Raw genomic sequence first — 144,179 nt, forward strand, 5'->3', positions numbered from 1 at the left:
CTTTCTTGCAAAGTCGTTTCCAGGTTTAACGTTCTTTGATGTTACCAGTTTGGGTTGTCATTTTTGTCCTTCAGGTGTTATCTTTCTAGGCTGCCCACATGTTATTTCTTTCAGTCATCTTTTTTGTGTACACATTACCTATTGGATTGCGTTTTTCCCCCACCCCCTACCCTTAAAGCTCTAGGTACTCATCCCTGAGAAACACTAGAAAAAGCCAACACGCTTAAGAGCAAGGGAGGTTTTTCCAGTGACGTGTTCTGTAACTAGGCGAATAACTCATGTTGGTGGGGAGGGCAGGCACAGGACTGCATACCCTTTATTGCAATATTTCATGTTTCTGTGTTATCTGTTCAACAAATATGCACCGAGCCCTGACTTGATGGTCATTGCTGTGTGGACTGTGAGGTCCTCAGAGTCAGGGGTTAGGTGCTATCTGCCCTTCAGCCTCTTGGCCTAGTACGGACCTGGCACATGGGAGGCACTCGTGAGCACTAGAAAGTAAAGCCTGGCTGGCTGGATGAAGAGATGGTGAACGGGTGTATGAGAAACCAGCAGTGTGGGTGGGAAAGGGGGTGCGTGGTGCCGAGCAGGTTAGTTCTGTTGGCTCCCCATTGCCTTTCCAATCAGCAGCCTCCTGTGTTGTTGGAGAAGCTTTGGAAGGCAGTCTTCATTTTCCCAACAGCCACAGTTTGAAAGGTTATAGCTGAAGGTTAGCTGACACAGCCAGGACTTCCCACATGAATCCAGAGAAATGAATCCGATTTCTTGCATCCCACTTAGGCCAGAGGAACAATGGGGGCTTCCTGGTCCTTTTTCTTGGACTCAGACATCCCCCGCATTGGAGAACAATGAGCTCTCCTCTCTCCTGCCTTCTCATTCTGCCCAGACTTCTGAACTTTTCCTCTCTCCCACTCCTCCTTGCCTCTACTTCCGTCCGCAGTCGGACTCACAACTGCTGAGGGTAGGAGTGCAAGCCCCTCCACACAGCTGGCTCCTGGGCTGATGGGTCCGGAGACATCTCCAGATAAACAGCTGCAGAGGCAGGGAAGAGCAGAGGGCAAACCACAGCACAGGACAGGGCGGGGGGTGCGCGAGCCGGTGGAAAGGCAGCACAGGAGCTAAGGAAAGTATCTGCTGCGGGGAAGGCTGGAAGGTTCTGTCCTGCTCTTGAGCTTTGGACAAGCCATTAACCTGCGCTCGGCTGGACTTTCTTCATCTGCACAGAGTGCGTAATGCCTTGTCTGTTTCCCTCAAAGGGTGAGTTCAACCAAGATGCCAGATAGCAAAACTGTAAGTTGTCCTATAAAATCGAAGGCGTATCATTACTTGGATTCAGTTGAGAGACTATTCAGATGCTCTGATTCAGTAGCTATAGAAGAAAAAGAAAGTGGTGATGTGGTTTGAATTGGTATAGGAATAAACTTGTACAAAGGTGTTGTGGAGGCTAAAACATTTGTGTTCAGGAAACTCACAGGGTCTGGAGTAGCATGGTGTAACAAAGACCATAATCTCAGAACCAGGCAAAAATGAATGTGAATTCCAGCTCTGCCATTTACTGTCTACAGATTCTCAGGCAAGTGCCCTTTGGCATGAGTTTCTTATTTGTGAGGCAAGAAAAACAGAACCTACCTCATTTAGATGATGTAAGGATAAAGATAACCCATGTGAACAGCTGGCCAAAAACAGGCTCTTAGTATATTGTAGATCTTACAAATACTGCCCAGACGTCATCTGTTCCAAGAAAACAGGGAATTAGTAGATAGGTAGGGGACAGCTGGGGTTACACCTACCCTCCTAGACAGAAGAGTGAGGCAGTTCAACAGAAACAAACCCTCCGTCACAACTTCCACAGGATCCTCGGCTGGTATCTCCCCAGACTGCCTCGTTCCATAACATCATGTGTTGAGCTACAATGTTTTGCATTGCTCCAAGAACGGAAATTCAGATAGTTTGTGAAGATCACAGAGGCACAGAGTTTCCCTGAATATTATGACGAACTTTCTCATGGGGCTGGTTGGGATTGGGCCGGGCTGTCTCGTGGAGAGGATGGTTGATTCATCACCAAAGCAGCGCATAAGCACCTACCTGTTCAGGACTTGGACAAGGGACTCCATACTTTGGGTGGGAGACTGGGATAAAGGACCTCTGATGTCCTTCTCAATAATCCTGAGGAGCATCCCTTGGGCCAGCACTGCCCAACAGGCAGGCTAGTTTGGGAGAGGCAGCAGCAGCAGCACATTTGAGACCTGTCGCCACTGTCCTCACCTTGGAAGGGCCAGAAGTGCTCAGAAACAGCAACACCTCCACACCCCTCACGGGAGCATCACACCTCAGCTGGCTAGCTCTGGGAAAGGAAGAACCATGACTCATAAACATGGGGTTGGAGAAATGTGGCTGCCCTGGGGATGTTGTGATGAGATTTCCCAATCTCTCCTCATTTGCTGCCAAATCTCTCCAGAAACCATGGGCCCAAGAGCCAGTGAGATCAACTACAGAGTGACTACACAGTTGTTGGGTGTTTTATCAGCTTTTTCCTTGAGTGTAAGACCCTTGGAAAAGAAGCCAACTACCACTAGAGGTAGAGACCAGATGCGAGGGGAGGGGGCCAGTTATGGTTTGCACTTCCTGATGAGGAGATCATGACAAGAAGATCATGAAGAGAAGGTCACAGGTAGGAGATACCGAAATGAAATAGTGACACACACTTTTCAGGTGAAACTGCAGTCCCTTTTCAAATCCTGATGGACTACAAAAGCCAAGCAGCGCCACGGATGGCACAGCCAACCTCTCCTAATAAACTGAGTGAGGCCTCACCCAAACAAGCAAACAGAGAAACTATTGTCTTTTCCAGAAAAGTGAAAAGATCAGACATTCCAGTGGCTAGGCAGCCCAGACCCAAACCACACCCACTTTACAGACCACACCCATTTTGCCAATCTTTCCTCTTCCATCTACTCCTGTTCATTGAAGACTCTTCAGCAAGACCCCAAACTTTGTCATAGAAAAGTGCAGATGTCCCTGTCACCAGACTTGGGTTCAAGTCCTTCCTCTGCTGAGTCCTAGCAGGGTGATTGTAAGCTTCAGCTTCCTCATCAGGCAAATGGGAACAAGAGTAATTATTTTATAGAGTTGCTGGAAGGACAATAGGGGATCTATTTATAAAGTGCCTGGTACAATGTTGGTGATCAATACATGGCAGTTCATATTAATAACAGAAACTATGGAAATGGGAAAAAAAAGACAATTAGAAGCAAAAACAGAAATTTTACCCCAAATACTTCTAAAACTTAACTTGAGGGATTGACTTGTTTTAAAAATGTTTTCATTATAAACATTTTAATAATAATAAACTAGAAAATATAGTGAGTTTATCTGTACCCTACCCTAGCTCTTTTGAATTCTAATGCTTTGTAATACTGTTTTAAACATATTTTTAAAGAAATGAAACATTAAAGCTAGAATCATGTACCCCTTATCTTTTTTGTAGTCTGCACCCCCACTCCCCAGCCCCTGGGCTGACTTCCCATTCTTTCTATGGTTTCTTGGGGTCTCCTTCCTCCATCCTGAGCTAACAATCACCACAGCTTACTTCTCTGTCTGTGTTTTCTGCATTCTGGCTGAAGGATCACCCACTTCCCCTGGGGCTCCAAGCTGTATCTGAGAAGGAAGGGAAACCCTGACCAGCCTTCTTGCATTGCCCATTGTCTCAGTGACTGCTCCTGATAGAGGCCAGTGCTGACTGTGGTCACAGGCCAAGAAGAGTGAGGCGTCTTCCAACCTGGCCCAGGCAGCTTCACAAATGTCACACCATAGAATCCCCACCACGTCACTAAGAGGCAACATCATCGCTGTTCTACAAAAAAAAGGAAACCAAGCAGAAAGACCTGCCCTTAGCCTGGCAGTGCAGAATTCAAGCACAAGCTGTTTCATCACAGCAACGGAGACAGCAAGGAACACGTCCACTCTAGCGTGGGAGGAAGTCGTGGTTAATGGCCTAAGTCCTAGGGTTTCAGGTGTGGGCTCTCTGCTATGCCCTACACAAGTAGCTCTTTTTTGCTTTTTGCAAAACCAGAACTTTCTAAGGGTAAGAAAGAAAAAGAAAAGAAAATCCGAGGAACTTGAGATGAGACTCTATCCTCTTGACTCCTTCAGTCCTCTTCCATTTTTGTTAATTTGTATGTACATGTGCTGTCAGGAGACCCAGATGCTAGGCCTGGCCTTACCACGCACAAGCATGTGACCATGATCAAGTCCTTCTCTTCTCCTCCCAAGGTCTCTGTTTCCACATTCTGTAAAATAGGGGGCCAGGATGACAAGGGCCCTGGGGCAGCTCCCCTCCCTAACAAACAGCTCCTTGGGCCTGATCTTTGGCAATCTCCACAGTCACCAGCTTTGTGCAGAAACCTTTAATGATCTCAAAGCATCCTCACACTCCTGAGATGGCTGATAATAACAGCTAAGGTTAATTCTACTTTAGTACATGCCAAACATTGTGTTGGGTATTTTATATTCTTTATCTTGAGTCATTAAAATAATTATAGATGGTAAGTATTTTTTTTTTACTAATCAGCTAGAGTTTTGTTCTTGTGTTTTGTTTTTAATAAATCACACCCTTATTGGTCTCATACCAAGCAAAGTCAGATAATCAACACCAGTTTAGAAAACAGAGTATAAGAACATATGAGAAGTAGGAACTTCAGCTGAAGAAAAGCATGTTCATAATCACAAGGTGGGAAATTATCCTTTTCACAGATGTTAGGGAGATGGAGACATTAAGTTTTAAGAGATAGACATGAAATTTTATAATTAAGGAAACTGAGGCTCCCAGGGGTGAAGTAACTTGTACAAAGTCACACAGCCAGTAAGTTATGTGAAACTAGGATTTGAGCCTGAGTCTCACTAGATCCAAAGTCCATTTTCCTTCAACCTCACTGGACTGCTTGCCTCCAGAATCCCCATCTGCTCATAGACTGTCAGACTCTATCTCTATTCCCTATAGCACAGTCTGATGAAAGTTTGGGATCATGCATAAAAGCAAAAGTAACAGTTCATCATTACTCAGTCTTCCTTGAAACTGGGTGTTTGAAGGTTGCGTTAGGGTGAGGATAGAGATTCATGGCTGGAGTAGGCGATGAGAAATGGACAGCAGAGAATTGAAATGGTCACAATGAACACTCCCAGGAATGTATATTGATAATGTAACATTCTGGGAACAACTCAATGTTAATTAACCCAATAAACATTACCGAGCCCCTAATATATGCTGGCGCTGGGGTTATAGTGCTCAGATATGGTTCTTGTCCCTGGTATACATTTGACAAGGCTGAGTTCATGGAATGCTTTTGTTAAATACTTGAAAATTAAAATGAAAAAAAAAATACAAAGAGCTAAAGCTAACACGTGAAATTTTACAGACATAGTCAGGAAAGGGATGAAACGAGAAAGGAGAATCAGAGCTGAGGCTGTGCTTACTTAATAAGCTCATCTTAGGGGCGCCTGGCTGGCTCAGTCAGCAAAGCATGTGACTTTTGGTCTTGGGGTTGTGAGTTCAAGCCTTATGTTGGGCATAGAGCTTACTTAAAAAACTAATAAAATATTTCCCAACTAACTCCCAAAAGAATCTATACAAAAACAATAAAAAACAAGCAGCACCAAAACAATCAACCAACTCTTGATTTTGGTTCAGGTCATGATCCCAGGGTCATGGGATCGAGCCCCATGTCAAGCTGAGCATGAAGCCTGCTTAAGATTCTCCCCCTCTCCCTCGGCCCCTCTCCCCCTCTCCCCTGCTTGTGCTCTCTCTCTAAAATAAAGTAAAAATCAAAATAAATTTAAAAAGTAAAAACAACACAAAAACATTACTTATCATAGTGTTTGTGTTCCTGTTGGGGGAAAGCCTGGCAGATCATAGAATTTAAGAAAGGAAAGAGGGTGGGTGGCCCTCCATGTTCCACAGAGGATACTGAGAATGGGCTCTTTTTATCCGCATCCTCCAAACACTTACCATGGATGAAAAAGGCCAAGGTTTGGAGACCTCAGAGCTCTAGCCTGAGAAAGGTCCAGCCATTTGGGGCTGACCTAGCTAAGCAGCCAAAAGCACCATTGTGGACATTGCTCAGCCCTGAGAACCCTTCCCCATTAGCTTTCCTCCTGCCAGCCTGGGAAGCACTGGACTAACCAGCAGGTAGCTCTGCCCCGTATAGAGGATTGTGGCTACGTGGTCAGGAGCTGGTAGAACAAAAAGGATATTTAAAAAATAAAAATGCAACCTGACATGTTGACCGTGTCTTACATTTTACAAAACTTTGGTATTTACCATCTCATCTATTTTAGATTTGGTTGTCGGAATGTCTCTTGAAATAGACAGATGCTACTATCTCCATTTTACACGTGGGCAGACAGAAGCCCAGAAAAGTTAGTGTTGCTGCTCTGGTGCGTTACAGGATTTAGGAAAGCACAGAGAGGGAGCACTCCCCTGAGTGCGATAGACAGGGCCTCTCAGGGGAGGCTTCCTGGAAGCGATCCAAGGGCTCAGTAAAAACGCACAATTATGCACTAAATAGACGAGGGGAGAGTACATGACTTGACAAAGGCTTGAAAATGTGAAGAAGACTGGAGACACTAGCAGAATCAAGATGAGGGTGCTGATGGTGGTGGTGACCACGACAGCAGCTGACCCCTATCCATGCTGACTAAGTGCAGACACTGTTAGAACAGATACTGTTCTAGGCAGTTTATCTACGTTAATTCTCATACCTACCTTGTTAGGTAGGTACTTTTATTATCCCCATTTTACAGATGAGGAAACGGAGGCATAGAGAAGTAGCTTGCCCAAGGTCATATATGATCTTGTTTGCCACTTAAAAAGTGTGACTTCTACGGGCGCCTGGGTGGCTCAGTCGGTTAAGCATTCAACTCTTGATTTCAGCTCGGCCATGATCTCGCGGTTCATGGGTTCGAGCTCCACATTGGGCTTTGCGTGGACAGTGTGGAGCCTGATTGAGATTCTCTCTCTCCCTTTCTGCCTCTTCCCTGCTTGTTCTCTCTCTCTCTCTCTCTCTCAAAAATAAATAAATAAACTTAAATTGTGTGATGGATAGCTTTCTTTTAAAAAAAAAGTGTGAATTCTATACCAAGAGCCAAGAGCACCTCCCACTCTGTTCTCCGCAGAGATAGACACAAATTTGTGATTTAGAAAGCCTTCTCTGACCACAGGGAGGACTGGGTGTTGGAGAAGGGAAAAGACACTGGAACCTGACTAGGCTTTTGGTTCAAGAACCTAAACAGAGGGGGATGCCTGAGTGGCTCAGTCACTTGACTGGCTGACTCTTGATTTCGGTTCAGGTCGTGATCTCAAGGTTGGTCAGATGGAGCCCTGCATGGGGCTCTGTGCTGACAGTGCACAGCCTGTTTGGGATCCTCTGTCTCTGTCTCTGTCTGCCCCTCCCCTGCTCGTATGCACATGCTCTCTCTCTCTCTCTCTCTCTCACACAAAATAAAATAAACTTTAAAAAAAAAAAAAAAAAAAACCTGAACATACAAACAGAGACAGTGGTGGTAGAGAGCCAGGGAGCATTCCCACAATGCCCGGGGCTTATGGGTAAGAAATTGCCCCTCACGTGACTCTGCTTTCTCTACCTATAAATGCAGAATGGTGTATTTCCACCTGCCCGCCTCAGGAATTGCTTGAAAATTAATGGGGTAGAGGCCTCGCTGGCTTTCATGTGTTAAACAACACCCTTGTACTGCTCCTGGTGTTCATTAAATGCTGAACACATAAAATGTGCTTTGAACGGACGAGCTGGGAATAATTACAGCTTGCTAATTATTGTTAATTTTACCACAGCTTTGAAACCCTGGACTTTCTCAATGATTCAAAAAAGAGATTGCAACCCCTCCATCCCATTAAAGTAGCCACACAGAGGCAGACCCAGCCAATTTCCCACAGTCTGTATTCTTTCCTCATTTGCAGTGGTGCAGCAACTTATATGGGACACAGAGAAAGAAAAGCAACGATTTACTCTTTTAGAATCAAGTTGCACAAAGAACCCCTTATATTCTTGCTTGTTCTTTTTAAGAACTAGTTCCTTTTTGTCTCCCGATACTCAGTTCACGTATAAACATTATTTGTGTTTGTGTGTGTGTGTGTGTGTGTGTGTGTGTGTGTAAAGGAAAATGGTGTTTAACAGAACTTCTGACGCATTGGACACCAGGGCACCTGGGTTTTACTCATGATACGGTGAGTAACAAAAACTCCCTAACTTTCAGTTTCCATACACATTGATGTAAGTTTTCATAACTGCCAGTCAGAATACCAAAGACCCCTCCGAAGGATCTGAGGATATTGACGGCTGAGTGACTTTACGCCTCGGCCTCGACTGCATTGCTTATAAAATGGGTCTGAAACATTGTCCATAATACCTGTCAGGACCTAGGAGAGGATGAGATAATGCTTGTGAACTGTAAACTATGCAACTGACTGCTACTATAAGACCTGGGGGTAGGGTAGCGATAGAGGGTAGGAAACGGAGCGAGAAAGGCAACCGGATAGGGGACAAAAGCGAGACGACCTCGCACGAGACGACCCTACTTTTCAATGAAATCCCTAAGTATTCCCGTCCAGGAGGGCAGCCAGGACGCCCACGTAGGTCTGGCTGGAGGCCGCACCGACCGCGGCCCCTCCCCAGGTGGGGTCGGGCGGGCCGGAGGCGGGGCCCGCGCAGCCCGCAGGTGAGTATCGGTTTTCTTCTCCCGGGCTTTCGGTCCGGAGGAGGCGGGAGCAGCCACCGCTCCCCTGATCCTATCGCGGGCGGCGCAGGGCGGGCTGTGCCTTCCGTGGGACGGTGACGGGGGGCGGGATGTGTCACCCAAATACCAGAGGGTGAGTCGGCCGAACCAGCCGGGCAGGTCGGGCGGAGTATAAGAGCGGGAGGGAGCGGCCAGCGGCAGATGCCCGGAGACTGTCCCAGATCGGAGCCGGAGCCCCGCGGAGTCCCCAGCGCCTGATCCGCCCGCGTCCCGTCTGCGCTCCGCGTCCCCACCATGGCCCGGGAGCCGGGCCTCGCGCTGCCGTCGCTCCCGCTGCCGCTGCTGCTGTTGCTGCTCCTGGCGGCGGCGACCGGCCCTGCGGCCGCGCAGGACAACTGCACGTGCGCCACCAATAAGATGACCCTGTGCCGCGCGGACGGCCCCGGCGGCCGCTGCCAGTGCCACGCGCTGGGCTCGGGCTTCCCGGTGGACTGCTCCACGCTGACCTCCAAGTGCCTGCTGCTCAAGGCGCGCATGAGCACCCCCAAGAGCGGCCGCGCGCTCGTGCGGCCCAGCGAGCACGCGCTCGTGGACAACGACGGCCTGTATGACCCCGACTGCGACCACGAGGGCCGCTTCAAGGCCCGCCAGTGCAACCAGACGTCGGTGTGCTGGTGCGTGAACTCGGTGGGCGTGCGCCGCACGGACAAGGGCGACCTGAGTCTGCGCTGCGACGAGCTGGTGCGCACCCACCACATCCTCATCGACTTGCGCCACCGCCCGGCCGCCCGCGCCTTCAACCATTCGGACCTGGACGCCGAGCTGCGGCGGCTCTTCCGTGAGCGCTACCGACTGCACCCCAGGTTCGTGGCGGCCGTGCACTACGAGCGGCCCACCATCCAGATCGAGCTCCGGCAGAACGCGTCCGAGAAGGCCCCCGGCGACGTGGACATCGCCGACGCCGCCTACTACTTCGAGAGGGACGTCAAGGGCGAATCGCTGTTCCCGGGTCGCGGCGGCCTCGACGTGCGCGTGCGCGGCGAGCCCCTCCTAGTGGAGCGGACGCTCATCTACTACCTGGACGAGAAACCCCCAGAGTTCTCCATGAAGCGCCTCACGGCCGGCCTCATCGCCGTCATCGTGGTGGTCGTGGTGGCCCTCGTCGCCGGCGTGGCCGTCCTGGTGATCACCAACCGGAGGAAGTCGGGGAAGTACAAGAAGGTGGAGGTCAAAGAACTGGGGGAGTTGAGAAAGGAACCGAGCTTGTAGGTACCGGCGGGGCAGGGGGGCGTGTAGGGCGGGATACCCAGACCAAAGTGAGCCATGCTTCTTGACTCGTGGCCCAAAGGAGACATTTCTCTTTTCCAATTCCTGCGTCTCCCCACCCCATCAAGTCTAATAGATTCTGGGCTCAGGGTCACCTCTTTCTGACTTCTGCCTTCAGAGAAAGCATTTCTAAAATTCCTCCCCTTTGGGTCCAACAAGAAACCTGGCTCGAAGAGTTAAAGAAAGTGTGGCGCAGGGTTCTAAGAACCACGTGTCTGTATTACAGTCCAGCGTGGTTTGCAATCGATGTTGAAGGCTTAAATGCGCTTAGGTGGGGGGAATGGCGCTTTTATGGTCCTGGGTTAAGTTATTTGATTAGCTCCACCTGTGTCGTGGCCTTCCTGGTGAGAAGAGGATTTCGCCAACTGAGCCCGTGTCGTGTCCTCATTTGCTGTCGTTTGTATTACCGACCACATGTGCTTGTCACCGGGAAAGAAGCCTGTCTCAACTGCCTGAACACATTTGAGATGTCTTTTGAGGGCAGACTCTGCCCCCGAAACTCCGCGTCTGTGCTTCAGCCCGCCCTTATTTTAGCTGATATTAGTAATGTTTCTTTTGTAAAATGTTTGTACATATTTTGTCGTTGATAATGCCAATGTGATTTTTTTAAAACACAAATGTAATAAAATATGGAAAAGGCGCAGACCAAAAGATGGGAGTTTGTGAAAACTCGCTCCAGATTTATATCACTTTCAGGTCCTCTCATTTCCCTGGGCTCAGATTTCTCATTTCAAATCCTAACACCTTTTTTATTTTATTTTTTGCAGGAGCAGGCATTTCATTTTGCCTCTCCTGTTTTCCTGAGATGCATTAACAGGCTGGTTTAAATACTGTCTTTTCTAAATAAGATTGGAAGCCTCCCTCAGACTGCATAAGGGTGGGTCTGAAGGAGGCAGCTAGAATTAGCTGCTGTTGTAGGGAAAGGGGACCAGTTTTAGGTTTGCTCAAGAACCTCCAGTGGAGAAAGAAATGCGCTAGTTCTTTGAATGCCTGCCCTGCCTGAAGTAGTGGTATTATGTCCATTTAGCCCCTGGCAGTTTACTTGATTGCCAAGTATTGTGGCTCCCAGACAGGTTAAAGGAAGCTTCCAAGTAGTTACAGCCAGTCTGTAGTGGGCCTCACTCTCTGGCTGTGGAAGTGCGGGGGTGGCACGCACCCAGGTTGTTTTCCTAAAATTTCACCAATAATACACTTTAAAAACTTCTGCTTCCTATTAGCTGTAAAAGCTAGCAACCTGGCTCCTTCATGCTTACTTCCTCATTTTCACCCCTTCGCATTCATTTATGTGGAGTGTGTTAGAAGGTCACTGTTGGGGAGCCTGCAGGTAAACAAGTTAGGGTAATTACTGGGAAACTGGGGCAACCATGGGTGTGCACAAAGGAGGGAGTGGTTGCTACCCCTGACAGCAAATAGCTAAATCAGGATTTCAGTTTCTTCCCCTGGAATCCATCTTGCCTCCTCCCACTCCTACCCTGTGGTTTCTGCCTGCCCCACAAAGGTTGAAACACAGGTAAGAAATGGGGGAGGTATCTTTCAGCTGCGGCCTTTCCGGCTTGGGGCTGTGGCTGGCGGATCCCTAAATCTGTAAGCACACCTGCTAGGGCGCCGCCCCCCGCCAAAGTCCTCTCTGGTTCAGATGGGGCTTGGGGGGGGGGTGGGGGAGGGGGAGAAGATGGATGTAGGCTGGCTTCCTCAAAGTGGAAGGGGCCGAGGCCAGAATGGGAACTGTAATAGTGTGAGACTCCACTCGTGCAGCTTCCCTGAGTCACTGAATAGCCAGCTTAGCTCAAGAGACCATGGCCCCTCAAACCTAGCCCCTCGTTTTACAGAGGGAACAGGCTAGTGACTTCTGGAGATGAATGTTCCCGTGGCACAGCTGGAAACTAGACAGGCTGGCATTCTTTTTACTACAGCAGACTGCCATTGTTTCAAGAGTCACTTCAAAAAACTCACCTGACTGCCTACAAAATAAACAGATTGAGGGTTGAGTGGGCGGCTGAACAAAGGAAAAAGCCCTGAAAATGCCAATTTCTTCATAGACTGTCCCTTCTGGATAATTTCTAAATTTCTGCATTAATTCAGGACTAAGAGTCTTTGCACTTTATTGCACTTAATACTTCACAAAAGCACTTTGTACATGAATCGTCTTTGAGACATGGGCTTCCTGGAAATAACCCAAGTGATGACAAACCTGAGTTCGAATCCTTCTCCACTAGGCAGGTAAGTAGGTAAGTCCCTTACCTCTCTGCAGTTTCCCTTTGTGTTGCATGAAACTACAGATCTCTTTCATCAATGCAAAGATTAAAGGAAGTAATTGATAAAGTGCCTGGAACAATATGAGCACTTAGAGTTCAGGGTATCTTAAATTAGTTCCTCTCCTATAGACCTTATCCATTTCACGTGACAGAAAACCGAGGTCCAAAGAGCTTGGGTAGCTCTGAATCACACATCCTCGGTGTGCTAAAGCCAGGGTTGAGAACTTTTGTCTTTGGCCTCCTAGCCCAGGCTGTTCTCCTAGGCACCAAGTGGGTTGAGACACCTTTCTTCTTTACTTGTGTTAAGGAAGAACCCCTCACACGTATGTTTTGAAACTCAGCTTGCATCTGCTGAGGGCAGGAGTATCTAGAACTAGCTATATTCCGGGGTTTAGTCTCTACCTCCAGGAGTTCCCCTCAGAATTCCTCTTCACTGCTGTGTGCACAGGCCTGGGACTGCCCTTGGAAGGAATGTGAGGAGCAGGTGTGGCTCGCCAAACAGGTCACGGCTTGTGTTGTGAGCCCCGTGGGAGGCTCATCTGGCTTCCTTGTTTCGGTCCCGGGACTTTCTCCACTCTTGTTATTTCCTTAATTGGAGCGATTTGAAAAATCATAGCCTTTTCCCGTGCTCATGTATTTTTGGCTTCACTGTTTTCCAAATAGAATCACCACACGTCAGAGCTGGAAAAAGGATCATTGAATCCGCGACTCCATTTTGCTGATGGAGACATAGAGGCCCAGAGAGGAGAATGGATTTTCCCAAGTCAGGCACATAGTCGCAGCATTACCCTAGAGCGCCAATACTCGGATTTCTATCTTGTCTAGTGTTTGCTCCGCTTGTCTCCCTAGTTAGTCTCCTGTTTATTGTTTTCTGGATCATTTCTGTTCTTAAATTGTCGTGTTGTTCTTTAGCTTTTTGGTATCACTTAAATGGGAGAGATACTTTGGTTAGGTGTAAAATGTATGGGATTTGAAGTTACGTGGTCTTTTAGACTCCCGTTTTTTCTTGTGTATTTTTTTAAGTTATTTATTTATTTTAGAGAGAGAGAGAGAACACATGAAAGGAGCAGAGAGAGGGGGAGAGAGAGAGAGAATCCCAAGCAGGCTCTGCTCTTGAACCCACACATCGTGAAATCCTGATCTGAGCCGAAGTTGGATGCTTAACTGACTGAGCCAGCCAGGCGCCTTTGTGAAATAGGTAGAGTCTTATCTAATATGCTTGATTTTATAGATTAGATAGAAGAGGGGCGCCTGGCTGGCTCAGTTGGTGGAGCATTCGACTCTTGACCTCAGGGTCATGAGTTGAAGCTCCACGTTGGGGATAGGTTTACTTAAAAAAAAAAAAAAAAAAAAAAGATTAGAGGACACCTGGGTAACTCGGTTGAGCACTGACTTCAGCTCAGGTCATGATCTTGCAGTCTGTGAGTTCAAGCCCCGCATCAGGCTCTGTGCTGACAGCTCAGAGCCTGGAGCCTGCTTCGGATTCTATGTCTCTCTCTCTCTCTCTCTCTCTCTCTCTCTCTCTCTCTCTGTGCCCCTCCCCCGCTTGCACTCTGTCTCTTGTCTCTCTCTCAAAAATAAATAAACATTAAAAAAATTTAAAGATTAGATAGAAGACATGAAAAATTGAGTATGTATTTGTAAATGATCACTCTTGTTAGAATGACAGCAAGGCCCCCAAGAACCTGAGGAAAAAATAACTAGAAATGGTTAAGCTCTCTCCAACAATGTGAATAGCACTTCCATTGTACTTTCTTAAGGGGATGTCTCTGTCCCTGGACTTCCACTATTAGGGAGCTAGAGCAACCTTGGAAGTCACCTATTTACAAAGGCAGAGCCATGGCCACCCGGTTGGTATATCGGACAAAAGGGCTAGTATCCAAAATCTGTAAAGTCACCAAACTCCACACCCGAAAAACAATCCAGTGAAGAAATGGGCAGAAGACATGAATAGACACTTTTATGAAGAAGATATCCGGGGCGCCTGGGTTAAGCGTCTGACTTCGGCTCAGGTCACGATCTAGCGGTATGTGAGTTTGAGCACCGCGTCGGGCTCTGTGCTGACTGCTCAGAGCCTGGAGCCTGTTTCAGATTCTGTGTCTCCCTCTCTCTCTGACCCTCCCCTGTTCATGCTCTGTCTCTCTGTGTCTCAAAAATAAATAAACGTTAAAAAAAAAATTAAAAAAAAAAAAGAAGATATCCAGATGGCCAAAAGGCACATGAAAAGATGCTCAATGTCACTCCTCACCACGGAAATACAGATCAAAACCACACTGAGATACCACCTCACGCTGGTCAGAGTGGCTAAAATGAACAAATCAGGAGACTATAGATGCTGGAGAAGATGTGGAGAAAGGGGAACCCTCTTGCACTGCTGGTGGGAATGCAGACTGGTGCAGCTGCTCTGGAAAGATGTGGAAGTTCATAAAAAAATGAAAAATAGATCTACCCTATGACCCAGCAATAGCACTGCTAGGAATTTACCCAAGGGATAAAGGAGTGCTGAGGCATAGGGGCACTTGTACCCCGATGTTCAACATTAGCCAAATTATGGAAAGGGCCTACATGTCCATCAACTGACGAATGGATAAAGAAGATGTGGTTTATACATACAATGGAATACTACTTGGCAATGAGAAAGAATGAAATCTGGCCTTTTGTAGCAACGTGGATGGAACTGGAGAGTGTTATGCTAACTGAAATAAGTCAGGCAGAGAAAGACAGATACCATTTGTTTTCACTCATATGTGGATCCTGAGAAACTTAACAGAAGACCAGGTGGGGAGGGGAAAGGGGGAAAAAAAGTTACAGAGAGGGAAGCAGGCAAACCATAAGAGACTCTTAAAAACTGAGAACAAACTGAGGGTTGATGGGGGGTGGGAGGGAGGGGGAAAGTGGGTGATGGGCATTGAGGAGGACACCTGTTGGGTGCCAATTTGACAATAAATTACATACAAAAAAAAAAAAAAGCTGCCCTTGCCAAGTGGCCCACCTTTATTATGATATGAGAAGGAAATAAATGTCTTGCTTTTGAAATTATATTATAGGTCTCTATAATAGTCTTTTATTTTACTTTAACATACTCTTTCGCTAGTTTGAGTGGCTGTATTATTATTCGTGTAACTGATGAAAAAATTAAGACACTGAAGGTGAAATTACTTGCCTGTGGTCACAGATCTAGTAAGTGGCACATCTGGGATTAGAACCGGGCAGATTGGCCCTCAAATCCAGTGTGCTGTACTGCCTCCCAATTTGTAAATTTGCAAGCCAGAGCCTATTAGTTTTTGCTAATTTCCTGTGTTGACACACATTCATTATCTGCTAATTCTCCAGGTCAGAAGTCCTATATAAATCTCAGTAGGCTAAAAATTAAGCTGCCTGTAGGGCTGTGGTCCTTTCTGGGGATGCCAGGGGAAATTTTATCTTCCGTTTATTCAGGTTGTTGGCAGAATTCATTTCCTTTTATGTTGTAGATCCCAGATCTCTGCTTTCTTACTGGCAGTGTAAAGTAAGGGCTTTCCCCAGTCTGTAGTGGCAATCCACTTTCCCTGGCTCATAGTCCCATCCTTCCTCTTTGCAGCAAGCAATGGCAAGCTGAATTCTCACACTACATCCCTCTGATCATTCTTCCACCATGTCTCATCTCTTTCTGGCCGCTTCTGGGCAAGGTTCCCCATTCACGAGGACTTGTGATTAGACTGGGTCTACCCACATAATGCCAGATTAGATTATCCCATTCTCTAGGTCTCTAACCTTAATCACATCTGCAAAGTCCTTTTTGCCATGTAATGTAACATATTCACAAGTTTGGGGGATTAGGAGTGGGCATCTTTGGTAATGGGGGGCATTATTCTGTCTACCACATAGAAGATGGCCCCCAAATCCATGTGCATAACCAATATACTATCTTGCCTCTGTGGAATCGTAAGGCAGGGTGCATTTTTGTGTTTAGTTACAGAAGAGCTGTTTCTCCCATGGCCCTCTCCTCCATCCTTTTTTGAACAAATCCTTTCCAAGGGGAAAAACGGATTCTGGGGGAGTTATTTCTATAACCCACACTGGGTTGTCCAGGGTGCCTGGCAACTAATAAGCTCTCAGGAAAGTGTGTCAAATTGAACTGATACCTATGGCTGCCATTTATTAAGCACATAGGACATGGCAAACACTGCCCTACGGTGTTTTCATCCTGATGCTCTCATTTATTTCTCAATAACCCCGTGAACATGAAGTATGTTTTGCTGTTCCTGTTTTACTGATGAGGAAACTAAAGCAAAAAAAAAAAAAAAAAAAAAAAAAAAAAAAAAAAAAAAAAGACTTTCCAGCAATGACATTGCTGGTAAGGAGTACAGCTAGAGTTCAAATCCAGGGCTCCCCTCCTTAGAGTCTGTGTTTTACCACTACACCCTACCCTATGACACTGCAGGGTAGAGACCCACACTCCATGCCAAGTAGTGAAGACGCTTAGTCCCAGGGACTTAGATAGAATCCCTCCAAGGACGTTTGGGAACATAATTGATTTCTTTTACAACCAATAGAGAACCCTGGTGGACATCTTCCAGCTGTAATTTCCCTCCTGAAACCATTCTGTCTTTGCTAAATACCACTAGACGTTTCTTGATTGCTTTTTTTTATGACAGTCTTCAGGAAGGAATTGTCGAGAGGGTGGGAGGGGGAGAGGGCTGGGCCCATTCACTTCTAGGGTACACTGAAGGCAGGAGAGCTGCCTCCCCAGGTACCACACAGCCATATGTCCTCGATTTAGGGGGAAATTCACATGCACCCTGTGCAAGGAGGCCAAACCGAGATGGGTGAGAAGGGAAAGAGAAAAGATACTCAGTGATGGTTTGAACACATTAACAGCAGGCAGCTTACCAATGCATGGCATCATGTCTCCTTGGAAAAGACAGAGACGCCAATCCCTTGGCTGGTTCATGCTAACCCTCAGAAGGCTTGTGCACTCAGGGCTCCCACACTGCATGTGACTCAGTCTCCTTAGTACTACCCACTACTCTCAAATCCCTTGTTAGCTGATGCTCTTTGAGGGAATGTTGATGGGAAGCACACTATTATATGCCATCGAACCACAATGTGATATAGGAGGTATCAACTAGGTCAGCAGGTTTATACTTTATGTCTTGGTTTTCTCTTTTCAGCTAGGTGATCTTAAATGTGGTAGTTCACCTCCCTGAACCTCACATTGGCATCATCAAATGGGTGTGATAATATCTACCGATTCTACCTCACAGAGCTCTTGTCTTCTGATCTTGCCTAAATAAGCTTGACGGAATGGCCAGTTTGCCTGGTTCTGGGTATACCTGCAGTGTAGACACCCTGAGTGACTGTAGGTGGTTATCCTGAAGCAGTCCCAAGTTGGACAACCTGTGTCTTTAAGGATGCTGAGGGTAGATCACTCGTTCATTCCTTCAAGTATTTTTTGTCTTATTTTAAGTCAGATATTGTGCTAATAGGGGGAATATATCATGAATTGAAAGATTTGGTTTCTCTGGTGTTCATTTGTCAGTTTTTTTTTTTTTTATCCAACTTACCTGGCATCCCCACAACCTTCTCAAATGGGGGAAGCACCTCATTTTGTGAATCTTAGTGGGAGGCCCGGTGACCCTGTTCCCTGGCTGGTGGGATACGGCATGTGACCAGGCACAGCCATCGAACCTTCCTGCCTTGGACACTGACCTAAAGGACATGAAGGTACATCAGGCCACCTGTTCAATTACTCCCAGCAAGGTGTACAGCTGTTCCATGGCTGCCATGTACCCACTGGTAGCAGCATCAGTGAGGCGTTTCCATCAGACTGTCTCATTGCTTGACCTTGGCCATGTTCCTGCTGTCCAGCGAACCTTAGTTGCTTACCATTTTCTGAATCTGGTTCTCCAGTCTTCCCATTGACTCTGTGAACTTACTCATATCCTCCCAATAATTTTTTTTTTCATTAAATTTAGCTAGAATCAGTTTCTTAGCACCTGGCCGGTTAGCTCAGTTGGGTAGAGCATGTTGCTATTAGAATGTCTCTGTTGCTTACAACCAACAATCTGACTGGTAGAGTTCTTGCCCTTGTGGAACTTAAAGGCAAGAGGCAAAGATATTAACTCTACAATCACATAAGTAAGGGCACAACTTAAAAATGAGGTAAGTGTTGTAAAGAAAATGAGCATGTATAGAATTCTGACCCAGTCTTAGCAAGAGTCACATTCTTAAGGAATTGACATTTAATCTGAGATGTAAGGTACAGTAGATGCTATTTGTGAGTGAGGAGAAGCATTTTGGTAGGAAAGAACAGCATGTGCAAGGGTCCTGGGGCACAGGGAGTGTGGTTTAGCACAGGGAGTACCTGAGAGTAGTACAGCATGGCTAGAATATAAATAACAAGGGGAAGGTGGTACTACATGAGGCCGGAGATGTAGGCTGAGGACAGACTATGGAAGGCCTTTCAAGCTTATTAAATATTTTCACCTTTGTGCAAATTAGCAAAGGGCATGCCCTCTGTGCAGACATAAAATGGCATCCTTTCTAGTTGAACTAAACCCTGCCATGCAAGGACTGGCATATGGGCTGGTGAGAACGTTTGCATGGAGAAAAAGGGGTCCCCTCCTCCCTAATGACACAACTTCACCCCAGACAAGAGCATAGGGAAATATGCACCAGACAAGAGCATAGGGAAATTGTTGAAAAAAATATTTTTCAGGGGATGACATAATCATATTGTGTTCTAAAAAGATCACTGGCTGGAGTACGGAGAACAGACAAAAGGAGAGAGTAGAGGAAAGGAAACAACAGAAGACGAGAAAAAAAGAATCTCAGAGAGATGAAGATAGTTTGGCCTGAGAGCAAGTGTATAGGATGGTGGGAGTGATGGAGAAAAGTGGGTGTTTTGGAGGGATGCTTAGGATACAGAATCAGTAGGACTTGGGAATGGATTCAAATATAGGGGTGGTAAGGAGGAGAGAGGTGTCAAGAATGGTTCCCAGGTTTCTGTCCTTTGTGACTGGTTGGTGGTACCATTTGTTCCCTGTGGCAGAGGACACAGTGAGAACATCTTTGGTGGGAGTGAATTGGTGAGGATCGTTTTCAGACATACTGGGTTCAGCCAGGCGTTGGATATAGATGTCTGGTGTTTTATGGGCTGGAGCTGGGAATTCTGGAAGCACCGGCATATGGGTTTTGAAAGGCACTGGTAGTAGTACTTAAAACCACAAACACGGATGCCGTTGCCTAGAGAAAGGTAAAAGACTGAAAAGGGAAAAGAACTAGCACTGTGCCTCCAAAGACCCCAGCTCTTCAGGGGCAGAAAGAGGAGAATGAGTTGTAGAAGGAAACGAGGAAGGGTCAAAACTAGAAATGGAGACAGAAGGACAAGCCCAGGTTGGCACCAGGAGACAAGGCCATGTCAGAGGTTGGGGGCCACTGACCCGTGGAGGAGGAGGAGGGTGTTGGTAGCAGCAGAGCCCCAGACCGAGAGACTTGAGTGTCTGCCATTTGTGATTATCGTCCATCCACTGCCTGCTGTTTAGGGGCAACCATCTGAGAACAGGGTGGGAGGGCTGGAGTAGGCAGTTCAAGTGACCAATCTGTGAGAGTCCTGTAGGAAGGCAGGTGGCTGAGACGTGTGGGTGCAACTTCTGGCAAAGCTACTTGTCAGTGGGTGAGCTTGGATCTGGGTACTTACACTCCTCATGCCTCAGTTTCCTCACTTGTAAAATGGGGACACTAGTATACCTACCTCCTCAAAGGGTTGGTGAGATAAGTAAATACGCTAGTGCGTGTGAGTACTTAAGCTAGTGCCTGCCACACTGTGAGCTCTCATAAATGTTAGCTAATGTTAATAGTTACTTTAAACTTGAATACACAGTGTCCAATGCAAGTTCATGAAAGAAAGAGCTGTTTCTTTTTATTTATTCACCTCTGCATTTTCAAATTCTAGCACGGTTCCTGGAACATAGCAGGTGCTCAGTACTTAATGCTCAATAATTAATATTGATTAAATGGCTGGATAGATGAGGTACGTATAGATGTTCCCCCAAATGGCTAGTTCTGGCCTTCGACATCAGGGATTAACCATTCAAGGAGGTAAATTTCATATGCTTCTTCCCATATGTCACCACTCAAAATAATATTCAGTCGCAAAAGGAAGAGAAAGAAAGCCACTTAGAACTCCATGAAGGTTTTGTTAGTGAAAAGCAATACGGAATGCATTTGAATAATTGATGAGTGGAACAAATACAAAATAATAAGCAAGGAAAATACAGCACAAAATAATATGCAAAAAGTTAATAGCTTTACTATATAAAGAACTGAGACAAATTGATTAGAAAAACAATGATCTAATCAAGGCCTTAGCTAGGTACCTTTGTGCAAATTAAAAAGGGCTCCCCTCTCTGGGCAGATAAATTAGAAAAAGACACCCCATGTAGTTGGACCCAGTCTTGTAGCGCAGGCTTGCCAAGTACACAAGTAGGCAGGAGCCTTTGTAAGAAGGAAAAAGTGTCCCTCAGTTGAGGGTGCACAGATAGGTAGATGATTGGAGTCAGACTTGATTTTAGCCACTGCACCCTGTTTGTCTTGGTGCAGTTCATACACAGAACAACCTTATGAGATGGTCCTGACTTCAGTAGGAAATGGGCAACGGTCCCGAACAGACAATTCCGGAAGAAGAACTAGAAATGATAATAACCATCTTTTTTTGTTTGTTTGTTTCTTGAGTTTTATATATTTACGTAATCTCTACACCCAACGTGGGGATTTGAACCCAAGACCCTGAGATCAAGAGTCACATGCTCCTCCGACTAAGCCAGCCAGATGCCCCGATAATAAACATCTTTTAAAAATATATCTAACATCACCAGTAATTACCGCACTTCAAAGCAAAGTGGGATAAAAATTCTTCTCTGTGAAATTGATACAACGGGTCTTATTCAGTGCTGGTGAGGGACGTGTTCATTGTATAACCTTTCTGGAAAACAAGCTGGTAATATCCACCAAGGACCTTAAAAGTGTTTATTTTCTTTGATTTCCTAATTCCATGTCAAGGAATTTATGTTGGGGAGATAAATAGTGATGCACACAAAGGTTCACAGATAAGATCTGTCTCCTACAGCAGAAAACTTATAATAACAAAACGCTGAAAGGAGCCCAAATATCCAACAGCAGGGGGATGGTCATACAGGTCCACAACTCCTCAAGAGAATGTTGCCCAATTCAGAATCTTGGGTTTTTAGGAGAACTTGGTACATGTTATCTAGCCCCCTCAGTAGGGTTTGCGGCAGCATCCTCAACAGAGACAGGTTTCTGCCATGAAACTTATTTATAGTCACACTAATTGGTATAAATAGACCGTAAATAGCCGTAGGCCACTTCAGGTCAGCTTTACTGCCACCTGAGCTGGCACCAAACGTTCAAAACAGCATTTGGTTTTCAGAGCAATTTGGATTTGAAGATAAGGAATTGTGGATCTGTACAAATTATAGTATAACCCTTGAGGACTTTCTAATATGGGGCCGGGGAAGAATAACAAAATTATATAATGATCCCACTCTGTTTTATTTAATTAAAAAAAAATTTTTTTTAATGTGTATTTATTTTTGAGAGAAAGAGAGGGAAACACAGAAACCGAAGCAGGCTCCAGGCTCTGACAGCACAGAGCCCAGCGCGGGGCTGGAACCCACAAACCATGGGATCATGACCTGATCCAAAGTCAGACACTCAAGTCACTGAACCACCCAGGTGCCCCCCACTCCATTTTAAAAAACAAAAATGGGATTTGTTACTTTATATGCACAATTTGCTGTTTTATTCACATCAAAGCTGGCCATAACTGCTTTCCTTTTCCTTTTTTCCTTTTTTTTTTTTTTTTTAAATTTTTATCAGGGTCGGGATCAATCTTTGCTCACTCAGTTTTCTTTGAACAGCCGCTGAGGCAGAAGAAAGGGAAGTCCTCCCTGGCCCCAGGCCTTTAGTGGAAGCCAAGAATGGGCCTTTGGATATGCAAAGGAAGGGCCCTTGCTTGGGGGAGGAGCAAAATAACCTAAATTGCTTTGCATCCAGAAGCAAGAAGGAATTTTTTGGCAGTGGGTGGACGCTGGTGGGGGGGGGGGGGGAGGGGGGGAGGAGGGCATGGGGGTGGGGGCAGAGAAAGGATCCCTTGGCCAGGGGTTGGAGTCTCTATTAGTTTCCTGGAGCTGCCAGGATTAAGCACAACAAATTTGGTGGCTTCAAATAACAGAAAACAATTATTTCTCATAGCTTTGGAGGCTTGAAGTTCAGAGTCAAGGTGTCAGCAGGGTGGTGTTCTCTCTGAAGGCTCTAGGAAAGCATTCTCTAGCTTGCTGTGGTTGTCAGCAGTCCTCGGTATTCCCTGGCCTGTGGCACCAAAATTGCAACCTCGGCCTCCTTCCCGAGGGGGTCCTTCCCCAATCTCCCTCTTCTTGTAAAACACCAGTCATTGGATTAGGACCCACGCTAATCTAGTGAAACTTCATCTTGACTTGATTACATCTGCAAAGACCCTTTTTCCTAATAAGGTCACGTTCACAGGTTCTAGGTGGACATGATTTTGAGGGGGGGGGGGGATACTATTTAACCCAGCACATAACCCCTAGTGTGTGACTTGACTGAGAAAAGGGAATTCTAATATTCCATTTTTTTTGAAAGGCTATTTCTGCTGAATGAATGAATGATGCATATGGACCTGTGATGTGAATTTCCTCCTTGCCTTTACTGCCAAATTTTCAGTACAAATTGGCCGTGAAAGTGTGCTGTATGGGCAGTGTCATTTGTGTGGAAATCAAGAAGGAAAAGGCATTTCTTTGTTTCTGTGGGATAAAGGACCATGAGAAGTGAAATCAGGAACCCCAGAGGAGCGTAAGGTAAGAGCAGGAGCTTCCTTGGGGGTAAGAGCCAGGATCTGAGCTGGTGTCTGGTTATGGATGCACACAGAAATAAAATGCAAATATTCATTGATGGGGATAATAGAGCTTTCTGTTGTCTCCAGCTATGCTTTTATGTATTTCCTAACTTTTCCACAATGATTATAACTGGTTTTAATAATCAAGGAAAAAATGCAGAAATTATTTAAACGAAGGGCAGTTTGTGGTGCTGTATTATTTAGACTTTAATTCAGATCTTCAGGAAATGCTTAAAGAATTGGCAAACTGGGTTCTTCCATTATTTCGTCTAATCAGACCACTAAATACTATTAAAGCAATAATTTTTATCCTTCATGAGTATAATTATCCTCTTCTAATTACTCTCTTTGATCAGCCTGGGGAGTTTAAAAATGTATTATTATTATTTCATTAAGAAATCCTAAGTAAAAGCAATTACTAGCTTATATACTAAAAATTAATCAGGACATATTAAACAACTGTCTAGTAGCCACACAGAAATAGTTAGGCTTGGTCATTGTTTATTTTACTATACTTTTCAGAAAACAAATGAATATTCTAAGTTGTGAGTGACTAGACATTAGCCACTGACTATATTTCATGACTGTGTTGCATTAGTGATTTGGGGACAGGAGGATCAATACAAAGGCAATTGCAATAATGTGGGATGATTGTTATGAGAAAGGAGGACGGGGCTCTGACAACATCCATTAGGGAAAACTGATGGAATCTGGGGTGGAGGTGGGTATCAGTTTAGGGAAGATCTGCTTGAGGAAGTTCTACTTGAACTGAGACCTGGGGATAAATAGGGATTTGTCAGGTATGAGAACAAAGGGAGGGAAAATGGATCGAGGGAGACAGCAGATGTGCAACACTGGAGTGTATCAGCAAGGACTGTTCCAGTTGCAAGTGTTAACAACTCAAACTAGTGTAAGCAAAAGAAATTTGTTGACTCGTAACTGGAAAGTGAGAAGGGGAGATGTTAGCTTCAGGTATGGCTGGATCCAAGGGCTCAACTAATGTCAGGTTTCTATTTCTCTCTTCATATCTTTATTCTGCTTTTGGGTTGGCTTTGTTTTTTAGGCCAGCTTTGTCCACATCATGGGCAAGATGGCCACCAATAGTTCCAGTCCTATATTCTAATTTAAGGGCCTCAAAGGAAAGTTATCTCCTTTAACTTTCCTTTGGAAATAGAATTGTTGTAGTTGTTAATTAAGGATATTTATTTATAAATAAAGACAGTGTGTGAGTGGGGAAGTGGGGCAGAGGAAGAGAGAGAATCTTTTTTTTTATTATTATTTTTTTTTAATGTTTATTATTGAGAGACAGAGAGACACAGAGCATGAGCAGGGGAGGGGCAGAGAGAGAGGGAGACACAGAATCCGAAGCAGGCTCCAGGCTCTAAGCTGTCAGCACAGAGCCCGACGCGGGGCTGGAACTCACAAACTGTGAGATCACGACCTGAGCTAAAATCAAGAGTTGGTTGTTTAACCAACTGAGCTACCCAGGGGCCCCTAAGCTGAAGATCTTGAGAGGCCATCATTCTGGACTTAGGGTGGGCCCCCAATTTAATGACTGGTGGGTGTCCTTATAAAAAGAGAGGACGCACAGAAACACAGAGCAGATCATGACATGGAGACAGGGGCAGAACTTGGAGTCATGGATCTACAAGTCAAGGAGCTCACTTGTATGGAAGCATGTTAGTGATTTTGTTCTGGGATTTAGAGTGGGCCAACCTGGGTCTCAGAGCCACCACTTATAGTCTTAGTAGGAATGACATGAGCACAAAATGCTCCTGGTGCACAGAAAAGTGGGACAAGTCACCAGGCCTGGTGCAGATGCATACAAGACTTGCCAGAGTGGGCGACTACTGCCCTGTGTTTTGAAGAATAAATTAGCCAGGTGACAGTAGAAAAGGCATTTGTAGCAGATGCTACTGGTGCCCACTCATACCTACTGGCATGTTGGTGCCTGGCCCATATTTCTGCACATGCTGGTTCAGCTTGCAGCTGTCAGCGTCTGAATCCCTTTGCTGGAGGCTTTTTCTGAGCTTCCAGGAGCACATGAAGGAGGCTGGAAGTGCTAGAGAATTAATCATCCCCAGGACAGCCCTCAACCAATGAGTAGCTGGAGTTAGTGGATAAATAGACCAGCAACTTCATTCCTCTGTTTGGAAACTCTGAGGTGTGTGTTACACGGTCTTCCCACATTCATCAGAGGGACTCTTTCCATCTGCCCCCAGTTGTAACTCGTTTGTTAATGCATCATTTATTGGCTTCCTTTCCTTCCCTGTCTCACTTCTCTGCTCCCCAACTGGTGCTGCCTGGGATCACTTCCCAAATGAATGATTGCATCTGATTCCTTGTCTCAGGGTGTCCTTCTGAAGGAACACCAAATTAGTCTTCCACACAGAAAACATGGCATGTGCAAGAGCCTGGGAACGTAAGTGTGGAAATCTCATGACACATTTAAGTGATTGTTCAAATTATTTGAGAATCTGCTGTCCTGGTCTTTTGGCCTACTGTGTGGACTCACCTGGGGCTTAGAAGTAAGTGGGGTACCATGTTGCAATGACTCCTGTTTTATTTTGAGAGTTGTTGGAGTTTAGAATAGCAGGGGATTGTTAGTTTTCCCTGGACTCTCCAGACAAACACAGTGCCGGGCACGCAGTGTGCATTCCGTAAGTGATTTTGAATTAGTGAACTTGTTTATTTTATTGAAATTAGTGTATTAAAAAATTCCAGTGCCTACTGTATAATGCATGTTCAATAAACGTTTGTTGAACAGAATCTAAGGACATCGGGAAGTCAGACTTTCTTTGAACAGGCGTTGCGCCACCTAGTGGTGAGTTTGAGGAGGGGGGGGGGGGGGACTTTGCAGGCACTGGTCTTGTGCTCTAGAATTTCCGGGACTTTGATTTTAGTAAGGGTTCAAGGTTGTAAGCTGAGATATTTGTAACAGCAAAATGACAGGGACAGCTTAAATGTCGAGGGACAGCGGGGTGATAAATTAAATGATGCAATATCATTTCCATAGAACACCATGCAGTGATTAAAATGGATTAAGGTGATCTATATACATTGGTCAGAACTTTTTCAAGAACTGTTGTTCAAGTGATAAACTGGAAGGCACAGAGAATACATATAATATGATGTCATCATGTTAAAAAAAACCCAACAACACGAAAATTCATTCTGTATCTTTGGTTGTTCAAGAGGTGGGCTCAGCAACAGATTGGGTGGGGTGACAAGATGGTTTTTAAGTCCCTTCCAGTTCGGAGATTTTATAATCCTAAGGAGTCAAAGTTTATAGTTCCTTTAAAAAATATACTGCTTTGACCCATATAAGAAGACTATAAAACTTTATGGAGGGACATAAAAGAAGACCTGGGTAAATGGAGACACATGTCAAGTTTCCTGGATTGATAGAGTCAACCTTGCAAAAGAATAAAATTCCTCAAAATTAATCTAAGTTTGTTTATTTATTAGAAAAATTTTTAACGTTTATTCATATTTTGAGAGACAGAGCGTAAGTGGGGGAGGGGGAGAGAGAGAGGGAGACACAGAATCTGAAGCAGGCTCCAGGCTCTGAGCTGTCAGCAGAGCCCGACGCGGGGCTTGAACTCACGAACCTTGAGATCATGACCTGAGCAAAGTCAGATGCTCAACCCACTGAGCCACCCAGGTGCCCCTTAATTAATCTAAGTTTAAAAACAGCAATAACAGAATTAAAGTCCCAGTGCATTTTTTTTGGTAGGGAGGACTTGAAAAGTTATTCCAAAAGTCCATCCTGAAGGTCAAATGTATTAGGAAGAGCCAGAAAATATTTGAAAATAAAATCTGTACTGTAAAATTAGAACCATGCACTACTGCCAGAACAGACAGACAAAGGAACAAAAGAGAAAAGCCCAGAAGCAGAGGATTTAGTATATACCAAAAGTGATGCTTCAAGTCAGTCAGGACAAGATGGGTTATTCAGTAAACTGTTGGGACAGCAGTTACCTTGGTGATCCTCCCATGGGCACAGCACCTGCATGTGTCTTTTGTAAAAGCTCCACTGGCCTGATAATTCAGAAAATATTGTAGGTTATATTCTTCTGTCTGATCTTGTACTGAAATGAATTCCTGATGAAGATTTAAGAGAGAACAAACTCAAATACCAGAAGAAAATATTGGTAAACATATAATCTTGGGTTTGAGACAGACAGTAAATAAATCTCAAAGGCAGAAACCACCATGAGAAGACAGAGAGATTTGTTTATACCAAAAATTTTTTAAAGTACGTATATCCGCATACACGAATTAACAAAGTTGAAAGACAGATGCCAAGCAGGGGAAATGTTTATTACACAAACGGCAGACAATTCTTAACTATGTAAAGCACTTTTGTAAGACCATAAGATAATAAGGAATATTTTATAGACAAATGGGTTGAGGGCATGGACAGGAGATTTGCCAAAGAAGAAATCCAAAAAGCATATAAGCATGGAAAAATGTTTACATGGTTAAGAAATCAAAGGACTGCACATTAAAAGGACAGCGAGAAACCTTTCATTCTATCCAGTTTTAAATACTTAAAGTAATTTTAATCTTGACTTCCAAGAGAGTGGCATATCTGAATGTTAACAGTGATTAATTATCTTTGGGTAGTGGGTTAAGGGTACTTTTCTCTTTTTTGTTTCATTTTTCTTGGTATTAATAGTTTTCTTTTGGGGCGCCTGGTTGGTTCAGTTGCTGAAGTGTCCGACTTCGGCTCAGGTCATGATCTCCTGGTTTGTGGGTTCAAGCCCCATGTCAGGCTCTGTGCTGACAGCTCAGAGCCTGGAGCCTGCTTCGGAATCTGTGTCTCCCTCTCTCTGCCCCTACCCCACTTGTGCTCTGGCTCTCTCTCAAAAATATTTAAAAAATGGTTTACTTTTGCAATAAAGGAGTAATAGTTTGTGCTGACTCTTAGAAAAGTGCTCAACTGGAATCTCTGGAAAACTCATCCCAGGGTAGCGAGCAAGGTTGTGTCCAAGCTGTGGCCTTGGAGTTGTTGACCCCACATTGTATCATCTAGGCTTCAGCTTCAGGACCTGGGTCCCAGGTGGCTGCTGGTTAGACAAGAGGAATGAGGTGAAGGCAGGAAGACCACTCAATGAGCTAGAGCATCACAATTCAGGTGGCAATAACATACCACTGTTTTCAGTGTGGTGTGACCACTGTTTTCAAGCCAAAAAAAAAAAAAAAAAGGAAAAGAAATTAAAGACATGTCTGTTCATGTTCTGTGGGAAGAAAGGCTGGGCTGAGAGAAGAAGAAAGTAAAGTCAGTCAAGCCCATGGATGAAGAAAATGCTGAGCTACTTTTTGTTGGAGTAGAACAGGCAGTTGTCTATATTGCTGCAGTTGTCTATGTTGGGTGACTTCAGACCAGAACCAGTCATTTCCAACATCTGGAACAGTCATTCCTGGCACATGTTCAAGAAAAAATGAAAGGCCACTTCAGTCAAGGAACCACCTGTCCATTACAGCCTACCAAACTTGTGACCCTTCTCAAGTCCTGTGGCCATCTTGTGTGGCTCTCAACATGAACTGAGATCAGTAGAGTTGTGCTATCTGTTGAGCTTCTTTCTGTCTACACCCGGTTCTAACACAAGCCAAGCCTCACAATTCTTCAGAGTTACTCAGTATTCAGCTTCTGGTACTTCCTCTGGGAGGTATAAATGAAAGTCTTTCTGTATCCAAGCAGCTTCCACTTCTGGAGAAAACCCGAGTTACCTTGGGTTGGGTTCCCTGGAAACAGACTCTGAGTCTCTGTGTTCAGGGTTTTTGGGGTGCAGTGGAGGGGTCCTCAGGGACAACACCTATAAGTGAATAAGGGACAGAGGCCTGGGCAGAGGGAGAAGTGGTTCTTCTTACCAATCCTAGGGAGAGCTCTGGAGCTGGGGTGGCCTTATGGGGTTGTCTCAATTGAGGCACAGGGGCCAGGCCTTTATATCTCCTAAATTAATCAGTCACTGCGGCCGCTTGGGTGTCTCAGTCGGTTAACATCCAACTCGTGATTTCGGCTCAGGTCATGATCCCATCCAGGGTGGGATCACACTGGGCTCCACACTGAGTATGGAGCCTGCTTGAGATTCTCTCTCTCTCTCTCTCTCTCTCTCTCTCTCTCTCTCTCTCACACACACACACACACACACACTCAAATAGGAAAGGAAAAATTAAAAAAATAAAAATAAAAAACATCAGCCACTGAATGCATGCTGTTTCCTGGGGAGAAGGCATATTCTTTGATGAGGCCGGTTATATCAACCTCAGTCAAGGGAAGTCTCCAGGGAGGAAGGCAGCTGAATTGCCCTAGCAGACTGTAGGGGAAGAAAAGAGGTCCTGAGGGAAGTGAGCTTGCTCGAAGGATTTATTGTGTGGAATCAAAAGGTCAGACAGAGGGTTATGCTCCACAGGAGGTCCAAAGGACAGGCCATACTCAATGGCAATAGGAAATGCACTAGTGAGAGAAATACCAGCATCACTAAGAAGTTCAGAGGGGGCTAGGGTAATCTCTAGGGTAATGATAGCATCCTGAAGCGATAGAAGCTAGGTGGTGACTTTAACCACCAGAAGCCTGGAGGCTGTAATTACTATAATAGCTGGCAAGTTAAGAGGGGCTGCATGGGTACTTGGCCCTCAGGTGCTGTGAAGGTATTTAATAGTACAAGGTGTCCGTAGGGGAAAAATAGATGGGCAGCTTATAGGGTGCTGCTTGATATCTATAACCAGAAGACGGCAAGAATGGCAGAAGAGGGGTCTGAGGGTGGTTGCCTTAATTAAAAAGTCGCGCCCAGAAACTCAAAGTGTTATCATGGCCTCTTTTTAAGAGTGGGGACTTATGGGGGTCAGGTAATGAGCACAGGTCTGTATAATATCCAGTTTACAGTGAGTCCATGGGAGCATGGACCTATCCACTAGTCTTTCCTCAGTCCCTGAGTGCATAATTGGGAGTATATATTGAGAGCAAGTTCCACATTAGGTCTTTGGCCTTGAGTTCTCATGGTGAGGAAAACCAGGTGAAAGCCACTAAAACTGTCCCTTCCTTATCGAGTTGAGATAATAAATAAGAACCAATATTTCATCCAAGGGGCTAGGATGATGATGGTAGAGATTAATGCCACCATTAACGACCTAATAGATACAGAGTACTTGTCCCTGTCATGTCTCCATTTAATTTGCCAGTCTGGCCACTTCAGAAACCAGGAGAATGGTTTATAGACAACTGAAGATGTAATCATGTAGTAGACTTGATTATAGTCATTGTGCCATCTCTGCAATCTGTCATAACACAGTCCAAAAGGATCGGGACCACCTGGACATCCCAGAGAACCTATCTGTTCTATTGATAACAGCCTGCTAATAATATAACCCTATCTGTTCTATTGATAACAGCATGCTAATCAGGCATGCTGAGCAAGAGATAGCTAGTACATTGGAGACCTTGGAAAGATACACGCACTTCACATAAACCCATGAAGATTCAGAGACCTGTCACTTGAGTTGTTAGGGAACCAGTGGTCAGGGATCTGCCAGGATAGTTCCTTCAAAGTAAAAGGCAAATTATAAAACACAAATAAGCAAGGTGAAAGAAAACATTGCTTATAATCCTGTAAAAGCGACACATAAAATTGTTCATAGTGTTTATATCTTTTAAGATATTTTTCATTGTGCAGAGAATATAAATATAACAAACTAATACAGAATCATATCACTATCTGATACCATGTTTATTTGCTTGTTTGCTTGCTTATTGCCTAGATCTCCTCACTGTGATACAAGCTCCATGAAAGATGCACTTGGTGCTGGATAAATATTTTTTGGTGGCATAAATGAGATATACCATACCCATTGTTTTGCAGCCAGCTCTTTTCAGTTAACTTCTGGATGCTTCAGGTTATACTTCATTTTTCTTAAACTGTGCCATTCCAGAAAGTCAGGTGAAAGCAAAATTCTCACACTCCAAAGACTGCTTCTAGCACTGCAACTTTAAAACCACGAAACCTTAGTCTTTGGGCTCCAGAAACCCTCTAGAATCTCTTTTCTTTTGGCCAGCACTGCCTTAGAATCTTCAGCGGTCACAGCCTTGCCTGGATCATTCTTTAGAGGAGCCAAATCAGGTTCCAAGGACGTGAGTGAAGAAGAGTACCAGGCAAACAGCACAGCCCGCAGGCACGTCCCTCGTCTAGCCACACGGGGGCGTGAGAGCGTCACGGTCCGCTCCCGGTCGGCGGCCCTCGGGAAGGAAGATTACGGGCGGGTGTGTCGACTGCCCGCTGTGGGCGGAGCAAAAGGCGACAAGGACCGGGCAGAGGGCAGGAAGTAAGGAGGCGGGGCTTCTGGATGGGGTACGCGCTTGCGCAAAGGGCCGGTCTGAAGAGTCGTCTTCGCTTTCGCCACTCCTAGGGTCTGTCCTGTGGGGACGTCTTTGTCCCCCTTTTACGAGTTGGGCCGGGCCCAGGGGTGGGGGCAGAGTGCGAGAACTTCGAGGGGTGCCGGGGTGAGGGGCGGAGCCCTGTGAGCACGGGGAAGGGAGTGGGGTGGCGAGGCCTGGGGGGAAGGGACGGAGGGGCGCCGGGTGTGTGTGGGAGAGGGTTGGGGAGAGCCGGGGGACAGGGGTTAGTGGAAAAGGGGTACGGGAGAGTTGTGTCTCATCCCTCCCCTCCCCCCGCTCCCGGCGTGAAGTGCAGGGACCCCAGGGTGCTACTCTGCCGGCCGGGAAGTTGCTAGTTAGCAGGTGGATGTGGTTTCCGAGAAGATACCTCCCTCTCCCCTCATCCTTTCTCTTTAGCAGCTCCTTTTTTAAAGTAGTATTTCTTATTAACACGGACGGCACGGTGTGCCTCACTTCGACACCTTCACCCGTGCAAAACCGCTTCCAACCGCCTACAGCAACTTGAGAGGCAGTCCCTCTCTTTCCTCCTCACTCTTAAAGTAGACAACATAAGTTTTCCTACCTAAACCCTGCGATGAAGAACCCAACATTTCCCGTGTAACCAGTGCAAAGGCGTTTTGATACTTTCTTCATAAACTTGTTTACAAAAAGAGCTTTTTATACTCTTTAAACAATGTCACTTGCCTGTGTAAAGCTGAGCAACAGTTTTATTGTGCCATGCAGTCCTCAATGAGCAATTTTAGTCCGGGGCGACGAAAAGACCTCATTTGGAATTCAGGGATTGATCCACCGTAGGGACACCCCAACCAGTACCGTGTATCCCTCGCTGAAAGGCAGTGGGTTTATATCCATCATCTCAGCCGTGGTGACGGGGTGCACGCAGTCTGACATTTGGAAGCTTAAGAACCAAGGCTGTTGCCTTCCAATTTATTTTTTTTTTTTAAGTCTTCCATCATGTGTGTACTTTGCTTGAATGATTATTTTAAAGTACATGTCCTATTTTTGCCAACCTGACGGCTGTTTCCATAGAAACTAGAGAAGAAATAGTCATTTTCAGCAGAGTTGTTAAAACTGTCTTCCAGGCTTCAGCTGTGAGTGCCAGTGAGTGCTGTACTTGCTCATTCTGAGATGGTACTTAAAGAATTAAGGATCTGAAATGGTCTTAGAGGCTAACCATCCAAATTGCTTAATTTTCTCACATCATTACGTTAGTAATCCTTGAAGTTTGCCAGCCATGTTTGCTGACCTGCTCTCGTTCTTTGAAGAGGATAGGCCAGCCCTGAATCTTTCTTAGGCTCTGTGTAGTCTAGCGTTGGCTCTGTGAAATGTATAAATAGGTTTCTTCCCCCAATTTTTTTTTTTTTTTTTAACCATTTCTCAGGGATAAGCCAGGGATTGCAAAATATCAGGCTCCATTTCTGTTCTAAATGACAGTTTATTGTCAGTGATGTCAATGATAATGTTTTTACTTATGTTCATGTAATGTTTGGGGCTTTTGCTTGTACCTCCTGTGTCAGAATTTTTTTTTTTTTTTTTGTAATTTCACATAAGTCATGAGAGATGAGCAAGACTTTGCTTGCTATAATCGCAGAGCTAAGCTGTGCAATTGATGCGCATAGATATTAGAGATGAGAGGTTTTCTGAGGGGTGTAAGTAAATCAGTGGGTCTGGAGCTTAGGAATGGGTGAAGGACAGCCGGGGAAGGTGGCTGGAGAAATGGTAGGGGGTGGCATTATGAGAGGCCTGGTCTTTCATATGCAGGAGTTTATTGAAGCCCACGGAAACCGTTGGGAATTACAAAAATAGTTGTTAGTTTTGGGGCTTACAAAATAATACACCTTGTAAAAATTTGAACAGCACAGAAATACATGAGATGAAAATCCTTTACAATGACTCAAAATAACCACTATGAATAGTTTGCTATGTATTGCTTTAGATTTATTTGTATTTGTGTATGTTAGCATATTGCAGCATTACTGTTGCTGCAAATTGGGCAGAGATTTTTGTCTCTTTTTTTGTGGTTATCTCCAGCATCCAGAATGGTATGATACAGTATATAGGACGCGCTCATTAAATATTTAATGAATGAATGACATTTAGATGGAAAACTGAATGGGGTCTTGTGTATGTTGGTTTGGTCAAGGTGGTTAATAAGCTTTGTTTTTTTTTTTGTTTGTTTTTTTTTTAAGTTGGTTGCCAGCATTTTAAAACTGCTAACTTCCACATAAAGTTTGAATTGCTTGCTTTTCTTGAAAGCATTGAACTGTTTGGTAACACTAAGTTCAAATTCCATTACACTTGTTGCATCTTCTTTAGATAGGCATGAATCTGCATTTATGTCAGGATGGCTTTGCCTGGACTCTACAGACTAGCACTGTGGCTAATACAATAGCCACTAGTCACCTATGGCCATTTTGTTTTAGATGAACTAAAATGAACTAAAGGGGTGTCTGGGTGCCTCAGTTCGGTCGAGCATCTGGTTTCAGCTTAGGTCATGATCTCATGGTTCATAGGTTTGAGCCCTGCGTTGGGTTCCTTGTTGTCAACGCAGAGCGTACTTGGGATTCTCTCTCTCTCACTCCCTCTGCCCCGTCCCTGCTCAGGCATGAGCGCGCGCTCTCTCTCTTACAATAAATAAATGAACACTAAAAAATTCTTTTGCTCAGTCACACCAGCCACATTTCAAGTGCTCAGTAGCCATAGGTAGAAGTTAGCACATTGGACAATGAAGACACATTTCTATGACTGCAGAAGTTTCTGTTGTGCAGTGCTGGTTTACACATCTGAGTTTGCCATTCCTGATATACAGAATTTTGGCAAGTAGTATTATTATTTTTAAGATTTGTATATCTTTGTCATTATACAAATCTCCATTTTTAAAAAAAAATGGTTGCCTTATATTTAGCAATGTAAGGCTTATGTGAGTTGTGGGAGTAGGATTCTGTTGTCTGATTTGTAGTTTAGATAGCTTTACTTCTTGTTTGGGGGGGACGAACTGGAGGGGTAGGAGTTGGTGGTAAAATGGGCAGAGAGATTGGAGGTTATATAGTCATCCACAGCCTAAGGCCACAGAGCCCAGGAAGGGCTAGATTGAGACGTTAAGGAGGCAGAATTGACACGACTGATTTAATGTGGATTGAGATCTGTTGTATGATAAAGTCACTGCAGAGATAATCCACTACTAATCTGGAACTGATTCAGTGTTGAAAATCGGGAATTTGGGTTTGCAAAGTATAGAAGGAACCCTCAGTTGTAATAAACAGCATGTATATTAAAATGTTATTAGCTTATGTATGAAGTGTGTAACTTTTATACCTCGTAACCTCTTAAGTCAGAGGTCATTTATTTATGAGATACTCCTCCTTTTAAAGAGAGGGAATTGTTTTAGGGGTAAAGTAAAAGCTCATGTAGCTCAGTTAAATTAGGAAGTACAGTGGACTCTTGGGAACTGGGTATGGAGGGTATGAATCTTGCCCCCTCTCTTTCTCTCTTTCTTTCTCTCTTTCTCTCTTTCTCTCTTTCTCTCCTTCTCTCCTTCTCTCCTTCTCTCCTTCTCTCCTTCTCTCCCTGAGGCTTCATGATCTTTTACTTTCTGCACATTGATCGATTCCATCGTCCTTTCTCTTGATCCACTTCTTTTGCAAGGGTTTTGGTTCCCAGTTCTTGTTTGCGTGCTACTTTGTGTAGCACCAATTACAGCCCCAAATTATACATACCCTTGTACTTCTTTGCCTGATACTGCCTCACCAAAAGTCTTGTCACTGTCAGATGTCCACGCCTGGCTCTGTGGCCAGTGGAAGGGGTCTCTGGGGAAGATTGACAGTCTGGGACTATCCCTTAAATTGAGGCTATAGGATGCCCTTAGAAAGTGGGCATGTGATTGGACAAGTGTTTGAAGCTTATCTCCTATAGTAAAGAATGTGGGTTTGTGTTGTTTTTGTAGTATGACTTCTAGCAAAAGACTTTCTGTTGTTAAACCTTAAGTACACTTCCCCATTTGAAACAATCCTTTAAAAACTTTTTTTTTCTGCATCTACCCAAACAGCATAAAAAACAATAGTTGCTTTGAACTATTGTGCTACTCATGGAAGTCCTTTCTTTTTTAAAAATTCATAACAGTGCATAACGCTTAATAAGGAACTGTATTTTATTATTCCATAATAGTCTTACTTAGATACATTCCCCCCCCCCCCCCAACTAGATTATGACATCCATGAGGGCAGGGACTGAATTTCATGCTGCATCTGTAACTCACAAGCCAGCTAGCCAATGAAGAAACTTACTGGTTACCCAAATACTAATTTTGAAATGATTTCTAGACTTCAGTTATTTTACTACTTTCAGCTTGGTTTAAAAAAGGAAAAAAAAACTAGAAAGTATCTTGTTAATAACATCCGATTATTATGTATTAAGTGTGGACTCTGATTTAAAATTGGTAGTAATTCCAAAAGGGTTAACTTGGAGTTAATTTTTACTTATCATGCACTTTATTCACATTTTATGTGATATGCAAGGGTGGAATGTTATATAAAAAATGTTAGTAACTTTTAAATAGTCTAACATGTAGGTAATACTGTTTATTAAAACTGATTTTCTGAAGTTATTTTTCTAGATAATATTGTATTAGTCTAGGTTGAGTTAGATTTACATATTTTCTTCCAACTTTAATTATGAAGATTTTGAAACAGAAGAATTGAAAAAAAAATTAATGAACACATATATAACCAGGACTTAGATACCATTGTTAATATTTTACTGCATTGGCTTTATGTCCTATGTAAGTGTGTGTGTGTGTGTGTGTGTGTGTGATACAAGTTGAAAGTAAGTTTTATTCATCATAAAGAGATACCTCCGCAAGTGTCTCAGGTATAAATTATTCACCTGCATAACCACATCATTATAACCTAATAAGCAATACTTACCTAAAATAACCTAAAAGCAAATCTATATGTGAATTCCCCCATTAATCCCAGTTGTCTTCCAAAGCTGATTTTTTTCTTTCAAACTAAGATCTAATCAGAGTTCACACATTGCATTTGTTACCTGTTTTTAGTATCTTTTGAAAAACAGCTTAATTGATTTATAATTGACATAAAATAAATTATGCAGACGTAAGCTATATAGTATAAGTTTTGACCTCTGTGTACACCTGTGAAACCTACATCACAAGCAAAATAGTGAACATATTCATTGCCTCCAAAACTTTATAATCCCTCTCCTGATCCTGTTTACTTTCCCATCCTCAGGCAATCAGTGATCTCTCTGTAAGTAAGTATAATTACTTTGCATTTTTACAGTTTATATTATAGAGCTGGAATCATAGAGTATGCACTTTTTTGGAGGTAGTAAGGTCTGGCTTCTATCACTTGTTGGTATATAGAGATAAAATTTGTTTTGTATGTTGCTTTTGTATCCTGACACCTAACTAAAGTCATTGTAGGAGCTTTTTTTGTAGATTCCTTTGGATTTTTTATAGAGATGATCCTATTGTGTAGGCATAAAGACCACTTCTATTATTTCTTGTCTGGGTGCCATTTATTTAGTTATGTATGTATTAATTCTATTGTATTGATTAGGAACTCCAGTATAATATTGAATTTAAGTGGTGAGAGTGAACATCTGTGCTTTTCTCCTGATCTTAGGAGAAAAGTATAGTCTTTCACCAATAAATATGCTGTTATAGTTTTCTGTAGATGTCCTAGTTTATGAGAGTTTTTTGTCAGGGTTGGGTGTTGGATTTTATCAAATGCTTTTTCTGTATCTATTGAGATGATCATATGGTGTTTCTTTTTCAGTGCATAGGGTGGATTACATTGATTGCTGAATTTTTCTTTCAACCTTGCATTCCTGGGACACACCTCAACTGGTCATGATGTACTGTCTTTATATATATTGTTGAATTAGATTTTCTAAAATATTAAGAATTTTTTCTGTCTGTGTTGATGAGAGATAGTACTTTATAGTCTTGTAAGTTTTTTTCTGGCTTTAGTATCATGCATGGTAATGCTGGTCTTATGGAATGAAATGCAAATTATTCATTTCTTTTCAATTTCCTGGAAGAGTTTGAATAGAATTATTTTTAATTATTCCTTAACTGTTTGACAGAATTCCCCAGTGAAGCTATTTGGGCCTGGAGCTTTCTTTGTGGGAAGGTTTTTAACTGTAAGTTAAATTAAAATAATAGATATAGGGCTGTTCAGATCAATTTCTTTCTGAGTTAGCTTTGGTAGTTTGTGTTTTTCAGGAAGTTGATCCATTTCATCTAAAATGTGAAATTTAAGATTTTCTCTTCCATTGGTTTTAAGAAATTTAACTAGGATATGCCTTGGAGTAAGTTTCCTTTGTGTTTACTGTGTGTGTGTGTGTGTGTGTGTGTGTGTGTGTGTTTTAAACTTGTTGGATTTGTTGGTTTACAGTTTTCATCAAATTTGGAAAATGTTGGCCATTCTTTTTTCTTTTTATTGTCTACCTACCATGCCTTCCCACTTTTCAGGGACTCCAGTTATACATATGTTAGGCCGCTTGAGTTATCCTATACCTTGTTGATGCTCTGTGCATTTTTTCTCTTGGTTTTCTATTTTGGTTTTCTTGGTTTGTATTGATCCATCAAATTCACAAGTCTTTATTTCATTGTTATAATATCTAATCTGCTGTTAGTCTCATCTAGTGTATTTTTCATAGAAGACACTAGTTTTCTTGTCTAGAAGTTCAATGTAAGTCTTCTAAAAAAACATATTCCATGTCTAACACTCTCAAATTACCTTTAGCTTCTTAAACACATGGAATATAGTTATAGTAAGCACTTCAATATCTTTGTCAATGCTGTCATTCATGCTACTTAAGAGTTAGTTTTTATTAGTGATTTTCTTAATTAAGGTTTACATATCCTGCATCTTTGCTGCCTGGCAATTTTTAATTATAAATTGTACCTTGTTAAGTGGTGGATATTTTTGTATTCTTAACAACTGTTTTTGAGTTTTTTTCCAGAATGTGGTTTAGTTACTTAGAAACAGTTTGATCTTGTTGAGTATTGCCTTTAATCTTTGTTAGGTAGGGCTAGAGTAACTTTTATTCTAGGACTACTTTTTCTCTAATGAGGCAAAACCCTCTGAGTACTCTACCCAGTGCCCCATGAGTTAAAAGGTTTTCTGCTTTGAAGAGTGTAAATAGGCCGGATGCTCCATGAGTCCTGCATGTTGCTCCTCTAATCCTGTCAGGTGATTCTTTCCCACCTCCAAGGACTTTCCTCACATGAGTGCCCTGATCAGAACTCAGCTGAATATAGGAGGCAGATTTTTCTGCAGGACACACTCTGGAGTTCTTTTTCTGCACAGTTGTGTCTTCTCTCATACTGTGCTCTGCGAGGTCTAGCTACTATGGCCTACTTGAACTCCCAGCTTCATCTCTCCAATTTAGGGCCACTTGTGGGCTGTGCTAGGTTTGCCCTGTCTGCATAGTGGCCGGGAAACTCTCCAGGCAGGAACTTGGGGCAATTGTAGGACTCGGTTAATTTATTTCCCATCTCTCAGGCGTCACTTATTCTTCATTGCCTAATGTCCAGTGTTTTGAAACCATTGTTGTATTTATTCTGTTTTTTCACTTGTTTTCAGTTCCTCTTATTCCATCTTGACCCCAATTAAAAGTGCCAGGATTATATGTGAAAGGATCAAGTTTGTATTTTATTTTATATTTATTTTTTAAATATGTATTTTAAATTTACATCCATATTAGTTAACATATAGTGCAATAATGATTTCAGGAGGAGAATCCAGTGATTCATCCTCTGTGTGTAACACCCAGTGCTCATCCCAGCAAGTGTCCTCCCTAATGCCCCTTGTCCATTTAGCCCATCCCCCCACCCAAAACCCCTCCAGCAACCCTCAGTTCTCTATATTTAAGAGTCTTTTGTATTTTGTCCCCCCTCCCTGTTTTTATATTATTTTTGCTTCCCTTCCCTTATGTTCATCTGTTTTGTATCTTAAATTCCACACGAGTGAAGTCATATGATATTTGTCTTTCTCTAACTGACTGATGTCACTTATTTATTATTATTATTTTTTTTAATGATTTCACTTATAATACAGTCTAGTTCCATCCAATTTGTTGCAAATGGCAAGATTTCATTCTTTTTGATTGATGAGTAATACTTCATTGTATCTATATACCACATATTTGTTTTTAAATGTTTATTTTTGAGAGAGAGAGAGAGAGAAACAGAGTGTGACCGGGGGAGGGGCAGAGAGAGGGACACAGAATCTGAAGCAGGCTCCAGGCTCTGAGCTGTCAGCACAGAGCCAAATGGCCCGATGTGGGGCTTGAACTCGTGAACTGCAAGATCATGACCTGAGCTGGAGTCCAAAGCTTAACTGACTGAGCCGCCCAGGCACCCCTCTTCTTTATCCATTCATCTGTCGATGGACATTTGGGCTCTTTCCATACTTTGGCCATCGTCAATAGCACTGCTGTAAACATTGGGGTGCCTGTGCCCCTTCAAATCCCCACTCCTGTATCCTTTGGTTAAATACCTAGTAGTGCAATTGCTGGCTCGTAGGGTAGTTCTATTTTTAATTTTTTGAGGAACCTCCATACTGTTTTCCAGAGTGGCCGCACCAGTTTGCATTCCCCCCAGCAGTGCAAAACGGTTCCTCTTTCTCCACATACTCGCCAATATCTGTTGTTGCCTGACTTGTTAATTTTAACCATTCTTACAGGTGTGAGGTGGTATCTCTTTGTGGTTTTGATTTGTATTTCCCTGATGATGAGTGTTGTTGAGCATTTTTTCATGGGTTGGTTGGCCATCTGGATGTTTCTTTGGAGAAGTGTCTATTCGGGTCTTTTGCCCATTTCTTCACTGGATTATTTGGTTTTTGGGTGTTGAGTTTGACAAGCGATTTATAGATTTTGTATAGTAACCCTTTATCTGGTATGTCATTTGCAAATATCTTTTCCCATTCCATCAGTTGCGTTTTAGTTTTGCTGATTATTTCTGTTTCCTATGCTGTGGAGAAGATTTTTATCTTGATGTGGTACCAGTAGTTCATTTTTGTTTTTGTTTCCTTTGCCTTCAGAGACCCGTTAAGGTAGAAGTTGTTGCAGCCGAAGTCAAAGAGATTGCTGCCTGTATTCTCCTCTAGGATTTTGATGGCCTCTTGTCTTATGTTTAGGTCTTTCTTCCATTTTGAGTTTATTTTTGTGTATGGTGTAAGAAAGTGGTCCAGGTTCATTTTTCTGCATGTTGCTGTCCAGTTCTCCCAGCACCATTAGCTAAAGAGACTGTCTTTTTTCCATAGGATATTCTTTCCTGCTTTGTTAAAGATAAGTTGACCGTACGTTTGTGGGTCCATTTCTGAGATCTCTATTCTGTTCCATTGATCTGAGTGTCTGTTTTTGTGCCATTACCATACTGTCTTGATGATTACAGTGTTGTAATACAGCTTGAAGTTCGGGATGGTGATGCCTCCTTCTTTGGTTTTCTTTTTCAAGATTGCTTTGGCTATTCGGGGGCTTTTCTGGTTGCATACACATTTAGAATTGTTTTTACTAGCTCTGTGAAGAATGCTGGTGTTATTTTGATAGGGATTGTTTTGAATGTGTAGATTGCTTTGTGTACTATTGACATTTTAACAATATTTGTTCTTCCAAACCATGAGCATGGAATGTTTTTCCATTCTTTTGTGTGACTTCTTCAGTTTCTTTCATGAGCTTTGTATAGTTTTCATTGTATAGATCTTTTATCTCTTTGGTTAGGTTTATTCCTAGATATTTTATGACTTTTGGTGCAGTTGTAAATGGGATCGTTTCCTTGATTTCTCGCTTCATTATTGGTGTATAGAAATGCAACCAATTTCCGTGCATTGATTTTATATCCTGCAACTTTGCTGAATTCATGTATCAGTTTTAGCAGTTTTTCGGTGGAGTCTTTAGGTTTTCCACATCGAGTATCGTGTCATCTGTGAAGAGTGAAAGTTTGACTTCTTCTTGCCAATTTTGATGCCTTTTATTTCTTTGTGTTGTCTGATTGCTGAGGTAGGACTTTCAACACTATGTTGAATAACAGTGATGAGAGTGGACATCCTTATCATGTTCCTGACCTTAGGGGGTAAGCTCTCAGTTTTTCCCCACTGAGGGAGATATTAGTGGTGGGTTTTTTTTGTGTTGGCCCTTATGATCTTGAGGTATGATCCTTCAATCCCTACTTTCTTAAGGGTTTTTAATCAAGAAGGGATGCTGTATTTTGTCAAATGCTTTTCTGCATCAAATTTGTATTTTAAAAAATACATTTTAAAACTTAGATCTTACTATTCCATTACATGCTTTTCTGTAATGCCTCATAGTTACTGCCAATTACTAAAGTTGACTGTTTTTGTTTGTTTGTTTAATCCATTTCTTAATCCCCAGTAATTTAACTGTTAAAATAAAAACAGACTTCCCCCAAGCAAAACTAAAAAATGAAAGAAGAAAAAAAAAACAACAACCAAGTTTCTAAAGTATATGTTGTAGAGTAAAAAGAAGTGAGCAAAACTTTTTTTTTTTTTTTTTTTAACCTCTTTGGTTTGTATTGCTGAGAGGCATTGCTATAGGGCTGGTGAGTAGAAACCTAAGATAATTCAGTCTGAGATGTGTCAAGGGAAGAACAACTGAACAGCAACAGTTTTATAAATAAGTATTTCCAGAGGTATTTATAACTTATTTTTTGTGTTCCAGATAATCCACGAGAAGAAAGATGAGCTTCATCTATGGACTGCAATCTGCTACTAGAAACTGTGTTTTCTTCCGATTTCATTTGCTGACCAACTGGAGACTGTGTAACACACTAGCTGTCACCTCACCAGACTGCCATCAAGTACAAATTACTCATACAGTTAATAAGTATCAGGGTCTGGGAGTACAGCAGTGTGATACGTTGACTTTTCTGCCTAAAAATTTTTATTCTTATAGGACTCTTAATACCAAAAGACCAGGATGCCTCTTGAGCGTGAGCCATAAAGAAATTTGGAAGGTTACCCCAACATGTGGTGCACGGAATGACTCTTTTTCAAGACAACTCCTGATAGAAGAAGTTGCAGGAGCTCCTTTTCTCTCAGTATTGCGTCCCCTAAAGTGTCTTCGCATGAGACAGAGAGACATCAGGAGTTTCCACACTTCTCCTCGGTTTCAAGTTGCTCCGGTTCCTCTCTTGTTGATTATTCTTAAACCAGTGCAGAAACTATTTGCAATCATTGTAGGCAGGTAAAAAGCTTTAAAAAAAAAAAAACAAAAAACAAACAAAAAAAACTTAAAAGTTATTTGTGAAACTATACTTTTAAAGAAAACTTGTTAGATTTCCCTCCCATATTTAGCTCAAAATTAAGTTTCCAAACGGTTGGTTCTACCCAGTTTTGTTAGAAATGATTTAATCTTGAAATAATTTACTACATATTATAGTATAAAAATGAGATCTTTAAAAAATTATATAGGACACTTTTTAAACGATCTTCTATTTTGATTACAAGAATGAGAAATGTTGGGTATAGTTTGTAAGAACAATACTTAAAAACATAACTTTTTATTTTACGAAATCTGAGGCAACGGGTCGTGAAACTGGGAGTTCACTTATTTAAGAATAGGCTCATTCCTAGCCAAGTTAATGCTTAATTAGCATCTATTTTTCAGTTCTATTTCCATCACATCTTTGTTATTTTCTTGTGGGTAGGCCTTCATAATAATTATGTTTTCACAGCTAAATAGTACCTTTTATTTAATTTAAACCTCCCCCCATAATTAATCTTGTTTTCTCTTATTTGCTCCATGAAGAACGAAGAAAGGTAAAGTTAAGCATTGTCTCGTCATTCTTACATTTGATGACTGTGAAGGCCTTTCTAGCTCTCTTACTCCCATACTAACCAACCCAGTTTTCTGTGATTTGACACCGGCACTCAGAAAATATACAGTTGTGTTAGCTCTAGTTGTAGGTAACGACTGTCAGAGAAGACCAGAGCTAGAAAACAGTTAAAGCAGTAAACAGATTTATGCAGAACTTTTGCAGTAGGGGAAGAGAGACCTAAGTATAGAACCAGAGTTAATCTGAATATACCATGGGCAAGTGGGAATTTATAGCTGAGAAGCAGGGTGGGGTTTGGTGGATAGAAAATTACTCAGATGAAGCATCAGGAATAAGTGGAGATTCTCCCTAACCTGACCCCACTAGGCTTCTTGCTAAAGGCAGGTGAGTGTGATCAGACATCATCTGGAGGCTGGAGACTGATGAGGAACTCGATCAAGTATCGAGGGTGATAAGATACGGAGGATGGGGAAATTCTGTTTAACCTGACTTAGCAGGATTCTTGCTAAACCTGGACAATGCAGAGATGAATATGGAAGTCCAGAAGTGAGGCCTAGTTGAAAAAAGTTCAGGGGAGCCTGAGTAGAGTCTGGTGCAAGAGAGGATCTTTGTCATAACTCAGCCCAGGGTCTTAGGCCAATGGCTCTTTCTCATCCTTTTTAATATTATTTTTAACTTTTTGTTGTTGTTTCCATTGTAATCACTTAACATTTTCTTTTAAGCTGTGTTTTCATCATACATTGAAGGCAGATGATGTCATATGAAGTTTTAAATGGGAAATAAATATACTTCATGGTCTGGCCTAAGTCTTTTCAGGTTGGGACACTTTGAGGCATCTTAGGAGTGTCACTTAATAAAATTAAAATAACTTGAAGTTATTTTGTAAGATGGATTTTGTCAAGAGAATGATGTATATATCTTAAACTTTTGTTGTGATTTCACAGATGAACTCACTAGGAAAAATTTTGTCTTGTTGTTGAAAACATTGCTTGTCAAAATGTCTGTGATCTCTGATAACCAGCAGGGAGTATTGTTGCCTGGTAGAAATTAGACCTCCATGTGTTAACTACACAGTCTCTCATTTTCTCGTTTACGATGTTTATGCCCTTATTACCTTTCCTTTATTATGTTCTTGAGGGGATAGTGAAGTTTCTGCTGGTGAGCAGTGTTTATTTCTAAAATCAATGCTGAGGTAGTTTCCCTTGTACCTTGCTGAAGTACTGGCAGATTGTGCTGGAAGTCTGATGAGCAGGGGGAGTGAATTGTGGTTACAGGTATAGATGATTGTGCTGTAACCCCTCAGATGTTTATTTGAACAGATCATCCCTATCAAGTGGTTAAGTACCCATACTCTAGGATCACATGGTCTTCCTTGCCTGGTTTTCCCTTATCACCTCTGCAACCTTGGACAAGTCCTCGGACAGTTCTCTCTGTCTCAGTTTTATCTTTGGTAACAGGGTTTTTGTGAAGATGAAGTGAGATGACACATGCATAACAATTAGAACAGTAGCTTGCATGTGGTAAATAGTCAATAAATGTTAACTAGTGGTAGTTGTAAAATAGCTACTCATTTAGTGTTCACCTTTAAAATAAGAAGAAACTTTAAATGAGCTTTAGAATTTTTATAACTGGCTACTTTTTCATCATTTAGCTAAGAATTTTATAAATGGAGAAAACCCATCTATACAGAGAAATATTTCACAAAAATTCAAGTATTTGATGACATAGAATTCTAGTATAAGATTAAATTTTGTTGATATGTGCTGATACTATTGTCAGAACTTTGAATTTTTCTTTCTGCTCTAGGGGCATAAGGAAATGGTGGCAGGCACTTCCTCCTAACAAGAAGGAACTATTTAAAGAAAGTTTAAGGAAGAATAAATGGAAGTTATTCCTTTGTTTCAGTAGTTTTGGATTGCTCTTTGTAGTGTTTTATTTTACTCACCTGGAGGTGAGTCCTATCACAGGAAGGAATAAGCTACTATTATTGGGGAAAGAACATTTCAAACTTTTATCCGAACTGGAATATGAAGCAGTAAGTAGTGAGAATTGTTTATAATTAGATTGCTTAATATAATACTCAAAGCGGCAAAGTTTCTTAAGTATGAAAGATGCACTACTTTTTTATGTTAGTCTTTGATAGAAAATTCGCATTTTCCCAAAAGGCCTCCAAAGTTTCATACTTAGTATTCCTGCTACCTACATTGCATTTCCTTTCATTCATCCAGCTAATTCCTGCTCATCACATGCCACCTTAAATGTCACTTTCTCAGGAAAGTCTTCCTTGATTATCCAGACTGGGTTAGGCAGGTTGGCTACATTATGCTCTAGTGGGAATCCTTCATACAGACTGAATTATGAATCAGCTCATTTATAATTGTGTCCAGTGCTTGGCTATATTGGGGTCAGGTCTCCTGCTTTTATTTTCTTTTTGCATACTGTACTTTTCCTTTGAATCACTTATCATGGAGGTAACATAATTGTTATTTGCATAATTATTTCTTTACTGATCTGTCTCCTTTGTTAGACTAAGCTCTTTGGGAACCAAGACCCTGTCTGTTTTTATCATTTTATATTAAGTACTAGCACAATGTAGAAGGTAGTGTTTAGTACATATTTTTTGGATAAGTAGATATGTAATATGAATTTTTGTACCTTGAAAGTAATGTAGAATACGGTAATTTTTTCCAAAACCTCATTTTTGGCAATTATATTTTTTGAATGCAAAATCAAGTTGGAATTCAGAAGCCTTAAGTCTTTTTTTTTTTTTTTAATGTTTTTTATTTTTATCAAGAGATTACAAGCAGGGGAGGGGCAGAGAGAGAGGGAGAAAGAGAATCCCAAGCAGGCTCCGTGCTGCTAGCACAGAGCCTGTGGTGGGGCTCAAACTCAGGAAACATGAGATTATGACCTGAGCTGAAATCAAAAGTTGGATGCTTAACTGACTGAGCCACCCAGGAGCCCCAAGAAGCCTTACTTCTTTAGAAAGTACAGTAACTCAGATAGTTAAGCATTTTATACCACTAGTGAGTTTCTTGAGGACAGACCCTTTCTCTAGTTGTGAGCACACACCTAGTATATACTCGATGAGTATTTATTGAATTGATGTCTCATGGTCTCACTTGACCACTTTGGTGAAGTCTTTATGTCTTTTTATTTCAGTTAAGCTTCTGAGTTTGTGAGTGGAAAGTTACCTTAAAAAAGAAATAACAATGTTTTTTCACAAAAAAGATGCATCTTTTCTAGTAGAGCTTTTACAGAGATTGGAGATGTTTCTAGGGTAGTCTTGTCTGAAGCAGGTTTGAGGAGAGTGTTCTGGAAAGATTGAGATAGGCCTAGTGTTAAATTTGTGTATCTTCCACCATTTGTCTCACTCAGAAGCTTTAAAAAATAATATATATGTACATAATACTCTTTTTTTTTAGCCTACAAATATAATAACCTGCTTGATACTAAAATTCAAGCACATGTTCCTATAAGGATATGGTAAAGTACTATAATTATATATAATTTTGCTTGTTTTATTTCCTTCATATGGGTTAATAGTTGTTTCAGTTTATTTACATTGGTGACTTGTGCTTTTAAAAAATGGTATTGATATAAAGACTATTGCAGATTCAATTCTACAAAATCATCTGTTTTTAATACATCTAAGGGAAGAAGATTCTAAACTTCTTGATCTATATGTGAACGAAGCTACACATTTTATGGAAATTAATGTGATATTTTCAGAACACCCTTAATTTTCCTATACTTGAAAGGGTTTCTCATGAATATAGCTTCAGAAAGTGTGTTCGTACAGTGGCTAGTCCTACTCTACATGGTGTAGAGAAAATGACATGCATGTTAGTTCTAAAATTTCAGTAATTTCCTATCATTCTGTGTGAATAAAACACTTAAAATTAATGAAATGTCCTTTTTTTTAAAATTTTTTTAAATGTTTATTCATTTTTGAGAGACAGAACAGAATTTGAGCTGGGGAGGGGCAGAGAGAGAGGGAGACAGAATCCAAAGCAAGCTCCAGGCTCCAGGCTCCAAACTGTCAGCATAGAGCCCGACGCGGAGCTCAAACTCACTGACCTCAAGATCATGACCTGAGCCGAAGTTGGATTTCTAACCAACTGAGCCACCCAGGTGTCCCCAAAATGTCCTTTTCTTTTTAGAAGTTTAACTTTTTAAATTAAGTATAGGGTGTTTTTCTAGTCAGTGGGTTATGAAAGTAATTTTCTTTTATATTGTTCTTCCTTATATGAAATCTTTGTTTCCTAGGCAGTATTTTGTTTTCTAAAATATTTAGGAAAGTAGAAATAATATTTAAACATTTTATTTGTTTATAGGCTAATAGAAAAGATGAAAGTTTTATTTCAACCAATTTATATGAAAAATCTTAGTTATTAGAATTTATTCCATTTGTGAGAAAGCACATTGCCTTTGCATGAATAATTCAAATTTAAGAATTGAAGTGTTTTGTATATGTAGATTTTTACATAATTAAAAATTAAAATGTTCAACAATAAGTAGCCATTTAACTCTTCATGAAGCAATATAAACATTTTGCTGAGCTAAAACTCTCTTAAAATAAAGATGACTTTTTAATCTTTCAGTGGATGGAAGAGTTTAAAAATGATATGCTAACTGAGAAGGATGCCCGATACCTAATGGTTAAAGAAGTGGTTTATCATTTGATTGAGTGCAATAAAGATATTCCAGGGATCTCTGAGATCAATTGGACTATTCATGTGGTTGATTCCCCAGATATAAATGCCTTTGTGCTTCCAGTAAGTAAATGTTCTCCCATCTAACTTTAAATCGTAAATTTAATATCCTTGTTTTTTTTAAGGTGTTCCAATTACTTACATTATTTTCTTTATGGTGCAGAATGGACAAGTGTTTATCTTCACTGGGCTTTTAAATAGTGTAACTGATATTCATCAACTTTCCTTTCTTCTGGGCCATGAAATAGCACATGCAGTACTTGGGCATGCTGTAAGTACCTAGGATGAATGTTCAGTTGTTGAAATACTGCTTTGAAGTGTGCAAGTTAAATCTTGTAAAACTGAATCTTTTCAGTTTTCTTTTTCTTTAGAAGATGGTATGTTAGTTTTTAACAGTTGACTTACTCTGTTACCTGAAAAAATATGACTGGCTAATTTTGAGAATTTTTATGGTCTTTAGTATTTGATACCTGAATAATTAGTGTTTCTGTTAAGTACTATTTTTATCAGCTGTCTCTTTTGCTAAAAAGTAATTATTCTCAACCTCTAATTATTTCAAATTAGATTTTAAACTCTCCATAATTATTAACATACTTGTAATCTAGTCTGAAAGTTAACTATATGAAAGTGATATTACTATTTAAGTGGGTAAATCAGTTTTCTTGCTTTTTTATTCATTCTCAGAAGATGGCTTGGAGCATCTCTGAAAATCTCTAGAATGATATGCCATATATAATTAATGCAGAGTAATAATAATGATACCTTGCCATTTTACAGTTTGCTGAGCTTTTAAATACTTACCTTCTCAATTATAATTTTAATACCATCCTCATTAAGTATGTATTTAATATCCCTACATTATGTATGAGGAAACTAATGTTTAAAAAGACTTGGAATAACATGAGTAATGTGGTCAACTGGCCAACTGGGACTTTAACCCAGGTCTTCTGTTTGCAACTCCAGCCCTGCTTTCTTTTACCACACTTACCTGGGTATTGGCAGCCTTTTTTTTTAATGGATCATAGAATTCAGGTTGATTTACAGTTCTGTGAATACACATCTGTTTGACTTGGTATGAGTACAAAAAGCTAATGTATTTGTTTATTCATATATTTATTTTTATTAAAAATAAGTATATTTTGTCCACATTAACTAGAGAGAGGTGTATTTTCTGTTGAAAACATGAAGGTAAATAGTGAAAGGATTGTGAAATGTTATGTCAGAAATGTAAGTAATATTAACTTTAAATGGAAATGCTAGTGTTATTAATCTCCTTAAAAGTCATTTCAAATTCTGTCTATTCCTTAAAGTACTAATAAGTTGAGGTGGGTCACAGTTGTGCTTTTCTGAAGCACAAACAGTAATTATCTCATTTATTTCTTCTGAATTATGGAAAAATATAAAAAAAATTTTCCTTAAATAGATCTATATAAGAATAAATCTAAGCAATCGAAAAAGATTGTCTTTCAAGAAAAGACTTCATAACTGCAAAATCAGTTTTGGCCAATTTTAGCATTTAAAAGATACTCATATTACATACACCTTTATTTTTCTGGCCTCTAGTTCACTGTCTCATTCAGCATATTGTTGTCATCTCTGTCAGTGCAGAACACTAATTAGATAAGACATAAAAAGAAAATAACAGTCTTAAAAATTGAAAGTAGTTACTAATATTTGTTTGTAGAGGCCTTAGACATCATCAGCACTATATTTTCTCTTTTAGCAGTCTCCATGTTTTCTTCCTTCCACAAATACATATTTAAAAATTTTTTTTAGTTTTCTAAGACTATGTAACGGGTAATTATATTCTTTAATAATTAATAATAAGGATTTTCTCTTTTATAATGACTTCATCATTTGTAGTGTTATTCTTTTGTGCTAAAATAATTCCATAATTGTTTTTCATGACACACAGTTTGTATAATGAAGCAAAGAATGCTTTGTGAAGACAGATTATATTGTTACAAGAAGTGTTCTGTGTGATTGTTTTTAGTTGTCAGCCATGTTTCATACGTTCAAGTAATGATTCCTGTATTATCAGCATTTATTAATCATCTTTAATGGGGAATGTGAACAATCCAGTGCGTTAAACTTGTATTTAGAAATTATTACTTAAAACAACTGTTTTAAGTAAAATTGGTTAGTTCTATAAATATAAAACTTTATAGAACTCAATTTCCTAGTGAGAAATACCAGAGTGATAAAATTGCAAACTTGCATAAATGAATCATACTGCATATATTAGGTCATGAAGTCCAGAAGTTTTTTACTAAAAATAAATTTCCAGTCTTTTTCTGAATTTTTCTTAACTATTTCATATGTTAAGCAGTGTTTAGTCTATCCAAAGGTATAAGGTATAAGCATAATGAGCACATTTATTTCCTTTAAAAAAAATTTAACAATAACATTAGAAACTAAAACTTCTGGGTTTGATTCCTTGTCCTTTTACTAATAGCTGTGTGAATTTTGGCAACTCTTTTAGTTTCTCCCATCTTAGTTTCTTTATAAAAGAGGGATAATCTATTTCACAAGATTATTATGCTTGTTAATATAAGAACTATAGGTTAGTGAACTTCTATTCATATCTGTGAACCTGTCATTGTATCTGAGTGATAGTAAGTGGTTCAGTACATGTTAGTTGAATGAATGTTTATACCTGTAAGCAAGGGATGGAAAGAAAAACACACAGAAGAAAAAGAACATGTGATCTTAGTTGGTGAAGGTAAGTTTAAACATGTAATTATTTAATGTGATTACACATCATGAGCTAGAAAATCTAAGGTTACACTGTCTTAATTTATTAAATGTAATTTTCATTATTTTGATTATTCTCAGGCAGAAAAGGCTAGCTTGGTTCACTTACTGGATTTCCTAGGTATGATTTTGCTCACAATGATTTGGGCTGTTTGTCCTCGAGATAGTTTTGCACTCTTGGGCCAGTGGATACAGTCTAAACTGCAGGAGGTAAGTGTGAGACAATAAGTTGGCTTTTAAAGGTATGTGGTGAGGATATTTTAAAGGTTACTATAAAGTAACAGATACAAGAGATGTTTTCACTTATCATGAAATATAGCTACTAATTTTTAGTCATATGTTTTCTCATTTTTAGGGGACATTCTTAAAAATGAGCATTCAAATTAGAAAATACTACATCTTTTAAATGATGGAGATAGATGGGTTTCAAGGGCAGAGCAATTTTTGGCTAACATAATATTTAGGGGCAGAGTGTTATATAGTTATTGGTCTTAGAGAAAACCCGGTCACAGATCCTTTCTATCCTTTTGTCACTTTACCTTCAAACTTTTCACTTTTGTCTCTCATAGTGACTGTGGTATACTTTCTGGATGACTCTCCCTTCTCCCAAACGTTTGCATTTTGATGTAGAACTCTTAAAACCTGTAAATTTTTATGGGCACAGGATTAGCTAAAGCTGCTTTACCATCCTCATCCTCTCACTCCCAGTTATACTAAGATTACCTGCACAATAGCGAAAGGATAATCTTACTAGGTGTTTGTTCCCTTTCATTTCTAGTACTTATGTATAATGGTGTTCATGTCATAAAATTTAGAGGCCCGCATTTTGTTCAAAACACTTCACTACTGAAAGTAGGTCTTGCAGTTTTGATAATTGCTTTGTTAACTATGATTAATTATTTTATTTTACATCTTTCTTCACATGTTTCCTCTTGTCCTGGGAGGTTTGGTTATTCAGGAACAATCTGTTATTTGTTTATTTAATGATTTGTGGAGCACCATCATTGTGCCATCTGGGTACTGTTTAAATCTAATGTGTAAAATTCTTTGAGACAAATTGCTTTTGAAATCGGATAACTAAATCTTTTATTCAGTGTTACCATATCATTTGGCTGCATTTATATTGAAATAAAGGCTCTTAAAGGGGAAAAAAAAGAATGGTTATTGCTTAGGTTATAGGATTTCATATTTTGTATTTTATTTCCATTATGTGTCGGGAAGTCAAAGGAGTTAATGTAGTGTTTACCCCATTTATCAATACATCACTTTTTTCTGTATTGGAATCTGAAGATTTTGTTATAGGAAATGTAACCTGTGGCTGTTTTTTCTTTAAAATAGTTGATGAAGGGGTGCCTGTGTGCTTCAGTGGGTTGAGCATCGACTCCTGGTCTCAGCTCAGGTCATGATCTCACAGTTCAAAGTTCAAGCTTCAGGTCAGGTTTTGTGCTGATGGCTTGGAGCCTGCCTTGGATTCTGTCTTTCCTTCTCTCTGCCCCACCCCACTTGTGCTCTCTCTGAAAAAAATTAAAAAAAAAAAACTTGATGAATCCTGCTACTTCATATACTAATTAATAATTAAACTAAAAATAAAGTGATTACTTCTCTTTGAACTTTTCTTCCTTAAATCAAGCCCCACCCCCACCCCATGATTTTGGTGATGGGGAAATGTTTCTTTCTCTAGAAAGCCTTGTTCCTTGTGATTGAAGAGCAGGAGGGGATGCTGATAGTGAATCATTAAAGTGGGAGAATTGCTGACATTTATTTGCCAGAGAAAGGAAGAGATGAAGGAAGAAGGAGGGGCCTTTACATAACCAACCATTGGGGAGTCCTCTATTTTTGTAATTTTAAAAGATTTAGGTATAATGTAGCAGCCGTCATAGCGTGCTACCAGGTATTAATTAGTAATAATTACAATAGCTAATATTTATTGAGTACTTACTATATGTTAGGCATTAGGATAAGCACTATAATTATGTACAGAGGTTAAGAATACAGGCTGTGAACAGATGGACTTGTGTTTGAATTTAGGCTGTTAGACCTACGTTCTATACTGGGTAGATTACTTCACTAATTATAGGTCTCAGTTTCTTCATCTACAAATGGGCATAATACTGGCTACTCAAAGCACTGTTGTTGGTTTAATGGTACATTTAAAATAGGACCTATTTTTTTTTTTAAGTTTTTATTCATTTTGAGAGGACAGGGGTTAGACCTAAGTTCTATACTGGGCAGATTACTTCACTAATTATAGGTCTCAGTTTCTTCATCTACAAATGGGCATAATACTGGCTACTCAAAGCACTGTTGTTGGTTTAATGGTACATTTAAAATAGGACCTATTTTTTTTTTTAAGTTTTTATTCATTTTGAGAGGACAGGGGAGGTGCAGAGCGCGAGAGAGAATCCCAAGCAGATTCCACAGGGTCAGTGAGAATCCCAATGCAGGGCTAGAACCCACGAACCTTGAGATCATGACCTGAGCCAGAATCGAGAGTCGGATTTATGCTTAACTGACTGAGCCATCCAGGCATCCCTAAAGTAGGATCTCTTAATCTAAACACTGTGATATTTTGGACTGGATAATTCTTTGTTGTGAGGAATTGTCCTGTGCGTTGCAGGATGTTCAGTAGCCTCTAAACATCTACTGTAAATATCTGACCTCTACCCACTAGATGCCAGTAGCACTCCCCCTGCCCAGCAGTTGTGATGATCATAAATGTCTCCAAACATTTTTATACGTCCCTGGGGGACAAAATTGCATCCAGTTGAGAACCAATGATTTAAAGCACTTAGCACGGTACCTAGTACAAAATGAGGACTCAGTAAATAGGAGTTATTATCATTTGCTCATTTTATCCTGTCTGCAACTCTAGGAGGTTGGTCCTGTGCTACTCCATTTTACATATGATGCTACTGGGCTTAGATGGGTTAAACAATTAGCTGAGGGTTAACAGTTAATAAGTATCAGCATTTGGACTTAATGTAAGTTTCCATCCTTAAAAAAAAAAAAAAAAAAGCCAGTGTTTTAAACCAGTTATACTATCAGTAGACTTGATGGACCCCTGCAGACTGCTCATTGAGAGTGAAGACACTATATAATATAGTTCAACAACCTAAAAAGTCATGATCAAGAAGGAAGAAAGTCCTATCTCATGGTTATATACTAGATTGATTATATTATTTCTAGACATCACTGACATGTAGCTACCTCTGTGAAATTGTTTCCCCGATTAATAACTCTGTTCTCAAAAGTCCTGCTTATTGATCCATCTCCTACAAATTTTAGTACTTACTGAAAATTAGAATTTAACTGGAAAGCATCCACATAAATACAAGTAATTAGGGAAGTTAAAGTTACGATATCTATTTGTATTTTTTTATTGAAGTTGGAAGAAAATTTCATTTTCCTAACTAATCAATACTTAAAAAAGAAAGACGGAGTTAAGATAGTTTATCAAAGAAGGAAAATTCTGCTCTCTGGTTAATTTTCTAACTGAAATAAATTCTCTAGTAGTGTCAGTGGTTATTATATAGCCATATTTTTTCAATTTTCTTTTAAAACTGCAAGGTCAGAATGTTCCTTGGCCATAATAAAAGCTTGCGTTAAGAAGCTTTCTTAGGAAATCCTCTCCTTCCTTAAAATTCATGTTATGTCACTTCACTTTTAGGCTTTTTCATAAAAGCAAACATACTCTTTGGATTTCTTTTGGTTAGTGAGAACACGTTCTAATGTACTTCTTTTTCAAAAGCAAAGTAGCATAAGGCAAACTTTTGAAAGAGGGGTATACCTGTATAGTAGTAACTCCTCCCCCAATATTATCCATAGGGCTGAGGGAGGGTGGGATATATTCCCACCAGTGGTTTCCTAAAGCCTCAGATAGTACCATATCCTATTTACAGTATATATTTTTTTCTATACATACATACCTATGATAAAAGTTTGTAAGTTAAGCACAGTAAGAGATGAGTTGTTCTATAAATAGAACAATTATAATATAGTGTAAAAAAAAGTTACATAAGTGTGGCCTTCTCAAAGTATCTTACTGTACTGTATTCACCATCTTGTGATAATATGAGATGATAAAATGCCTATGTGGTGAGATAAAGTGATGTGAACAATGTAGGCACTGTGACGTAGTGTTAGGCTGCTATAGACCTCTGACAGTATGTCCGGAGAACCATCTGCTTCCAGATCACAGTTGAGCGGGTATCTCCAACCGTGGAAATTGAAACTGTGGGTAAGGGAGACTACTGTACTCTATAAGATACTATAGACTCTCTAGAAGTCTGTAGGCCTAATTTTTTATGTTTTTAAAATATTAATATCTGATGGAGGAAATAAAGACTGTGCTTTATGTTTTATACCATGGTGTTCTTTCTTTCTTTTTTTTTTTTTTTTTAAATGTTTGTTTATTTAAGAGAGAGAGAGGCAAGCGAGCACAAGGAAAGGGCAGAGCAAGAATCTCAAGCAGGCCCAGCACTGTCAGTACAAAGCCTGAGGCAGGGCTTAAACTCACAAACTGTGAGATCATGACCTGAGCCGAAATCAAGAGTCAAATGCTTACCAGCTGAGCCACCTAGGCGCCCCTACCATGGTGTTCTTTAAGTGTCAGTCATCGCGAGCATAAAACCTTTATCCTAGATACTCCATGAAATTAATTTTAAAAATCTTACTTTGTTACTTATTTTGTTGTGAAATGATAAATATCCTTAATGAAACTTCTCTTTCTTACTTCTTCTTAGTATATGTTTGATAGACCATACAGTAGAACTTTGGAGGCTGAAGCTGACAAAATTGGACTACAGCTTGCTGCAAAGGTAAAATGTTTAGTAGTTGAGACTACACAGTGTCCTTCACACAGTAAAAGATAAATACACATGGTCTTAATGAGCTGTGGTATGAGGAGAGAATGAGAGCTGCATGAAATTTTTCATTAATACCTTTTAAATTTGTGCCCTCTGTAAACTGATACACTATCTTTATTTCACTATTCTCCCTTGTTTCACTGATCTAAGAAGGCTTGAGTAAAATAACGTAAGACTATTTTTCCTCCCCTCAGAGAAAGGTTTATGCTATTGTAGCTATGATCCCAGATGAGCAGATTGAATTTTTACCTTTTAAATAAATGGTAGAGGAGCAGACTTATTACTCTGTGTCTTTGAGATTATTTGTGTTGCAGCCAATGACTTACATTTGCTAGGCACAGAGAGCAGCCCTGGGCCTTTACTATGATTTAGGTTGGCTTTGTTCATGTCTCCTTTACAGGACATTTCATGTCTGGCTCCTATTTTTATCATCTGTGATAACTGATATTATTAGTAGTAGAATTTAATATTAGAAGTAAAACTGCATTTTTAAAGCGGAGTAAAAACAGTGCCACTTTACGTTAAATTCAAATTGTATTTGATCTTTGTTGAGTTTCCAGTAGTTATTAAAAAGTCCTAGGTATAAAAATAAACTATTATATGAACTTCTAGTTAGTTTTATGGATTTAATTTCATAAATGAAGGTATTACTATTCACAAAAGAAAAGTAGTTATTTGAATGTTACGTAATAAGACTTAAGTGAATTCTCTGACTACATAGATTAAGAGGTTCCCAAATAGTGGACCACAGATTGGCTATAAAGGTAAGAGTGTTTTGTGTTCTGGTTAAGAAATCTTGGCCTATTTCAATAAATTGTTCCTGTTTTATTTCCAAGAAGCTTATTGTTTTATTAGCTTTTTAAAATATAAAATGAGGAAGAAGTCAAGATAATTTTTTTCCAATGTGGATATCTAATAGCCTCAGGACTGTTTATTGAGGAGTTATCTTTTTCCACTATTCTTGAGTGTCTCTTTGTCGTAAATGTGGGAGGCTATATAGGAGTCTATTTCTGGACTCCCTATTGTATTCTCTTGGCCTCTTAATCTGTCTCTGAGCCAATACCGCATTGTCATGTAGCTTTGTAGTAAGACATGATACCTGGTAACTTCTGTCTTCCAGCGTGGTTCTGCAAGATTGATTTGGCTATTCTTAGTCCTTTTCCTTTCCATATACATTTCAGAATCACTTTATCAAATTACATGCCTGTATAAAAATACGCTTGGAATTTTGATGGCAATTGGGTGAATTTGGATATAGTTGACCACTGTCAAAAATATTGAGTCTTCCTGGGAAGCGTGGGTGGCTCAGTTGGTTGAGCATCCCACTCTGGATTTCAGCTCAGGTCATGATCTCAGGGGCATGCGATTGAGTCCCACATCAGGCTCTACACTGACAGAATGGAGCTTACGTGGGATTCTCTCTCTGCTCCTTCCCTGTGCTCTCTCTCTCAAAATAAATAAACACTGAAAAAATAATATTAAATCTTCCAATCCATGAATGATATATTTGTCCATTTATATGGATATTCTTATAATTTTAGTGATGTTTTTAAATGTTTGTGTGTGTGTGTGTATAGGAATTATACATCTTTTGTTAGATTTATTGCTAAATGTTTGACATTTTAATTGTAAAGTGTTATTTAAAAAATAAACTTCTTCATATATAGAAATGCACTTTATTTTTATAAATGACCTTGTATCTAAAAACCTTGCTAAATCCACTTAATTCTGATAGTGTGTAGATTCTTTTAGATTTTATATATACATGTTTATGCTGCCTGTGAATAATGACAGATTTAGTTCTTCCTTTCTGGTCGGTGTACTTTCTGTTTTTGTTTTTTTGGTTTTTTTACCCTATCGCAATGGCTGGGAACTTTAGTACAATGTTGACGGTGAGCACCTTTGTTTCTTCATCACCATTTTTCACCATTCTGATGTCTAAGTTGTTTTTCTTTTAATCTGACTTTTTAGAAGAGTTTCCCTGCTATTTCTAATATGCTAAGAAATTTTTTAAAGTTATGAATAACAAATTTTATCAAATACATTTTTTATATTGATGATTATATCATTTTTCTCCTTTAATCTCTTAATGTGGCAAACTATATTGATTTTTTTTATGCATTAGGACAACTTTTATGTTTGAAGTAAACCCAATTTTATCAATAATATTGTTCTTCCAATATATTACTGAAGTTGGCTTGCTAATGTTTAGCTTAGAATTTAGAATGTTTGCATCTGTATTCATAAAAGATAATGGCTTGGCCTTTTCTTTTCTTGTAATGTCCTGTCAGGTTTTAGTATCAAGATTATGTTGGCCTCATATAATGAGTTGGGCAGTGGTTTTTTCTTTTCTCTGGAAGAGTTTGTGTAACGTTAGTGATATTTATTTTTTAAATGTTTGAAGATTTTGTGGGTAGAAACCATACAGATTTTTTTTTTTAAGTTTATTTATTTTGAGAGAGAGAGAAAGAGAGCAAGTGAGTGGGGAAGGGAAGAGAGAAAGAGGGAGAGAGAATCCCAAGCAGGCTCTGCACTGACTATGTGTAGCCTGACACAGGGCTCGAACTCACAACTGTGAGATCATGACCTGAGCCAAGATCAAGAGTCAGACGCTTAACCAACTGAGCCACCTAGGTGCCCTGGGCCTACAGGTTTCTTTGTGGGATGGTCTTTAGTTGTAGATTCAGTCTCTTTAATAGATATAGAGCTATTCACATTTTTCTGTTCTGTGTCAGTTTTTATAAGTTTTGTTTTTCTAGGAACTTCTGTTTTGTTTAAATTTTCAACATTATGAAGTTTTCTAATATACATATATATTTGTGTTTTGTATTTTTTATTGAAGTGTAGTTGACACAATATTACATTAGTTTAATGTATACAAGACAGAAGTTCTACAACTCTGTATGTTATGCTCACTGTACGTGTAGCTCCATCTGTCGCCATGTGATGCTGTCACAGTACCATTGACTATATTCTCTGTGGTATACCTTTCATTCTGTGACTTATTCATTCCATAACTGGAAGCCTGTTTCTCCTGCTCCTTCATCTATTTTGCCCGTCCCCTCACCCCTCTCTGCTGCCAGCCATCAGTTTGTTACCTTTACCATATATGTATTTTTTAGAAGTTTATTTATTTTGAGAGAGAGAGAGACAGCATGAGTCAGGGAGGGGCAGAGAGGGAGGTTGAGAGAGAGAATCCCAAACAGGCTCCATGCTGCCAGCATAGAACCTAACGTGGGGCTTGAACTCACTGAACTGTAACATTTTGACCTGAGCCGAAACCAAGAGTCGGACACTTAACCGACTGAGCCACCCAGGTGCCCCCCTCCCTTACTATATTTTTAATGTCTCAAGGATACTGCATTCCACAGATATATTTTATTTATTTTTTTAAAAGTTAATACAGGGGCATCTGGGTGGCTCAGTTGGTTAAGCTTCCAACTTTAGCTCAGGTCATGACCTCACAGTTTGTGAGTTCCAGCCTCCTGCTCAGAGCCCACATTGGACTCTGTGCTGACAGCTCAGAGCCTGAATCCTGCTTTAGATTCTTTGTCTCCCTCTCTGCCCCTCCCCCACTCACACTCTGTCTCTCTCTCAAAAATAAACAAACATTAAAAAAATTTTTTTTAAGTTAATACAGTTTTTAAATATATTTTTAAAATGTTTGTTTGTTTTTGAGAGAGAGACCTGACAGCACAGAGCCCGACGAGGAGCTCAAACTCATGAGGCTGGAACCCACAAACCATGAGGTCATGACCTGAGTGGAAATCAGACACTTAACTGCCTGAGCCACCCAGGCGCCCCGAAAGTTAATATATTTTTATTTCAGGAGTTTCACATGTTGTGATTCCTCCCACTGCCAACCGCCTTGGTTCTTCCAAAGTTTAAGTCGTAATTTTTAAGTCAGCCCTTTTTTTAAAAAGAAGTTTTGCTCAGTCCATAGTTCTTTTAGTTGAGCTTCTTTGATCTCCACTTGAATATGGACATGTTGTAAAAATTCTCCAGCTGTAGTATTTGGGATCCAGTTTCTTCAAGCAATTTTCCTTAGGGCCATGCTTAGGATCTGAGTAAATAGATCTGCCTAGTTCTCAATTTCAGACACCCTCTAAACATGAATAAGTTCAAACCATATTTACTGTTAAACTGTCACACCCTAGAATAGTACAGATTGTTGGAATGTGCCAATACCTAAGATTAAAATAATTTGACTGTTAACAGATCTGTTTCAGTTTCCACAGATAACACACGTTTCAGGATGTATATTTTCTGTCATTGCCTTGTAGTTCATTAATCTTACTTTCAGCTGTGTCCATTGTGCCATAAACTCATCTTTGACTTTTACAGTTTAGTTACTGTATTTTTCCATTCTAGAATTTCCATTTGATTCTCTTTTATAAATTTCAGTTCGCTGGTGAAATTCTGTTTTATCATAATTTTCTTCATATTTTCTTGAATATGTTTATCATAATTTTTTTAAAACTTCATGTTTGTTAACTATTATTTTTATTAACTTTCGGTCTGTTTCTTTTGTCTGTTTTTTGCCTTTGGTCTTGTTTCTTGGTATGCTTGCCCATTTTTTATCAAATTCTGAACATTTCATATAAACAGTACTTTTGGCTCTGAATGATAATTTATTCCATCATTGAGGATTCTGCCTTTAGTCTGGAGAACAACTAGAATAAAGCAGATTCCTTCAGTCAGTCACAGCCTGAGCTGAGTCTTCTTAAATTTCAATTTGCTTCTACTTCACCTTCATTCATAAGGATATTGCTGTCGGGAAGTCTACTGAAGGAATGGAGGATTGACTAAGTTCCTTCTCTGTAGTGGTTTTTGAACTTCAGTTTTTGGTTCTGCCAGCACCATGAGGATGTTGAAATCTCAGTTTTCATCCAGTTTTTGTTTTAAAAAGTGCCCTATGCAGCTTTAGAATTGGTAGGCGCCTTGGTGAACTGGCATCTGGTGTTGTCTTTGCCTTCCTGTCTTTCAGATCTTGACTTCTCAAATTTGGCTGCCTCATCAAGCCTGACTTGTAAGTTTTGACCTTTAGTCCTGCTGGATAGCCATAAGCACTCCTTAGTCACCTCTTTCTGCTTGGATTTCTTTTGAGTTCTGCTAGTTTTCTTAGCCTCTGGCCCTTCACTCCTTAGAATTTAACAGATTTTGCTGAAAACAAGAGCAACACACGGATAAGTCTCCTCTCCCTGAGCTTTCCTTCTTCCTAGGATTTTGGCTTTTCTAGTATTGGCTAACTCGGTAACTCTCCAATACCTTGGAACAAATATTATTTATATTTTATCCAGATTTTCTTTTTTTTGTTGTTGAAGTAAAATTGGCATGCAGTATCCTATTAGTTTCAGGTGTATATAATATTGATTCAATATTTTTATACATTACAAAATAATCCCCATGGTAAGTATAGTTACCATCTGTTGCCAGTTATTACAGTATTAGTATATTTTCTATGCTAAGCATGATATCCCCATGATTTATTTATTGTATAATTGAAAGTTTTTACCTCTTAGTCCCTTTCACCTGATAGATTTTCTAATTGTGTTTGATAGGAACATTGGTCTGCTATAATTTATTTACTCCATCACTGCTAGAAGAGGAAGTCTCTTAGTCTTTTTAATAGCGATTCAGTATTCTATAATGTCACTAATTCATTTAATCATGTGTCTATTAATGAGTTTTAGGGTTATTTCCAGAGTTTTTCGTTATTGTTTAAATTGCAAATAATACTGCATTTGGCATCCTTATATACATATCCTTATGTTCCTTGTGCTTTTCCAGTATTGCCTTTTTATTTTTAAAAGATACTCCCAGGGGTGCCTGGATGGCTCAGTTGGTTAAGTGTCTGACTCCTGATTTTGACTGAGGTCATGATCTCACAGTTGTGAGATTCAGGCCGATAGGCCTCTGTCTGCATGGGGCATGGAGGCTGCTTAATTTTCTCTCTCCCTCTTCCTCTGCCCATCCCCAACTCATACTCTCCCTCTCTCTTGAAAAAAAAAAAGATACTCCCAGTTATTACAGAATGTTGTAGCAAATCTTAACCAGTGACATATCAGAATGCCTTTTTTTTTTACATGCATATCAGCACTGTTTCTAGTATCTTTAATTTTTGTTAATTTGGACAAAAAATGGACTCTCATAGCTTTTAATTAAAAATTTGCATTTTCTTGCCTAGTAGTAAAGTTGAGGATGTTTCCTTTTTATTGGCTATTTTATTTCTTGTTTTGAAGATTGCTTTTTTTTTAAATGTTTTTCTCAGTAGATTTTAAGAATACATATTCTAGGCCCCACACTTGGAAATTCTCAGTCAGTAGCTAGATGATGAGACCCTGAATCTAAATGTGTTTAGAAACTGCCAAGTGATTCTGCTGTCTAGGCAGGTATGGGAATTACTACTTTGAGTGATCAAATGCCAGTTTTGTGTTTTTGGGTGACTTGGTAAGTTAAATTTCCTGTTTTATTTAAGAAAGAAGAATGGAATTAGGTTAGTAAATATTGATATTCTTTTGATTATTTATAATATGGAAGCCATACATTTTTTATCCAGTGCATCTGGATAGAGAAAACTATCATTTCATTTTCTAAAGCACATCTAAATATTGTGTTGTGGAGTAGATGACCTTTTGCCAGTTGTGATATTATATTTAGTTCAAAGGAGAAAACGATATTGCTACAGATGTTAAGTCATGAATACATAGTGATACAGGTAATATCTTTGTTATGGAGCACTTAGGATATAAAAACACCATCTCTGAGTATAAGTATTTTTTTCCTATCAAAAGGGAGAAACCTCAAAATTAAATAGTTTAAGAACCTCAAATATTATATTTATACTACATTTTAAATGTATATATTTAAATATATTTTTATATATTAAATATAATATATACTATTTAATATATTAAATATATTTAAATATAAATATATACTACATTTATATGTCACATTTTTTCTGTGACATCACCTGTTTAGATAATAACACCATTATCTGCCATTTCATAATACTCTTTTTTTTTTTTCCAATGTTTATTTTTGAGAGAGGGAGAGAGCATGACTGGGGGAGGGTCAGAGAGAGAGGGAGACACAGAATCTGAAGCAGCCTCAGGCTCTGAGCTGTCAGCACAGAGCCCAACGTGGAGCTTGAACACAGGAACCATGAGATCATGACCTGAGCCGAAGTCGGACATTTAACCGATTGAGCTACCCGGGAGCCCCAATACTTAACATATTCTAATAACTGAGCTTAAATTTTATGTGTTGTCTAACCTAATCCCATAGTAGCTCCATGAAGTAGTTATTATTATCATTATCTCCGTTTTATTGATAAATGAACTGAAGCTCAGACAGGTTAAGTTACTTTCTTATAGGTGCAAAATGGTAAAATCATGATTCAAACCCAAGTGTGTATGTTTTCAAAGCCCATGCTCCAGTTTTGTTTCTGATCTTACCCCTTTACCACGATTATATTTCACAATATAAACTTGTCTATCTCCTGTTGTCATATACCATGCTTACTTTTCTACCTTTATCTTGTTCTTTCTCTTAGTAGCATTTGACACTATGAATCATGCTTCCCTTTGAAAATATGTGTATATTTGCGTGTGTAGCCACACATTTCGTTTTAGTATAGAAGGTCATTTAGTATTGTAAACTCATAATGGGAAATAACAGCCCTTACTGCCCATCTGCCTTATACCCCAGAAATAAAGTCACCTTAACTTCTTTAGTTATTTACCTCTATATTTCCATATAATATGTTTATTTTGTAACTTCATGACTCATTAGGTTTAGACATAAGATTTCTTGTTATGGAAGATTTAATCTTTCATAACCTAACTAATGTTTTTACGTGTTTATGTGTTATCTCTGTTCCTCCTTGGTTAAGTATCATTCAATTTTTTTTCTCCATATTCTAATAGGATTTTCTCTTTTCTTATGGTGGACTTTGGAGTATTCTTTACACATTTTGGATACAGTCACTTGTTGATATGTGATTTGAAAATAGTTCTTCCTCATTTGTGGCTCATATTTTCTAAATTTTTTTTTAATGTTTATTCATTTTTGACAGAGAGAGAGAGAGAGAGAGAGAGAGAGAGAGAGAGAGAGATACAGAGCATGAGTGAGGGAGGGGCAGAGAGACAGGAAGACACAGAATCCGAAGCAGGCTCTAGGCTCTGAGCTGTCAGCACAGAGCCCGATGTGGGGCTCGAACTTACAGACTGCGAGATCATGACCTGAGCTGAAGTCAGATGCTCAACCGACTGAGCCACCCAGGCACCCCGTGGCTCATCTTTTCTTAACAAACTTTGTTTTTGTTTTTTTGTTGTTGTTATTGTTTGTTTTTTGCAGAGCAAACATTTTTAATTGTGATGAAAACTAGTTTAAGGAACCCAAGGAAACTCTGCCAATTTCTGGGATGACCTTCCTTCTGATGCTTTAACCCATAAATTCCAACTACTCTTGCAGCCCTAAACTCTTGTCTTTAACTCCATAGCTGAGCCAAACTTACCATGTTCTCTGCTTGGGTTCTACCCCCTTACATTGTGGTCAGGAAACTGCCCCCAGGCCAAGAGAGCAGGAGCAAGTCTGGGGATCACAGTACATAGTATTTCTCTTTATGTCAGGAATCAGTCTGCGGCGCTTGGGTGGCTCAGTTGGTTAAGCGTCCGACTTCAGCTCAGGTCATGATTTCGTGGTTTGTGAGTTTGAGCTCTGTGTCAGGCTCTGTGCTGACAGCTCAGCGCCTGGAGCCTGCTTCATATTCCATGTCTTCCCCACTCGCACTCTCTCTCTCAAAAATAAATAAACATTAAAAAATAAAAAATAAATAAAAGAATCACAGTCCTGTCTTGCCTCTTGTCCAGTACCTGAAAATGTTTGCCTTATGTAATCTGTAAGGCAAATGTCCAGCTTTATGGTTATTTATAGTGGGAGGACGAATCCAGTACCAGTTACTCTCATGGATGGAAGTGTATATCCCCAAATTTGTAATTCATGATTGTCCATCCATATTTTATAAGAAGGCACTAAGAAACTTTTCAGAAGCTCTGTGTACATAGTTTGGGATAGTGGACTTCACTATAAGATGATAGGGCAGTGAGCTAGCTCTTTCTTTGGGAACTTTCACCTGGAATATATATAGGCTCTTTTTCTTGGCTTTTCAAGTGTCTTTGCAGAAGAATCTTGTAAAGCTGGCTGTCATTGTTTAAGGGTTAGAAAGGGAGAGGGTGGTGGGGTTATTCCATTCATTGTGGAGTCTCTTGTTTAATTCTCTATTTGAACCTTATACTTCTACCTTTTTTTCTTGAGTACCAAATACTGAACCTTTCTGGAATCCCCATGATGTGAAGGTATCAATCATCTGCCAAAGAAGCAATGTAATATAGTGATAATTAGTGAGCTCAGGAACTTGACTGCCCAAGTTTGAGATCTGCTTTGCTAGCTGTAGAGTACTAGCTGTGTGATCTTGGGTGAGTTTTTTATCCTTTCTAAACCTCAGTTTTACTCATCTATAGGATAGGAACAGTAATAGGACCTACATTATAGAAGTAATACAATTAAAGTCCTAAGAGCACTAGTCTTCTAATCATTTATATTTAAATATATGCCTATGTTTCGACTATACTCAGAAAAACTAAAACCAAAATACGGGGGGCCTGGGTGGCTCAGTTGGTTAAACATCTGACTTCAGCTCAGGTCATGATACATGGTTCGTGGATTCGAGTCCCATGTAGGATTCTGTGCAGACAGCTCAGAGCTTGGAGCCTGCTTCCAATTCTGTGTCTCCCTCTCTCTCTGCCCCTCCCCCACTCATGTTCTGTCTTTCTCTCTCTCTCAAAAATAAATATATGTTAAAAGTAAAAAAAAAAAATTAAAAAGAAATCTACCTGTTATTTACTCTATTACACAAGTATCTCAAACCTAATATAGTCATTGTATCCCTAATTTTCCCTCACATCTACTTCTAGTCTTCCTTCTATACCACCTTCTATTCAGTTGCTTTTGGAAAAAATTTCAAGTCCTCCTTAGTACTTCCTTCTTCTTTATCATTCACATGGAATCTTTCATCACGTGTCAGTAGTTATGACTATAAAATATATCTCAATATGTTTCTGTCTCCATCATTAGCATTTTACCCAAAAACTATCCCAGTCTCATGACAGCTTTCACTGACTCCAAATCGTATTCCCTTCCACTTTGCCATAAATAAGAATTAGGTCTAGTTAGCTAGGATATTCACTTTCTCAAGGTGAGACTTAAGTGGACACTGGCCAGCATTTGCCACCAGATTTTTCAGATTCTGGGTTGACCAACCCCCTACTATTGATTGGCACATTCTTTTTCATATTTGTTAATACATGCTAATCATCTTCTAGGATGTAGGGTTACATAATACCTTGATGAAGGTCAGAATTTGAATTAAAAAAAAGACATTCAATAAATGATTTTTATGCCTTAAAGTATAATGATAGAGATACACAGGATCCCCTGAAAGAGTAGAGTAGAGATGTCACATTAGTGAGGGATGAGAACTTGGCCTAGAGATTAGACTGAGGAGATATTTACAGCAGACATCTGAAAGCTAAGTAGTAATTATCCTGATGAAGATGCTAATGGGGGTGCTTTTGGCATGGTGGACAGCATGTTCAAAGGCAAAAGAAAGGATTGCTTAGTCCAGGAGTTAAAAATTCAGTATGGCTAAAATGTAGATAGAGTTCAAGAGCACCAATGTCAATAGATAAAACTGAAAGGTAGAGCCTTCTTTGTTAGCAATTTTCAGGATTTTATATCCTATCCAGCATAGTGGTTGGGATCTTGGACTCTAGAGTCAGACTGACATGTATTTGAACTCTTACTTTCTTTGCGTAATTGTAGACAAATCACTTAACCTTTTTGAGACCCGTTTTTAGTCTGAAAAATGGGAATCACGACAGTATCTACCAAAAAGGGTTATTTTGCATGTCCTATTCTTGATTCTTATTTGTGGCTTATAGCCTTTCTTTGAACATTGATGAATCAGACTTTCTTGACTTCTTGCCACTTAATATTCAAATCACAGAACATAATTATCTTATTCCTAATTCTGTCCTTATTAGGTAACCTTCTGATTATAACGTGGCTTCCTTCGTACCATGCCTAAAAGAGAGAGAACATGATGGCTTGAGGACACAAATGCTCTGTGCCCTTGGTAGTTTTGGCAGTTAGAGTTATTGCAGCAAATTAATAAGGTGATATTCTGCTTTTCTATCAATCTTGTGAACTTGGTTAATGGGAACTGTTCCTGTGAGATGGATCTATTGGTCATGTGCTGTCCCATTAGATTTATGTGATTTCAAGGCCAAGGGCTAAACAGACTATGGAAAATTCATTAAAATCAAGTTACTCAGGAGGCCTCTTTGAAAATAGGCCGCTTGTCTCCCCTTTTTTATTGCTTTGTTATTGGGTGTGAGCTTATTTTGTATATTTACATTTCTATGGTTTTAATTTTTCATTTATAAGACGTTAAATTTATCATTAAATAAATTATCAAAAAGGCTAATACAGGGTTGGTAAAAATTGGTTGAACTAAGGTGTGACTTAATCACAGAATAATAACAAGATGTTGTTTACTAGCTGACAGTCAAATTAAGTCTTTGATTTTGTGTGTGTAGATTTATTTGTCACTGTAGAGGTAATTTGACACTTGACACTCATTTACAGAAATGACTGATTTCACTAACAGCTAAATCATTTTTATTTTTAGTATCTGTTTCTTAAATATGAAAAAGGAAACATTTTCTTTTAGTGGTTGTAATGCAGGAGCGAGCAGCCTTTTAGTAGACCACTGTATAGGGTTGTTTTGATGGTCACAGTGATTAGAATAGTAAAGATTACTGGTGTTTAATGGGCATGCAGGAGTGAGAGATGGCAGGGAGGTATCTTAAATACCCTATAATGGCCTGGAGAGCCCTCCATAGGGAAGAATTGTCTAGCCCCCAAAGTTTCTAACTGCTCCTGTTGACAGATGTTGCCAGATGAGTTCTTCAAGTAATATGGATAACTATGCACATAGCACCATCTAGTGACAGAAATAGGTAATAAATAAAATCTAAATTCTAAACTTTCTGTAAAATAATAGGTTAAAATCATAGACTTTTGTAGCCGGAAGGAAAGTTGGAGATTATCTAACCTTACCCTGTTACAGATAGGAAAATTAGGTCCAAAGAGGTAAAGCGGTTTGTCCTGTAACATACACCTAGTTAGGAAGAGCCCATGCTAGAATCCAGGTCTCAGAATTTTCCAGGTTAGTAATCTGAGCCTTTGTCATAGCAAACTGACTATTTTTGTTCTATTTGGGTTGATACCTTAGATGATTTGTGTGAGAAATCACACGAAGATTTTAAGATGATTTGCTTAGTGATTTGTGTGAGAGTAAAAACCAGTAAATGAGAACATCTCATTGACTAGTGTGTTATAAATGTCAATTTTCATAAAGTATACATACATCATGCTTTACATCTTATTTTGAGCCTCATTGTGTTACCTAAAGAAACAAGACAGGCTTTTGTGTATTCATTTAATTTTTTACTTGCAGTGATTTTAGCTTTCAATGTTGAGTCTTATGATAAAACTTTATCTAGGATAGGGAAAATATGTACATGAAAGTTTATTAAAACCTTATTGTATTGATTGAGGAACTGACATGTCAGCAGTCAAAAGGTGCAAAAAACTTTAAAATGAACTGAATTACAAAATGTTGGAAATCTTTCTGTTTCTCTTAGGGCATATAACATAGTTTTAATAAGTCAATGTTTTTTTCTTATTGTTGTTTGTTTTTGTTTTTAATGAGAGGAATTGGCAGATATTGAGAATGGTTTAGCTGAAACCATTGGAAAAGAGCACTTTTTAATTATTGACTAGAAAATGTTGAGACAAGAACTGGGTTCCAGATTAAAGTGAGCTTTAGAGAGTGATGTCATCAGAAGTAATGGGAAAATGAATGTATGAAAGAGACTGAAATGAACCAGTTTCCTGGTAGTTGATGCTGACATTGATGACAGTTGTACTGAGAACGCTGATGATATTGACAACAATGGCGGTAATGTTAATTAACGTCTCTGTGCTGGGCACTGTTCTGAGTGTTTGCATGTGTTAATAACTCTTTAACACATGAGGTATAGGTGCTATTATCATCCTCATCTTACAGATGGAACCAAGGGATAGAGAAATTAAGTAACTTGCCAAAGGTCTCACAGATAGTGAGATTTTTCTCTTCGAGGATGAAGGTATGTTTGTTTCTGAAATGGAACTTTTTATAATATTTTAATGCACTAGGAACAATTTTGGCTTTCTGTAGCATTGCTCCTAAGATGACCATTTCGATATTTGTTTTGGTGCCTTTAAGTCTTACTTTAAAATAGCCTCAGTGTATTCTTCTACCTCTGAGGAGTCCACCCACCCTTTTGTCACAGTCCTTTGTAATATTATCTCACATGACTGTTTTACCTACCACGTGTCTGTGTGAAATACGGATGAGGATGCCAGAGGGACTGGGACAAGTGTATGGTGTTAATGGCATTCTGAAAAATGACTCAGAACTGCTAATGTCAGACTTCACTTCTTAGGATTATGGCTGGCAAGAGTTTTATTGCAGAGTCTAGGTGAATAGAGAGCAAATTTTAGAGACACTTTCATCATCACATTTCTAATGAAAGCTTTGGCTACAGGTAGGATATACTAGGTCTAGGTTTATTTATACATTTTTTCTGGCATTGAACATTGGGAAATGTTCAAATGTAAGAATAGAGTACTATTGTACTCTTATGAATATCATATCCCACTGAGTTTCTAATTGAATAGTAACAAATTTGTTGTCAATTAATATGTCCCTTAATGCATATTCGTGCATATTGGTATTATAGGCTGAATTAAACTAAATCCTTGTTTAGTTATAAATTTGTAATACCATCACTTATGACCAAACCTAACATCCTGCAATATTAGTTGCTCACCAGGGGAAAGTAAGAGTAGAAATAGTACCCACTGTGTTCTGGGTTCTGGGCTCTGGGCTAAATATTTTACAAAAGTTATCACATTTAATCCTAATGATCCACTGCTTTAATTTCATTTTTACAGATGTATCTGAGACACCTGGAGACTAAGTTATTGGTCCAAGGTCACAAACTTTTTAACCAGTCTACTTGTGTTATGTTACTTTCAGCAAATTGTTTGACCTCTGTGGGCCTTGGTTTCTTCATCTGATCTGTAAAATGAGTGTAATAGTACTTACCTCATAAATTTGTTATGATGATTCAGTGAGTTAATATTTGTTATATGCTTAGAACAGTACTTGGCATATAGTGCCATGTAAGTTATTATTAGTCAAAATAAATAAGTGCTTGTTTTAAAAGTGTTTATTTTTGAGAGAGAGAGAGAGAGAGCGAGCGAGCACATGTGCATGTGCAGCCAGGGGAGGGGAAGAGAGAGGGAGTCAGAGGATCTGAAGTGGGCTCTGCGCTGACAGCAGAGAGCCTGATGCAAGGCTAGAACTCACAGACCGTGAAATCATGACCTGAGCCAAAGTTGGACGTTCAACCGACTGAGCCACCCAGGTGCCCCATAAATAAGTGATATTTTGAACCCGGTCTTTCTGTTTCTAAAACCTGTACTCTTCTCATTATGCCAGTATAATGCCTCAAAAATTATTCCAGGACTAATATATTTCACTGAAATATTTTATATATTTCACTGAAGTATTTTCTTATTTCCCTGGTCAACTGTGACCATTACTGGTTTTAAGAGTTTTACTAGTCTAGAAATTATCCCATCTTTCTTAATATACTTCCAGACACTTGGTAAACACAGGTTCCTTACTTTGTCATAGTTTTTATTGAGGCAAGTGAATTAGATTTGTGATGGGCTGAATATTTTTAAAATATTTGTTTCGATCTATGATTGTCACTTTTTCTCTTTTTTTCTTGTGGCGAGAACATTTAACCTCAGATCTACCCTCTTAACAGATTTTTTTTTTTAATATATGAAATTTATTGTCAAATTGGTTTCCATACAACACCCAGTGCTCATCCCAAAAGGTGCCCTCCTCCATACCCATCACCCAACCTCCCCTCCCTCCCACCCCCCATCAACCCTCAGTTTGTTCTCAGTTTTTAACAGTCTCTTATGCTTTGGCTCCCTCCCACTCCAACCACTTTTTTTTTTTTTTTCCTTCCCCTCCCCCATGGGTTTCTGTTAAGTTTCTCAGGATCCACATAAGAGTGAAACCATATGGTATCTGTCTTTCTCTGTATGGCTTATTTCACTTAGCATCACACTCTCCAGTTCCATCCACGTTGCTACAAAAGGCCATATTTCATTCCTTCTCATTGCCACGTAGTACTCCACTGTGTATATAAACCACAATATCTTTATCCATTCATCAGTTGTTGGACATTTAGGCTCTTTCCATAATTTGGCTATTGTTGAGAGTGCTGCTATAAACATTGGGGTACAAGTGCCCCTGTGCATCAGTACTCCTGTATCCCTTGGATAAATTCCTAGCAGTGCTATTGCTGGGTCATAGGGTAGGTCTATTTTTAATTTTCTGAGGAACCTCCACACTGCTTTCCAGAGCGGCTGCACCAATTTGCATTCCCACCAACAGTGCAGCCTCTTAACAGATTTTTAAGTGTATAGCATAGTACTGGTAACTATAGACTCAATGTTGTACAGCATATCTCTAGAATTTATTCATCTTGCATAACTGAAACTTTCTACCTTTTGAATAGCAACATCCCATTTCTTCCTGTCTCTTGCCCGTGGTGACCACAATCTACCCTCTGCTTCTGTGAGGTTGACTATTTAAATGCCTCACCTAAGTGGAATCATGCAGTATTTGTCCTTTTGTGAGTAGGTGTATTTCACTTAGTGTAATGTACTTAAGGTTCATCCATGTTGTTGCATATGGTAGGATTTCCTTCTTTTTAAATTAAAAAAAAACTTTTTTTTTGGGAGAGAGAGAGAGCACACGAGTGGGGGAGGAGTGGAGGGGGGCGGGAGAGAGAGAGAGCGAGAGAAAGAGAATCCCAAGCAGGCTCCACCTTCCACACTCATTTCTTTCATATAAATACCCATAAGTGGGATTCCTAGATCATATAATAGTTCTTTTAATTTTTGTTTTTAGGAACCTAAATACTGTTTTCTGTAGTGGCTGCACTATTTTACATTCTCACTGACAGTGTACTAGGGTTCTACTTTCTCTGTGTTCTCACCAACACTTACGCTTTTTATGTTTTTAATCATAATCATCCTGACAGATGTGGTGATCTCTCATTATGGTTTTGATTTGCATTACCCTGATGGCTAGTGATATTAAGCATTTTTAAGTATACCTATTGGCCATTTGTATGTTGTTTTTGAAGAAATGTCCATTCTGGTGTTTTGCCCAATTTTAATACTGTTATTTGTTTTTTTACTATTGAGTTGTAGGAGTTCCTTGTATTTAAATATTAACCCCTTATCAACTGTATGGTCTGCAAATATTTTTTCTCATTCTGTAGGTTGTCTTTTCATTCTGTTAATTATTTCTTTTACTGTGCGGAAACTTTTTAGTTTTATGTGGTCCCATGTGTCAGTTTTTGCTTTTGTTGCTTGTGCTTTGGGTGTCTTATCCAATAAATCATTGCCAAGATCAATATCATGAAGCTTTTCCTCCTATGTTTTCTTTGAGGAGTTTCACAAGTTTCAAATTTTGTGTTTAAGGTTTTAATTAATTTTGATTTTATTTTTGTGGTGTAAAGTGAGGGTCCAATTTAATTGTTTTACATGTGGATATCCAGTTTTCCCAATGCCATCTGATAAAGATACTATACTTTTCCCATTGTATATTTTTGGCACTTTTGTCAAAGATCACTTGACTACATGAGTTTATTTCTGAACTTTCTTTCTGTTCATTTGGTGTGTATGTCTGTCTTTATGACAGTATTGTTTTAATTATTGTAGCTTTGTAGTACATCTTGAAATTAGGAAGTATGATGCCTCCGCCTTTCTTCTTAAGATTTTTTTGCCTTTTTGGGGTCTTTTGTGGTTTTGTGTGAATTTTGGGATTGCCGTATTCTATTCTGTTTTAGAGAGAGGGAGCACAAGCAGGGTAGAGGGAGGGAGGGAGGGAGAGAGAGAGAATATTTAAGCAGAGCCCGACACAGGGCTTGGAATTCTGTCCCATGACTGTGGGATCATAACCTCAGCCAAAATCAAGAGTCAGACATTCAACTGACTGAGCCACCCAGGCACCCCTAGGATTGTTTTTTCTATTCCTATAAAAAAAGCCATCGATATTTTGATAGACATCATATTGAATCTGTAGATGGCTTTGGATATCATGGGCATTTTAACATTGTCTTCCAATCCATGAACACAGGTATCTTTCTATTTATTTGTATCTTCTTTATTACTTTGATTAATGTTTTGTGGTTTTTAGTATACAAGTCTTGGACCTTCTTAGTTAAATTTATTCTTAAGTATTTTATTGTTTTTGATGCTAAGTGGGATTCTTTTTTTTTTTTTTTTTTAATTTATTTATTTATTTTGAGAGAGAGCAAGCAGGGCAGGGCAGAGAGAGAGAGAATCCCAAGCAGGTTCCGTGTTGTCAGCGTAGAGCCTGACATGGGACTCAATCTCACAAACCATGAGATCATAACCTGAGCTGAAATCAAGAGTTGGATGCTTAACCGACTGAGCCACGCAGGTGCCACAGGATTATTTCTTAATTTTCTTTTCAGACAGTTTGTTGTTAGTATATAGAAACACAACTGAATTTTATATGTTGATTTTTGTAATTTGGTGAATTCACTTATTCTAGCAGTTTTCTTTTGTGGCATCTTTAGTGTTTTCGACATAGAAGATCATGCCATCTGCAAACAGGTAACTTCTTTTTTTCTGATTTGTATACCTTTTTTTATTTTTCTTTCTGCATAATTGCTCTTGCCAGGAGTTCTGGTACTATGTTGAATATAAGTAACAAGAATTTTAAAAAAATTTTTAAATGTTTATTTATTTATTTTGAGAGAGAGCTTGAGTGGGGAAGGGGCAAAGAGAGAGGGGGAGAGAGAGAGAACCCAAGCAGGTTCCACACTGTCAGTGGAGAGCCCGATGTGGGTTTCAAACCCACAAACTGTGAGATCATGACCTAAGTTGAAATCAAGGGTTGGACACCCAACTGACTAAGCCACTCAGGTGCCCCAAGAGTGTTCTTGATCTTGGAGGGAAAGCTTTCAATTTTTCACCATTGAATATGATGGTTGCTGGGGTTTCTTCATATATGACTTTTATTATGTTAAAGTAATTGCCTTCTATTCCTAGTTTGTTGACTTTTTTTTTTTAATGCAAGGGTGTTGAAGTTTGTCAGATACTTTTTCTGCATCTGTTGACATTATCATGTAATTTTTATCCTTCATTTTGTTAATGTAGTATATTACATTAATTGATTTTTGTATGTTGAATCATCTTTGTATCCCAAAAATAAATCTTACTTGGTCATAGTGTATGATTTTTTTTTCAGGCTAGTACAATTTATTTTTAAAATTAAAAAAAATTAAAGTATACTTGACATATTAATTTCAAGGATACATCATAGTGATTCAACAATTAGATACATTACACAGTGCTCACCATGATACGTGTAATTACAGTCTGTCACCATACAAAGTTATTACAATCTTATTAACTATATTCCCTATGCTGTACTTTTCATCCCTGTGACTTATTTATTTTATAACTGGAATTTTATACCTATTTACCTATTTCTCCTATTCCTTTACCACCCCCCCCCCCCCCCCCCCCCCACTGGCAATGAGTTCTGTGAGTCTGTTTCTGGTTTTTTGTTGTTGCTTGTTCATCTGTTTTGTTTTGTAGATTCCATATTAAGTAAAATCATGGTATTTGTGATTCTCTCTCTGACTTATTTCGCTTAGCATAATAACCTCTGAGTCCATCCATGTTGCCATGAGTGGCAAGATTTCATTTTTTTTAATTGTTGAGTAATATTCCACTGTATATATATATACCACATCTTCTTTATTCATTTATTAATGGACATTTAGGTTGTTTCCATATCTTGTCTGTTGTGAATTAGTGTTTTCATTTTTTCTTTTCTTTTTTTTTTTTAAGTTTTTTTTTTATTTATTTTTGGGACAGAGAGAGACAGAGCATGAATGGGGGAGGGTCAGAGAGAGGAGACACAGAATCTGAAACAGGCTCCAGGCTCCGAGCTGTCAGCACAGAGCCCGACGCGGGGCTCGAACTCACGGACCGTGAGATCATGACCTGAGCCGAAGTCAGCCGCTCAACCGACTGAGCCACCCAGGCGCCCCTCATTTTTTCTTTTCTGAGTAAATCTCCAGAAGTGAAATTTCTGTGTCATATGGTATTTCTGTTTTTAATTTTTTGAGGAAACTCCATACTGTTTTCCACAGTGGCTGCACCAGTTTGCATTCCCACCAACAATGCAGAAGGGTTTCCTTTTCCTCACATCTTTCCCAACACCTGTTGTTTCTTACCTTTTTGATACTACCCATCTGACTGGTGTGAGGTGATATCTCATAGTGGTTTTGATTTACATTTCCCTGATGATTAGTGATGTTGAACATCTTTTCATGTGTCTGTTGACCATTTGCATGCCTTCTTTGGAAAAATACCTATTCAGGTTCTCTGCTCATTTTTTGATTGGATATTTTTTTTGGTATTGCATTGTATGAGTTTTTTTATTTTGGATATTATCCACTTATCAGTTGTATCGTTTGAAAATATCTTCTTCATTCAGTAGGTTACCTTTTTATTTTGTTGATGGTTTCCTATACCATTTACAGTTTGAGGTCATCTCAGTTTTTTTTTGCTTTTGTTTTCCTTGAAGGAGACATACCCAGAAAAGTATTCCTAAGGTTGATGTTCAGGAGATTACTGTCTGTGTTTTCTTGTAGGAGTTTTATCAATTCAAGTCTTATATTTAGGTTTTAATCCATTTTGAGTTCCTTTTTGGATATGTAGTAATATAGTAGTACAGTTTCATTCTTTCCCAAGTAGCAGTCCAGTTTTCTCAGCATCATTCGTTGAAGAGACTCTCTTTTCCCCACTCTGTATTCTTGCCTCCTTTGTTATAGATTAATTGACCATGTAAGTATGGGTTTATTTCTGGGCTCGCTGTTCTGGGTCATTGATTTCTGTGTCTACTCTTGTGTCATTACCATACTGTTTGATTACTATAGTTTTGTACTATAGTTTGAAATCTGGGATTGTAATACTTCCAGCTTTGTTCTTTCTCAAGATTGCTTCAGCTAACTTTCTTGTCTGAAGTGGTTCCATACAAATTTTTGGATTATTTGTTGTAGTTCTGTGAGAAATGGTATTTTGACAGGGATTGTATTGAATCTGTAGATTGCTTTGGGTAGTTATGGGCATTTTAACAATACTAATTACTCCAGTCTATGAGCATGGACTATCTTTCCTTTTATTTGTGTTGTCTTTATTTCCTTTAATCAATTTCTTACCATTTTCAGAGTACAGGTCATTCTCCTCTTTGGTTAAATTTAATGCTAGTTATTTTATTCTTTTTAATGCAGTTGTGAAGGGGATTGTCTTCTTAATTTCTCTTTCTGCTGTTTCGTTAGTAGTGTATATGAAGGCAATAGATTTCTGTATATTAATTTTGTATCTTGCAACTTTATATGAGTTTGTTTTTTTTAAAATTTATTTTATTTTATTTTTTAAAATTTTTTTATTAACGTTTATTTATTTTTGAGACAGAGAGAGACAGAGGATGAACGGGGGAGGGTCAGAGAGAGGGAGACACAGAATCTGAAACAGGCTCCAGGCTCTGAGCTGTCAGCACAGAGCCCGACTCGGGGCTCGAACTCACCGACCGCGAGATCATGACCTGAGCAGAAGTTGGCCGCCCAACCGACTGAGCCACCCAGGCGCCCCTATGAGTTTGTTTATTAGTCCTAGTAGTTTTTTGGTAGAACCTTTAGGGTCTTCTGTGTATAGTTTCTTGTCATCTCCTACGTTGTTTAATTGGTTGGCATGTAATTTTCCATAGTGGTCTCTTATAATCCTTGGTATTTCTGTGGTGTTGGTTTTAACTTCTTTCATTTTGATTTCATTTATTTGACGCTGTTTCCTTTTTTTTTTTTTATTATTATTCTGGCTAAAGGATTTCCGATTTTATCTTTTCAAAGAACCAGCTCCTAGATTCCATTTATATCTGCTGCGATCTTTATTATTTCCTTTCTTATACTAACTTTGGGCTTGCTTGGTTCTTTTTGTAGTCTCTTTAGATGTAAATTTGGATTATTTATTTGCTGTTTTTCTCGTTTCTTGACGTAGGCTCGTATCGCTATAAACTTCTTAGAACTGATTTTGCTGTCACCCAAAGATATTGAACTATTTTATTTTCATTTTCATTTGTCTTCAGATATTTTTAAATTTTCTCTTTAGTTTCCTCACTGACCCATTGGTTGTATTGTAGTATGTTATTTAGCCTCCGTTGTTTTTTTTTTTTTTTAGTATTTTTCTTGTAATTTATAATTTCATACTGTTGTGGTTGGGAAGATTCTTAATTTCAATCTTCTTAAATTTATTGAGGTGTATATTGTAATATAACATGTGATCTATGTTGGAGAATGTTCCATGTGCACCTAAAAGAATGTGTATTCAGCTGTTTTGGGATGGAATGTTCTGTATATATCTGTTAGGTCCATCTGGTCTAAGGTGTCATTAGAGTCACTGTTTCTTTATTGATTTTCTGTCTGGATGATCTATCCATTGATGTAAGTTGGGTGTTAATGTCCCCTGAATAATCAGTTCATAGCCTTGCACATAACTGTTTGCTCTTCTCTTACTGCTTTTAAGATTCTCTCTTTATCTTTAATTTTTGCCATTTTAATTATTATTTGTCTTGGTGTGGACCCCCTTGTGTTCATCTTGTTTGGAGCTCTCTTAGTTTCCTATAACTGGATGTCAGTTTCCTTCTCTAGCTTAGAGATGTTTTCAGCTATTATTTCTTCAAATAAATGTTCTGCCTCTTTCTCTCTATCCTCCTTCTGGGACGCCTATAATGCAAATGTTAATGTGCTTAATGTTGTCCCAGAGGTCCCTTAACCTATATCCTTGTTATAAAATTTTCTGTTTATTTTTTATTTTTAAAAATTTTAAGTTGAGTACAGTTGATGCATAATGTTATATTAGTTTTAGGTGTACAACATAGCAATTCGATATGTCTATATGTTATGCCATACTCACCACAAGTGTAGCTACCATCTGTCATACAATACGTTTCAGTAGCATTGATTATATTTCCTGTGCTGTGGCTTTTATTCCTGTGACTTATTTATTGCATAACTGGAAGCTTATATCTCCCATTCTCCTTCACCCATTTTGTTCATTCCCCCACCCTCTTTTCTCCATCAACCATCAGTTTGTTCACTGTAGTTATAGATCTGATTCTGCTTTTTGTTTATTTTATTCATTTGTTTTTAGATTCCACATTAAATGAAATTATATGCTTTTTCTCTTTCTCAATCTGACTTTTTTCACTTAGCAATTTTTTTCACTCTGGTTCTCTACATGTTGTCACAAATAGCAAAATCTTATCCTTTTTTATGGCTGTGTAATAATTGCATTGTATGTATGTGTGTATATATATCGCATCTTCTTTGTCCATTCATCTATCAATGAACATTTGGGCTGCTTTTATATCTTGTTCATTGTAAATAACGCTGCAGCAAACACTGGGGTGCATGTATCTTTTCAAATTAATGTTGTGTTTTCTTTGCATAAATAGCCAGTAATAGAATTATTAGATCATATGGTTTTTCTGTTTTTAATTTTTTGAGAAACTTTTATACTGTTTTTCACAGTGGCTGCAACAGTTTGCATTCCCACCAATAGTGTGTGAGGGTTGCTTTTACTCCATGTCCTCACCAATGCTTGTTATTTCTTGATTTGTGATTTTAGCTTTACTTATAGGTGTAAGGTGATATCTCATTTTGGTTTTGATTTGCATTTTCCTGATAATTAGTGATGTTAGCACTTTTTCATGTGTCTTTTGACCATTTGTATGCCTTTGGACAAAGATCTATTCAGGTCTTCTGCCTGTTTTTTAATTGGGTTATTTAAGGGGTTTGTTTGTTTGTTTTGTTTTGTTTTTGGTGTGGAGGTATTTAAGAAGTTCTTTGTGTATTCTGGATAGTAACCCTTTATCAGATATATCATTTGCAAATATCTTTTCCCATTCAGTAGGTTGACTTTTTGTTTTGTTGATGGTTTTCTTCTCTGTACAAAAGCTCTCTATTTTACTGTAGTCCTAAGAGTTTATTTTCGCTTTTGTTTCTCTTGGTTTAGGAGACCTATCTAGAAAAATATTTCTATGGCCAATGTTAAAGAAATTACTGCCTGTGTTCTCTTCTAGGATTTTTATGTTTTCAGGTCTCACGTTTAGGTCTTTAATCCATTTTATTTTTGTGTATGGTTTTAGAAAGTGGTCTAGTTTCATTCTTTTCTACGTACCTGTCCAGTTTTCTCAGCACCATTTATTGAAGAGACTGCCTTTTCCCCATTGTATAATTTCTCCTCCTTTGTCATAGATTAATTTACCGTATAAGTATGGGTTTATTTCTGGGCTTTCTATACCATTGATCTATATGCCTATTTCTGTTCCATTGATCTATATGCCTATTTTTGTGTCGTAATTTCATTTTTAAATTATTTTTTCTATTTTTTTTGTTTATTTCTTTGTTTTTGTTGTTCAGTTTCGTTGCTCTTCATTACCCAGTCTTCTAGATTGCTGATCTGTTCTTCTGAATTCTCTAATCTGCTTTTGATTCCCTCTAGTGTATTTTACATTTCAGTTATTGTATGGTCAGCACTGACTGGCTCTTTTTTATATTTTCTATTTCTTTATTGAAGCTCTCACTGAAGTTTATCCACTTTTCTCTCAAGTCTGGTGAATATGAACATTACATTGAACTCTTCATCAGATAGATTACTTACCTCCATTTCATTTAGTTCTTTTCCTAGGGTTTGTCTTGTTCTTTTGTTTGGAACACAGTCCTCTGTCTTCTCGTTTTGTCTAACTCTCTCTGTTTGTTCCTGTGTATTAGGTCAGATATGTCTCTTGGTCTTGAAAGTAGTGGCCTATGTCAAAGGTGTCATGTAGTGCCCAGTAGCACAGTCCCTCCTGGTCACCAGAACCAGGTGCTCTAGGGGTATTCCCTGTGTGGGCTTGAATGCATTTTCCTGTTGTGGCTTGGTTGTGAGTACTGAGGGTGTGTTGGTGGCCGGAGCTGGCCTTTAGCCTTCCCATCAACGGCAAGTGGCTGAAACTACTGTGGGCACGCTGGTTGACATGGCTTGCCCCTCGTGCAGCTGGCTGAGGATTGGTGGCAGTCACTTTGGGTATGTTGGTAGATGGGGCCAGCCCTCAGCCTCGTTGTCTGTGATGACCTCCTATGACTGCTGTAGGTGCACTGGTGGGCAGGGCTTGTCACCTGGCTGAGAAACCTGACTGTAGGTACTATAGCCATGCTAGGGGGTGGGATTTATTGCTCCCCTCTCCTGGACAGCAGTCACTTCAAAGGGGCACTGCTCCTGGCCTGGCTGCTTACCATGTGTGGCAGGGCGGTTGCTGCTTTGGAGTGCCTGCTGGGGTAGGTTTGTAGAGGAATGCTGAAATGGGGCAGATGGTGCCAGCACAGTGATGGAGAGTGTCAGAACTGGCTCCCACAGCATCCAACCAATGAGGCTAAAGGAGGACAAGAAGAATGGAGCCTGTCATCACTTCTGTTCCCAGAGAAATCTGCAGATTCCTACCGCTCTGGCATATATCCTAAAATTAGACACTAAATCACCTTCATGTAGAACACAGATGCTTTTCAAATTGGTGCTTCTGTGCTGGGTCTCTGACTGAGTAATACAGGGCCCTGGCTTTTTAAGCACAGAGACTTGGTTCCCTATTGCCTTCTGGCTCCCCTGGAATTTAGCCCCTTTGATTTTCAAAGCCACGTGTTATGGGGATTTGCCTTCTTGGTTCAGGTCCTCAGGGTTGGAAGTGCCAAATGTTGGGCCTGATCCCCTACCTCTTCCACACCTGTTACTATTTCTTCTCTTTACTGATTGCTATGCCATAAGTTTGGTTCCCTACTGTGTCTGTGCCCCTCCTACCCTTCTTGTTGTGACCTTCCCTTTATGTCTTCAGTTGTGGAAGATCTGTTCTGTCAGTCTTCAGGTCATTTACACTGTGAGTTGCCCAGCATGTAGTTCTTGCCTTGATACATCCATGGGAGGAGATAATCTTAGGATCCTCCTACTCTGCTATTTCTCCTCACTCCCCCTGTTCTACAGTTCTTTCAGTAAGCTCTTGAGTTCGGTTTGCTAGTATTTTATTGAGGGGTTTTGCATCTGTGTTTATCAGGACATTTGGTCTGCAGTTTTCTTAATATTTCTTAATGTCTGGCTTTGGTATCAAGATATTGCTGACCTTGCAAAATGATTGGAAGTGCTTCCTCCTTGTCAACTTTTATGTATGATTTTGACAAGGATTGGTGTCAGTTCTTCTTTAGATGTGTGGTAGAATTAATTTGTGAAGCCCACCTGGTTCTGGACGTTTCTTTTCTGTTAGATGATTGAATCTTCTTGCTTGTTTTAGGTTTGGTTAGATTTTCTGTTTCTTAATGATTTGGTCTGAGTAGGTTTTATGTTTCCAGGATTTATCCATTTCTTCTAGATTATGCAGTTTGGGGGCATGTAACTGTAGTTTTCTCTTAGCATCTTGTTTATTTCTGTGACTTTAGTTGTAATGTCTCCTCTTTCATTTCTGACTATTTGAGTCTTTTTTTTTTTTTAGTTCTAGCTAAAAGTTTGTTAATTCAGTTATCTTTTCAAAAGGTTAGCTGTTACTCATTGATTTTTTTTCTATTGGCTTTACTTTTCTCTATTTTGTTTATTTCTCCTATAATCTTTATTATTTACTTCCTTCTGCTAACTTTGTACTTACTTTCTTCTTCTTTTTACAGTTCCTTGAGGTATAAAGTTGGGTTGTTTATTTGGGATTTTTTTAATGTAGATGTTTATTGCTATAAACTCCCCTATTACTGCATTGTGTAAGTTTTAATATGCTGTATTTTTGTTTTTGTTTGTTGCAAAAATATTTTGTAATTTACCTTTTCATTTTTAATTTTACCCATTGGTTGTTCAGGAGTGTGTCATTTAATTTGCACATATTTGTGAATATTCAGTTTTCCTTCAGCTGTTGAATTCTACTTTCATTTCATTGTGGCTGGAAAAGATACTCTTTGTGACCTAACATGTGATCTGTCCTGAAGAATGTTCCATGTATGCTTGAGAAGATGAGTATCTGCTTATGTTAATGTATGTATGTATTAGATCAATTTGGTTGATAGTGTTAAAGTCCACTGTTTCCATCTTGATTTTTCTATCTGAATGTTCTGTGCATTACTTAAAGTAGCTTCTAGCATTCTCCCACTGCTATCGTATTGCTGTCTGTTTCTCCCTTCAGTTCTATCAATGTTTATCTATTTAGATGCTCTGATGTTGGGTGCATATATATTTATAATTATTATAGTGTCCATGTTTATTGATCCTTTTGTCATTATATAATGGCCCTTTTCTCTTGTGACAATTTTTGTTTTTAAGTCTATTTTGTCTGATTTAAATATAGCCACCTCCACTGTCTTTTGGTTACTAATTGCATAGTATATTTTTTTCCTAGTCCTTCACTTTAGACCTGTATGTGTCCTTGTATCTTTTTATTTTATTTTTTATTTTTTAAAATTTATATCCAAATTAGTTAGCATAGAGTGCAACAATGATTTCAGGAGTAGATTCCTTACCCATTAGCCCATCCCCCCTCCCACAACCCCTCTAGTAACCCTCAGTTTGTTCTCCATATTTATGAGTCTCTTCTGTTTTGTCCTCTTCCCTGTTTTTATATTTTTGTTTCCCTTCCCACCTGTTTTGTTTCTTAATGTCCTCATATGAGTGAAGTCATATCATTTTTGTCTTTCTCTGACTAATTTTACTTAGCATAATACCCTCCACTTCCATCCACACAATTGCAAATGGCAAGATTTCATTCTTTTTGATTGCCGAGTAATACTCCATTGTATATATATTCCACATCTTCTTTATCCATTCATCCATTGATGGACATTTGGGCTCTTTCCATATTTTGGCTATTGTTGATAGTGCTGCTATAAACACGGGGGAGCATGTATCCCTTTGAAACAGCACACCTGTATCCCATGGATAAATGCCTAGTAGTGCAATTGCTGGGTTGTAGGGTAGTTCTATTTTTAGTTTTTTGAGGAATCTCCATTGTGTCCTTATATCTTAAATGAGTCTCTGCTAGACTGCATTTGGTTAGATCTATTTTTTAATTCTCTCAGACATTATTTTTTGAGTGAGGAGTTTCATGCATTTACATTTAAAGTTATTACTGATAGGGAAAGAACTTACTATTGCTATTTTAATTGTTTTCTCTTTGTCTTAATAGTTCTTTACTCCTTTTGTCACTGTGGTTTGCTGATATTTGTATTGATATTCTTTGATTCCTGTCCTTTTCTTTTGTGTATCTTATATAGGTACTCTGTGGTTAACGTGGGACTTACATAAAATGTTTTATAGTTAAAATAGTCTATTTTAAGCTGATAAGAGTTACATACAAAAACCCTATGCTTTTACTTTTCCTCCCCCCACCACACCTTATGTTATTGATTTCGCAATTACATATTTGTATATTGTATATGCATTAACATATTCTTGTTATTTTCTTTTGTTTTTTATCTAATAATTTATTATTTTTTATAATTTACATCCAAGTTAGTTAGCCCATGGTGCAACAATGATTTCAAGAGTACATTCCTTAAGCCTTAGCCCATAGCCCCTCCCTCAACTCCTCCAGCAATTCTGTTTGTTCTCTATATTTAAGAGTCTCTTATGTTTTGTCTCCCTCCCTGTTTTTATATTATTTTTGCTTCCCTTCCCTTATGTTTATCTGTTTTGTATTTTAAAGTCCTATAGGAGTGAAGTCATATGATATTTGTCTTTCTCTGACTAATTTCGCTTAGCATAATACACTCGAGATACATCCACGTAGTTGCAAATGGCAAGATTTCATTCTTTTTGATTGCCGAGTAATACTATATTGTATGTACATATATACATACATATGTATACATATACATACATACATATATATACATACATATACATATGTGTACATATACATACATACATACATCTTTATTGATTCATCTGTCGTTGGACATGTGGACTTTTTCCATACTTTGGCTATTGTCTATAGCGCTGCTATAAACATTGGGGTGCATGTGCCCCCTTCGAAACAACACACCTGTATCCCTTGGATAAATATCTAGGAGTGCAATATCTGGGTTGTAAGGTAGTTCTATTTTTAGTTTTTTGAGGAACCTCCATACTTTTTTCCAGAGTAGCCGCACCAGTTTGCATTCCCACCAGCAGTGCAAAAGAGATCCTCTTTCTCCCCATCCTCACCAACATCTGTCGTTGCCTGAGTTGTTAATGTTAGCATTCTTACAGGTGTGGGGTGGTATCTCAATGTGGTTTTGATTTGTATTTCCCTGATGATGAGTGATGTTGAGCATTTTTTCATGTGTCGGTCGGCCATCTGGATGTCTTCTTTGGAGAAGTGTCTATTCATGTCTTTTGCCCATTTCTTCACTGGGTTAGTTTTTTGGGTGTTGAGGTTGATAAGTGCCTTATAGATTTTGGATACTAACCCTTTATCTGATAGGTCATTTGCAAATATCTTCTCCCATTCCATCAGTTGCCTTTTAGTTTTGCTGATTGTTTCCTTCACTGTGCAGAAGCTTTTAATTTTGATGAGGTCCCAATAATTCATTTTTGCTTTGGTTTCCCTTGCCTCTGGAGACATGTTGAGTAAAGAGTTGCTGTGGCCGAGGTCAAAGAGGTTTTTCCTGCTTTCCCCTCTAGGATTTTGATGGCTTCTTGTCTTGTGTTTAGGTCTTTCATCCATTTTGAGTTTATTTTTGTGTATGGTGTAAGAAAGTGGTCCAGGTTCATTTTTCTGCATGTCGCTATCCAGTTTTCCCAGCACCACTTGCTGAAGAGACTGTCTTTATTCCATTGGATATTCTTTCCTGCTTTGTCAAAGATTAGTTGGCCATACGTTTGTGGGTCCACTTCTGGGTTCTCTATTCTGTTCCATTGATCTGAGTGTCTGTTTTTGTGCCAGTACCATACTTTCTTGATGATTGCAGCTTTGTAATACATCTTGACGTCTGGGATTGTGATGCCACCAGCTTGGTTTTTCTTATTCAAGATTGCTTTGGCTATTCAGGGTCTTTTGTTTTAGCTCTGTGAAGAATGCTGGTGTTATTTTGATAGGTATTGCATTGAATATGTAGATTGCTTTGGGTAATGTTGACATTTTAACAGTATTTGTTCTTCCTATCTAGGAGCATGGAATATTTTTTTTTTTTGTCTTCTTCAATTTCTTTCATAAGCTTTCTATAGTTTTCAGTATATAGATTTCTCACCTCTTTGGTTAGGTTTATTCCTAGGTATTTTATGATTTTTGGTGCAATTGTATGGGATTGGCTCCTTGATTTCTCTTTCTATGACTTTATTATTGGTGTATAGGAATGTAACCGATTTCTGTGCATTGATTTTATATCCTGCGAATTTGCTGAATTCATGGATCAGTTCTAACAGTTTTTTGGTGGAATCTTTTGGGTTTTCCATATAGAGTATCATGTCATCTGTGAAGAGTGAAAGTTTTACTTCCTCCTGGCTGATTTGGATGCCTTTTATTCCTTTGTGTTGTCTGATTGCTGAGGCTAAGACTTCCAGTACTATGTTGGATAACAATCGAGAGTAGACATCCCTATCTTGTTCCTGACCTTAGGGGGAAAGCTCTCAGTTTTTCCCCATTGAGGATGGTATTAGCATTGGGTCTTACATATATGGCTTTTATGATCTTGAGGTATGCTCCTTCTATCCCTACTTTCTTGAGTGTTTTTATCAAGAAAGGAGGCTGTATTTTGTCACATGCTTTCTCTGCATCTATTGAGAGGATCCTGTGGTTCTTGTCCTTTCTTTAATCGATGTGATGTATCACATTGATTGTTTTGCAGATATTGAACCAGTCCTGTATCCCAAGTATAAATCCCACTTAGTTGTGGTGAATAATTCTTGTAATGTATTGTTAGATATGGTTGGCTAGTGTCTTGTTGAGGATTTTTGCGTCCATGTTCATCAGAGAAATTCATTTGTAGTTCTCCTTTTTAGTGGGGTCTTTGTTTTTAGAATCCAGGTAATGCTGGCTTCACAGAAAGAGTTTGGAAGTTTCCCTTCCATTTGTATTTTTTGGAAAACCTTCAAGAGAATAGGTGATAACTCTTCTTTAAATGTTTGGTAGCATTCCCCTGGAAAGCCATCTGGCCCTGGACTCTTGTTTTTTGGGAGATTTTTGATTACTAATTTGATTTCATTACTGGTTATGGGTCTGTCCAAATTATCTATTTCCTCCTGTTTCAGTTTTGGTAGTTAATATGTTTCTAGGAATTTGTCCATTTCTTCCAGATTGCCCATTTTATTGATGTCTAATTGTTCATAATATATTCTTATTGTTTGTATTTCTGCTGTGTTTGTTGTGATCTCTCCTCTTTCATTCTTGATTGTATTTATTTGTGTCCTTTTTTCTTTTTTGATCACACTGGCTAGGGGTTTATCAGTGTTTTTAATTCTTTCAAAGAACCAGCTCCTGGTTTCATTGATCTGTTATGTTTTTTGTTGTTGTTGTTGTTGTTGTTTTGATTTGTGGTGTTTTTGTTTTTGTTTTTTTGTTTTTTTGTTTTTTTTTTGGTTTCGATAGTATTGATTTCTGCTCTAATCTTTATTACTTCCTGTCTTCTGCCGGTTTTGGGTTTTATTTGCTGTTCTTTTCCCAGCTCTTTGAGGTGTAAGGCTCGGTTGTGTATCTGAGACCTTTCTTCCTTATTTAGGAAGGCCTGGATTGCTATATACTTTCCTCTTATTACTGCCTTAGCTGTATCCCAGAGGTTTTAGCTGTGGTGTTATCATTTTCATTGGCTTCCGTGTACTTTTTAATTTCCTCTTTAACTTTTTGGTTAGCCCATTCATTCTTTAGTAGGATGGTCTTTAGTCTCCAAATATTTGTTATCTTTCCAAATTTTTTCTTCTGGTTGATTTCATGTTTCATAGCATTGTGGTCTGAAAATATGCACGGTATGATCACAATCTTTTTGTACTTGTTGAGGGCTGATTTGTGTCCTAGTATGTGATCTCTTCTGGAGAATATTCCATGTGCACTGCCGAAGAATGTGTATTCTGCTGCTTTAGGATGAAATGTTCTGAATATATCTGTTACGTGCATCCGGTCCTGTGTGTCATTCAAAGCCATTGTTTTCTTGTTGACTTTTTGTTTAGATGATCTGTCCATTTCTGTAAGTGGGGTATTGAAGTCCCCTACTATTATGGTATTATTATCAACGGATTTATTTATGTTTGTGATTAATTGATTTATATATTTGGGTGCCACCACATTTGGAGCATAAATGTTTACAATTGTTGGGTCTTCTTGGCGGATAGACCCCTTAATTATGATATAATGCCCTTTTTCATCTCTTGTTACAGTCTTTATTTTAAAATCTAGATTTCTGATACAAGTGTGGGTACTACGGCTGTCTTTTGTTGACCATTAGCATGATAGATGGTTCTCCACCCCCTTACTTTCAATCTGAAGTTGCCTTTAAGTCTAAAGTGGGTGTCTTGTAAACAGCGTATAGATGGAACTTGTTTTCTTATCCATTCCGTTACCCTTTGTCTTTTGATTGGAGCATTTAGTCCATTGACGTTTAGAGTGAGTACTGAAAGGTATGAATTTATTGCCATTATGTTGCCTATAGAGTTGGAGTTTCTGGTGGTGTTCTCTGGTCTTTTCTAATCTGTTTTGCTTTTGGACTGTGGTTTTTTTGTTTTGTTGTTTTTGTTTTTTCCATCTTTTCTCCCCTCAGAGAGCCCCCCCTTAAAATTTCTTGCAGGGCTGGTTTAGTGGTCACAAACTCCTTTAATTTTTGTTTGTCTAGGAAACTTTTCATCTCTCCTTCTATTTTGAATGACAGCCTTGCTGGATAAAGAATTCTTGGCTGAATATTTTTCCAATTCAGCACATTGAATATATCCTGCCACTCCTTTCTGGCCTGCCAAGTTTCTGTGGATAGGTCTGCTGCAAACCTGATCTGTCTTCCCTTGTAGGTTAAGGACTTTTTTTCCCTTGCTACTTTCATGATTCTTTCCTTGCCTCAGTATTTTGTGAATTTGATTATGATATGCCTTGTTGATGGTCGGTTTTTGTTGAATCTAATGGGAGTCCTCTTTTCTTCCTGGATTTTGATATCTGTGTCTTTCCCCTGGTTGGATAAGTTTTCCACTTTGATTTGCTGACATAAGTTTTCTACCCCTTTTCCCCTCTTCTCATTTTCTGGGACCTCTATGATTCTGATATCCTTTTTCATGAGTCACTGAGTTCTCTAATTTCTATATCATGCTCTTTTGCCTTAGTCTCCCTCTTTTTTTCTGCCTCATTTTTCTCCGTAAGTTTCCTCTGTATTGCTGATTTGCTGCTCTGCCTGATCCATCCTTGCCCCTGTGGTATCCATTTGAGATTGAAGCTCATTTATAGCCTTTTTTATTTCATCCTCAGTAGCTTTACTTCTTTTATCTCTGCAGAAAGGGATTCTAATCTTATCTCAACCCTAGCTAGTATTCTTATTATTGTGACTCTAAATTCTGGTTCAGACATCTTGTTTGTATCTGTATTCATTACGTCCCTGGCTGTCATTTCTTCCTTTTCTTTGTTTTGTGGTAAATTCCTTTGTTTTGTCATTTTGAAGGAAAAAAAGGAATTAATAAAGTAAAAAAAAAAAACCCTTAAAATTAAAAAATTAAAAACGTTCAAAGAAATCAAATAAAGGATGCTAGATCCTCAGTGTCTTTTGGTCTGGTTGTTGAAAGAAGCTGGACAGATTAGAGAAAAAAGGGAAAGATAAGAAAAGATAACAAAGACAAAAGAAAAAGAAAGGAAAAAGGAAAACGTTTGAAAATTTGAAAAATGAATACAATAAAATAAAATGAAATGATGAAAGTAAAATAGAATTTTAAAAATTTATGAAAAAGTAAAAAATATAGTAGAAAAAAATGAAAGAAAAATCTTTTTAATAATAATGGAAAATAAAAATAAAGTCTTTCTTTCTGTATTCAAAAATGAGAAAAGAGAAAAAAATTGAATAAAAGGACCAGCAAAGAGAATTAAGAATGATACAACTGGTTTCCCGTAGAAGTCGAGCTACAAAGCAGTTTATAGTCTGTAAACTAAGCAGGTTGAGAGTCTTGTGTTTGTCAAGAGCACTGTTGGCCCAGTTGGGCGGGGTTTAGTGTAATGGCTCAGTTCTCCACTAGATGGTGCTGCTTAGCTTACTGGGGTGGATTGCTGTGGTGTGTTTAGGCATGTATGTGCATGCATGGGAGGGGTGAAAATGGTGTCACCCTGCTACCCAGTCTCTAGTATCAGAACTCTGTGCTCTCCACAACTGGCAGTCAAGCACCCCTCCTTAGTCTCTGGCTTGTGTCCCCTCCCCACTTCTACACTGTCTGTGACTAAGCTGTCAGGCTGCCAGGTAGCACCTCCATCCTGAGTTTTATCTCAGATGTGGCTGTGTTTCCCAACACCTCACTTCTGAGGGACTGTGGCTTTGACCCACTCAGATCCTCTGGCGGAGGGTCTCGCTGAGCAATGGCTGGGTGTGGACCGCCCCCAGGAATGTTTGCAAGACTGTGCTGCTGCTGATGCCCAGAGACTGTCCCTGGGTGCCAGCCTGCCTCAGAAAATGTTTGCATGATCTTTTAGCAGCAGTGTTTCAGGGTTTATGGAAAATCACAACACTCATCTGGCTTCAGGCTTCGCTCTTAACATCCTTGTTCCAACACCAGTGAATGTGGTTGTTCTTCGGCGTCTGCTGGTACCTTTGCCTGTGGGGTGGCTGCACAGCCTCTACCAAATGTCCCCAGCAGGGGAACTGCCACTCCCCATGTGTCCCATGGACCCCTTGGACCTTGGTCTCTGCTCTTGGGGATTCATCCTTCCCACCAGAACACTGCCAGGTATCGAGCTGCAGAGTTTCGGACTGTGCTCCCCCTCTTTATATAGAGTCTTAATGGAATTTAAACCCTCTACTTTCTCCTTTCTCCCTTTTTTGTTCAGTCCCTGTGGCTGTTTCCACTTTTCCACTTTTTCTCCAGCTCCTTTTGCTGGGGGGTGCTTTTCCCATACTCTCTCCCCCCCCCCTCCCCATCTCTGTCCTCTCTCTGCAAGTAAAAACAGCTCCCTGCCCTCTGTGGCTTCTCTCTCCTCTGGTTCACCTCTCCGTGCTGTGTACCTGCCTAGTTCTGTGGTTCAGGTTGTGCAAATTGTTGTGTTAATCCTCAGGTCAGTTTTCTAGGTGTGCAAGATGGTTTAGTGTTGATCTGGCTGCATTTCATGGAGTAGAGACGCAAAAAATCTTCCATGTTGTTCTGCCATCTTGGCATGATGGATTAGATTTTAAAACCTTTCTTTTATGAAAACAAAATACTAATTTGTGTGGAAGATTTTTGCCCTCAATACGTGTTCTTAATATATGTCATACTGACAATAATGGGTTATCTTTGGGAGTGAGTGTACTGTCAATGTTATACATGGAGAGAGAGGGTGGGCATTCTCTTCTGGGCTTCTCTAATACTATATTTTATGAGCTTTTTAAAAAGTAATGAGTATATTATTCTTTTATTAAAATACTGATAGAAAATTTTTTTTCATTCCTATGCCTTTTTCTTTGTTTCTTGCTACTTTTTTTTTGCTTTTTTTAAGTTTTTAATTCCAGTTTACATACAGTGTTATATTGGTTTGAAGTGTATAATACAGTGATTCAACACTTTGATACAACACCTGGTGCTCATCACAAGTGCATTCCTTCATCCCCATCACCTGTTTAACCCATCCCTCCACTTTCTCCCCTCTAGTATGAGTGTGTCTTATATAATTAAGAATCGGTTTCTTGTTTTGTGTCAAGTTTTTTCCTTTGCTTGTTTGTTTTGTTTCTTTTTTTTTTTTTTCAGTGTTTGTTTATTTATTTTGAGGGATCACAAGTGAGAGACGGGCAGAGAGAGAATCCCAAGCAGGCTCCACGCTGTCAGCACAGAGCTTGACCTGGGGCTTGAACCCACAAACTGTGAGGTCATGACCTGAGTTGAAATCAAGAGTTGGACAGTTAACTGACTGAGCCACCCAGGCGCCCCTTTTTTGTTTCTTAAATTCCACATATGAGTGAAATCATATGGTATTCATCTTCCTCTGACTGACTTACTACACTTAGCATTATGTCTTCAAGTTCCATCCATGTAATTGCAAATTGCAATATTTCATTCTTTTTCATGACTGAATAATGTTTCTTTGTATATATATGCCACATCTTTATCCATTCATCAATTGATGGACACATGAGCTGCTTCCATATTTTGGCTATTGTAAATAATGCTGCTGTAAACACAGGGGTGCAAATATCCTTTCGAATTCATGCTCTTGTATCTTTTGGGTAAATACCCAATGGTGCATTGCTGGATCATAAAGTAGTTCTATTTGTAACTTTCTGAGGAGTCTCCATACTGTTTCTCACTGTGACACCAGTTTGCAGTCCCACTAACAGTGCACCAGTGTTCCTTGTTCTCCACATCTTCACCAACACCTGTTTCTTATGTTTTTGATTTTAGCCATTCTGACAGGTGTGAAGTGATATCTTGTTGTTTTGACTTGTATTTCCCTGATGATAAGTGACGATAGGCATCTTTTCATGTTCTGTTGGCTATCTGGATGTCTTCTTTGGAAAAATCTCTCTTCATGTCTTCTGCCCATTTTTTCAATTGGTTTATTTGTTTTTTGGATGTTGAGTTTTTATATTTTGGATACCAGTCCTTGATCAGATATATCATTTGCAAATAATGGTAGAAAATGTCTTTAAAATGTAATGACATAAAGATAAATTTTTAAAAATGTTCTCATAACTAAGTTCATTTTTTTCTGTCATTAATTCTTGTTCTAGGCTTGTGTGGACGTCAGAGCCAGTTCAGTGTTTTGGCAGCAGATGGAATTTGCAGATAGCCTCCAGGGTCATCCCAAGTTGCCAGAATGGTTATCCACACACCCTTCTCATGGAAATCGAGCTGAGTACTTGGATAGACTCATACCTCAGGTGAGCTAAGACTGTATAAGGCAAGACTTTATTTTTACTGTATCACTTATTTTTAATGTTGTTACTTCTTATGTTTAGAAAAAGAGAATTCTAGTCTAGCCTATCAATTATTTTGATTACTGTAATCATGGGTTATCAGTTTTCAAAAGACTTGACTGAAAAGTAAAATCCTGTTTGTCCACAAGTCTTGGGGAATAAATTGGAGTAGGGTTGACTTTTCTTGTTGGTGGATGGTTTAACCTTTTTAGTATCATACCTTTTAAACTTAACTGATTTGGCTAAAGTCTAAAACTCAAGGCATATTTTTTTTTCAACATATTGATCCTAATTTAGTATCTTCTTGGTGATTTAACCTTTGTTAAAAAGCTTGTTAAAAATACCCATTAATGACTTGTACAAAATTTTTAGGTCAGTTGGTTATCTTGATATTGATGCTAGAATTTGTTTTCTTAGAAAAAAAAATCTCGTTGTATTAGTTTCTTTTTAGTTATTTATTTGTTTATAAAGGTAGAGTAAAGTATGTGCTGTGTAGTGTTTTGGTTTTTTTGTTTGTTTGTTTTTGGGTAGAACTCCTGAATGGATCAAGTTGAAGCAGCTTTCCCTCAAGTAGTTTTTACTATCTTCTGAAAATCTTTTGACTTAACATCATTCAAAATATGTTCTTTAGTTATCACATCAATGCAGAATGCATGTCAGACATCTCTAAGCCAGGCTACATCTCTTTTCTGTTTCACTTGCATTAAATTTGCTGGTTGGTTGTAAAAGCGGAATATTCTTTAGAATTTAAGAATTGGTATTGGGCTGTTTGCTAAAGGATAACAACAGATCCAGGTGTATTATAAAAGTATCTTTCAGTATAACTTCAAATTCAACTTAAGAAATATTGAGTACATATTATAAGAAAGAAATGATGCTAGTAGGTACAGGGGATACAATAGAAGTAAGATATGGTTCTTGATACTTTCATGCTAAGTACAGATTGATTCTTAATACAACAGGGAATATGACCTCTCATAAGAAAAGTTGAAATGTAGTGGTATGCAATTTGAAGGAATAGTAGCCTGCATCTAGTTTAAGATAAGAAACAATCCCAAGATTCATTCATTAATTTATGTGATCAGTATTTGTTGATACTCATTACTAATCTCCTATTCTGTGTTCTATTGCTGGGAATGAGCAAGGACAAAACAAAACAGGCTTTGCTTTCTTGGAGCTAGCATTTTACTTAGGTAATGCAAATAATAAACAAACGTATGTGTGGTATGTCAAGTGGTGATAAGCACGATGGGAAATATAAAGCATGTCAAAGGTAATAGAGAGGGCTGGGCAGTGGAGAAAGTCTGCTAGTCTCTGTTCGTGTTAAGAAGGGCCTCACTGAATAGAACCTGGAAAGAAGCCAGGGAGCCAATCTTATGTATATTTGGAGGGAGTCTTTTAAGCTGTGGAAGCAGCAAGTACACAGGACCTAAAGTGAGAGCATGTTGGGTGTGTTCATGGAATAGCAAGGAAGACATTGGGGCTGAATGGAGTAAGGAAAGGTGGGAGAATGTTTGAAACTTAAGGGGAACAGACCATGGAAGGTCATCTAAATCACTGTAAGGACTTGACTTTTATGTCAAGTGATGGGGGAAAGCTAGTAGAGGGTTTTCAGCAGAGTTGACCTGACTCCTGTGTTTTACAGTGATCACTGGGGCTCCTGTGTGGAGAGTGGACTGTAGTGGGGCAAGGGCAGAATCAGAGAGACTAGTAGGCTCTTGCAATAATCCTAGTAAGACGTTATGGAGGTGGAATAGAGAAAGAGAAGTGGTGAGATTTTGGATATATCTTGAAAGGAATAATGAGAGAATTTGTTGACAGTTTGGGCATACTTTGTACCTTTCATGAGTACTGGGGGATAGCCAGACCTTTCTAAATATACTTCGTTTATACTCCTAATGTGAAGAAAAAAATTTTGAGAAAGAAACATAAGTGAAATTTACTTGATATAATGTATAATAATCCTTCATCTTAAAATAGGGCAACATAGAACTGGGATCGTATGTGTTTCATTAGTAATTTATGAGTGCTGAAGGTCATTGGCTCTGAGAATCTTCTTGGTCCTCCCCGAGACCCGGGACCTTGTACCACCTTGGGAGGTTTAGCCTATCTCTAAAGTCATAATAACCACATGGTTTTCTTTCAGAATTTCTTTTCTTTGCATATTTGCTCAGTGAAATTCTAAAAGTATATGGTTTGCGTAAAGTGAATAATGACTTCTAGCCAACTTTCATCTGAAGCCTGCCCTAAAGTCTGTAAGAAATATGCATTAGAGAAGTCTTTAAAATAATAATGAATTGATTAGTAAGTATGAGGAAAAGTGATTGGAGAAGCAAATGTTATTTGGCAACCAGTGATGAAAAACACTGGGAGATTTTTTTCTTCTAAAAATAAACTATCCTAGTTTAGAAACTTAATTTGAAAACCTCATATAATTTCTTATATTTTCCCCCCAAGTGATTAAATTCAATTTGAAAGTAATAAAACTCTACTACAATATTGGGAATAATTCAGTGGTTGAAGTGAAACTGATAGTACAAGAGTATATTGTTAATTAGAATACTTAGTCATAATTCAGAGATTGGAATTCCCTAACATTGTAAGTCTAATTTCTGTAATGAAAGAAAGCAGTTCCTCAGGCAGTATATAGAATTATGTGAATCTATAGACTACTACTAATAAAGACTACTTTTTGTTGTCGTTGGTTTTTTGTTTTTTGTTGTTTTTTTGTTTTGTTTTGTTTTTTACTTAAGTGAGTGCAGTGTTATATTCTATCTAAAGCTTCTGTCTTTGACATTGCTGACAGTAACCCTGAAGTGATACACATCTCAAAGATAGTTGGGAATACCGCGCCATAGGACAGAGAAATCTAGGCAAGAGATGAGGATTTCAGAGCTACTTGAAAATGTTATAGTTGAAGCAGAATGGATGAGTTCACTTAGGAAGTAAGCAGAGAAAAAGATGCTGGACAGAGTTAACTGTATAAGGTAGTTTCCCTATTTAATTAGTAGGATAAAGATTGAGCTTCTGGTAAATCAGATTTATAAGAGGAGAAAAGATCAGGAAAATCAGGAAAGTAAGATGATTTGGTTCTATGAGAACCCAAATCTTGATAATTTTTATTTTCTAAAAAAATTTAGCTTATTAAAGATTATATATTTCTTATTGGTTTCCTTGAATATCATCAAAGAAATGTATTATTTTCTACCATAGCATATCAACATTTATTTTAAAATCTGTATTTTGTGCATTCAACAAATATTTATTGATTACATGTTATGTCAGACCATAGATGTTATGAACATAATAGACAAAAAACCTTGCCCTAATGAAGCTTATTATGCAGTAAAGGGAGACAGACAATAAATAGCATTAATTAATAATGTATAGAATAAATTACTGATACATTTCATATTAGTAATGACTGTTGATGAGGAAAATACAAGAAGAACAATGTATTAGCTTGGGCTGCCACAACCAGAGATTGGGTGGCTTAAGCAACAGAAATTAATTTCTTCACAGTTCCGAGGGCTAGAAGACCAAGATCAAGGTTCTGGCTTAAGCAACAGCAATTAATTTTTTCGTAATTCTGAAGGCCAGAAATCCAATAATTTTCTTGCAGATTCGGTTTCTGGTAAGGTCTTTTTGGTTTGCAGATGGCTGCCTTCTAGAACATTGTGTCCTTACGTGGGGGGAGATAGCGTGTTGATGTCTCTTTCTTTTCTTGTAAGGGCATGTTAATCCCTTCATGAGGGCTCCCCCCTCATGACCTCATCTAAACTTAATTACCTCCCAAAACCCCATCTCTAAATACTGTCATAACATTAGAGGTTAGGGGTTCAATGTAAGAATATGGGAGAGGGGGAACAATTCAGTCCATAGCAGATAGATAATGTGTGAGCACAGGTGGTAGAGGTGTTGGAATAGCTCTTTGAAATGGGGCCAGTCCGAGAAGGTTTCACTGAGAAGATGGTATTTGAATGAAGAATTGAAATAAATGAAAGAATGAGCCATGTGGCTTCCTAGGACAACAGCTTTCCAGGCAGAAGAAATAGTAAGTACAAGGCCCTAGGGCAGGAGTGAGCCTGGTGTATACGAGAGACTACAGGGAAACCAGTGTGGCTGGATGGGGAAGCAAGGGAGAACGTGGGGTTTGTAGTCAACGTAAGGACTTTGGATTTTGCTCACAGATGGGCCACCAGTGGAAAATTTTGGGCAGGGGACTAGAAAAGTAATAGGATTGACTTATGTTTGGAAAGAATGTGATCTATAGTTCCTACAAAGCACTAAAATCGTATAATTTTGAAGTACTTTAGTATATTGTTTAGAAAATAGACTAGTTATTTGTTTTGTTGTTTTGCTTTTAAATCAAGAAAATGCCCCCAAGTTAGAAAAAATATATGCCCTTGCTATTCTTTTAATGTGTATAAAGCATGTAGAAATGCCTATTAAATATAATTCACTAGCATTTAAAAAGGATAAGTATAGGGTTATAGTATTAATAATATTTGTAGTTAATAAGATGATATGCTATAATTTTATTTACTTGAAATAATCAGTTAAATTTAGGAAACAAATACTCCACGTATTTTGGTTACCATAACAACTTGGGTGAAAAATTGAAGAACAGATGTTACATCAACCTGTTGATGTTTAGTGGTATGACAGTTTTAAAATTCTACTTACACTGTTCAGATTTTAAATTTATGTATAACATAAGTTGTCCTTGAAAGAGATAACGTTATTTAACTTTCTTCCTATAAAGACTGTTATAAAATATGGATGAATAGATGTGAATAAGGGAAATTGTAAGATAACCCAGGGTAGAAATTTACCTGAAAGATTTATTTTATAACCAAAAGCATTTAGACTGAATTTTTTATTTTCTGTTTCTCTCACCATCTTACTCTCTGCCATCCTTTTCTTGGTTAGGGGGAAGAGGTGGAGAATGATAGAATATAAAGGAAAAACATTTCAATGGCCTTATTGTTGTTTGGGGTTATATTATTATAATAATTTTGAATAAGATTTATTTTTTAATGTTTCTTAGAGCTTTCAATGTCAGCCTTATTTTTAAACTGTTTTTTAAATCTTGATGTTCAAATTTACCACATTCAGTTTTTATAGCTACTAGCAGGCTATAAATGCATTCATTTTAATCTCATTTTATCTTGAATTCTTTAAACTTTCAGGAAGCTGGGAGTTGAACTCCTGTAAATCTCTCTTATGCATTTATAATTGGACAAAGTAAATGCCTAAATCGTTAATATTGCACATCTCACGAGTTAGGAAATATGAGTGTTTAACACTGAAGTGAAATGTCGTTGTTGGCCAGTGTACGCAAGCGTACACTGTTCACCTTACAGAATTTCATTTTGTCTGACATGGAGAGTGTGGAGGAAAAGGCAAATATCATAGCAGCTGCTGTAATTGAATTGGCCTCTGAATCATATAAAGCCAGGAAGCCTGACAGTAACATTGTCTAAAACCTTAAAAAAATATTATGGTGCATGTGATGTGTATCTACTTGAGGCTGAAGTGAATGGGCTATTAGAAAAAAAAATGCTTTTAGAGGAAAGAAAAGTATGATATCTTTAGAAAACATTAAAAAATTGGAGGTGGTTTTTTTTTCCTCTTGAAATGACTTGGTTTCTACTTTCAAAGGAAGCTTTTAACCTAATTATAAAGCTTCTGTGGCCAATAGTTTTTTTCTCCTGTTTTTTTTCTTTTTTTAAAACCTAATTATTATAGTTTTATTTTTTATGAGTAATTGATAACTGTTTTCCTTGACATATACAGCCCAGAAGAGTCCTGATGTGCACTAGCAGTTGCATAAATACTTCAGTTGTTACTGGGAATAAAATACAGCCATTTCATAATATATCATTCTCACGTCAGGAGTGTTTGATTATAAATTTATTTGAAAACTTTTTCTTACCTTTCTAGAAGAAAATTGACCTGTGCCAAGTTGGCCTTAAATTTAATTGTTTGTATTTATTAAAATTTTAGTTGTTTATAATTAATTTTTAGACCCCTTAAAAAACTAATCCGACTCCAATTTTCATTGCAGTTTATGAAAGAAAATGAATTAGAGGGAAAAATTTTTTTTAAGGTAAAATCATGACTTACGCAAATATAAGATGAACAATATCTGAGATTTTCTTTAACTTATTATTACTGAAAGAGCCAGTAATAGGTTACAGGGCGCTTACAGGAGAATTTAAGAACCATAAGAATATAGACAAGTAGGAATGCTGAAATGACTTTACAAATAAATGCAAAATTGATCTGTTATGAGGCAATAATCAATTGCATTCCACCAGATGGTTCACTTACATTTCTGTGGATAAGTATTTGCATTGTTAATAGTTTTCTACTACTTACAGAGTTGTAAAACAACTCTAGGGCCATGAAAGGCAGAGGTGACGCTGAAGGATGCACTTGAGAGGATACCCCGATGATCTTTTTTGCCCATTTCCAAGTCTTTCACATTTTTTTCGGTTTTTATTTTCTGTTGTCATCCGTTTGTCTTTCAAGTAAAGATAATAAATCAAATCATCCTGTCAGGCTTATATATACATGGAAGGATTTGTTATTTTTAAGTAGTCACATAGCCATCATCTTTGTTGTATTTATTTTCTGTCTCTTTTTTTTTTTTTTTTTTTACTGCTTATTTATTCTTGAGAGAGAGAGACAGAGTGTGAGTGGGGAGGGGCAGAGAGAGATGGGACACAGAATCTGAAGCAAGCTCCAGACTCTGAGCTGTCAGCACAGAACCTGACATGGGGCTCGAACTCATGGACCGTGAGATCATGACCTAAGCTGAATTTAGACCTTTAACTGACTGAGCCACCCAGGTACCCCATTTTTGTTTGTTTTTAAACATGCCATTGACTTGCTCAACAAATCTAGCCCCACAGTCTATATTTATTGATTGTTTTGTTTTGTTTTTGGTGAGATTGTCTAACCTAACTTGTGTTAAAAAACAAAATTCAGCTGAGTAAATTTAAAGATTAAATTAGCTTTCTTCAGTGATTAATGAATTGGGCAGTATCCCATGTAGCAATGGAAAGGAGCTCCAAAGAGCTGAATGAAATAGCGACTTCTGTAGGCAGAAGGGCACAGGGAAAGAGGGGTTACCTCATCCTTCTTTGGGGGACAGAAGGGGACTGTCTGGCAGATTACCTCACTAAGTGCTGACCAGGAAAATCCAGATTTACTGGTTTAAAATTCTGTTTCTGGAAGAGGTTGAAACTGCAGTTAGATTAGTAGTTAAAGTCTTGGTTTGATGATGTGGGGCTTATCAGAGGTGACTCTATTTTGGGCCTATTCATTCTTTTTTTTAACACTTGTTTCTCTATATACCTATAGACAGAAGTTAAGTTTTGACAAGAATATTTTATAGGCAGTGAAGCTATGCTTTTCATATTAGGATTCCCTTAATCTGGCTGCTCCACATTAGTGATGCCACATTTGATCAGGGATTTGAATGGTGGTGGCCTGACCCTTGCTTTGTCAACATGGTTTTCTCTCGTAAGGCCAGTACGTGATTGTGGAGTAATGCTTTTAGGACTCTGTAGCCAGGTTTTCATCAACCTGAGAAGTTTCTTGATTGAGGGGACTATCATTGTCCGCTGTCTTAAAAGGCTTACCTGTATGTGCGTCTTCAGGAGGAATCTATATAGAACAATGAAGAAGGAGCTCAGACCAACCAAATCAAATCTAATGGAATAAAAGATGTTGCAGCCACATTTTTCTCACATGAAGAGTAGATTTAAGAGGTAGTTAAGAGAGGTTTTTAAAACATCACAATGATGATGAGTACATAATAGTTGGAAAGAAAGATGATCATAGGTAATTGTATTTAAAAGACATTTAGCGTCTGAGTGCCCTTAACTAATAACACCAAAAAGACCCTCATCTAAACTAAATCTAAAATAACAATCACAAAAAGCCTCTGAAATGCCCATGAAATGCCCATTTTCTTCCAGTAGGATAAACTTCAAAGAGTAGAAAAATCTGAAAAAAACAAAAACCCCAAGTCTCAGGTATAATTTAAAAGCTTTACTGCATTGGAGAAGACAGGCTAGGTGCCCCCTGAAGCTGGCATGAGAAGGCTGATTTAACTACATTGAAAGTGACAGAAGAAGAAAGAATGATTTTACAAACGTAAGATACATCCGTTCCAGAAAATTGCTAAACTTGTGAATACAGCAGACAAGCTCTAAAAGTTTCAGTGGAGGCTGGAAAGAGCAGAATTGATGCCCCAGAGCAAAGACTTATTGATGCTGGAGATAAAGAAACATAGCACAACCAAACTAAAACACCCACATCTAAAAAAAATATCTGAAAAATGGAAGAATACTGAAAAGACACAAGTCAGGCTGCATATAACAGTGGTAAAGTCCAGAACCTTCACTTACGCCTTAGTTTCTTTGACTGTGATTTCTGTATCACATGGTTGATTTAGATAACACTTCTCTCAGAGTGGGTTTTTAGAAGAATCCCAAAGCATTATGGCTGAGAAACCCTGAAATGATGTTGCCTAGGTATATAAATCTATCAAGTGTTTAATCTTCATTGCAAAGACAGGATTTTACAAGCTGCCATATATAAAGAGAAAATTTAAAGACACATATGAGTAAGAATGACTTTAAATTTTTCCTTTTAGACTTTGGAGAAGTATAAGAGTTTAGGGGAAAAGAGATAAAACAACGAACAATGGAGGTAATACACTCGAGTATGCTATCTAGCCAAACCAGCTTTTCTTTCTTTTGAAATAGAAGAAACTTTAATACATGGAACACATAAAACAATATGCCACGAAGTATTCAGCAGCAGTTCTCTTTCCAGAATCTACTGACGATCAAGAATTAGATAGAGTGTGTAGTTTAGTTTGTTTATCTATGACTGTGATTATAGCTTCCACCCTACTATTCTTAGAAGACTACAGATCAAGTAAGGAATTAGCAAAGAATTGAGTTGAAAATATGAAAAATAAGATTCAACTGACATAAAAAACGAAATGCTAGGAAAAAGATGTATTTTTTCATAAAATACAAATACATAAAATATAAAACTTTCATAAAAATATTAGTCGTTAACGGGCAGAAACGTGTATACTTAATATAAAAATGTTATGGTTCAAATTATCAGAACATAGTACATTAAAATTAATATAACAAAAATTAAAATATGGGCAACTACATGAAAATTAAAATTGTTGTATATATAGGACAATAAAGAAATACATAAACAGTGAGAACATGCCTTAAAAAAATTTTGTAGTGGTTGTAGTTATATTTTCATGGATTGAGTGTCAAACATATATGTCAAAAAAATTATCAATTTAAATGTCTGTGTTAGTAACAGAGAAAAAGAGAAAGGAAATTGAGAAATACAGTATGCTCCAGACAGGGAAAATAAAATTAAGTAGAAATAAACAAAATTTTAATAGTTAATTGTTTTAGAAATTGTGTCAAAGTGGGAATTATTGAATCAGACAGACAAAGAGTAAAATATAAATAGGATCAGTAGAAAAGCTACAATAATTAAAATGCAGGAAAACCAAAATACTTGAGAGCATGTTATTTTTAGGTAGAAGGTGTTAATTAATGGCTCAGGTCAAGATCAGAAATAATTAAAATGTGTGCATGCATAAGCATACGTGTAAGAGAGAGAACTGCCTATGTGGGTACATCTAGAAGTAGAAATTGTAACGAGAATGTACCCCCTCAAATTAATTCTCGGGGAAAGAGGTAAGGTATAATTAAATCAAATAAATAAAAACGACTGTATTAGAAATCCATAGTCATAACAAATTAGCAAAGAAAAGAGCACCTAGCTAGGCCTGGTGGGGATTTACTTTGAAGAATTTTTTGAAAGTTTGAAGAACTGTTATTCAACGAATAATTAACTCTAGCTTCAAAAAAGGGACATTGTTAATTATTCATTTTATGAACATTTTGTTTTCACAAATTGATTAAAAAAAATACCTTTAAAAGAATTTATGGACTGGGCATGAACCAACAAACAATACAGTGCCAAGTAACAATAATTATTTCCTCGGAGCAAGCAAATTATCCTCAGATACGTGGGTAGCATATGAAAGCAATGCTGTTAACACAGGAGAGAATTCAGGAATCCTTTTTGATCCCTCTCTTTCCTCTTTCTCTGTGTCCTCCCACAAGAAGATTCTGTGACTTAGCCTTTTCCATCCCTGCTGCTACCGCCCTAGTAAAGTCACCAGCATCCCCCGCTCCCCCAATTCACTGCAGCCAGCTCATGTTTAATCCTCCTGCTCCATTTTCACCTCAACCCCGACAGCCTGTTTTCAGTATAGCAGCCAGAACGATCTTTTCAATGTCATTTCCCTGCATAAAACCTTTCAATGACATGTCTTGAATTTAGAATGAAAATCCAAATTCCTTACTCAGTCTTTGAGTCAGGTGATTGGGCCACTGCTTCCTTCTCCAGTGTTTTCATGTGTCCCTCTCCCCCAGGTTTTCCTTGATTCCAGTGATTACACACTGTGCTTGTTTCCTCCTCACAGCTTCTCTACTCAATCTTCTTGCCTGAAATATTCTTCCCTCAGCTCTTTACACAAACGTCATCTCCCCTGGGAGGCTTTGTTCGATTCCCCCCATCTCAAATAGCCCTTCTTCCATGCAGCTGGTCTCTAAGAAAGTTCACGGTTTTGTTTCTTCATGTACACAACGAAAGTGATCTTGTTTACTTGTTTATTGTCTTGTCTCCTCCCCTACAACGTAAGGCCCTTGTTCGCTGTTGTATCCATAGAGCCTGTGACAGTCCCTGAGATGCTTAATGAATATTTGTTAAATGATTGCATGCTAGGTCATAATAGGAAAGATAGGTTAAATAATACTGGGTTAAAAATAGAAAAATTGGGCAGTACAGTTGAGTAGTAGTTACATTCCCTCATGGAAATTTAGCATGTAGGAAACTAATAGTTGATAATGGGAAAAGGATGCTTAAGGGAAGTACAATAAAAATAGCAGTGGTCTTGGGAGCTTTGGGTTTTAATTCGGATCTACCACCCACCTAACTTTGCAGAAGTTACCTAATCTAACCTTCAGGTTCTTCATCTGTAAAATTGTGATAATAATATCTCCTGTTTTATGTACATACTTAAGTATTTGTGTCATAAGGTCCTGCCTTTTCCCCTCTTTCCTTGCCTCTCTCTCTTTTAAGACATTTCAATGACAAATACTCTACATCGGGCCCAAGATTTTAAAAGTGGTTCATATCAGGGGCGCCTGGGTGGCACAGTCGGTTGAGCGTCCGACTTCGGCTCAGGTCATGATCTCACGGTGTGTGAGTTCGAGCCCTGTGTCGGGCTCTGTGCTGACAGCTTGGGGCCTGGAGCCTGGTTCAGATTCTGTGTCTCCCTCTCTCTCTGCTCCTCCCCTGCTCACACTCTGTCTCTCTCTCTCTCTCAAAAATAAATATTAAAAGTGGTTCATATCATAACGCCAATTTAGATAAGTAAAATACCTGGTACAGGACAAGGCACATAGAAAATGAACAGTATATGTTAGTTTCTTTCATGTCTAGTGGGAATCCTTAGGTTGGCTATTTCCATATTTAACTCCAAATCTTCCTTGGGATTCTTAGAAGTGTGTATTTTTGTTATTAGAATACATTCCTGCTTTCTCTTAGACTCTCAATTCTTAAAGAGTGTTTTCCCTATGACATTTATTATAATGATTTATTCATAGCTTGTGTTTTACAGGTGTTTGTTTAAAATTCACCATGTATTTATTAAGTACGTGTTATGTAGAGTACATACAGTTAAATGCAGAAAACGAAGTAAAGGCAACAGAAAGGCATATTCTTGTTGTATTGTGGGAAAATATTGCTGACTTTTAAGGAGATGAAGCTATATTTAATAAGATAGATTTGAATTTATAAAAATAAAAGATGTTGACACCCTGAAATGTAATAAAATAAACGTGGAAAGGACAGTAGAAAATAAAAATTTTACCAACATATGTGATAAAATCTTACTGTGCAAAATAGATGAAGATTTGATAGAAATGTCTATGGTCTAATAGGATTTTGCTTGCTCGATAGTTGGAGGAGAGGATTCACACATGTAGAAATATTCATAGAATACCTTTATGAAGAATATATAGTTTTTCTAGCAATTAAACGTAGGTCGGACATCTCAAAAGTATGTTTATTCAGTAAAAGATTTACTCAAGAAACAATGTGGTGCAAAAAATTTAGTACAAAAGCATGTAGTGTAAGAGGATTAAAAACAAAACAACAGAAGTAGATTCTCATCCCTTTTTTTTCCCTAAGTCTTCTTACTTTTGTGCCTCTTCCCAAATTTTTTTTTAAATTAGACTATTTTTAAGAACAGTTTTAGGTTCACAGCAAAATTTCATGGAAGGTACAGGAGAGATTCCCCATATACCCCTTGCCTTTGCTCAGTCTCCCCCACTATCAAAGTCCTGTGCCAGAGTGGTACATTTATTACAGAAGGTGAACCTACACTGACCCATCTTTATGACCCAGAGTCCATAGTTTATATTAGGGTTCACTCTTAGTGTACATTCTGTGGGTTTTGACAAATGTATAGTGACTTGTATTCACCAGTACAGTATGACATAGAGTAGTTTCATTGCCCCACAAATATTCTGCCAATTCGTCCCTCTCTCCTTGCTCAGCCCTAACAACCGTGGATCTTTTTAGTGTCTTCATTGTTTGCCTTTTCCAAAATGTTATGTATATAGTCAGAATCATATGCTATGTAGCCTTTTTTGATAGATTTTTTTTCACTTAATATGCATTTAACGTTCCTTCATGTGTTCTCATGGCTTGATAGATCATTTCTCCTTAGTGCTTAATAATATTCCACTGTCTGGATGTAACACAGATTACTTATCCTTTCACCTACTGAAGGGCATTTGGCTGCTCCAAGGTTTGCCAATTATGAATAAAGCTGCTATAAACATTTGCCTAGCAATTTTTTGTTCCCTGCCAGTCACTTAACCTCTTTGGGGTTTAGATTTCCTCAATCTGTAAACTGCAGCTGATGATTTCTGAGGTTTCTAATTTTGGAATTATATGGTTATTACCTAGTTAAAAATCATAAAATCTTATGTTATACTGATTATGAATAACTTAGTTAATAGGCCTGTATGCTGAAGACATTATAAGTTGGTAAAGCCTTTCTGATAGAAAGCAGTCTGGTCCTGTATAAACTAAAAGTATACTCTGTTCACATCATTCTTTTGGCAGGTATACTTCAAGTAAACCCAAATGGAAGTTATAACATTTTTTTTAAGCAAAGATTTTCATAGGGTCATTTATTAACAAGTAAAACAAAATGAAACTATGGAAACAATTCAAATGCCCAGTGATGGGGAAATGCAAAGTAAATTGTGTGAGGGCAGGGATCATGACTATGTATCCTGACTGATGTGTACCTAGCAGATCATTCAGTGTGGTGTTCTAAATATTGGCCATTTAAAACTATGTAAAAATACTGAATAAAAGAACTTAGGGGAGAGAGAAAAGCTTTTACCGAATATAAGAGATTAGATGGCATTCTGCTCTTCCCTTTGCTGCTTTGCATCTCTCATTGCTAAACTCAGCTTTACCAGCTGTTACTTGCTAGGCTCCATACTTGCCCCTTTACTGACACCAGTGAAGGTCTCAGGCATGTGATGTAGCAACCATAACATAGCGGCTTCTCACTTGGAAAAGGACATCAGCATGGCTGTAAAGGAGTTAAAGCAAGAGTGGACTGTGTGTCCCCATTTTGCCAGGGCAGGCTCAGTTTGTGCCTGATGTCTCAGTGTTTTAATAGCATCTTACACTCTCAAAGGTGTTCTGCTTTGGGCAGTAGGTCACCATTTTGCTGAGGGTCTGACTTTCTGTTTATTTCAGTGCTATAGTTGTGAAACGTTTTCTTGATTTTTCAGTTAAGTTTAATGAACATTTTTTTAATGCTCAGTAGATGATTGTGAGATACAAAGAAAATTCAGACGAGGCCCCTGTCACCACAGAATTTCACTTCAATGCTTTTTCCTCTTTAGTTTATTTTGGTAAACCATAGCCTCCTTCAGAATCAGAAGTGTTCCTAGATCTAAGCTCCTGCCCTGGCATTACCCATTTATTTTTTTTTCAACGTTTTTTATTTATTTTTGGGACAGAGAGAGACAGAGCATGAACGGGGGAGGGGCAGAGAGAGAGAGGGAGACACAGAATCGGAAACAGTCTCCAGGCTCCGAGCCATCAGCCCAGAGCCTGACGCGGGGCTCGAACTCACGGGCCGCGAGATCGTGACCTGGCTGAAGTCGGACGCTTAACCGACTGCGCCACCCAGGCGCCCCTATTACCCATTTAGAAGACCTTTTTCTGGTTTTCCTCTGGTTGCATGCCCTTCTCTCCTTTGGAACTTAAAGGAATATTCCCATCTAAGAACCTATGCCCCTACCATGTGGCACTGTGGGTATTTGGGATAATGGAATTCCTTGCCCAAACACTTTTGAGCCTGCTTCTGGGCCTGTGTGGATCTCTTCCCTTGGACACATGCACACAAAGCCCCTCATAGTGCCCAGGAAGCCAGGGATAGGAGAAGGGAGTGGACAGCAGGCCAGTGACAGGAAGTGGGTAGGTTCCCTGCAACCTTACACATTCCAAAATTCAAGAATTCTAGTTTTGTACCTGCCTTCAGGGTCATTTTGAATGTGTATTTCTCAAAGTGGGAGAATAGAACATGTTTTCTACAGTAGTTTATTAGCTTGACTTACTGCTTTTAGATATTTAAACATATGGTATCTGAGTGTTTCTATTCTTGCCATGGACCCCACAAATAGCAGAGGCAGCCCCACTCATAGTAAAACCTAAAACCCTATGACCTGTGAGAGCCTACATAATCTGCTCTTGCCCATGCCCTGCTCTGCTCCAGCTGTGCTAGCTTCCTCACTGTTCTAGAACAGTCCAGGCACACTCCCATCTCTGGTCATTGCATCCCTGCTGCTGGTACTTGGAATGCTCTTTTTCCAGGTACCCACATACCTCTTCCCTCTTGTCCTTCAGCCTTCAGGTCTTCTCCCCAGCTACCCCTCCTCCTCTCTGCCCCCATCAGTATTTAACAGTGAGACCTTGGTAGGCTAATCTTTCTAAAATTTTACTATCCCCACAAACATTGATTGTTTCCTTCCAGCTTTACTTACATCCCTTAACATCCATCACTATAAAAAAGTTAAAAGTGGGGTGCCTGGGTGGCTCAGTTGGCTAAGTGTCTGACTTCAACTTAGGTCATGATCTCTTGGTTCCTGGGTTCGAGCCCCACATCGGGCTCTGTGCTGACAGCTCAGAGCATGGAACCTGCTTTGGATTCTGTGTGTGTCTCTCTCTGTCTCTCTCTCTGCACCTCCAGCCCCTGCTCACGCTGTGTCTCTCTTTCTCTCAAAAATAAATAAACATGAAAAAAAAATTAAAGTTGTAAGTAATAAGAAACTAAACTAGCTCCCTTCCCTAAATATCTTTCTTTTAACCCCCATTAGATATAAAATGTTTTTGCTTTAAAAATTCACTCTTTTAGGGGCACCTGGATGGCTTAGTCAGTTAAGCGTCCGACTTCTGTTCAGGTCATTATCTCACGGTTCGTGGGTTTGAGCCTGGTGTCGGGCTCTGTTCTGACAGCTCAGAGCCTGGAGCCTGCTTCGGATTCTGTGTCTCCCTCTCTCTCTGCCCCTCCCCTGCTCGTGTTCTCTCTCTCTCTCTCTCAAAAAATAAACATTAAAAAAAATTTTTTTTTAATTCACTATTTTAGTTTTTATGTCTTAAAGTCCTTTATGAAACCACTGTAAAGAATCACATAGATCTTCAAGTCTAGTTATTTAAAGCTCCAATCCCCCTACCTGCCCTCAGTTTTAAGGGTAGCCATTTCCAGCTCTTAAATAATTCTTTTGGTATTTCCCACCACGTCTACCATCACATAGTCATATTGCTACTTCCTAACTTTCCAGTTTTAAGCATTTCCAATTTACTTTTCCCCGTAGAGGATGAGAACAAAGGGCTCCCTTATCACTGATACACCTGTGCATGCACCCACATGTATCCAGCTCTCCCTCTTCCAGTTGTTTGTTTGTGATTTGGGGTAGATCAAGATTCATTGTTTTTAAAACTGTAAACACCAGTCACAGCTGAACCATGTCATCATTCTGTGATTACTTTTCTTGTAGCATTTTGTTTTTCCGGGAATTAAAAATTGTCATGATTTTGATCTGCTTAATCTTGTAGGTTATTAGCATCAATGTTCCCTCAGACTGTTCTAGTTACATGTACCTTCCTTCAATATGTTCATATTTCTATATCCTCTTGTTTTCCTTTCTTTGAGAAAGTCTTGGAGTCTTCAGATCTTTTTAAATCTGAATGGTTTTCTCACAGTCAGCTCTAGTGTGACTGAAATCATAGAGATACCTTATCCCTAATAGGACATCAGACAGTCACTGCAGATATTTTTTTCAAATATATTATTGTATAAACAAATAATAAAAATGTAACTATTTACCAGGAATGTCTCTATGGTCCTCTTTCACATGTTGTAATTAAGATACTTTTTATTCCAAAAATATAGAATGTATTCTTATATTTCATTGTTTTGCATAGAGCATAGTAGGAATTACTGGAATAATTTATATATATATTTATATGTATATATAAATTTATATATGTGTGTGTATATATATGTGTGTGTGTATATATATATGTGTGTGTGTATACACATATATATACAGAGTATTGTATTCTTCATTTGTAGGCCCTTAAAATTAGAGAGATATGTAATTGCCCACCACTTTCTGGACCAGACCCTCGATTACTGTTCAAACTCAGCATGAAGCATTTTCTTGAAGAATCGGAAAAAGAAGACCTAAATATCACTGCTAAGAAACAGAAAATGGATACTCCTACCATTCAAAATCAGAAGCAAATACCCTTAACATATATAGTTGAGAAAAGAACTGGCAGTTGAATTAAAATTTATGAGACATGGGATATATGAAGAATGCAGCAATTCTTACCATTTTTATGTTCCTTTTAAAAAAATGATGTTTGAAATACAAAAATTGTATATTCAGGGTCAAATCATGTATATTACAGGTATTACCTAACTTCTTCTACTAGGTATTTTCATGAAATATTGATGTATTTTAATCTATTTTAAAATATCTTCAATGAAGAAAATGTCACAGAATAAATTTGTATTATGTTTTACTCTGTCTCATGCTTGGTTTTGATTTGGAGGCAGACCTCTAGTGGATGAGAAGTCAGAATGTGCAGTAATTCTTGTTGTAGAGAGAGTTCCACCTGAACCTAAACTGGAGCTCAAAGTCTGGGTGGTTATGGTGAACTGGGAAACTGACCATCAGTCTGAAGCACTGTTTACAGAAGTTGATTTGCACTTGGATAGGATTATGTGGAACAGGGGACCTTGGGATAGAGAACTTACTGGTCTTCTCTTATGGACTCCGAAGGGAAAAAGGACTGTCTAGGCAGAAGCTGAAGAAGCTGTTTTCATAGGAGGCAAAAGGAGTGAGTGCTCTTTGTGGTCCAAGTGACAATGAGAAACACAACAAGGAGGTAGGGTCATTTCCTTGCAGACACAGTGTGCTGCTAATGTTGTGAAGTCCTAACAAAGTTGTGTCATCTTGGCTCCTTCACGACATTACAATTTGGGAGTCTTGGGGGTTCTCAGAGAAGGCAACCACCCTGTTGTCATCGAGGGTACCACCAAAGGTGTGGGAGAAGGTGCCACCCACAAATTGACCTCCGTGGGCAGCAGACATCAGTAAAAGGTTGGAAGGAGGTGGGAGAAGAAGCTCTAGGCACAGCCCGAGCGGTACTCAGAAATTACTGTATATTCTGGAAATCTGGAAATAGGGTTCTAAAGTGTATTATTATGTGTATAAAATTATTTGTACTCCCAAACTGATGCAGTCTAGTGATGTTGAGGTTCTCTTCCTGGTAGGGACATTTTTCTAAAGACACATTACATTAAATGGTTTCTTAGAGAATTGTAGGGGAAATAAACGATCTTTTATTGACTGTCTGCTATGAGCTGGACCCGTTTATTCCAAAACCCCATGAAGTAGGTTGTAGTGGCCTCATTTTACAATGAGCAGCAGGCTTGGAGAGGTTATGTGGTACACCCAGGGACTCTCACCTAGAAAGAACAGAGCTACATCTGTCTGGCTGCAGATCAGTCTGTCTCCACAGCTCTCAGATATCTAAAACTATGCTATCAGAGGGAACAAATGCCATCCTTGGTTGTGTCTTAGCGTGCTCATATAGGGCTTCAGTATAGGTAAAAATCTCCTAATTATAAAATCAGGATCACCTACCTGCAGGATGACTTTCTAGGCACTCCTCTCACACCTTTCCATCAAGAAATGTACACTAAGAGGCAGGGGGTGAGGCAATTTAGGACAGTGGAGCCTCTCCCCGCTGCCTCTGAAAGCCCGTGACTTCGCATTTGGGATGTGTCCTGACACCTCTCCTTAGACAAGATATGTACCTAGTTATGAGGAGAATTTCAGGGGCTGCTGCTTATATTTTCCAAGGCTTACTACAGATGAGTGGGAAGGACTTTCTTGATCTGCACACAAGATAACATTTGTAAGGAGGAGGTTCAGATAAACTGTTGTAGTCATTGCAGTCCTGTCTGAGGCATTCCATAACGTGTAAAGACGTTTGGAGAATGTCACCTAGAGGTAAACAGTAAGACACGCCGTCAGATTTTCCTGTATATTTCCTGAGAAAATAGTGTCGTGGAGGCCCTAGTCGATTTTTCCTTCCATCCCGTTATCACATCTAATTGTACTGTTCGGACTTCCTAGGAAACATATGTAAGTTGACATGTCGGAAGGAACAGAGAAAGTATCAAGAGAATTCCTTTATAGTGCCTGTGAAAAAGACATTTTTTTAACCCATGGGGTCAAAATACAAAAGAAATGTTACATTTCGGTTCAGGGTTTTAGGAGAAATTAAATAGTTGGATGTAATATGTGTACATATGCTCTAAGTTCTATGTGGAAAAGACCTCTAAGCTCTGCATTTAGTTGCATACCATACTGACAGGGCTTTTCATGTGCCTATAGGATTTAGGTGCCATTGGTTAGTTTCTCAGTTGTTAGGAGCATGATGCCAGTAAATACAAGGCACAAATTCAATCTAAACTCCCCTGTAATCTGGGTCATTTCCTCTAAAACTAAATTCAAAAAGAATATGTGTATTTACTGCTATGTCTCTGGTAACTAATGGTTTTTGACATAGGTATCCAATTGGTATTTTACTCATGATGTACACTTCACATCACCGGGGCAAAGGATGATGAAAAAAAATAAAAAAGGAGAAACAGTTATATGTTATGAAATCTCTGCCTCTTTGTAGCCATAGGACCCTGGACAAGTCACTTCAAGTCTCTAACCCTCATTTTTCTTTTCATTTGTAAAATGGGGATAAGAAATCCTACCTTGTAGGGGTGCCTGGGTGGCTCAGTCAGTTAAGCATCCGACTTTGGCTCAGGTCATGATCCCACGGTTCGTGGGGTCAAGCCCTTTGTCAAGCTTTGTGCTGACAGCTCAGAGCCTGGAGCCTGCTTCGGATTCTGTGTCTCCCTCTCTCTGCCCCTTGCCTGCATACACTCTGCCTCTCTCTCTCTCTCTCAGAAATAAAGGAACACTTAAAAAAAATTATATAAGAACAAAAATTGTCGTGAGGTTGACATGATGCTTAAGGAAGGTGATGTACTGAAAGCACTTAGCATAATGTGTAGAGCGCCAAACATAACACAAATAGCCACAATTTATTGAGGGCTTACTTTGTACCACGCACCAGGCTAAGCATTCTTCAAGCACTGATGAACTTCACTGCAGCCCTGTGTGTGATAGGTATTATTTTACCCCCCATTGTAGATCAGGATAGTGAAGTTGAGAGGGTTAATGAAACTTGCTCAATGTTATATGGTGTATTTCTTAAGATTATTTTACTTGCAAGAACAGGAAAAAAAAAAAAAAAACTCAAAATTTATTGCCTCACCTAACAAAAAAGCCCAGAAGTGCACTAGCTTTGGACATGATTTAGTCCAGAGTATTGAGATACCGTCAGAGCAGTGGCTTTTTCTCTGTGATTTTTCTCAGCTCTGGTTTCACTCTTCCCTGCTGATGTCAAGATGGCTGCGAGCAGCTGCCAAGGTTACCTTGCAACTATTGAAACAAAACCTTCAATACTAACTGCAATCTCTAAAGAGCAACCCAGAAACAGTAACCACCACAGGGGACGGGTGATCCCGACAGGCTGGAGCTGAGGATGGTTACAGTCGGCACCCTACAAACAGAGTGGCTCACATACAACCACAGCGCCTGTTCAGTAACTGGAATAAAAACCTGTTCCGTTTCTCCTCTTTCAGCAGGCAAAGAAACAAGATAATTCTTTGTAGATTTGGTTCAGAAATGATAATCTGAGCAAAAACAATGTTGCCTAAGTTTTGTTTCTGTTGATAGTAAATTTGCATTAGTGTATTTGCTTTATCATCCGTAAGATATTTTTTTTCTGTTGCTCCTATCCTCAAAACCAGCCCATGTGATTGGAAGGACAAGTGGTGTTATTTACTCATAAAGAAGAAGACTAAAGCTTGGAGGACCTACATTTTTTTATCTGGAAACCAAAGCTCAAAGATACTAAGCAACTGTGTGCCCCGCACTACTCCGCTCATAGTTGCAGAACTGAGATTCAAACCCTCATCTGCTGACTCCAAAGTCTGTGCTCTCCAGCTAGTTACTGCTACTCCAGGTGGCAAATCTCAGAAAGGAAGTGGTGAAGAGTGTTCATTTCCTTCACCCCTCCCTTGGGAACCCCCCTTTCTCTTAAATGCATTCATTTTAATACTCTATGACAGGTGGTAAAAATATTTAAGTACATTCATATATGGGAGGGCTAAAATTCTTATTAATCATCTTATAATGTGGTTTTTTTGTTGTTTATTTTCAGAGAGCGAGAGAGAGAGTAGGGGAGAGGGACAGAAAGGGAGAGAGAGAACCCAAGCAAGATCTGAACCACCAGCACAGAGCCTGACACGGGGCTCAAACTCAGGAACCATGAGATCATGACCTGAGCCCAAATCAAGCGTCAGAAGCTTGACCGACTGAGCCACTCAGGTGCTCCTTATGTTGTTTTTATTTGGACCTAGCGAGTTCCTTAATCTGTGGTGAGAAATATCTCTCACTTCATTACTGGAAGGAACCCTGTCAGTATATACCCCTTTACACCAACCCCTCACTTCTATCCAAGAACCAATAGCCTTTGAGGTAGGCCAGTGACTCCCAGCCTTTTAGTCAAGGACCCCTTTTATATGACCCGACTGTGTGCATGGACTTTTACAGCACACAGTTCTGTCTTAAAGGAGTGGAGGGTATAGACTCGTGACTAGGGTTTCTTGCTATGCTGGCTGTTTAGGAGTTGAGTTAGTTGGGTGTGGGGCATAAGTCACAGTGTGATCCTGCTTGCATGTCTCAGAATTTTTGTGATATCATCAAACACCAATCAGGACCTCTGATCATCATGTGATTTCTGCTATTATCAAAATTCTAGCCAAGAGAAAAATTTGTGATTTTAATTAGTCTGGGTGGCCTAATTATGTGAGAGAAAATATAAAATTTTTAGTTAGGCTCTCTGAAATATTAAGCATAGCTAAAAGATTCCCAGTGCCATCTTTGTGGACCATAAGGGGCCTGGGACCTCATCCTGGGCCACACGGGTCTGAAGTCAGATTGCCGTCTTCTTCTCTTCAGAATATAAAAGAAAGTAAAATTAACATGTATTAATTTTGACCAGTATATTTTTGTAGGTTAGGGATGATGGATGGTCTACTTAAGTGTTCTGTTGTTCTATATTTAAAGATATTTTTTAAAAGCAATTATTGTTTTTCTACACAGACAAGTTGAATTTGATTTTTTTTCTACAACTGTTCTTCTGATGTTATAGTAGCCTTGAGAGATCGAGGACAACGTGACTAGTCTTATTTTGGGGGGAGCAACATGGGATTGTAACATCTGCCCTGATTACTTCCCAGGATTATTACGGGTTTTGAATATAGTTAACATGTATATGCTTTTTACAGCATCCAAACAGCTATACCCCTGCTGATTCTTATATTCTAGCATTGTCTTAGTCTGGGCTGTAAGATTATTAGTTAAGAGAGGTCATTTCCAAAAAGATGGCCATTGCCTGATCGAGTACAGCACAGAATTGAAGATGATCTATTCTTTTTTTTTTTTTTTAATTTTTTAATATTTATTTTTGAGAGAGAGAGAGACAGGATACAAGCAGGGGAGGGGCAGAGAGCGAGGGAGACACAGAATCCGAAGCAGGCTCCAGGCTCTGAGCTGTCAGCACACAGCCCAACGCGGGGCTTGAACCCACGAACTGTGAGATCATGACCTGAACCACCCAGGCACCCCGAGAGGTGCCTCTTGAATCAGTATGAGAATAGAATAGTAGAAAAAAAAATAGAATAGTGACTAGCATCGCCTTTCAGCGTTGTCTGGGCAAGCTCCTCACAGTGTGAGTCTCCCAGTTCTGTCCAGCAGGCTAACGTTCTAGTTAGGCTTTCCCTTAAGAGCCCACGCGCTACAGTCCAAGTTGGATTTGATGCCAGCTCATTCTGCATAGGTGAGTGTCCTCTGTAAAAGCTCGATTTTCTTCCCCTGGAAAATGGACATAGGAACGGTTAGGGCTTCGTGATGGGTATGAGGCCCAAATATATGCCCAGGGCTCAGGATGCCAGCATGGAGGAGGTATGTGCATCAAGAGTGTGTGACAGCAGTTCGTGGGTTCAAGCCCCACGTTGGGCTCTGTGCTGACGGTGTGGAGCCTGCTTGCAATTCTCTCTCTCTCTCCCCCTCTCTCTCTACTCCTTCCCTGCTCTCTCTTTCTCTCAACACCCCCCCCACCAAAAAAACAAAAAACAACACAGAACAAAAAAGAATGCATGTCAGGACCACCTATGAGGCCACCCCTCTGTCCCTTGGTCCCCTTGGCCCACCGAACTCACCTGCAGCCAGGGTGGAGAGTTTCCAGTCCTGTTCTCACCCTGCTGCCTCCTTTTCTGCCTAACGGTTTTTCTGGCACCACATGAACCACATGATTTCACTGATCCACAAGCAGGGGCACCTCAGAAGGGCACCCCTGGTGTCCCATATCCAGGGGATCAATGTCCGTGAGTAAATTAACATAGGGCTTGTTCCACAGTTTGTCAGCAGGTCCCCTGTGGGACTGGGTCCCCACTGCCCAGAGCTTTAACCCCCTCATTAATGCGTACTCTGTAGGCTTCCCTCCCTTCCCTCTCTCTTCATCCACTTCTTCACATGTGCTTCCCTGAGATCACTGCCAGATAAATGACCCGGTGCCCACCTACCCTACCGTAGTACCTGCCTCAGGGCCTGCTGTGAGGGGAAACCAAACTGTGAAGTCCACTGTCAAACTTGTCATTATTGAATCTCCATAACAACCCCCCGTAACAGATGAAGACACTCACATTCCGAGGGGTGAAGTAACTGGCCCAGGATTACACCGCAAATAGTTCTAAGAATCCTTAACTGAGGATTGTTTGGAGGAAGTCGTAGGTCAACTCTCAGACATAAATGGGCCTCGTAAACGGTAGCACTGGGTGTGAGTTGCTTATTGTCCCTTCAGAGTGCTACCTCTTCTAATGATGGTGACACAGAGAGCGATCCTCAGATGCCCAGAATAGCCATAAAACATGCCCAAGTTACAATAGCTAATCATCCCTCCTTCAGGCCACACAGTCAATTCCCACAGCAACCTCTCAGTTTGAACCTATTATCTGTGATTCATGGGCTTCGAATCTGGAGTGACCCTAATAGCCACCCATGCAATGGGAGTTTTGACTTGGAAATCATAGTCCAGGCATAAAGGGGTATTTACACGAAGTGACAGCTCGTCTGGGAGCAGGAGAAGTTTATTTAACAGCCAGAACAGATTGCAGAGTTACTGCTCAATGGCCTGGTCCAGAACACGGAAATCTGTCAGGAGTCCAAATGGGAAGGAAACACAGCTTGGGAGGACAAGCCCATCTTGGGGAGGCCTGCTCACCAGCACTCAAACTTAATCTGCAGAGGACATTCAGGTCGGACTCTTCAGGAGACGTGGTCATCAGGGCTCAGCAAGATGAAGGTTCTGACAGTAAGATCAGTAGCTACAGCAATAATAAGAGTACCATTCACTACTGAGACCTCTGACAAATCAGGACCCACAAGCCCTTGACATATTTGATTCCTGCAACTATTCTTTGAGGGGGATGTAACTGTCCCACTGTCCATATGAATGAAGAAATCAGAGCCCAGGGAGCCTCAGTGACCTGATGCAGACATCACGGTTTGGACTATGTAGGCCTTCCAAGCTTTTGGGCCCCAGATTCGTGCCACCTGGAGGTGTTAGGTGTCTTCTATTTCTGCTTTGCAAGTACTGTGTTAAGACATGATGCTTGCTGCTGCTGTGGCCTTCTAATGAACCTGAGAATCATGAAGATATGAACCAAGAACTCTAATATCACCCTGTCATTGAGCCAACACTGGCATTGCTTCCCTTGAAACTTTTTTGTGAAGTGAGATTATTAAATGTCTTTATTGTTTATGCTATTAATTGAGTATTGTCTTCCTTGCACCCGAAAGAATTCCTGCTGATAAAATATTCTATTTTCCATTTTATGAGATAAAGAATACATTTTATTGGTTAAATAACAGTGTCACAGAGCTAGTAAGTGAAACAGCTGTGCTTTAAGCCAGGTCTGCCTGAGCCTAAGCTTTTCACTGCTACTATTCTGCCTGGAGCCAAGTCCGAGGCCCAGGTAATTACATTCCAGGGCAATATGTTGGCCCCGTCAAATAAGAACTCTCCACTGGGTAGGTATCTCTCTGTCACTGGAAATGTTCAAGTGAAGATGACTAAGGGTTGTTGGGGAAGAGGGTAAGGATCTGAGCAGACAAAGTGAGGAAGATGAACGCCAAGTAAGAGGCAGGTGCTCCATAAATGTATTCTGGAACAGAACCAAAGGGACCCAAAGACCAGGTGAAAAAGAAGTTGCAGCCTTGGCTGACCAGCTTTTCAATCTCGGAAAGTGTCTCAGGCATTTTTTCAAGGAATGCTCAAGGAATGAGCATGGTGATTCGGCTCCTGGATTACTGAGGCCCACGGTGTGGTGACTGATAAAGCTCAGGTCTGGGTCTATATCAGAGTCCTAACTGTGACATTTCTTAGCTGTGAACCTCATCTTCCTCCTTTGTCCAATGGGAAAAATGGACTTGGTGTACCTCACAGGGCCACTGTGAGGATTAAAGGAGATTATTGTACACTTCCACAAACATTTTCTGAGGACCTACTTTGTGCCTAGCCTTCTGTTGAATCCTGATGTCTGTGTAAGCTGTGAAGAACTTTCCAAATTTAAAATATTAAGTAGTAGTCTTTATTGTTAAAAATTATACAACTTCTGTCTCCTTCCTACCCCAGCAAGGGAGCAAAAAAGGATCTCATTCATCTGTTTTGAAATAAATTGAGCTCTCATCCAGGAAAATAGAAGAAATGGCTCCAACAGACAGAGTTTCCAGCGAGACAAATCCCCCAATGGCCTCTCTCTGCCACCGCTCAATAATGGTGTTTGCTATAAATCAGAGAGCTTCTTTATCAAGTGCCTGGGAAACGCTTGGGACCGATTTAGCCCTAGAGTGAGATTAATCACAAATGCTGCTTTAGAAAGAGTGATGGGTATGACTAAGAAGGTCCAGTGGACATCATTTTGATTCACCTTGATTGCCATAGATAGCTGGAGTTTGCAGAACTAGGGCTCTAAGTTTTTAAATGTTTCTCAGTTTGGGAAAAAATACCTGCATCCAAAAATAGATGTCTATATCCCTAACAATAACCTAGTGGAACAGAGGAACAAACTCATGGTTTTCAAAACACCGACTATGTGTATCAAACATTGTGCTTATACCATCTCTTTTAGTCTCCATAACAATTCTGTGAGATGGGTCTGGTTATCCTCACTCTAAGGATGAGAAAAGTGAGACCTATCACTGTGAAATGACTTGTATAAATGATCATGTGGTAGAGAGGAGAAGAAAATGCAGTTCTGGTTGACTCTAGAACCATAACACAGAGCCTCTTGGAGACTTGACTGTAGATGCCTCACAGCTGAGCTCCATAGAGTCACCAAGAAATGAATGGAAGTGGCGTACCAAGACTGCTGGCTCCAATAGCAATGCTTGAAAGAGTACGTTAGGACCCATCTTTAATGACACTTTCTATGATGGCCTTCTCAACCATCTCACTTTGTTTTCAAAAGTAGAGGACGAGTGAATGAATGAAAGTCTGCCAGGCACGGTAATAATCTACCTCCTCTTTGCCCATGACTACATACTCTGATCACAGTATGATGGTCATGGAGGGTTTGGCACCACTCAGACCACCTTCTTCAAGAGAACCTACTGTGGGGAACATGGGTGACCAATCCTCCACATCTCCAGATCCACTGTGATGCTTAACTCAGACTGCCCTCAGCCTGCGACTGAGCACAGCAGGAGTACCAGGATTGGGTTGGGCCATTCCTGCCTCACAGGAGGGTCTTATAATGGATCTTTTTTGCTTAGGGACTTCCTGTTGGCCTTACTGAGACTCTTAGAACTGTACTACAGTCAGAAGCTCTTCTGACTCTACTTTCACTATTTGCAGACGACATAATATTCTAAGTAGAAAACCCAAAAGACCCCACCAAATAATGGCTAAAACTAATACATGAATTTTAGTAAAGTCACAGGATACAAAATCAACTTGCAGAAGTCTATTGCATTTCTATACACCAATAATGAAGCAACAGAAAAAGAAATCATGGAATTGATCCCATTTGCAATTGCACCAAAACCAGTAAGAAACCTAGGAATAAGCCTAACTAAAGAGGTAAAAGATGGATACTCTGAAAACTATAGAACACTTATGAAAGAAATTGAAGATGACACAAAGAAATGGAAAAGTATTCCATGCTCATGGATTGGAAGAACAAACATTGTTGAAATGTCTTTACTACTCAAAGCAATATACATATTTAGTGCAATCCCTATCAAAATACCACTAGCATTTTTCACAGAGCTGGAGCAAATAATCCTAAAAATTTTATGGGACCAGAAGGGATCCCACATAGCCAAAGCAATCCTGAAGAAGAAAAAAACTGGAGGCATCATGATTCCAGATTTCAAACTATATTACAAAGCTGTAGTCATCACGACAGTGTGATACTGGCACAAAGACAGACACATAGATCAGTGGAACAGAATAGAAAACCCAGAAATGGACCCACGACTATATGGTCAACTAATCTTCGACAAAACAGAAAAGAATATCCAATGGAAAAAAGACAGTCTCTTAAACTAATGGTGTTGGGAAAACTAGACAGTGACATGCAGAAGAATGAAACTGGACCACTTTCTTACACCATACACAAAAATAAATTCAAAATGGATGAAACACCTAAATGTAAGACAGGAAACATCAAAATCCTAGAGGAGAATACAGGCAGCAACTTCTTTGACCTTGGCCACAGCAACTTCTTACTAGACATGTCACTGAAGGCAAGGGAAACAAAAGCAAACATGAACTATTGATACTTCATCAAGATAAAAATCTTCTGCACAACAAAGGAAACAGTCAACAAAACTAAAATGTAGCCTAAAGAATGAGAAAATATATTTCAAACAACATATCTGATAAAGGGTTTGTATCCAAAATCTATAAATAACTTATCAAACTCAACACCCAAAAAACAAATAACCCAATCAAGAAATGGGCAAAAGACATGAATAGACACTTTTCCAAAGAAGACATCCAGATGGCTAACAGGCACATGAAAAGATGCTCAACATGACTCATCGTCAGGGAAATACAAATCAAAACCACAATGAGATACCACCTCACACCTGTCAGAATGGCTAAAATTAACAATACAAGCAACAACAGTTATTGGCAAGGATGCAAAGAAAGGGGAACACTCTTGCATTGGTGGTGGGAATGAAAAATGGTGCACCACTCTAGAGAACAGTATGGAAGTTCCTCAGGAAACTAATAATAGAACTACCCTACAATCCAGCAATTGCAGTGTTAGGTATTTACCCAAAGGATACAAAAATACAGATTTGAAGGGGTACATGCACTCTAATGTTTATAGCAGCATTATCAACAATAGTGAAACTATGGAGGGAGCCCAAATGTCCACTGACTGATGAATGGATAAAAAACATGTGGTACACACACACACACACACACACACACACACAAACACACACACAATGGAATATTACTCGGTGATCAAAAAGAATGAAATCTTGCCATTTGCAATGATGTGGATGGAGCTAGAATGTATTATGCTAAGCAAAACAAGTCAATCAGAGAAAGAAAAACACCATATGATTTCGCTCATATCTGGAATTTAAGAAGCAAAACACATGAACATATGGGAAAGGGTAGTAAGAGAAGAGAGAAATAAACCACAAAAGACTCTTAATGATAGAGAACAAAGTACGGGTTGACAGAGGGAGGAGGGTGAGAGATGGGCTAGATGGGTGATGGCTATTAAGGAGGGCACTTGTGATGAGCCCTGGACTTTGTACGTATGTGATGAACCCCTGAATTCTCCTGAAACCAATACTGCACTGTATGTTAACTAAAATTTAAATTAAAGAAATTCTTCTGATTCAATCCTCTTTCTCCCCACTCCCCTTGCACATGTGTGAGACCTGTATCATGGTCTGCAGACTCTCCCTGCCTATTCCTGCCCACCACACCCCTTATCATTCACAAGTTTCTCCAATAACTCTCTTGCACATCTAATCCTATCTTGGTGTCTGCTTCTTGGAGAACTCTGAGGGACAGACTTAGTGATTCTATTTTCCAAACCCAGTGTCTACTGCCAAGAAAGCAGATCAATATGGTGATATTGTCATGGAATGGAATATGATAAAGCAGTGACAAATGGATGAATTAGAGATACAGGTATCAACATGGAGACATCTCAAAATATAATGTTGAGCAAAAGCAAAAAAGGTGCAGAGTGATACATACAGTATGTACTGTTTATATAAAGTTTTCAAATGTATAAAATAAATGGCCCCTAAGGGCAACCTCATTTGAAAAAAGGCAAAAGTGTGGAAATGAATACCTGGAGGGCAAAAAAAGGGGGGGGGATGCATCATTTGTACATGCATACATATGTAATAAAAGTATAAAAACATACCAGGAAATGATAAGCACCAAATTCAGAAGAGAGGTTACCACTGGGGATAGAAAGGAAGGAGAATGCAGTCAGGTTTTTGTTTTTTTTTTTTTTTAAAGACAAAGCATTTTTTTTTTAAATTTTTTTTTTTAATTTTTTTTTCAACGTTTTTTATTTATTTTTGGGACAGAGAGAGACAGAGCATGAACAGGAGAGGGGCAGAGAGAGAGGGAGACACAGAATCGGAAACAGGCTCCAGGCTCCGAGCCATCAGCCCAGAGCCTGATGCGGGGCTTGAACTCACAGACCGCGAGATCGTGACCTGGCTGAAGTCGGACGCTTAACCGACTGCGCCACCCAGGCGCCCCAGTCAGGTTTTTATTTTAAGCTGGATAGTTGGTACATGGTTGTGCATTGTACTTATGCTTTTTATATGCCTGAAGTATTCCATTAAAAATATATATTAAACCATACCCAACAAATTGCCTCTTTTGAAAAAAAATATTAAATTGATTTGGAATTGGGTTCAGTGGAAAATCTTGGATCTGTTTTGTCACATGCCAGCAGCTGGGCCTTAGTCTATTGTGGCTATTCCTGCCCTGAGTAGCAATTACTTACTTTGGTCCTTGTTTTTACTCTCTCCCTCTCCCAGACCCTTACTGGACCATGAGCTCTAAGAAAGACAACTCTCAACAATTTGTTTCTGAATCCCCAGTGGCTATGACAGTAGCAGGAGAGCAATATGTGTATATTATGACTTTAATAACCAGAAGATGATTGGGGCGCCTCGGTGGCTCAGTCAGTTGAGCCTCCGACTTCGGCTCAGGTCATGATCTCATGGTCTGTGAATTCAAGCCCCATGTTGGGCTCTGTGCCAACAGCTCGGAGCCTGGAGCCTGCTTCGGATTCTGTGTCTCCCTCTCTCTCTGACCCTCCCCCTTCATGGTCTGTCTGTCTCTGTCTCAAAAATTAATTAACATTAAAAAAATAAAAAAATAATCAGAAGATGAGAAACTGGGGATTGTGAAGACAGAAGGCAGGTAGAGCAGAAGGCAGAGCATAAATAACTAATTTTTTCAACATAGGTAGGAAGGCTTCTGCCTTTGGGCACCACTGCATGTGGGAGTCAGGTCTGTAGTGAGGTATGTGAGGGGCCAGGTTGGAGGGTCTGACGTATTTGAGTTCCTACTACTGTACTCCAGCCAACTTATTAAGGGCTTCATGTGTTTCATTTCCAGTCTTCCCCCACTTGGAGAGTTGGGCATTTATCACCCCACTTGGAGAGCTGGGCATTATCACCCTTTTTTACAGATAAAGAAACTGAGGCTCAGCAAAGTCAAGAACTGCCAGAACCATCCAACTGCTAACTAGAAGAGCCAGGCTCACCCAGAAGTCTTTGTGGTCTCAATTGTCCACCACGGGGCTCTGTATCCAGGTAACGTGTCCTCTCCTGGACAACGGTGAGCCTTGCTCATCCCACTGTTCAGCTCCTTCCTCTTCCGGGGAGCCTGCCTGACCAAGCCCACATCTACCACATTTGCTTCATACTTTATAGTTTATTGGGTGACTTTATATACATTACTTCCTGTAATTCTCACAATTTAGTGATGGTGGTGTTATTATCTCATCTTATAGATGAGAAATAAAACTTAAGAGAGGTTAAATAACTTTCCCAAGACCACACAGCTAGTAAAAGGCAGAGTTCAGACTTGAACACAAATCTAGAAAGTAGAATTCCTATGCTTGCTTTCTGTTGCTTATATTTGTCTCTGCATTGCATGTTTCATTCTTTCATTTAGAATATAAGAACCTCAAGCACAGGGGGCCATGATCCCACTTCATTGTAGTCCCTCCCAAACACCTCATGTACACATTAGGTGCTTTCTAAATGCAGTCTGAGTAAAAGCCAGTGTGCTTAAGATGCAATTCTATATGTCAAACTCTGGAAAAGCCCTGTGCAAATACAGACTCCGTGTGTGTAAGACAGCACTCAAAACTGATGCCTTCTCTGCATACACATGGTACAGCTGGTGTGACACCTTTAAGGAAACTCTTTGAAAAAACAAAAACCAGCTCTCCTGTCTGTGCCTGCCGGCGGCTGTGGATCTCTTCGCCAGATGCTCTGCTTCCCTATTTCTGCACTGTGTTCTTCCCTGTTCTCTCCTCCCCACAGTCCAGGTTCTGCATCTCCTCCCACTTAGTATCCCCACTTCCTTGACCCCTCCAGCTGTGACCTCAGCTTCTCTCTTCTAAAATTGCCTCTTCCTAGCTTTGGGGCATTCACCCAGTGTCTCTCAGAGCCAGCTCCACAGACATCTTATGGGCAGCCCCACCGTCTGCCCCGTCTCAGATTCCTAGGGACTACTGAGACACATGGCAAGTGCATGTACAGACTCATCTGTATCTGTGAAGCCAGGGACTTACACAGACGGATCCACCTGGCCGCACAGATCCACGTCTGCTGGGCCAAGAGCAAAGACAGAGACATGCATTTTTGCCTTTCGGGGCAAAGGGCACAGGTGCAATCCCACTCATGTTTTGTATACAGCAAGGCATGCCCAGATGCACAGGTCCATGTACACACAGACTCACGTGACTGTATGCATTTGAGACTGAGTCTGTGGTGCACAAACCTCTCAGAATGTGGCTACCGATGTATGCATACACAGTGCTATGTGCACTTACGTGGAACACACATGCACGGAAGGGCAAGGAAGGCAGACTTAGCCTCCTCCTTCCCAAGGAAGATTCCATCACAGCATGGAAGACACAGGTTCACACCTTCTCCTTGGGGCCAGCTCTGCCTTTGTCAGGTTGTCTGGCCCTAGGAACAGAGCTGGAACTTTTGGCCTGGGAGTCCCCAGGTGCCCACACACTGGCCTGTCACCTCTGCATTCAGCCACTCCTCTCACCAGGCACTCTCGGCTCTCAGCAGGGAAGGCGCTAAGGCTTGAGGTAATTAAATCTCTCTGCGCTTCAGCAACATTGATCTATACAGGGACACACTCTGACTCCAAAAGAAACAAAGCTTTTAATTTCCCAGCTGGAATATGCTGTTCTTAGACTTGTTTCATGTGTGAGTCGTAAGAGTAAAAATTACAGCACATACTCTCACCTTTGGAGCCTGCCGTAGCTTGTAAGGCACTTTTGTACCATTTCACTTGCATCTCACAATAAGCCTATGGGAAAGATAGTATATGAATCGGTCCATTTTATAGATGAGGACAGTGAGGCTAAAACAGCAACCATAGCCGTCACTGGCTTCCCACTATCTGTCAGGCCCTGTTCTAAGTACTTTGCATGTTTTAACTTTTAAAAATTCTTACAACTACGAGGTAGGTCTGTGTTCATCCCTATTTTACAGATGAGGAAACTGAAATACAATAAGGTCACATAAACAGCCTGAGGTCACATACTTGGTAAGCAGTCTGGCTTCATCGAATGCTATATGCAGTTAAAGGGACTTGGCACAGGGTATTTGTCTTTTGCATAAAAATCTAAAGCAATGACTCACCATGCTCTGACCACCAATGACCATATATATGATTTTCATATATCACTGACTCCACCCTTAAAAGATTTTACTTATTACAAACGCTGTATTCATTAAGAAATAGCCTGTCTTGCACAGAGCCTGCTTGGGATTCCCTCTCATCCTCTCTCTCTGCCCCTTCCCCACTCACACTGTCTCTGTGTCTCTCAAAACAAATACATAAACTTAAAGAAATAGCCTGTCTTATAGCCATTACTATGAGACTTTTGAAGTTTTGAAAATAGCTTGGGGAACACCGAACCTCCCAAAATATTGCTACTGATTGAGATGCGTGGCTATCAAAGGGATCCAGGCTGGAGACATTTGAGATATGGAAGAGAATGTAGTTAAAGTACTTCCTAAGACTGACCTGGGTTCAAATCCTGGCTCTGTCATTTACCCCTTTTATTTTTTTTTTTTTAACGTTTATTTATTTTTGAGACAGAGAGAGACACAGCATGAACGGGGTAGGGGCAGAGAGAGAGGGAGACACAGAATCGGAAGCAGGCTCCAGGCTCCGAGCCATCAGCCCAGAGCCCGACGCAGGGCTCGAACTCGCGGACCACGAGATTGTGACCTGAGCTGAAGTCGGACGCTTAACTGACTGAGCCACCCAAGCGCCCCCATTTACCCCTTTTTTAAAAGGTGTCGTTGGGCAAGTAACATATCTGTCTGAGTCTTGGTTCACTTTCCTGCCGTGAGAGATGGAAACAATAGCACCCATAACTGTAGCATCAAGGGCACAGTGGAGTGATCATGGATGCCCCACAACACCTCTGAGGGAGGAAAGAAATATTTGTAATCGTCAGAAACAAGATACAGCCAGCAGAAGTGTATGAAATCAGTTACGTGAATTGTGAACTATATGTCAAAGTTCTATTTGTCCTGAGACAGGGTGGAAATCAGCACATTTCTCATCAAGATAGAAAATAAGAACAGAGAAAAAACAGGAGCTCTTTGGAATAACTCAGCTGCAGAAAGACTTTATTCTCATCATGGGCATTCTGTTGGGACATCCACAGGACCACCATTGTTGATCTCAATGCTTGCTTGCCTCTGTGTCCCTTGATGTGCACCTTCTGACTCTTTTAGCTATTTAGTTAATGAGAGTTGGTTGTGGTTTTGTCCTTAGTTATTGTGCTTATGTGAAAACAACTTTAGAATACATCTGCCTTTCTCCTTGCCAATCCCCGAGTGTCTCTGGCTTTCTAAAGCCTTCATCTCTGATGTGTCTCCATCCTTGCTCTCTCCTTTCTCACCGATCTTGCATTTTCTTACTTAGAATTGTTTCAAGAGAATCAGTGCAAGTCTCAACCACATTAGGAAAAACAGCTGGTTTCCAGATAAATCCTTGTGGATCCTGAGCCTCTACTGACCTTGGAAATTTTGAGCATCCAATACCAATGTATGTGTATTTCTTTGTTTACAATTGTATGGTTTCTTCTCTACTAGTATTTTATGCATAAAACATACACAAATAGCGATTTTTAAGATGGGGATTTTTAAAAAGTGTGAGATAAAAATAAACAGTAATTTAAAAATAATTTATTAATGAGACAAAAATGCTTGCTCTCACTGAAATAGTATGTTTTTGAAAATCTTGGTTTCTGAGCTAGTTATTCAAAGATCTAGTCTGACATTCAATTTATACCGGAGATTGAATTTAATAATTGTCTTAGCTGTAAGAGACTACCGACAACTGCTTTCATCACAGAAAATGTCAGCAAATTGCAAACTCTTGACTTTTTGAAAAATAATTGTATATCTCATCTTTATTTTATACAACTTTTTAAAGTATTTAGCTCTGGGATAACTAGTGAACTTCTATGTGGTATAGAAAATTTTCATTATCTTCACCCAACTCTAGTATTTCAGATAATATAATCTGTAAATCCACTTAACTGTACATATGCCAGCTAAAATAAATCATGAAATATTGAAAACAAAAAATTGAATGAGGATTTCAGAGGTAGCCCTTCTACATTTTAAGACACTTACAGTTTCCTTAAGATCCCTCACAAAGAGTAGGTAACAAAGAGAACATCAGAGCATCAGTGTCCATCTGTATATTACACATTAGTAAACCTTAATATTTACTTACTTTAAATTTGAATATATAAATATTTTTCCCTAAAGCTTCCATGAATCATTCTGCATGCCGTCTGGGTAGGTCAACCTCATTTTGGAGATCACTTGGCTAGACAACAATGAGATTCAGGACTATGGACAGCTGATAGGATCATTGTGAGAAATAAATAAATGGCATAGTAAACGTTCAGTGAATATTAATTCCTTCCTTCCCTTTCTCTGTTACTCAACCTGAGGCTAAATAAAAGAAAGAAGATGTATTCAGGGAAGATATTCTGGCCAGAAATTAAACAATGCAACTTTGGAAGTATTTCTGAGTAGGTCTTTCTGGTGCTTCCCTCCCCTTAGGAGGAAGGCTTTATGCACAATAAGTTCATACTCTTTGATAACACAGATGATGTGCCCTTTCTATCCTGCCCCACATATATACATATATACTGTTGATATTTCTCACTGGTGCCAGTTTCTTCATCTGATAAGGTCAGGCCTTTTGGTACCCTCCTAGATCTGACTGAAGCTCCTGGATGGTAACATGGTGTTTATATGTGTAGACTTTATGCCTTTAACTCTGGTTGATCCATCCATGCATTCTGCCTGAAGGGAGCTCAGGACACTCAGTCCAGTTCATACTTGTGGTAGTTTTAATATATGTCCACAAATTCATTGATACTTCTCTTTTTAAAATGTAGAGTTTAGTTCATCTCTTGGTCCAGTGTGGGCTGGATCTAGTGACTTGATTTAATACGATAGAATATGGCAGGAGTTATGGTATGTCATTTGTAAGACTGGATTATAAAAAAACTGATCCTCTCTCATTTGCTATCTCTCCCCTTTGGGTAATTTCCATGGGGAAAGTTAGCTTCCATGCCTTAAGAACCCTCAGAAAGCCTATGTACAGGACTGAGTGATGAATACCCAACATGACCAACCAACAGCCAGAGAGAAACCAAAGCCTCCTGCCAACAGTCTTGTAACTAAGTCCTCCTGCCCCAGTCAAACCTTTAGCTAACACAGCCCTGCCAATATCTTCATCTGATATTGGCTCTTACAGCAGCCTTGTAAGAGATTCTGAGCCAGAGCCACCCAGCTAAACTGCTTCCAGATTCATGACCCTCAGAAACAAGGAGATAATAATATTTGTTGTTTTAAGGCACTAAGTTTTGGGGTAATTTGTTATGCAGAAAAAGTTAATAATAAAACGTGCAAAATCCTGGGCCCACTTTCCTTGTTCCTCACTGATTTTATTTATTTATTTTTTTTTTAATGTTTATTTATTTTTTGAGAGAGAGAGACAGAGCATGAGCAGGGGAGGGGCAGAGAGAGAGGGAGACACAGAATCCGAAGCAGGCTCCAGGCTCTGAGCTGTCAGCACAGAGCCCGACGTGGGGCTTGAACCCATGAACTGTGAGATCATGACCCGAGCCGAAGTTGGATGCTTAACTGACTGAGCCACCCAGGCGCCCCTTATCCTCACTGATTTTAATGTTTGCTTTCTTGAGTTTTCGAAAACAAGTGAGTTCTGAGTTTGTGTTTTTCATCCTAAACCACTATTGTTTGCTCTCTTATTTAGAGCTCAGTTTCTCCATCCAAAACGACAACAATGGCTACTGAATATTGAGCATTCATCCCATTCTAAGGATGTGCACACCTGCATTATCCTGCCACCAATCTACCAGAATATGAAGTGGCTATATCATTATCCCCATGTGATGAATAAACCCAAGGCTCAGAGAGATTAAAAAAACTGGCCCAGGGGCGCCTGGGTGGCTCAGTTGGTTAAGTGTCCGACTTCGGCTCAGGTCACGATCTCGCGGTATGTGAGTTCGAGCCCCGCATCGGGCTCTGTGCTGACTGCTCAGAGCCTGGAGCCCGTTTCAGATTCTGTGTCTCCCTCTCTCTCTGACCCTCCCCCGTTCATGCTCTGTCTCTCTCTGTCTCAAAAATAAATAAATGTTAAAAAAAAAAATTAAAAAAAAAAAAAACTGGCCCACGTTAGTATTTAAACATTAATAAGTCACACTGTAAGCCATATACTTTAAATTACTTTGCCTTTCTGGGGCACCTGGGTGGCTCAGTCAGTTAAGCATCCGACTTCAGCTCAGGTCATGATCTCATGGTTCGTGAGTTCAGCTGTGCTGACAGCTCAGAGCCTGGAGCCTGCTTTGGATTCTGTGTCTCCCTCTCTCTCTGCCCCTCCCCTGATCATGCTCTGTCTCTCTTTTTATCAAAAATAAATAAACATGAAAAAAAATTTTTTTTAATTACTTTACGTTTCTACCTGGAACTTTGATCCTGGTTCCTTTCACTTACTTGTAGGTTTTAGAATAGGACAGTGCCTGGCTCCACAACTGACCAGGTGATCACTGTTTCCTCCTTTCTAAAATGAAGGAAGGGGCTCCTAAGTGGCTCAGTCAGTTGAGTGTCTGACATGTGATTTAGGCTCGGGCCGTGATCTCATGGTTGTGGGATCAAGCCCCATGTTGGGCTCTGCATTGACAGTGTGGAGCCTGCTTGGGATTCTTTTTCTTTCTCTCTCATTCTGACACACACTCTCTCTCTCTCAAAATAAATAAAGATAAACACTACAGTATAAGTATATTCCATATATTGCTTGGAATATATTTAGACTAAAAAAATTATAAAAAAACGGAAACAACATCACCTCAGAAAGTTCTATGAGGATTAGATGCAAGAATATAGACATAGTGTCCACATGTCCCGCTAAACCAGTGCTGTCCAATAGAACTGTGATAATGGAAGTGTTTCTTGTCTATCCGTTTTGCTTGCTGCTAGCCACAGGTATCTACTGAGCTCTTGAAATATGGCTAGTAGAAAAGAGGAAACAAATTTTTCATTGTAGTTAATTTAGTCAGTTTAAATTTAAGTAGCCACCTATGGCTAGTGGCCACCATACTGGACCGCACAAGACCAAATGTAAGCTATAGGAAGGCAGGGACCATGCCTCTTTGCCTCACTGTAGCATATTCAGCCCGTATCACGGTACCTGACACAAAAAAGGCACCTGTAGTTAATTGGTGAATTAAAGAATGGATGTACAAATGAGTGATTAGTCCACTGTGGGCATTCGATAAATGGTGTCTACCAGCTGGGCAGAACATCGATGTTTAGCAGACCCCTCCTGCCCGTGTGCTTCTCGCCTTCTCTCCCCTCATCAACAGCAGCCAATTATGCTCTCCTGCAGAAATGTCACTGGAGCCAGGAATTGGACAGAGACCAGATTTCAGGTGACCAGGGGGACAGAGGGAGAGAAGCCCCCTACATCTCTAATGGGCCACAGAGGACAGGAAGCCCTCTCCTCATCCCTCCAAGGCTGACTAGAAAGTTTGCCTGTAACAGAGATGGTTAAATTAATGATGAGGCTCAGTGACAGGGAGGCCAGAGCAACCCCCTAAATGTCACCTTCGTTATTTTTCAAGCCAACACGATGAACTGCCTTCCTAGTCAGCTTCCATGTTGTTACTGTTCTGCCTCAGGGTGGAGGGATTTTTTCCCCTAATCCCTACAACATGAGCTGTGTAAGTTCAGCAAGGGCAGGAGACAAGATGGCACAGGCCGCTTAATAAGGGGTTTGGCTGTCACTGAGCAGGAGCTGTTGTGCAGACATGAAAAGGTGGTGGGGTGAGAGTGGCCTGCTGGGGCTCCCTTCCTGGTTACCTCGCTGTAATGCAGCATCTGTCTTTCCAGTCCTGGGAACAAGAAAGCGCCGTCTGACACTCTGACCCAGTACTGGTTTTGTTTTGTTTTTTTTTTTCTTCCTTGCTGCTGCTTCTCTAGATCAATATTCTAGTCTACAACAGAATGAGGCATGGCTGGGAGCAGTGAGTTCTGGGCTGAGGGTCCAGAGATACAGGTGGTCTGGACTCTAACACTACTGGTGTGGCTGACCTTTGGAAATTCACTTTCCACCTCCAAACCTCAATCATCTACTTTGCAAAACGAGAGGGGATTGCATGTGGCAATCCCAAAAACCTCTTTCAGCACCAAGCTTGCATAGTGGCCAAAAGTATGGACTTTGAAGTTACATAAGCTACAGTTTGAGCCCGGGCTCTGCTCCTTCTTAGCTGTTACTTAGCCTCTCTGAGACAATAATAATAGAGGCTCATAGGGATGCTGTAAAGATTCCATGAGGTAATGAATTACAGGGGTCTCAACCCTGGCTGCAAATTAGAATCACCTGGAGTGCTTAAAAAATATAGCAGTGCTGGGGTGCCTGGGTGGCTCAGTCGGTTAAGCGGCCGACTTCGGCTCAGGTCATGATCTCACGGTCTGTGAGTTCGAGCCCCGCGTCGGGCTCTGTGCTGACAGCTCAGAGCCTGGAGCCTGTTTCGGATTCTGTGTCTCCCTCTCTCTGACCCTCCCCCGTTCATGCTCTGTCTCTCTCTGTCTCAAAAATAAGTAAACGTTAAAAAAAAATTAAAAAAAAATACAGCAGTGCTTACAGCCTCCCCCCCCTCCCCTTCCAGAGATACTGACTTGATTGTCGTGAGGTCGGAGTGCTGGGATTTAACACATAAGCTTCTCAGGTGCTTCTGAATCATACAGTCTAATGGGGGGTTTCATACATAGCAGGAACTTCATATTTGGTGATTCAGTGGATATTTTTAAGATCACTTGTGTCACCATCTTTCTCCAAAACTGGATGCCTGACCCTAAATTACACATGCCAAAAACTAGCCCTAGGCTTGTGAAATACAAATCCCCACTGATTCCTCCTTCTCCCATCCTCCCTCCCTCTTACCTAGTCCTCAGACTCCTCCATTCGCACTGCCTGCACCGCTCTGGGCCATCATTAGTGCACTTCTGGATTCTTTACTAGCCCGTTAAATTATCTCCCACTCCCAACATTCATTCTCAGATGCATCAGGTAAATGATATGATTATGAGCATAGACTCTAGAGCCACCCTGGGTGCTAATCCCAACTGAGATATTTACTAGCTGTGTGGCCTTGGATGATTTTTTTTTTTTAACCTCTCTGGGCTCAGTTCCCTTGTCTGATTACTGCGGACCCAAAGATCCCAGTCTTTGTTTGAAATCAGTTTTTCTCCTCTGTGTGACCCTTTTACAGTGTTACCCTGCATTAGGAGAAGGAAAGGAAACTGAGCAATAGAAATATTAAACAATAGTGGAATGTTTTCCACACCTATATCATTTCATCGCCCCAGATGCCCATGGGTAGACATGCACATTTCACGGACAACAAATGCAAGGCACAGAAAAGTTAATGAACCTGCCCAAAGTCATGTAGTGAGTAGAGGCAGTGCCAGGGTCCTGCCCAAGACTGTCTAACTCCAGAATCCATGCTGTGGGCTTCTGATGTAAGAAGAAGGGCCATCCCTTTGGGGACATTTCTCTGCTTTGACTGACCTCACAACTCTGGGAGGGTTGCCTGTGGCATGGAGCAGGGAGGAAGGACACCCTCACCCTCACCTGCTTGTTTAACCACAGTTTCTGAATCAACTCTCTATTGGATGACAGTTATCAAATTAGGGGATATATCGGTGGCCTTTTTTTTTTTTTTGAGGAAGGACAGTTAGGAGGCAATAGACTGCTTCAGTAACCAGCCTGAGATTTCCCAGCAAACTCATGAAGAATTAAATACAATAGCATTCATTCCTTCTTTTGCGTATCACTTTTGAATATTACTTTGAGTGATAGTGAGGTGGTAGGAAAGGCGAGGAATTTGAGTTTTACAGAATAGATGACTATTTGAAGGCAGGAAGAGTGTGTGACAAAACATTACCTTTCCCCCAAAAAGAGGATGGTCCTTTATTGTCACAAACTGTGTCTAGAGGGTTGTTGTGTCAGGGAGTAGGCAGAATGGAGTCTCAGAAAGGTCTGTGCTAGCAATGACAAGGCAGTGGCCTCTCTGTCAACACCTGGGTGAGGAGGGAGGGTCCTAGAGGTAGTGGGGAGGAGCAGGCTGACCCTCTGAAAGCAGGGAAGTGTGCCCCTCAAACTCTGATTCCCTCTCCTTTTCCTGCCCTGGTGCCTGCTTGCCCTTCACAGATCCGCCCTCCCATGCCCTTCTCTGGCCTGGCCCTTCATCTGTCAGCAAAGCTGTTCTGTGTTGCTTTGGTTGCCTTTGCTCAAGGTGAACTTTGAGTCTGGGTCAGCGACTCCTCCGGGCCTCCTTTGGCACCAGCAGGCCCCCTGGCCTCACCCTCTCTGAACCCTCCTCTAATCTTAAAGGCATTTCTGGTCACCAGTCAGGCAGCTGGATGAGGTGTCTTAGTACTGAGGCTCAGAGCTTCCTCTAAACTGCACTCGTCCCTATAGCTGGATGCATGGTTTTGACTTTGTCCCCGAGGGAGTGTTGTATATCAATAGCTCCACATTGCTGTGAATGAAATCAAGTGGCATTTTTTTCAAAGTGCCTGCCCTTGCTACAGCCCCTGGAAGGAGAAGCTCATAGCCCATTTAACCCTTCCTAGCCCACTTAATCCTTCACCCGGTTGTTTACTGAGCCAGACAGAGGTGGGCACGTAACCCCAGCCCAGAATTATGTGGCAGACTCAAAATGTTGGGCCCAGCCAATTGATTTATTTCCCCAAAGTATGGAATTGGAAACGTAAAGAGACTGCTCCCAGTACATAGTAGGCCCTGGAGTGGGAAGGTCTTGTGGACTCACAGCTAGAGGATTGAGGGGACACACACGAGCTGATATGCAAGCTGAAGAAAGCAGGAAGGGTCTAGAGAATGGGACAGACTCACTGAGAAAAGCAGAGATCTGCAGGCCCGGTGAGCTAGAGGTTGCAAATTAGGCTCTGCTGAATTTCCTCTCCGGTTCTGTGAGACCCCTGAGAAGCCCTAGGCTAAACGCCTTTGACCCTGGCTGGCTCCAGTGGGTTTCTCTTCCATCCAGTCACGAGTCTTGATGGAAACAGGGCATGAGGGCAGCTGCCACAATGACATACAGCCCCTAGAGAGCCAGCTGGGGGAATTGAGCATAGATTCCCACCAGCATATTAGAGGCTGGCTCCGAGGCGACTTATTGCACCAGGTCTCCCTAAAGTCTCTGCAGCACGCTTCAGGATGCAAAAGGACAGGAACCTTGAGAGGTGGGATTCCAGGTAATTAGTGAGAAGGCCTATAGATTTAGATAGACTGAGAGGAGGGAAAAAGTCCCTTCAGAAAGGGTACAGTGGGAGCAAATATATGCATATATTTATTATTGTTATACAAATTTACAAACAAACTTCCTTTTTCTGGGTTTGCAGTTCTGGTAGTTTTAATATATGTGTAGATTTATGTAACCATCCTCATAAGAAGAACACAGAGCAGCTCATGCCCCCAGAAACTCCCTCATGTCCCTGGTGGTCAGGCCTTCCTACCACTTCTAACCCCAGTGCTCTCTGTCGCTGCAGTTTTGCCTTTTTCTGAATGTCGTATAAATGGAGTCTTACAGCATTCAGCCTTTAGAGACTGTCCTCTTTCACTCAGCATGATTGTGATAGAGCACCCCCCCCCTCCAAGGAAGGTGGTGAAAACCTCACAAGAGAAGACAACCTGGCTATGTGTGCATGCGTGACCTTCCTCACGACTCTGTAACATAGACCGCCCAACCAGACTGTATGTTACCATATATGGGAGACAAAGGAGCGAAAATTGTACAAAAGGCAACCCCCCCCCCCCCCCTGCACTCAGCTCTCAGCCTTTTGGGGTCTTAGCCCGCTGAGCATGTGTGGGCACGAATAAAACTGCTTCCTGGAAAGAAAAGCCTTGGCGTCAGGACTCTCTGTGTGTGCCTGGCTGCTACATTACGCCTCTGACATTCATCCCTGTTGTGTGTTTTTAATTGTTGAATAGTATCCCAATGTTTGGATGTACTGTAATTTGTTTATCCTTTCCTGTGGTTTCCTGTTTTGGGTAATCATGAATAGAGTTACTATAACATTTACATGCAAGTTTTTGTATGAAAATGCTTTTAGTTTTTCGTGGTAAATACCTAGGAGTGGAACTCCTGGGTTATGTGGTAATTGTAAATTTAACTTTATAAGAAACTGCAGACTGCCTTGCAGAGTGGCTGTACCCTTCTGCATTTTGACCAGCAATCAATGAAAAGTCCACTTGCTCCATATCCTTGTCAGCACTTGGTTTTGTCATTTATTTTTAAGAAAAATTTAGCCATTTGCTATGGTCTGTATGTTTATGTCAACAGTAAGAAAAATAAAAATCAAAAGATAGTGGGGCCTAGGTGGCCCAGTTGGTTGAGCATCCAATTCTTTAAAAAATTTTTCTTTTAATGTTTATTTATTTTTGAGAGAGAGAGCACGAACAGGGCAGGGGCAGAGAGAGAGGGAGACACAGAATCTCAAGAAGGCTCCAGGCTCTGAGCTGTCAGCACAGTGCCCGACATGGGGCTTGAACTCACGGATCCGTGAGATCATGACCTGAACAGAAGTCAGAAGCATCCGATTCTTGATTTCAGCTCAGGTCATGATCCTAGGGTCGTGGGACAGAGCCCCACATTGAGGTCTGCACTGAGAGTGGAGCTCGCTTGGGATTCTCTTTCTGTCTCCCTCCACCCCTCCCCTGCTCACACTCTCTTTAAAATAAAATTAAAAAATTAAAAAGTTAAAACAAACAAAAAAATGAAAGAGAAATTAAATCTGGAAGAAAATATTTGCAACTCACATATCCCAAAAGGACTTGTATTCCGAATATATAAAGAAGTCTTCTCAATACAGGTCCTTTTTGGATATGAGAGATTATGTTTTTTATTGTCTCTCTTATCATAATTATATTTCTGGTAAATTTTCTCATCCATGTTTCTACTTTGATAGGAATCTAGCCCCTTTAGCTTTCTTATGACTAGTATTTGTACGGTGTGTCTTTTTTCATATTTTTATTAAAAAGTACTTTTTATCTTGGAATAATTTTAGATATTCAGAGATTTCTCATATAACTTTCACTTAGCTTCCTAGTGTTAACTTCTCACTACACCATGGTACATTTGTCAAAACTAAGAAATTAACACTAGTAAATACTATTAACCAAATTACGGACTTTATTTGGATCCACCAGTTCCTTCACTAGTGTCTTTTTTCTGTGATATCCAATTCAGGATCCTATATGCATTCAGTCATTGTGTCTTTTTGTTCTCTCATGTGTACGGTTTTCCCAGGCTTTCCTGGTTTTTCCTGACCTCAATAAGTACTGGTCAGGTCCTTTGTAAAATGTTTCTCAATTTGACTTTGCCTAATGTTTTCTTTTTATTTTTTTTTTAATTTCTAATGTTTATTTATTTATTTTTGAGAGAGAGACAGAGACAGAGACAGAGAGAAACAGAGCACAAGCAGGGGAGGGGCAGAGAAAGCAGGAGACACAGAGTCCAGGGCAAGCTCCAGGCTCCAGCTGTTAGCACAGAACCCAAAGCAGAGCTCAAACCCATGAGCCACGAGATCAGGACCAAAGCTGAAGTCAGATGCTCAACTGACTGGGCCACCCAGGTGCTGCCTGATGTTTTCTGATGATAGACTGGGGTTGAACAGGTGAAGGTCCTTCTTATTGTATTGTATCAAGGGTACAGGACTTCCACCTCTTACCATTGCCCTTGTTAGACTTCATCACTTGGTTATGGTATTGTCTGCCAAATTTCTCCAATGTCCAGTTACTTTTTATCCCCCCTTCTATACTCTGTTCTCCAGAAACGAGTACTAAATCCAGCCCACCCTTGAAGGGAGAGGAATTAAGCTCTGCCTCCTGCAGTGGGAAACCACTCTTTGAACCAGACTTAGAAGGAGCTTCTTCTACGTTCATCAAATACACAGTTCTAGATTTTAGACCGCCTTTTAGTCTGGACAGAGAAATACTGGAGGAAAAATCAACAAGAAATTCAGCACTAGTTTGTGTTACTTGAAGGTGTATTTCCTTTGCAGATTTGCCTACTACCATTTACTTTGTAGAGTCCTCAGAGAGCTACCCCATGCTTTCTTTCTAGTGTTTTAGTTGCTGTCAATAGGGATGGGGCAGAGTGAGGGCACACACTCCATCTTGACTAGAACAAGAAACCACTCATTCATTTTTTATTCACTGATTTCTTCAGTCACTCCATTCACTTACCCTCATTTGTCAATTCTTTCATTCATTATTACTTCTTTGCTTGTAAAGAATATGTATTTCAATCAATACACCTGCTTTGAGAACTTATTTATTTACTTTTTAAGTCTAAATCCAAGTTAGTTAGCATATAGTGCAACAATGATTTCAGGAGTAGATTCCTTAGTGCCCCTTACCCATTTAGCCCATCCCTCTCCCATAACCCCTCCAGTAACCCTGAGTTTGTTCTGCATATTTATGAGTCTCTTCTGTTTTGTCCCCCTCCCTGTTTTTATATTATTTTTGCTTCCTTCCCTTATGTTCATCTCTTTTGTCTCTTAAAGTCCTCATACGAGTGAAATCATATGATTTTCGTCTTTCTCTGACTAATTTCACTTAGCATAATACCCTCCACTTCCATCCACATAGTTGCAAGTGGCAAGATTTCATTCTTTTTGATTGCCGAGTAATACTCCATTGTATATATGTACCACATCTTCTTTATCCATTCATCCATCGATGGACATTTGGGCTCTTTTCATACTTTGGCTATAGTCGATAGTGCTGCTATAAACATTGGGATGCATGTGCCCCTTCGAAACAGCATACCTGTATCCCTTGGATAAATACCTAGTAGTGCAATTGCTGGGTTGTAGGGTAGTTCTATTTTTAACTTTTTGAGGAACCTCCATACTGTTTTCCAGAGTGGCTGCACCAGTTTGCATTCCCATCAGCAGTGCAAAAGAGATCCTCTTTCTCCTCATCCTTGCCAACATTTGTCATTATTGTGTTGGTTGTGATCTCTCCTCTTTCATTTCTTGATTTTATTTTTTGGGGTCCTTTCCTTTTTCTTTTTGATCAAACTGGCTAGTGGTTTATCAATTTTGTTAATTCTTTCGAAGAACCAGCTTCTGGTTTCATTGATCTGTTCTACTGTTTTTTGGTTTCGATAGCATTAATTTCTGCTCTAATCTTTATTATTTCCTGTCTTCTGCTGGTTTTGGGTTTATTTGCTGTTCTTTTTCCAGCTCTTTAAGGTGTAAGGTTAGATTGTGTATCTGAGACCTTTCTTCCTTCTTTAGGAAGGCCTGGATTGCTATATCCTTCCCTCTTATTACTGCCTTTGCTGGGTCCCAGAGGTTTTGGGCTGTGGTGTTATCATTTTCATTGGCTTCCATGTACTTTTTTTTTCTATGTACTTTTTAATTTCCTTTTTAACTTCTTGGTTAGCCCATTCACTTTTTAGTAGGATGTTCTTTAGACTCCAAGTATTTGTTACCTTTCCAAATATTTTCTTGTGGTTGATTTTGAGTTTCATAGTGTTGTGGTCTGAAAATATGCATGGTATGATCTTGATCCTTTTGTACTTGTTGAGGGTTGTATTTGTGTCTGAATATATCTGTTAAGTCCATCTGGTCCAGTGTGTTACTCAAAGCCATTGTTTTCCTTGTTGATTTGTTGATTAGATGATCTGCTCTTTGCTGTAAGTGCAGTGTTGAAATCCCCTACTGTTATGGTATCAATGAGTTTCTTTATGCTTGTGATTGATCTATATATTTGGCTGCTCTCACATTTGGAGCACAAATGTTTACAATTGTTAGGTCTTCTTGGTGGATAGACCTCTTAATTATGATATAATGCCTTTCTTCATCTCTTGTTACAGTCTTTATTTTAAAGTCTAGACTGTCTGATATAAGTATGGCTACTCTGGCTTTCTTTTGTCAACAATTAGCATGATAGATGGTTCTCCATCCCCTAACTTTCAATCTGAAGGTGTCTTTAGGTCTAAAATGAGTCTCTTGTAGACAGCATATAGATGGATCTTGTTTTCTTATCCATTCTTTTATCCTATGTTTTTTGATGGGAGATTTAATCCTTTGATGTTTAGAGCAAGTACTGAAAGATATGAATTTATTGCCATTATGTTGCTTGTAGAATTGGGGTTTCTGGTGGTGTTTTCTGGTCCTTTCTAGTCTTTGTTGCTTTTGGTCTTTATTTATTTATTTGCTTTTTCGTCTTTTCTCCCCACAGAGAGTCCCCCTGAAAATTTCTTGCAGGGCTGGTTTAGCGGTCACGAACTCCTTTAATTTTTGTTTGTCTGGGAAACTTTTCATCTCTCCTTCTATTTTGAATGACAGCCTTGCTGGATAAAGAAATCTTGGCTGCTTATTTTTCCAATTCAGCACATTGAACATATCCTGCCATTCCTTTCTGGCCTGCCAAGTTTCTGTGGATAGGTCTGCTGCAAACCTGATCTATCCTCCCTTTTAGGTTAAGGACTTTTTTTTCCCTTGCTGCTTTCATGATTCTTTCCTTGCCTCAATGAATTTGACTATGATATGCCTTGTTGATGGTCGGTTTCTGTTGAATCTAATGGGAGTCCTCTGTGCTTCTTGGATTTTGATATGTTTCTCCCCAGGTTAAGAAAGTTTTCTGCTATGGTTTGGTCACATAACCCTTCTACCCCTTTTTCTCTTTCTTCATCTTCTGGGACCTCTATGATTCTGATGTTGTTCCTTTTTAATGAGTCACTGATTTCTCTAATTCTTAAATCGTGCTCCTTTGCCTTAGTCTCCTTCTTTTTTCTTCTTTATTATTCTCCATAAGTTTGTCCTCTATATCGCTGATTTGTTGCTCTGCCTCATCCATTCTTGCCACCATGGCACCCATTTGAGGTTGCAGTTCTGTTATAGCATTTTTTTATTTCATCCTGACTAGCTTTTACTTCTTTTATCTCCCCAGAAGGGAATTTCATCTATTTTCAACTCCAGCTAGTATTCTTGTTATCATGATTCTAAATTCTGGTTCAGACATCTTGCTTGTATCTGTGTTGGTTAAGTCTCTGGCTGTCGTTTCTTCCTGCCCTCCTTTTGGGGTGAATTCCTTCATTTCATCATTTTGAAAGAAGGAATTAATGAGGTAAAAAAATTAAAATTAAAAAAAATAAAACTAAAAAATGAATAATAAAAAATTAAAAACAACACAAACACATGCACAAAAATCAAATAAATGATGCTAGATCCTAGGTGTGTTTTGGTCTGGGTGTTGAAAGATCTTGATAGATTAGAGAAACAAGGGGGGGAAGGAAATCACTTGAAAATTTGAAAAAATGAATACACTGAAATACAATAAAATGAAATGATGGAAGTAAAATAGAATTTGAAAAATTTACAAAAAAGTAAAAAATATAGTTAAAATTTTTAAAAATATTTTTAATAAAAATTGAAAATATAGATTTTTTCCTTTCTGTATTCAAGAAAAAGAAAACAGACAAAAAGAAAGAAAGAAAAGAAACTTGAATAGGTGGACCAGTGAACAGACTGAAATACGATTGAAATTACTTCGTTTTCCCCTATAAGTCAAACTATGAAGCACTTTATACTTTGTAAACTAAGCAGGTTGAGAGACTTGTGTTCCTGAAGAGTGAAGTTGGCCCAGTTAGGCGGGGCTTAATGCAATGGCTCTGTTCTCCACTAGATGGCGCTGCTTAGCTTACTCGAGTGGATTAATGTGGGGCTTGTAGGTGCATATGTTCATGCGCCGGAGTGGTGAAATGGCCTCACCCAGCTACCCAGTCTCTAATATCAGAACTGTGTTCTCCCCATCAGCAGTCTCGCACCTGTCCTTTGTCTCCGGTTTCCAACCACTGCCCGCTTTTACGCTGTCCGTGACCAAGTCCCAGGTGACACCTCCCTCCTGAGTTTTAGCTCAGATGCGACTGTGTTTCCCAACCCCTTACTTCTGAGGGACTCCGGCTTTGACCCATTCTGCCCCTCTGTGGAGGGTCTCACTGAGCAATGACTGGGTACTGGCCACACCCAGGAATGTTCGTGGGCCCGTGCTGCTGCCGACGTCCAGAGATTGCAGCTGGGTGCCAGCCCGCCCCAGGAAAAGTTCACGTGATTGTGTAGCAGAAGCATTTCAGGGATTGTGGAAAAATCACAACTTACATCTGGCACTAGGCTTCACCCTTAATGACTTTGTCCCAGCACCAGCAAATGTGGTTGTTCTCCCCAGTCCACTGGGGCCTTTGCCTGGGGGAGTCCTCCCAGCAGGGGAACCGCCTCTCCCTGGGTGGCCCAAAGACCTCAGGACTTCACTCTGCTCCTGGGGATTCACCCTTCCCACCAGAGCACCACCACTGGGGATTCACCACCCACCAGAGCCAGGTATCTAGCTGCGGAGTTTCAGACTCTGTGCTTCCCCTGTTTATAGATCATAATGGAATTTAAACCCTCTCCTTTCTCCTTTCTCCCTTTTTAGTTCAGTCCCTGTGGCTGTTTCCACTTCTCCACTTTCTCTCTAGTTGCTTTTGGGAGGTGTTTTTCCCGTATTCTACCCCCATTCCCTCCTCCCCCCTCCCCCACCCCACTCCATCTCTGTCCTCTCTCTGCACACAAAAACAGCTCCCTGTCCTCCGCAGTTTCTCTCTCCCTGAGTTCACCTCTCTGTGCTGTGTACCTGCTGAGTTCTGTGGTTCAGGTTGTGCAGATTGTTGTGTTAATCCTCAAATCAGTTTTCTAGGTGTGCAGAATGGTTTAGTGTTGATCTGGCTGTATTTCATGGACATGAGATACAAAAAAACCTGCCATGCTGTTCTACCATCCTGGCTTCTCCCCCCCGAGCACTTATCCTACTCAAGTGCTATGCAAGTCACTGCAGATACAGATATGAAAAAGATATACTTTCTGTCTGAAAATAATCTTGGGCTACAGAGAAAGCAGATTATCAAATAAATATAAATATAGTGGGATGTGTTGTGGAAATAACCAACTGCCTTAAGTGAGGGTATCTATAAGAAGGCAATCCTGGCTTTAGGAAGTTGTCTTTTTTGGAGACACATGAATGTGAGGTCTGTAGATATTTCACTTTGAAAGGACAGCATGAACTAAAGCATGAGATTGGGAGATGAAGGTATGTTTGAAGAAGTGGAGTCTCTTGTCTTTGACCTTGGTATTCTAGGATTTCAGGACAGGTGTGACTGAAAATAATCCTAGGATGGAACACAAGGACTCCTTCAAGATAACCTCTTAGTTTAGAAAACTGGTGTTTGATGGTCTCTTCTATCTAAATTTTACTCATCCTAGTGGGTTCCATCTGCTTGATCTTCTATCACTTGAAAAAAATGTAGGCTTTGCTCCAAGGAGCCTGGCCAGTCTGTCACAGGGCTCACATGACATCTGTAAAGGGTTGGAAGGCAGCAGAGCCTGCCTCTGCAGCTGTATCTGGAAAATGGGGATGGGGGGGCGCCTGGGTGGCGCAGTCGGTTAAGCGTCCGACTTCAGCCAGGTCACGATCTCGCGGTCCGTGAGTTCGAGCCCCGCGTCAGGCTCCGGGCTGATGGCTCGGAGCCTGGAGCCTGTTTCCCATTCTGTGTCTCCCTCTCTCTCTGCCCCTCCCCTGTTCATGCTCTGTCTCTCTCTGTCCCAAAAATAAATAAAAAAAAAAAAAGTTGAAAAAAAAAAAAATTAAAAAAAAAAAAAAATGGGGATGGGGGTGGGGGAGTAACCTGATTCCCACTGATGTTCATTTTCAGGAGGAGACAAGTCCTGAGATTTACCATTCATCTTCAATGGCCTTCCATCTCCTTCTTTATTCTTGGATCCCAACCCCTGGGGACTCAGAGTCCCCCGCCCTCCTTCATCCTCTGATATATATCTATATCTATATCTATATCTATATCTATATCTATATCTAGATAGATAGATAGATATAGATAGATCCTATATCTTGTTTTTTATCTACATTTGATCATTCAGTCAGCCAGTCATTTATTCATTCATGCATGCATGGATACATCTAAGTGTATTCTACTCATACTTTGTGCCAGACCTTGGTTTGACTACCCCTTTCCTATGAAAGTCTTGCTTGGTCTTCTACACTATTCCTATTCTTTTCCTACTTTTCTAGCCATCCCTTCTGTTTGTTGTGATAGATTCTCTTTTTTTCTCTTTTCTATTAAGTATGGATGATTCACCTTTGAACTGTTCCTATGATCTCCCCTGCTACCTCCTCCCCTAGCCCTCTTGCCCTCACAGCTGAGGCAGCTGTTCAGTCTAGCACTGAGATGGGGAATTACATGGGGTTCTACTCAGGTACTTAACTTGGCTGCCAGTGCCTCAATTCTAATAACTGTGACTTTGCCTCATTTCTGAGACCCTAGTTATAGTAATTTCTTCTCTTCATGTTTCCTGTCCCCAAGTTTCTCCCATTAAAGTGGGTTGCACCTTTCTTTTCCCAGCCTCTTTTCCCTTCCCATAATTGGGGCTCCTTGACCTGCAGACACAATACCAGGACCAGCCCCATATCTTAAGCCCAGCAGCAAACCTCCCACCCTCCCTGCTCTGGGTCTGGTCTAGTCCTCACTGCATGCTTTAAGATGGAGAAAAAAAAAAAAACAAAATAAAACATGAATTTGGGATCAGATTTATCTGTGCTCCAATATAAAATATTTTGAGAGAAGTTATTTAACTCTTTGATATCAATTTTCTAATTGTAAAATTGGTTGTAGGAGAAATTCCTGTCTTCTCATTTGCTAATGAATCCTGTTTTTGTTTAGATGTTAAGCAATCACAAACTTCTAGGGAGGGTGTTAAAACCTCCAGTGGGTTAATGTTGGTCGAAGCTGATTGGGGTAATTCCTTTCCACTTGCCAGCAGTTGTTTTAGGAAAGGGGATGGGATAAAATTCTGGCCATTGAGGCATGAGGGGGATGTCTGCTGGGGGCTTTGGGAAAGGATTTATTCAAAGGAAAAGGAGCCCCAGGGAAAGAAACACTCATGTTGTCTCTCATATGATGCCTGGAGTTGAGACAGCCATTGTAAGAGGCTGCACAGTGTCGACCAAAAGGACAAATCCACATCCTGAGGAGGATGGCAGGACATAAAGATAGGAAAGCCTAGTTCTAGAGGACATTGATAAGCTACTTCACTGAGCAACCCAGAAATTGTGATTCCTTCAGTCTACATGTTATTCAAGATAAATTAC

The 144,179-nt window shown here is 39.7% G+C and overlaps 2 protein-coding genes across 5 annotated transcripts; both read left to right on the forward strand.

Annotated features, from left to right (window-relative positions):
- Positions 1 to 8,802: 8,802 nt before the first annotated feature.
- On the forward strand, positions 8,803 to 10,714 carry TACSTD2 (tumor associated calcium signal transducer 2). Its single transcript, XM_019449116.2, has one exon. The coding sequence runs from the start codon at positions 9,043 to 9,045 to the stop codon at positions 10,015 to 10,017; it is 975 nt and encodes a 324-aa protein (XP_019304661.1). The 5' UTR covers positions 8,803 to 9,042; the 3' UTR covers positions 10,018 to 10,714.
- Positions 10,715 to 31,553: 20,839 nt separating this feature from the next.
- On the forward strand, positions 31,554 to 112,759 carry OMA1 (OMA1 zinc metallopeptidase). Of its 4 annotated transcripts, none has more exons than XM_019449120.2 (9): positions 31,554 to 31,654; positions 42,347 to 42,871; positions 45,270 to 45,498; positions 48,068 to 48,241; positions 48,342 to 48,449; positions 51,014 to 51,142; positions 55,675 to 55,749; positions 92,010 to 92,159; positions 112,376 to 112,759. In XM_019449120.2, the coding sequence occupies exons 2-9, from the start codon at positions 42,366 to 42,368 to the stop codon at positions 112,466 to 112,468; spliced, it is 1,464 nt and encodes a 487-aa protein (XP_019304665.2). In that variant the 5' UTR covers positions 31,554 to 31,654; positions 42,347 to 42,365; the 3' UTR covers positions 112,469 to 112,759. The 4 variants fall into 4 exon arrangements, with proteins under 4 accessions (XP_019304665.2, XP_019304662.2, XP_019304664.2 ...); XM_019449117.2 differs by lacking the exon at positions 112,376 to 112,759 and adding an exon at positions 108,997 to 109,451 and having other exon boundaries at positions 31,555 to 31,654; XM_019449119.2 differs by lacking the exons at positions 31,554 to 31,654; positions 112,376 to 112,759 and adding exons at positions 31,729 to 31,747; positions 108,997 to 109,451.
- Positions 112,760 to 144,179: the final 31,420 nt, after the last annotated feature.

This window comes from Panthera pardus, unplaced genomic scaffold (assembly GCF_024362965.1).
Source record: "Panthera pardus isolate Hobbes unplaced genomic scaffold, ASM2436296v1 HiC_scaffold_11, whole genome shotgun sequence".
Lineage (NCBI taxonomy): Eukaryota > Metazoa > Chordata > Mammalia > Carnivora > Felidae > Panthera > Panthera pardus.

What these genes read in the sequence shown, in the direction of transcription:
- OMA1 (XM_019449117.2), top strand. Translation starts at nt 42,366, where the DNA reads ATGAGCTTCATCTATGGACTGCAATCTGCTACTAGAAACTGTGTTTTC. An exon ending in CCGAACTGGAATATGAAGCA is followed by an intron (nt 45,499 to 48,067) that starts GTAAGTAGTGAG and finishes TTAATCTTTCAG; the next exon opens with TGGATGGAAGAGTTTAAAAA. An exon ending in TAAATGCCTTTGTGCTTCCA is followed by an intron (nt 48,242 to 48,341) that starts GTAAGTAAATGT and finishes TTTATGGTGCAG; the next exon opens with AATGGACAAGTGTTTATCTT.
- TACSTD2 (XM_019449116.2), top strand. Translation starts at nt 9,043, where the DNA reads ATGGCCCGGGAGCCGGGCCTCGCGCTGCCGTCGCTCCCGCTGCCGCTG.